Source organism: Rhipicephalus microplus, chromosome X, assembly GCF_043290135.1.
Source record: "Rhipicephalus microplus isolate Deutch F79 chromosome X, USDA_Rmic, whole genome shotgun sequence".
Classification (NCBI taxonomy): domain Eukaryota; kingdom Metazoa; phylum Arthropoda; class Arachnida; order Ixodida; family Ixodidae; genus Rhipicephalus; species Rhipicephalus microplus.
This window is the reverse complement of record NC_134710.1, coordinates 225390899-225498191: the sequence shown is the minus strand read 5'-3', so window position 1 is coordinate 225498191 and position 107293 is coordinate 225390899. Positions and strand designations below refer to the sequence as shown.

The 107293-nt window shown below is 44.8% G+C and overlaps 1 protein-coding gene across 3 annotated transcripts; it reads left to right on the top strand.

Moving 5' to 3' along the window:
- Positions 1-13738: 13738 nt before the first annotated feature.
- On the top strand, positions 13739-82845 carry LOC119187514 (uncharacterized). 3 transcript variants are annotated; one of them, XR_005111865.2, is made up of 7 exons: positions 13739-14190; positions 39782-40168; positions 57600-57842; positions 74894-74974; positions 75389-75681; positions 81762-81981; positions 82500-82845. XR_005111865.2 is itself a non-coding variant. In XM_037435654.2 (6 exons), the coding sequence occupies exons 1-6, from the start codon at positions 14118-14120 to the stop codon at positions 81879-81881; spliced, it is 1170 nt and encodes a 389-aa protein (XP_037291551.2). In that variant the 5' UTR covers positions 13739-14117; the 3' UTR covers positions 81882-82089. The 3 variants fall into 3 exon arrangements, 2 of the variants coding, with proteins under 2 accessions (XP_037291551.2, XP_037291548.2); XM_037435654.2 differs by lacking the exon at positions 82500-82845 and having other exon boundaries at positions 74894-74947; positions 81762-82089; XM_037435651.2 differs by lacking the exon at positions 82500-82845 and having other exon boundaries at positions 81762-82089.
- The last annotated feature ends 24448 nt before the right edge of the window (positions 82846-107293 follow it).

Genomic DNA, 107293 nt, shown 5'->3' with positions numbered 1-107293 from the left:
TTGACAACTATCTCTCCCTACTGTTGGCTTGAAGTGTTTTGCTACCCCGTTGGCCTTTGTACAAGAGGTCCCGATGCAGTCTCTCGACTATGAGACCTCCTTTTGTGCACTGAACACTTGTAACATTACCCAACATTTTATAACAAATTTTGCTTCTGATAAGCTTCCTTAACAACGACAGCATATAAGCAGCAATTTCAACAAGTGTTGCATGTTCACAGAATATCATTTGAGGGCTACCAAAATTTCACATCGCCAACACCAGAATGAGCTTACAAATGCAATTCACTGCAGCGAGTCATTTGGCACGTGCGCCCACCGGCCTTCGAATACGTGTTTTTTTTTTTTTCTTTTACCTCGAGCGAGCAGACACCGAGAGCGCGCGGGACGGGCGTAAAACGCATGCGATTGTTCACAACTGACTGCACAGCTGCCACTCCCAGTTTTCTCTGCAACAGTCACACTCTAGGTATTAGGAAAGCTAAAGTGGACACACAATCCAGTAAATCGAAGACGTTTTTACATAGTATCACAATGAGCCGCCTATGCCTGTTAACAAGTTGAAAGAAGCAGCTTGAGAGTAGAAATTCTTCAAACTTTTTGTCACACAGCATGCAGCCAAGTGACAAACGAAGAAATACACTTACCGGGATGTCCTTGCGATACAGGCATAAAAGTCAGTCGCCCGTTTTCGTGAGCGGAGACGCAGCTTAGAGATATGGTAGATTGGTGAAAGGTCAATCCCAATCTTGAGATAAGTGCGGAATACTTTGAAGGGCAGCTTTCAACTGAGTTGCCAACTTACTTTCCACCTCAAGAGGTGTTATCTGGTTTCGCCGGCTTGAGCTACGCTACACGAATTTGCGCGCAATCAACGGCGAGTTCTGCGCACGTTTTCCATATAGCCGCTTAAAACCGACTTGGCTTGGCTTGAAGTTTATAAATAGGTGGCGGCAGAAACGCTTGGCGCAAAGCACGGAGGAAGGAGTGGCGCAAAGCTTTTTTCAGGCTGTTTATGTCATGACCTACTACACTCCTGACCTGTTCAGATAGCGGGGTTCCTATGGGAGCGCGTGTCCCCGCTCTCGTTCAATCGCTCGCCGTAGGTGGCGCTACCTATAACCTGTTCGTCTGCTACTGTGCGGCCGGCAGGAGGGCGACGGACTGATACCATGCGTCTGCTTCTGTGACAAACTGCCTATACGTGTGATTGTTTTTTGCTGAAAAGGCTAACGTGTGCTATGTGTTACATTTTAGTAGTTAGGCTATACTGGTTGATTGACTTCTAAAGCTGTATATTTGCGTAGAAATGTCTTGCTGCATGGTTGTTTTTGCCATTCCAGCCTAAAAAAACTTCAATTTAGTATTCATAAAGCTTTTGACTAATAATGTACTCATTGGTAATAGAATATCAAACTGATTTTAGGTTGTTTAGGACGCGTCAGGTGAAACGCAGTGCCCCTGTTGAGCACTTACCTTGGACACTCGCCCTGGACAGGTGTTACACTTGTAGTCAATTGATAGAAGAGAATAATGCACATACGCCCACGGACGCATATCAAGGAGAGACACAGGAATTGAAGCTTTAACTCTTACTGTGACCTACACAACAAAAATTGTGCGTCAAATTTCGCTACGGGAGTTTGTCTGCTGGAACGGGGAGCGCTGGCCGATGCGCGTTTCTATGATTTTATATGTCCGTGCGATGAGACGATATGGTAAAGGCAGTGATGTGCCTATCGAGGGCAACACATTGCGACCCCAATAAAGTTTTTATCGTCATCATTATCATCATCTTGTCGAGCATAGTTAATAATAATAATAATAATAATAATAATAATAATAATAATAATAATAATAATAATAATAATAATAATAATAATAATAATAATAATAATAATAATAATAATAATAATAATGTTTTATTTTTCATCAATAGTTTGATGAAGGACAGCGGCAGGTAAAAGCTGCTCTTCGAAAGAGGCAGCTTGACATAGGCCCACAGACGCCTTTAGCACGACAGCACTGGCAAACAGTTAGCAATGTTATCTAAGCAACAATTACAAAAATATCAAGTTCAAATTCTAAAAATAAAAATAGCAACCATGATAACAATGTAGCAACTGCAAAGAAATCTTGAAAACTATACATGTGTATATCGTGCAATTGAGTTCGGGTACAGAGTAAGAAATCTATGCCAGCTTTCACATATTTATCAATTAACGTAGAAACTGTGTAGAACAACCTATCTGTGGAGTAGTTTGTTCTCGAAGTTTTTATTTTCCATGTTTCTTTATGTCATGTTTCGAACAAATTATTTGGCTGCAGTTTCGAGAGGTCGTACAAATAATGTCGACTTTCTTGAAATTGACGCCTGACCACCAATGCTAACTTAAAATCGTAGAGACGATGTAGGGGTGGTATTCCAGCCTGTTGAAACAATTCACTTCTGCGAGCATCATACGACCAGTAAAAAATTATTCTAATATACGTCTTTTGCATCAGGTACAGTTTTTGTAAGCGCGTGTTAGTCGTAGTCCTTCATACCAAGAAACAATAAGCAAGATGCCAACAGAACAGTCATTTATAAAGTAAGAATTTTACCTTGTATAGTAGAACAGTTTTGCCACTGTACACCGTGCCCTCTACGCGAGATAACTGACCCAGCACACTGTAAATGCGATCGTTTCAAAGCATATTGCTCGAAAATGTAACTCCAAGAATTTTTATACAATTTACTAACTCAATAATAGTATCGCCATACTTGAAATGTATGTTTTCATTAACAGACTTATTTTTAGGGCGGAATAGTACCGCCTTTGTTGTACTAGTGGTTATGTTTGATTGATAGCGCCCAAGGGCGACACCCGCAGTTGGGGCGCGTACACATGCTGAAAATGTGCCATTATACTCGTTTGTCAATGAAAAGCAGATCCCTCAAAGTGATATCAAGGTTTCTGCTAAAAGAATTTGGCGAGTGTATGCGTGTGATTCGAGCAATGTTACAGCACTTCAAAATGAAACAAAACACATTTGTCGCTTTACTTATGCGTGCCACAATATGCCAGTTAAAGCTGATGTTTCAAACAAAGTTTCTGCACTTTCGAAGAATATCCTACTTGCTGGCACACAGTGACGGCTTGTGTCTGCAATAAAGAAAAACATATGTACGCGTACAGAGCTGCGTGCATTTGGGTCATAGTTCAATAAAATGTGCTAGCAAGGTTCTGGGCGCGTACATGATACAATGGAGGCATGCAACTAAACTTTTAAAATCTTGCGAGATTTTGGCTTTTCGGCTATTCTCTTTCTCTTTCCTTCTTTGGCTGTTTTGTCCCGCACGTAGTTTGAGAAGAAAGGACGGCTAAATTTTTGCAACACTAGCCGCGCCATGGCTTCTCGGTGCTCGCTAGTAGCGCCTTTATGGCTGAAAAGAGGGTTCAAGGCCACTGCAGGTAGCACAGTTTGCACAAAAAGTGCCATCGGCCTCTTTTTGGAAATGGCCAATGGCGCAAATGCTTCCGCGGCCCTTTCTAGAGTGCTCACAAAGGAAAGAAATGAGATCGTTGGGTATGAAAGCCCTCCCCTGTCTAAATTAAATATCACAGCAGTAGCTGGTCCAGATGAGCTGGGAGCCTTGATTTTGCCGATGCAGTCGTCGCAAGTAATGCAATCCTCAGCTGCTTTCACCAGGAAGCCCGCTATAAGGCCAAGCGTGCTGGCCCTTATGCCTGGCTGTGGGGCACCTGTGGGAAGGTAGAAATGAAAAGTGTGCAAGAATTTTATCAGTATATAGATAAGCATGCATGATTAAACCGACACGTGTCCGTATACAAAATATGAGAAATATATATATATATATATATATATATATATATATATATATATATATATATATATATATATGTATATATATATATATATATATATATATATATATATATATATATATATATATATATATATATATATATATATATATATATATATATATATATATATATGGATGTTAATGCGCTTTCAGATAACAACTGTTGCCCCACCGCGGTGGTCTAGTGGCTAAGGTACTCGGCTGCTGACCCGCAGGTCGCGGGACCGAATCCCGGCTTCGGCGGCTGCACTTTCGATGGAGGTGAAAATGCCGTAGGCCCGCGTTCTCAGATTTGGGCGCACGTTAAAGAACCCCAGGTGGTCGAAATTTCTGGAGCCCTTCACTACGGTGTCTCTCATAATAATATGGTGGTTTTGGAACGTTAAACCCCACATATCATCAAGATAACTGTTCATTCAGCCGACGTTTGCGTCGGGAGAGCCCCGTCTTTTTCAAGGTATAATAATATTTACACATTTTCCGCGTCGATTTATAGCTTGTCACGACAGGAGGGAAGAAGTCCGGAGAATAGTATAAACAACAACATAAAAAAAACTGAGGGAGAAACGTTTAAAAATAAAAAAAAATCTAGGAGAAGAAGCAAGAGAAAGACGACGGGATTAGGAAGGGACAGCATCTCAAGAGAGTAAGGCGAACGCAAACGAGCCATGCCATCATCTGTGTGCCAGTTATGACAGCGATTCAAAACCGCCGAAAATTTCTTCCCCGATTGCGGGAAAGGGACGTCGGTTAGTCGAGTTGTGTGGGCGCCTGGTGAAAGCATGTTATATTTTTAAATGTAAGCCATAGTACCTGCTTGTACCATGGACTTATCGTTACATACATACACAGTATAACTGATTGAGAAGCATGTTTTCATCTACATCGTGCACTGACGCAAACGCTGCCTCACGCGGCTTGCATGTAACACAGTAAGCAGCGCAGAGTTTATAATATATGCATAATATCGTATAGTGGGGAATTGTTGGACGGTGTGTAATAATTTTTAAATAATGTAAATCATTCCATTACACGGAATCAACGAGATATGAAAAGCGCACCACGGCAAGTCTGCAGGGCTTCTAGATGTGGCCGCATCGTCTGGGTTATAGTAGCAGATGTCGATGCCGCGCACTCGCCTGACGACCCTTGATTCTGGTTTACTAGCGAGTGCATTTCCAGAGGTTGTCCGGCTTGCTTTACTGCTGTGGAGCACGACGCCTGCCTTGCACTGGGCGATCCAAGAGGAGACGTTGTTTGCTCTGTACTGCCGCTTGGTGATGAGTGCATCATTCCCATCACGAGGACTTTCTGCAGTGATGAAAGCGCAGCACGGGCGTCTGTCTGATCGTTGCTTCCTTGAAGCTGTCTGATGGTGGAAAAAAGTGCTTCGACAGGGTCACTGGAGAATTTGGCAGTCAACACGTATAGGAAACCTGAACGGATGAGAAATTGTGTGCACTGTACTGTGGACATTGTGGTCAGTTGGAGAGCTTCGTATGTTTCAAGAGATATGAATGCCCTCTTATGTGGTGCCGCGGCTTTCCATGCTGCGAAAAAGGGCAGAAATTCCTGCTCCAGCCATATCAACCTGAAAATAAAGCAGTTTATTGTAGAAAATATGAAACCTAGCGGGATAAATGGAATGTACCTGTCATCATCTGGGGAACTGAACGGCATCCTGTTTTGGTCCCGGCTTACTACGTGGAAGGTTGTATTTCTTATGTTGTGTATGGTGAACCATTTAAATATCATTTCCATCAGCTCGATGGTTGGCAGGCAGTCTTCAAACCCGAAAATGCCAAATCTGCGGCCGTATTGTAAGAGGTATCGTAAGGCCGATGTCACCTAGAAACCAAGGAGACGCGACATATTAAAAATGATCGGAATTATTTAGAGAGAGGTTTCTAAGCTTGGACGTTCGTATACAGCAAGTGAGACGAGTTACAAGTGGCACTGCAGTCATCAATAACGTGCACTTTTAAGTGAGTTTGTGTTAGTGAACATATATTTATAGAAGCTCTAATGATACGTAATTATTGTGTGGTAAGCAATACGCGCAGGTACATTCGTTAAGAAAGGGAAATTGTATGTTCAGATAACCATGCGCTGTTAGCAGCAGCAGTAGCAGCAGCTCATGTGCATGTTTTTATGTGACCATACTGATAAATATGTTAGCAGTTATATACGTATTGAATTACATTTTCACCATTTGCTTCCGTTTGGGTTCTACAAACAAATAAACCAGAAACTAACATGAATATTCACGTATCGTTTGCGGTGAATTACTATTAAAAGGCAGTTTTTGTACTGCTTCATTTGAACGAAAAGCTGCAAAATTTTTTCTGCTTCTGCATGAACATTCACTTGACGTAATATGATGTAAAATGAGTTGTGGCGTAATATTAGCGCATAAAAGTTTGCCCGAGCGCGCCAAAGAATTTGAGAAGTATAAACGTCACTACTGATAGAAAACTGCGAGCATGATTCTAGCTCAATTAGATGTATTTTTTTGTGTAATACAGGTTGCAGGAAGCATACATAATTTACAGCTAACGAAAAGGCATTTCCTGCATGACCTGTGTGCGTCACGCATTGTGATGTCTACAAGGAATACAGAGAATCTGGGAGTGTGTGACACTAACGCTAAATGGGTTTACACCTTTTCTTATACATGCCTGTGGAGAGAACACTTCAACGGCCCTCTTCACGCTTAATTTCTCGAAGTTCGTCGGGTAAACGTGCTTCTGCGTAAGGTTCCGAACAAGCTTGAACGACGACTGTTTTTCTGTTATGTCCAGCAACTTTCTCAAATACGTGGGGCTGTAGTAATGCCCATTGTTGAACAGAACGCGTTTGGTGGACAACATCTGGTTGCGGAGATTTTTCAGGATGTGGCAGTGGTCAAAAGAAAGGAAGAGCCTCCGATTCATATCCATTGGATGTCTGCAACAACAACAAAAAAAAATGAATAAATAAATTGGAGAAAGGCGGCGTTTGCGGTGTGAATAATTAGTTGCATATACGGTTTTCTGTTTTTTACCAAAGTAATGTAAATGTTAGCCATTCGAAGGACGTGTGCGTTGTTAATTATTACCTTATTATAAAATTTCTCCACTCATGCCATGATCCTGCAGGTCTGTGTGTGTGTTTTATTGAGATTACCTACACCTTAAATCTTCCGAAACTTTAAGTATACTCACCCATTCATACAGTCGCATGCAGGTGCGCATACATTACGCAAACGCGTAACGTCAATTGATTTGTAAAGACGGGCTATTTACAGCGATTGTACTGTTGATAGCAATCTTGTTATGGACACGGCTTTCTTATATGGCAGCGCTGATTAAAAAAAAAGAAGGGGGGGGGGGGGCTCTGATGCTGATACAGGCTTTTTTTTTTGTGCGACCAAGTCTTTTGTTTTTTTTTTCACTCAAACACGGCATGCATGCGCGTGCATACATTGATTGATAGATATGTGGGGTTTAACGTCCCAAAACCACCATATGATTTTGAGAGACGCCGTAGTGGAGGGCTCCGGAAATTTCGACCACCTGGGGTTCTTTAACGTGCACCCAAATCTGAGAACGCGGGCCTACAACATTTCCGCCTCCATCGGAAAAGCAGCAGCCGCAGCTGGGATTCGATCCATGCATACATTGAGGGCACACTGCGAATACATATAAAAAAATATTTACACTAGGCATTGCGCACAGCTTAATGCGAGCTGAGAGCAAAAATATATACTTAGCAACTTACGGCACAACTGGCATCATACGACCATTCCCTAACATGGTGAACATCTTTTTGTTCGAAGCGTGGTTGTCAGCTACAAGTCGGACCACTTGGAATCCTGCTTCTTCGATGGACTTAATTACTTCAAGTGTTAGTTGATGCAGGTGGTCTCCTTTTACTGACTGCGTGAAATAATATCCCACGGGTAGCCTGAAAAAGATAAAAATTAGCAGTATTCTGTAGCGTCGGTGTCAGCTGGGCTTAAAATCTCACTCCGTTGGAGAGAGGAGGAGAGCCAATTGCTCATCTCGAGTGCTTGTCAAATAAGTGCACAATGCTAAAGTTGACTTGCCGGGGGAAAGGGGGGGGGGAGCCCTCCTTAAAAAATAGAAGACGACTCCCCCTGCCCCTCCCCAGACTTTCAGCCCTGGTCGCGGAATAGCACATCATTGGTTAATTAAAGACAACGTTTTCTTTTTATATCTATAGGTGGGGTTAGTCTTTCAGTCACAGCGAAACGTATAGTGATAGACAAAGTGATGATTCACTTACGTGTAGTGCGTTGATAAGCCTACAAATACAAAGGCGAGAAGGTGTGTGGCCAGCTCGTTCTGAATGCCCACTTCTTTTTCTAGGCCTCCCATTTCGACTAGGCCATGGACTTTGTCTCCTTTTTTTTCGTACGTCAGTGCTTGCTTTAAAGACATTTCATCCACAATCAAAGAGCCCATTTTTTCCTAACAAAAAAAATGGGGGGGGGGGGAATTCACTGTTAACAGACATGCGTTATATATCGGCGGAGACAGTTAATTATATAAATAACCTTCTTTGTTGTTCCGTACATGACCCATAATTTAACAGAAATGATTAGGGTTTAGAGCAAACATAGCGCACTGCCGTATACTCTTAAACAATACATCTTACGTTCGAGTAATCCTTGCCACAGGTCTGGTCCCTGTTTATTCACTTTAAATCACTTTTCATTCGGCTATACTAGCATGTATTTTGATCAGTCAAACACTGCCGCGTGCGCTGCTTCCTTCGTTATTCGCGTGCATATTGTAAATAATTCTGATCGAAGTAACGTACCCGTTCGGACAAGTGTGTGCTTTCCGTGTGCAGCCTTTGCTTCATTAGCGACGAAACAACTGCTCCAGTACAGTAGCCAATGTAACGCTTCAGTGTCATGCGACTTGGAAGGGTGAGGCACCCAGACCTCCGCAACATTTCGTACCCGCAGGGTGATTTAGCTTGCCACATTATGGCCTGCCTGATGGTCACCTCTTTCCAACGGTGATTTTTCTCACGCAGGCATTGCAATTGCTCCTTCAAAAATTCAGCCTTCTTGTCGTTCTCGTCCAGCATTTCCTGATGATGAAAGGGCAGTTGAAATGCGTAAATCACGCGCAAGATAACATACTGGAAGAAAGCGGAAGTGCAGGGGAGAATGGAAGCTTGACCCGCTGAAACATCGTAGAGCAGGGAATGCCGGCGCATCCAACAATTCGACATTTACGTACTGGACTTGCCCTTGTCAAGACAAGTTTAGATGTTGTGGGAGAGTGAGCAAACGTTCACACACACGCTACTAAAGGAGGCTGTTGCTGTCCTGACAAAGAATAGTGCACCTGATTGTCGAAACCTTGCATTTGGCATCATTCCTTATTCAACAATTCATAATCGCGAGAAAAGATATGCGTTTACTCTTAAGACAATAATAGATGTTTCATGTCACCACGTGGACATTCAATTGCAGCTATGCTACATTAATGAATTGCGCAACTTCAGACTTGCGTCATGTTCAGTAACCGGCCACCGACTCACACATACGGACTAGCGGAAACTGTTCACTTACACTTTCCAAACCATTCCTTCCTTTTTGAATGCAATGCTGCTCGCTCAAGTTTATAAGGCAGACATCACATGTGCGTCAAGCGTGGCTTCCTGTACGAGCATAAACCGATCGGCCCATAGCACCAACACAACACAGCTTGCAAATTACTGTCTTTCCAGTTGTCAGTCCAATGTCCCTAATTGTTTGCGACGACAGAAATTTGAACTCGTTGTTCGCAGGATAAAGGAATAAACTCGGGGTGCGCCAATCACGCAAGGGGGTACACACCGACCTTCGTATCTTAAACACTTGCTCATGTGCGCGCTTACCCACCAACCTTCTTTTATTCCGTGTCCTTATGTCAGGCCTACACCTTCGTATGACCAGAAAGATTGCCAGCATCGGCGTACACTAAAATGTCACGTAAATTTATATGAAGAAGAAAATCTATAAACAGAGTTTCTCTCGAGCAGACATCATGACAGCGGACTTGTCATCCTTAAGGCTATAATTGTATTTCAGTCTTTCAGAAAACAAGCCTGCTTGTCGAAACGCCGCCTCGAAACAACTTTGCTAAAACTACTGATTAAGCGAGTTGGTTCATGATTATTTTCAGTGTTTGTGTGTGTGTAAACAGCGATTAAAGAATGGGAACAACCCCTGTTCACAGGTTTTTTACTGCAAGCTTCCATCCTCCCCTTTCTGACGTTTCTTACAAAAAAGTATAGGGACACTAAGTTAATAGACTGATAAATGAGTACCTGATAATTCTCTATCGTTCCTGTTCCGATCATACGACTATTAGAACAGAAAAAATTAAGACTAGGTTTAATGTTCTGAGTTTGGCGAACAATCTTCGACACGTGCACGTCGCTTTATGTTGCGTCGCTCCTTGTGTACTTGGCCGCATTGGCTGAGAACATTTCTTTGAAACTTGCTACTTCAGACCTTGCATCTACTAACACAGCAGTCTTAGACATTACCTGAGGCCGTCAAAGTATGACGTCACTGCTAGCCGATGCGCGAGAACTTAAGGGTAGCATCGCCACCTTTACAATCTCTTATAGTTTCGAGAATTCCTTCGCTCACCGGACGTCCTCTCGTAGTACGGGTGATGTTGATAGAATTGACTTACTCCTAAATTGTTATTATGTTCAGAGTCATTTAAAATTAAGTGCGAATATAAAAGGATTAATATAACATTCGTCCACTGACGTAACTGCGTACCTGCAGCGTTAGAGCGCCATTCGCCTCGGCGAGGGCTTTCATCTCGAAAAAATCTTTCTTTAGCTTCTCTAGCTGTGAATGCAAATTACTGTTCATTTCTTTCAGCCTGCTGCACTTCCGCCGCAACGTCTTAGTTGCCGCGACCAGGGAGCGCATCTTCTTCAAACCGATCGACGTTTGCGACGTCATGGAGCGCCGCACTGGCCTCTTCTGGTGTTCCCCTTGTATAACTGAACTACAGTCCTCCATGTTGTCCTGACTTGATGGAAAATGCAACCACTCGGCCTCTTGTGCAGTTTCAATTGGGTTTTCAGAACTATATACTTCCCCAGGCTCCGCTGATGCTCGCTCTTCTTGAGAAGAATCTGCGTTGGACGTTCCCCTGTTAAGCCGAAAAAATAGCGAAGCATGACAGATATATTGTCCCGCTAAACGCATAAGGGAATACTGCTAACATTATTCTTATCCGTTGTTGTGTTAGACTTCAAGTTTTACTTACAGTATTTTTACTTGTATGGGTGCCAGCGTTGTTTCCCCCTGCGTTCGTTTTAGCCGCTTTTTCCGCGGCATTGGATCTTGCCCACGTGGATCAGGAGAAGCGGGAAATAAGGAAGGCACGGCTGTGGGCTTCAACATCTTCCTTTTCGTCACTGTTCTGTAATCTTCAGCGGTAAAATGCAGGCTGCATACCTTCGACCGGTCGCTGGGCTCCCAGCGATGCTTTCCTGAACCTTCATCAAAGGTAAAGGCGTATACGCATGGCTAGCAAGATTGCAAAATAACAGTCCATAACACCTTTTTTGTAATTAATTTTTCCAAAATGTAACAAGCCAAATGGGGAGGTTAAGAAAAAGCATAGCCACGATTTTATTCTGGGGAAGTACCTGTATACCCATTTAGTGCATTTTCATATTTTCTCGCAGCCTTTGTAAATGTCTTTTTAGATGACTACATTCGTCGATTGATGTTTAGTGATGGTACGTGGTCGAGTCCAGTGGCATACTTGAAGCCCTTTATTCGAAGAGCTCATTGGCTATACAAGGTTTCATAACAAAGCTGAATTTCCTAATGGCTGCTCAGTAACGAAGCGCGACCCAATACGACAGAGCCGAAACCGAGGCGCACTTGAGCGCCTTGGTCTTGGTTTAGAGCGCAAACCTCTAACCTGTACAATGACTCCGCCGTTGACGACGATGACTTCAGTGGTTTTTGTTCTTTTGCATTCTCCAAAACGAATCTTTGTCATGCATGATGTAATCTCAGATGCAGCACGCACATAAATAGAGTATCTGTCGCTGATTATTCCAGGTTCCTCATTTCGGTTTCACCGGCTGGGTCTCTTAACCCTCACAGAGCCGATGGGCTCATTGCACGAAGGACTTCAATTATGTCATTATACCCGACCGCCTGCCAGCCCTATATAGAGTGAACAGTTAATCGCCACATTTCGTTACCGGCGTAACGTTTCTAATTACCTTAAGTAAGCTTATACAGAAACGAACAAAGCTGTATGGGAAGATAGAGGTTTGAGATGAGAAATACATTTGACCAAATTCGGTCGCTAACTTCAGTGACACCCAGTGTTCAAGAGTTGTCCATCGCTAAACACACACACACACACACACACACACACACACACACACACACACACACACACACACACACACACACACACACACAGAGAGACAAACTGTGGAGGCAGCACGTAAATATTTCATATCATTAATTTTTTTATGGATTTCGGCGGCATTTGTTGAGGCAGCCTTCGGGAAGGGTGCTCGAACCCCTCGCAACCCACCGCTACGCATTTTTACATAATTTACAGATTTCGTATATTTACTTTTTTCTTGTGTGCTATATTTAAATTTCTTGGCACTATTTGTGGAGCCTGCCATATTAGCCGCGGTACTTTAAAAAAGCTTTCATGTTTTTTAGCTCAGTGAATTAGCATAACACACGGAAATAAAGTTTACTAAAGCACCCTGGTGCTTCTTGCTAGCTTGCAACTCGTTCTGAATTGAAACGACTCTCAAAAACACAAGACTCACCTTTTCTTCCAATTGCCTCGATCCATTCTTCCCGTATGTCTGTGGCAGGAAACTCGTGAAAACTTACTTTACTTTGTTTGCCTTGTTCCGATTTGCAATATGGCACGCAGCAATACACCATACTTACATTTGAGGTGTCAGCTCATCTAAAAAAAAAAAACTGCACGCGGCCACTATTAGAGCTGACTACTGCAGCTATCTGCCGTCTGCAAGTTTCTGCACACGACCTACTGTGTTTCTGCGTATCTTCTGCAATTTGTGTATGCGTATCGTCTGGAACCATCGTGATTCAGTGTGAACAATGAATGCCTAACAATAGTTTTTTTATCTCGTTGGACTACGTTTTCATTCAAGAAATATTTTCATAATAAATTTTCCTTCATTTGTAGAAAAGTTCCCGTCTGCTTGCCACTGTGACCCTTTGTGTGCTTTTTTTACGGTTCTATTTCTGCTTCAAACGTCCACACGAATGCAGCCAACTCTGACGAGGAATCATATCGCTTTATTTGCCATATTTTACACATTCATACACAATTCATGCACAATAAGAACGATTTGCACTGCCACAGCGATGGCTGAAGCAGACGACAGCGAACAGGTGCTGCCTAGCGCCACGCCGCTCGTAGGTGACGGCCCTAGCGGCAGAAGGTATGAACTAGAACGTGGGCGCTGGAAGAGGTGCTCTCTGGGCAGGTCAGGAGTGTAGTAGGTCATGCACTGGAGTAGATGACGATAAGGAAATGAAAAATCAAAACATTAAAATGAGGCATTTTCAAAATAAAAAAAACGGTACGCGTGAAATATTGATTAAAAAAATAAACATTTTTTATTATAGCATTTGACTTGGCGACGTAGCATCAAACATATAAAAACTAGTGAAAAAGTAGCTAATTTTGTCACTAAATAATAAATTTGCTAAGTGTATTCTTAAAGAGACATTTCTTAATTTGCATGTGCACCCTCTAAATCTGCTGAAACTATCAAACGTGTATAGTTTGTATTTCGAAGCTATGGCGTGCCCGTTACTATTTGGTGCTTTCGGTAACTTCGCCTAACGCAGTGCGTTACCATCACCGATTGAACCGTAATGTTCGTGTAATAAAAAACAGCTGAAGTAAAAATAAGCCACTACGATGAAACGGTGAAGTCCAGCCAGTGTGCATGTGAAGGGGAACCGCTTCTCATAGCTCGTATCAATGCAAGGTGGTATCGCTTGCACTTCGAGTACGACAGTAAGGCAACAACGGCAGCAACGATTGCACCAGTTCCGTTGGTGTTTGTGCGTTGCGTAGCGGTTGAGTAGCTGTAGTATTCTACTCTATCAAAACCCAGTGGCCGTGTAATTCAGCGAGGACACGGTACTGCAGTTTGAAATCAAGTATTCGTCGAAATCATTGCTACAATGGGAGTGCCGAAGCTCTCAAGCGGAGCTGCGTGCATATTGCTCTGGCTCTTCGTTGTTCGTATCGGGCAAGGTAAACTAACGCATGTGCTTCCTGTCATATATATCGAAATTTCATACCTTGCATGCTTCGAAGGGTTCAGGTCTAAAGTTGGCACCTAATTTCTGTATTAAGGAGGCTTTGACTTTCGCTTGCACGTACGCGTGCAAATATGTTCGTGTAAACATCCCCCTTTTTCGAGGTTTCTTTCGCGAAGTTAGCGTTCGAATGTTGTGGTGTTGGTTAATTTGAATTGGAGGCATACAAGCGCAACTAAATGCATTCAGACAATTTATAACGTTATTACGACCTTTCTGGTGATTTATAGCGTACACATGAACTTCTTTTTTTACAAGTTCTGCCTTGACTTTTTTCTTTCTTCTTTTTAACTGTAGGTTAATGTGTGTGAGGCGGAAATGCACGTGCATAAAGTACTTGTGCATGTTGCGTACGTGTGTGATCACGACTCTTTTAATTTTGTAGCAAAACAATAAGACGCCTCGATTCCATTCGATTTGCTGTGCTAGCATATCGAAGACACGGAGGTTTAGTATTCATGGCGCATTGCTAATGCAACGAAAGCCATGTATTATTTATTTATTTATTAATCTATTTATTGTTTGAGCTGCAGGAAGAAAACATTATTCGCAAGGGTTTGGGACAGCGGCCATGAGCTCGAAAAGTACCATCAGTTTAGTTTTAAGTGACAAAAATAATTGACATGGCGCTTTCAGATTGAAAACTATCTGGAAGTGCCCTCATGAATGGTTCAGTGTCAGCCCTCTACAACAGACTTCATTATGGAGCTGCGTTAAGTAGGGCTACGGTGCATCGAGCAGAAAGAGCAGAAAAGTGCTGTCACTTATTATTTTTGTTCTGCATGTCGAAATATATAAAAATGCTACAAGGGGTAAAGAAAAGCACAGGAAATACAAAGCATGAAGTGCAAGAACTTGGGTGGAAGTCATTCATGTGAACAAATTGGGGTCCGTGGGAAGTAATGACACTGAAGATGTGCTCATGCGTGACACCTTTCCCAACATTGTAAACTTAATAGCCTGTGGTGATTGAACATTGTTTCACAGCTTTATTGAGAGTGGGTCAGTGTCACTAAAACATTGAAATGGGCTTTTACTCTTCTATTGCGATAATGTTCCATCAATTTCCTAGTGTTTTTTTGGCCTGCTTGTACTGACTGATATCATCATTTGTTCTATCAATTTTTTAGTGTGTTTTTGGCCTGCTTGAACTGATTGATATCACCATTATGCCATACAATGGAACACTAGTTCTTTGCTGAAAAACAAAAGAATTGGAATGCTGGCTATTTCTGGTTGTGTTTTAGTATTAATCATAGGTGGCTAAATGTACGGTGGCCAGCTTTCCGGTTCTGATGAATCCAGGAGGGGAGATCCTCCTTTTTAAGACAGCAGTAAAGTAAAAAATTATGCACGTACTGCTGTCCAAGTAAAGGGATGGCCCCTATATATATATATATATATATATATATATATATATATATATATATATATATATATATATATATATATATATATATATATATATATATATATATATAAATGTATTCACTTTGCCTAGTTTTCTCTTCTCAACACTAAGTGACGTCATGTCGCACGAATGCATTCTATTACTCAAGATAACTCAGGCTCAAAGCAATTATCGAAGCTATTGATGCGCACTGTCGTATGACGCTTGCCAGACCCTGAAACACCCTGTGCTGTCATTTTTTTACGAAGCGTGGCATTCTGTGCTAAATCAAATACAAACGGCACACTTCAGTGAAGATTTTTTGTTTTTTTTTATTCTGTATTAGTATTCTCAATGTAGGGATAGGTTAGAGAAAATAGTAGGGCATCTATTGCGAGCTTCAAAAACTTGTGTTAAGCAGACCCCACTGGCATCTATTTACTAATGGTATAAAAATTGGTTGATGGCATCTTGAGGGTACCTAATTAGAGACATCCAGCAACAGTGTAGATCAATTCAAGCATCAATTTGGCCATTCAAAATCTAAGCACTAATGAAGCGAAGCTTTCCTGCATATTGTGATGGCAAGATGACGACCACACAGCCCTCCAAAGTTATTTTTCAAGGTCTTGTTCAACCTAATGCGAAAAAGCTAAACTATAGGTATGGTGGCTAGAAGGAGAGGTGTCAGCATCGTCCCGGCCGCATCTTGAAAGGGTGCGTGCTGGTATTTCATCTCGCCGCGGAGCGGCACGCAAGTCGTCACCGTGATCGGTCGAGAGCGCTTGCCAGCCGCTTTTAGTCGCTTGCTTGTGTGCTTGCAAGTTGCAACGTCTGCGCTTTGCCGATTTGGACTTTTTCGGGATTAATACATGTCAATGTGACCATGCAACAGTGATGAGTAAACAGCAAAGACACTGCTTTGCACCTGGATGCAATGTGGGATATGCTTCGGCCCGCAAACAAGGGAAGAAAGCGTTTCTTTTCTCTGCTCCCACCGACAATGAACAGAGCAAGGCCTGGGAGCATACGATTCCTCGTGCTGACAAACCACTGGAAAAGTACTGCGTTTTGCGCGAAGCTCATTACGACGAAAGATTCATCGTCCGTAGTTACAAGCATGTTATCAACTGGTTTTCAGCAACTTGGGAAAAAGCTGTACCGAAGGAGGGTGGGTTCCTGAGTGAATCAACTGCCGAAGGACTCCGCGTCACTCTAGCCAGCATCCATCCGGCACTATGTCACGAAAACCTTGGGCTATAAATATAAACACTTGATGACATCTCGTCTCTGCCAAGACGCACTTGAAATCTTTTTGGAATTCCAAAGCAAATGTCTGTCTCAAACGATCACCTTTTGCCGACACAATTTTTGGTCTCTGTGACTTGCCTCAGTTTTTACAGTTTGTCACAGTCACCCCCAGTGGAAACATACCTTCTGGAGTTCTGAGCAGCCTTCTATGTCCAGGCATCCACAATAATTCAATAAAATTGCACAATAAGCTGGATGAGCTGCTAGATGTGGGGCACCTCAATGAGGTTCATGAAATTATTGTTGCTTGTGAACCCCTTCCTGACTACACTGATCTCATTGGACGCAAAAGTGACTCCCAGATCACTTATTACGTCAGTGGCTATGTGGCCCGGAAGATGGTGAAAAAAATGAAGTGCAACGAATGTACCAGGTTGCTGCTTCACTCAGAATTCCAGCTTGCTTCTGGCAGAATCTTGCTTTCTGTACCCGTCTGAGTCCTTAGCAGACCTGGTGAAAGCTATGGAAGATGCACTCACCTATTGCTTCAGTTTCAACAAGTTGAAAAGTGACAGCATAACAGACCTTATCTCTTGCCTGTCTGTGAAGAGGTTAAATATGGTCGGCTGTGAGCACCACAAACTGGAAGTGACAAATCAGATAATTCGGTTCTTTACACTGACCAGTATGCATTTTCTCTTGCTGGAGAAAATTCGTCCAATCAACAAAAAAGAGAGAGAGAGAGAAAATGAAGATCTTGAAGTTGAGACGTCTGGCTTACCTGTCACAGTATTAACTCAGCGAACAAGGTTCTATTTTATGTTACTGTGCATTACTCACACTCTGTCGTTTCTTGGATTTTACTATTGTCTTGTTCACAATGTTATAAATCCAACATTAAAAACTGTGATATCACTGTCTGGCTGTGTTCACATATGCGGAAATCAATTTTTTTTGTGAACTGGTTTGTGACTGTATCTATGTTTGCCAATGAAATCTCAATGTCAAGTGTGTATTTATGCCCATTGTATCATCGTATATTTACTGTTCTCTTTAGTAGCCTTATTCACTTGCTTTAGCTGAGTTTCATAAAACTTGCAGTTTTCTTCACCCTAATGCATATGTTGTGTTTATTTTCTGTTGTTTTTTGCTTTTGAGAAAATAAATGTCTTGCTGGTAAAATTAGACCTTGATTGCGCCAGTCATAAAAATAATGGTTGCTGATACCTTTACATGCATTAAGACTTTATGGAGAACACTGCGGCATCAAATTTGAAAACTGCACGGACTTTGTTTTAGTGTCAAGCTCACGGCAAGTCGCTTGATTCTCTATCTTCTAAGCTTCGTAGCTCATATACTAAGAAGTGAATTGAAAACACTAGTTTTCAGTGCCAATACACGCTTTGCAGCGCACCGCCAGAATTGTGACTGGTAGACTTTGTTACAATCCGCAGGGTAGCGTGAAATATTTGCGACGAAAAACGACTGATACGTGCGAGGAGGGGCATCTCGAAAACGACCGCAGCGCCGCCGCATCCGGATGAATTCTCGCGCGCTCTCCGGCGCACCGATGCCGACACCTCTCCTAGCCACCATACTATAGGGTTGGCAGTCTCAGAGTGGTACTACTTCCAGTACACATGTCCATAATTAGATAGGGACCTTTAGTGTCAGAAAATTTGGTAATTTCGGTTCATTCACACTGTTTATTCAAATATTTTTCGTTATATCTGGCACGAAGACATTGATAATGATGATTAAAAATGAAAAAAAAATTCACATATCTAAAGATCTTCATATTACCATTTATTGGAGGCTACCCATGATGAATCTGTCATGGCTGGTTAGAACCAAGATCCTCAAAATCTGTTTGTTGCATCTTTCATGAACAGGAGAGGTTATGCATTCATAAGTGTACTATCAATGTCACTACTTATCAAGGAATGCTTCTTTAACATCTGTGACTGGAACTCATATTGTCCTTTCATTTCTGTTTTGTACACTTATCTTCTCCTTCTGATACTTTTATGTATTGCCTTGTGCACAATAAAATTTGGTAGACAGCCACTGCTTTGTTCATTTCACCATATTGTTGTTCTGTGGGCTCATACTCTATTTAGCTATAACTTGACCAATCACCCATGATGAGCACTTATTTTTTTTTTTTTTTTTGCATCAGGAAGCCATTTGCTTGCAGGTGACTTGCACATTACTTTCTGGCCTATACTGGTTCCCCTTACACCCTGCCGCGGTGGTCTAGTGGCTAAGTTACTTAGATGCTCACCCGCAGGTTGCGGGATCGAATTTCGACTTGGGCGGCTGCACTTTTGATAGAGGCGAAAATGCTGTACCCCAGGTGGTCAAACTTTCTGGAGCCCTCCACTGCAAGATCTCTCATAATCATATGGTGGTTTTGGGACGTTAAATCCCACATATCATTCAATCAGTCAACTTGGGCGGCTGCACTTTTGATAGAGGCGAAAATGCTGTACCCCAGGTGGTCAAACTTTCTGGAGCCCTCCACTGCAAGATCTCTCATAATCATATGGTGGTTTTGGGACGTTAAATCCCACATATCATTCAATCAGTCAACTTGGTTCTTCTTTAAAGAACCCCAGGTGGTCAAAATTACCGGAGCCCTCCACTACGGCGTCTCTCATAATCAAATAGTGGTTTTGAGACGTTAAACCCCACAAATCAATCAACTTGGTTCTTCTTGCATTTTTGTAATTTTTTTTGTTTTTTTTTTAAGTTAAGTGTACAAATAGTATCCTGACCTGACAAGGTAGTATGTAACTCACCACTATTGTGGCTGAGCTAAAACTTTCAGTGATTTACATAAAATCTGTTATAGCTATAACTTGGCTGTCAGGCTAACTAGGGTTACTACTATGGCTATCACAAAAAAACCTGCTTAATCCTCTCAATATTCGTATTATAAAGGAGACTCGTACAGGCTCACTCAGACATGTATTCGCTGAGACCCATTTAGATATACAGTCACCTTGCAGGGGATCATGAAATCATGTAGGTGTTCAGATTTGCATATTCACACTCGTCAGACTCGCATGTGCAGCTTCAAAATTCTTCTATTCTCAAAATCACCAGTTCATAGAAATGAACAGTGGCCAAACAGGGTATGTTTCGAGCTGACTTATGAGACAAGTTTTGTTCAGCAATGGTCGATTAATTTCTTTTCCACTGTCTGTCATAGTGGATAAGTGGTAATGGTGCTTGGCTGCTGACCCGAAAGTTGCGGGTTTGCGGGTGATTCTGGCCGTGGTGGTCGCAATTTGTCGGTGGCAGAATGGTAGGGGCCCATGTACTGTAGGACGTCGGTGCTCATTAAAAATTGTCGAATAGCTGAAATTTCTGGAGCCCATTATTACAATATTCCTCATGGTTATATCATGGTTTTGGGATGTAAAGCCCCATACTTTATTATTATTATTATTATTATTATTATTATTATTATTATTATTATTATTATTATTATTATTATTATTATTATTATTATTATAGTTTCCCACTGTTTTGTGAACCATGCCTGGGGCTCAAAGCTCATTTGCATGATTAAAAGTGGTATCAATCTATTGGTAGGGCTTAACGCTTTTGTGTGTGTTTTTGGTGACTCCTTTTGGGCTATTGCTCATGTGAAATGGATGGTGAGATAACCGAAAGGCATGCTGACTTCTTTATCCATTGCCAAGTCACAGCCCTCATATGTCAATGTGTCAGCTAAATGGGTCCTTGCCGAAATTGGGCGAGAAGGTATACAATATACTGCTATTGCATTTTTGTGTAAGAAGTATTTAGTACAAAACAAAAAAGATTGTGTCACAAACTATATTAAACCTGTGCTGCTATAAGATCCAATTCAGTTTCAGCGGTAAACAAGGATAAAGTGCAAAAAAAAAAAACTATGAGGAAGGTGAACAAATGACAGGTGCTTCCTTAAAGCATAAGGTTTATTGCAAAAAAAAATCTCAAAATATGTACATGAAATAGGGTCGCCACAGGCCCTGATCAGTAAATATGATGGCTAACCATAACAGAACCTAGCAGTGTGAAGAGAAATGGAGATTAACAGAACAAGTGAAATTATGGCAGCCACTGCGTGCGGTCCTTCCAGAAATATTAATTCTTTAGTGCTCAGGGTCAGGTCTGCTTATCATAATGTTAACTCTGCTTTGCATGTAGCCTTGGTAACCGAAAAACAGTTATGTTGGAATATATGAAGTGGGCCAGCCGCTGCCCTCTTTTTCTGGATTAGGCAGATTTTCAATGAGAACTGCCATTGGCCAATAGCCTGAGACAGCATATTTTGATTAGTGTGCTCCTTTATATTATTACTGTTGTCGTGAGCATGTCACCTGGTAATAGAAGAGGGAGAAGAAGACGAAGAAATGAGAGAAAAGAACAATATCAATAGAACAAATAAAGGAAGAAGGAGACCATACATTGAAGTAGGGTGAAAAAAAAAGAACACAAGGAAAAAGAAGTTAAAGAAAGTGCATGAGAGGCGACATGGCCGGCAGAGAGAAGAGGAGCAGGAGAGGGGGCTTGGAACGTAAGAGGCAGACGTGCGGTGGCAGCGGCACGGCATTTGACGGAAGGCCGCCAGCATAGCTCATGGCCAAGTGCCCCTGCCTTCTCGGCAATTCCCTGTGAGCTTTGGCGTGCAACCAGGAGAGGAGCTCGGCTGAGCGACGTCATCCTTGTGAGGACACGAAAGGTGTACCACGGCTTCACTCCGTAGAGTGTACATCACAAGAAGAGTGGTACAGCCACTGCGGGGACCAAACGCTGCAGTCACGTGATACTGCAGGGACCCAACGGTGTAGCCGACGGCCGTGCACCGGTGGCGCAACGAACTTCATAGACCCGGCGAACCTTGACGACTCGACACAGTAGCTGCAACTACATCAGGCCTTGCACCTCTACTGTATCTTTCTAGGTTGTGTATATAGTGTGTAAGGGACTGTTATAGTGTAATTTATAATGTATTCTGCTGCTTAGATTTTTTATGATTGTTTTCTTTTCCTCATAAAAATGTTTCATCTTCTTCTGTTCTTGTGTCGTGCTTAACATCTAAAGACCATGACAAAATATTGGTGAGCCTGCGAGGATTAATTATCCTTGCTAATTGGTCTCTCACATCACAGGAGCATGGACTACGAAAAATTGTTGGGAATTGCAACGGCGTTGAGGTTCAGCCGAGAGGAGTAACTTATGTTGTTTGAGCGCATGGAAAAGAAAGCTCGTAAGACGCGTGAAGTTGAGAAGGAGATACTTCTAAAATTGCGTTTAGCAGACGCGTCTTGCACGAGAGACGATGACATCAGATTATCTGGTTCCGGTGAACAAGAGATTTCTAGAGCGAAGAGAGTTTGTCCGCACAGGCTAATGGCCCCCATTGATGACAGAAGGGATGATCTGCATGCTTATCTACATTGATTTGTAAGAGTTTTTTGGGACAAGGATGGGCTAAAAGTGAGTGGGCTACGGCACTTAGTCTGCGTTAGGTTAGCGAGGCTTTGAGAATATTTGAAAGAATGCCCGCTTTCAAGTCGGTGGGCTCTGAAAAAGTCAAGAAAGCGCGACTTCACTGGTTTAGACTGAATGTTGAAGGATTCCGTGAAAGATTTTGAAAATGCAAACGCGAAGACGATGAAACAGGAAAGCAGTTTGTGAGCCATTTGTCTATTTTGACAGATGGATGGATATGGCTTAAACGCCTAAAACGTATGAAGGTGTGCGTGACTGCATGGTTAGAGAGCAATTCCTTGCTTGTTGTCGCCCGAAGTTGTGCATCTTTCTAAAGGAAAGGAAGCTAGAATCACTTGATGAAGTAGCGGACCGCTCTGACCAATACATAGAAGCACAGGGGTTCAGAAATTTAAATGATAAAAAGACAGGGTCAGAGAATAGGAAGAGGAGGTGAGCTTCAAACCCGGAAATAATGGGCATAGGCAGCAGCATCATTGATTCCTTTGTAATCACTTTTGTTAAGCCCGTAACTGTCGATTTGGAGGTTGTGCACAACAGGAAAGTGGTTATTGCCAGATATGCAGTATGTGGGGTCACAAGACAGGAATGTAGGCAGAAACCCCATCAAGCAGCAGCGATACTAACTCATGGAGAAGTAGATAAAAGTGACATGGAAAAAAGAAACGCATCAAATATACTAAGTGCAGCGGTGACTGCAGCTGGCCTAGATATGAGCAAAATGCTGATTTTCGAAGAGACAGTGAACAATAAACCTGTATCAGTACTTCGAGACACTGGGGCTGTTGCAATGTTTGTCTGAAGGCGTTTGGTAGACGACAGAGTGTTTACCGGATGGACATCATGCGTTGTGCTGGTAGATGAGTCCGAAAGATGTTTGCCAGAGGCGAGGATAACGTTAGATACACTGTACTACACAGGGTTTGTTCATGCACTGTGTGTAGATGAGCGTTTATATGATGTAGTGTTAGGAAATGGGAAAGGCGTAAGAGCAGTGGATTAGCCACTAAGACAAAGGAAAGTGCCAACAAGTGCTTAATTTTGGGTGAGCTGGTTCATCGTGATTGTGTTCTAGTAACAGCAGAGACAAGTACACGCATAAGCGGTGGTATAGAAAGTGCAGAAAAGGAAAATAGGGGGGCAATAGTTTCGAAGGAGATGGTAGGTAAAAAGAGGAAGGACAGAAGCTAAACACGACTGCAATATTGGAATAATTAGGCATGTCGACAGCTGGTTTCGGTCAGGAGCAAAAGTATGAGGAGACACTGAAGTATGCTGTATATAGGACTTGAAGTAGACCAATGCATGAAGGAATGAGAGCAGGTGTTCCATACATAGTGAATAAAAGTGTGGTATACAGAGAGTTTGTAAACAAAGGGAGAGACTGTACACAATTGAGGGTGCCGGCAAAGTATAGGATAGCAATGTTGGAGAAGTGTCATGCCAAGAGGCACATAGGAGTGAGGTGACCTGTAATGGAATCAACTAAAATAGTGTTCTGGCCTGGGTTGCGTTGAGATGTGGAAAAGTTTCTCGATAAATGAAGGGCAAGGAAAAGAGAGATTGTGCTAACATGTAAAGGGTGAGGCACAGAGTATCCTAGTTTGTTCCTGAAGTTTCGTAAAGCGGAAGTTTTGGAGACAGGGAACTAGTGAATGTGTTGAGTAGTCATTGTAGTTACTCTTTTACTCTGAGTGTGTTTAGTACCTTATATTTCGGCTATTAGAACATACAGTGAAATTGTGATCATAAGCTCAGGGGGGGGGGGGGGGGGGGCATTCTGTGTGTGTGTGTAACGTCTGGACTATATAATGATGCAGGTGGCCTGACTTAATAGTGAAACATACGTCATGCCTGGTGAATTTGTGATAGTCGTTTGATGGGGCAAATGTGCTGGCAAAGTCCATCAAGAAAATGTATATATATCACTCATTGATGACAGAAACCCTCGAACATCAAGAGCAGTTTTTCATACAGAAAAACTCTTGATAACATCCATGACAACTGTCTACATTAAGTGATACAATTAACTATACAACTGTAGTACTTGAAAATTTTATTTCAAATTCAATGTAGTATAATGAAATAAAATAGTGATGATTTTTCCATTCAGCAAAAGAATTGTGCAATTTCAAGAAAAACCAACTGTTATGTGCTTGTGCTTAGTAGCATTTGCACAACAGGAATGAAACACCACATCGTAAATAGGGCTGTAGTGGCATAGCCTGAAATTTCAACAGTGAGGCCATATATTAGGTGAAATCAAAATTGGTCCCTCCTTAATGTGCACAAACTCCTTGGGTGTGCCACAGTATTTGGGCAAGCCGCACTACTCCCCACTAGTCCACTTAAAATTGAGTAGCCATCTGCAGGCAACTTCTTTTGTAGCTGTAGCTATTTTTCTAAACAAAACAAAGCTTGTAAGGTTACATGCATATTTGCACATCTAAACTGTACCGGTTATCTGGAAACATTAGAAAAGTAATTGTGTGCACTGCTGCTTTTGTACCCCTCTCATAGTACAATCATATCTCTGTTTTGACCAGTTATTTCATATAATGAAGGAGTTAGTCCTGTGAAAAACTACTATAGTTTAACCTCTTCAGATCTGAGGAAAAACTAGCCAGGGTAAACTCTTATAAACTCTTTATTGCAACCATTTGAAAGCCCCGAAACACTTTTCTGAAGAAGAAAAAACGAAAACTGTAATTTCAGACGAGAAATTAGCTGTACCCATTTGGGTACAACAGGCCTAACATGAGTGAAAGTCAAGAAAGCAGTTTCTGTTGCGAAGGCAAAGAAACAGGTCACATTTAGTGCATCTAATGTGTGTTTTTCCGCTGCAACCTTGATTGTGGCATCTCATCTGAGACTTTAAGGGCACATGCTCTGGAAAATGCCCGTACTTGTCCAATCGGACCTCACTTGGCGGCATGGAAGTCACCTTGGTACGTTTAGGGAGTGCAGCAGTCTCGCCAATTTCAAGATCCTGCTCTACTTCGTTTACGGCTTCTTGCATTTCGTCGACGTGGGCGCGAATTAGCGTTTCCGCAACTCGGTTCTTAAACTCGAATTGATCAAGAATATCTTTTGCTGCAACGTCCATGAGTTTGCAGTCATTCCTGTATTCAATCCAGGCATTTGCAACCGCTAGGTCTAGAAAGTGGGCAAATACCCTAATGGTCCACTTCTTCGTACGTATTTTTGTCCTGTAATAGGACACATATCTGTCCGCAAGATCAACACCGCCCATGTTTTTGTTGTATATTTTGATGCAGTGCGACTGTGGCACATCTACTTTCTTCCTCTCTTCCTTCGACCATCTTCTGCAAGTGCCTTCTGGAGTGATGCCGCAGGCAGTCGAAAGAATCATGACTGATTTTCGATCCTTCCACTTCGTGAGACACATTTCTCCATCAGTGCGGACAACGCAGCATGATTCGCCTCGTTTCATGTTCTTTTCGTTTGGAAGCTTTGGTGCCGCACCTCCAGTTCTGTTTGCCATAATTGTACCGGTAAGATGTGCATTCCTTCGGAGAAGGTATTCGGCAAGCTTCAAACCTGTAAAAAAACGGTCTGTGAACACATGAGCTGGTTGTTCTTCCGGCACTGTATGCAGAAGACGCTTCACTATTGCCCCGCCAAGACCAAGTTCTTTCGTATCGGCTTGGAGGTCCGTTAGGTGGCGTCCGGGAGTGCAGACGTGGCCGCGTCTGCTCCCGCTTCTTTAAATGTTTTCGGACATCTTTCTTGTGTTCTCCACCGACCCATTGGACTTTCCTAAACCAGTTTTGTGCAAGCTATCTCACGACATCGTTCTCGTTGGGGTGAGTGAACTTTTCGGCGAGTTTTTGAACTTCAAGTGTGCGAAGCGAGGGACGCGTCTCTAGGACTAACCACTCGGCTACGAGCACGGAGCTAGGGTTCACTTCGAGGCAGCGCCGGGCCTCGTCAGGCCCCTGCCGCACCTGACTAGGCAGCGAGGATGCCCGAGATGGTGACAGTTGAAGGCATGGATATCACTCCGGAAGATTTCGACGGAGCGGGGTGGACCACCGCCCTTGGCGCCCGGCGGAAACGAGATCCGGCAAGGAACGCAGCGTCTGCTACCGCTGCAAAGTCTACGGCAAACACAGCAAAGAAGCATGGTTTCAACGCTCGCTCCCTCTCAACAGTGCAGAAGGTTGTAGCCGCTTCGCGACTCCCTCGGCTGCCGAGAGACCAGATAAAGGTCATTGTACGGCCCCGCGGAGGGCTTGACGTTTCGAAGACGGACATGGTACTGCTGTCGAGAGCTCTGACTATGGCAGCTGGGCTCACTGACCAAGAAGCATCGGAAGATACAGTCTGCCCCAACAAGGTACAGAATATTCTTGTTATTTCGACTCCGGTCAGATCCAACGCAGTCGCATACGCTGGAATTCAGAAACTTCACACGAAAGTCGGCGCATTTGATGTTTCTGCCTACTTAGCCGCCCCGGAAAACACTTGTAAAGGCGTCATCAGGAATGTTGACCCCTCGATAGAAGAGCACACCCTCAGAGGCATGATTGTCAACCAACGAAACCCGACCGCCATTGAAGTCAAGAGAATCAAAAACACGCACGTTGTTGTGATACTCTTTGATGGGCTTCGAGTTCCCAATAACGTCATGTGCGGAACGGCCTTAGTGCCGTGTTCCCTTTACAAACGCCAAGTCGATGTTTGTCACGCCTGCGGCCGAGTCGGGCACCGGGCCGACGTATGCCACCAGAGCAAGGCAGAGAAAAGTAAATGCCACAACTGCGGAGACGCACTCTCAAACGATGCTGCAGAAGCCCACCGTTGCACTCCGAAATGCAAGCTCTGTGAAGGTGATCACCCAACAGGTGACCGTTGCTGCAGCAAAAGATACCACATCCCATATGTCGTGCGACGACGCCGAAGACAAAGACGCCACCGCTCCGAGAAAGAAGCCAACGCTGACGAGGTTAACGACCTCGCGGACATGCAACCGGAGATGGCAGATGGTTCCACTCCCAAGCGGCGCTCCAGCTCCAGAGGGCGTTCCCGTTCCAGAGGACGCTCCCGTTCCAGAGGACGCTCCCGTTCCAGACGGCGCACCCGTTCCAGACGGCGCTCCCGTTCCACAGCGCACTCTCAATCCAGCGGGCGCTCTTGCTCCAGGGGCCGATCCTGGTCGAGATGTCCTGGCAAGAAAATGACCTGGGCCGACATGGTTCGCGACAGCGGCTCTGCACCGACAACACCGACAACTTCAAAGCAAGGTAAGGTACAGCCAGAGCATGTGGCAGATCCACGAATACACACATTAGAACGGGAAAACAAAGCACTCAAACAGGAACTAGCTGAACTGAAGGCAACTCTCGCCAGGCTAGAAGGACGTATCCTAAAAGACACACCGCCACCCATCCCTCAATCATCAGGATCTGTGGTCGCATCATGTAGCCCAAATAAACGCAGAGCCGTAAACACCGAGACAGATGACGACACATCAGACGTAGACGACTTTATGTCCGACGTCAGCGAAGCTCCTTCTAACGCCTTAGCTAGTGACAACAAAGCCAAAAAGCACCGCAAGACGAAGAGTAAGTTCAGTAAATTCCAATCAGCAATTGCCGACATTAAAGAGGCACTCATACAAATTTGCGGTAGACTCGATCGTCTGGAAAGACCAATTGCTCAACCCAGAGCCACGAGAAGAATTCCCACGCCGGACCCGGGGTCCATGTCTTCCCAGGGACCCCAACCTGCGCTGCCGACATCCCCTCAGCCACCAGGTCCAATAGGTGAAGCGAACACACAGGGGGTCATGCCAAGTCAGCACCATGGATAGCACACCACAATTTTTCAAGATCTGGCAATGGAACTGTAATTCATTCAACAAAAAGAAAGCTAACCTAACGCAATTAGTACGATCATGTAAAGAAAAACCACATGTCATCATTTTACAGGAGTGCGGGGCGGAAAAGTACCTTCAAAACATGTCCTTTTCGGGGTACAGGGTTTCCAGGCCAACCCTGGACCCCGACTTCAAACAAGCCAGGGGCATTGCCACCCTCATCCGTAAGGACATCAGCTTTATGGAAAGGGACACCCCGACATACAAGAAAGGCCTGGAATCCATGATAACAGAAATCATTCCGAGTCGCACTCTTAAAGCTCACCTTTACATACTGAACGTATACAGTTCTCCGACCGACCGACTCAGGAACTTTACCAAACTCCTGTCATCGGCGGTGTCGCAAGCCAAGGACCGGCCGTTGATCGTTGCCGGCGACTTCAATGCGCACAACAACGTTTGGGGCTACAGTACCAATGACAGGAAAGGTCTTAACCTTGCGGAGTGTGCAAACAACCTCAACTTGAAGTTAATCACGGACTCAAGGTTTCCGACACGCAGAGGCAATTCTGTTCAGCGAGACACCACCCCCGACCTGACGTTCCTCGGAAACGCGGAAGGGTCATGGGACAATCTGCAAGAGGACCTTGGCAGCGACCATTTCATCTTAGAAATCAACGTCCGTATCACACCCGCTCCACCTAAGACGTACAGATACGTCGACTGGGACCTTTTCCGAAGAATAAGGGGTAGCGAGGACAGCCAAGGGGAAACCTTTGAAGAGCTTCTGGAAAATCTGAAAAGTACGGTGGCAAAAGCCACTAAAGAAATAACCTTGGACCTGGAGGTTCCAGTCATGGACTCCAGACTCGCACACCTCCTGGAGGCGAAGAATGCGCTAAGACGACGATGGGAAAAGCAGAAGCTAAACAGGAGGCTGCGATCTAAACTAAGGGAAATAAACAAAAAAATCGAAGAACATTCCAGAGAGCTGAGTGCGCAACAATGGGATGAGGTTTGTAATGAGGCGGATGGTAAAATGAGACGGGGAAGCAAGTGGAGCCTCCTCAAAAACCTATTCGCCGACAGCAACAAACCGACCAAGAGCAATGCTCGAATAATGCTCGACAGACTCGTCCACCTGCACACGATTGAAGGCACTAGTCCTCAGGACTTTGCTAACACCCTGGCAGACATATACCTGCCGACAGAAAGCAAATCAGTCCCCTGGGACGACCCGGCATGCAAGTACAAGGGGACACCTCAACGCTCACTGGATCGTCCATTCGAGGTCTCAGAGATTGTGCACGCCCTTCATGGCCTTAACGGCCGCTCGGCCCCTGGTCCAGACGGATTAACTAACAAACTTCTCAGAAACTTAGATAACCAAGCCATACAAATCATTACAAAGAAAATAAACGAGGTATGGACGGCGGGCCGCGTACCGGATGAATGGCGAACTGCCAATATAATTCTCATCCCCAAACCCGGAAAACCGCTCCATGCCGAGAACTTGAGACCAATATCCCTTACTTCGTGCCTCGGAAAGGTCGCCGAACATGTCATTCACAATAGAATTGCAGAGCACATCGAAGCAAACAGCCTTTTTCGCCACAATCTCATAGGATTCCGAAAATCACTATCAACACAAGATGCCATGCTCCTTATCAGGAGTGCTGTGATAGACAATAAATCACGGGACGTAAAGGGCATCCTGGCGCTCGACATAACGAAGGCCTTCGATACGGTCAGGCACGAACATATCCTCAACGAAATCTCCAGTTTACATCTCGGAGAAAAATTTCACAACTATGTCAGATCGTTTTTGGCGGACCGTACGGCTACCATAAACATCGGACAAATCAGAAGCCGTAAGCACAAGCTGGGAAACGTCGGCACCCCCCAAGGGTCAGTGCTTTCGCCACTTCTTTTCAACATCGCAATGCACGATCTGGCGAACCGACTCTCGAAAGTTCATGGGGTAGGACACGTGATTTACGCAGATGACATTACCATCTGGTCCACAAGTGGCCCACTAGGCTCCCTGGAGCAGAACCTACAACATGCCCTAGACACCACACAAGCTTTCCTACAAAATACGGGGCTGAAGCTATCTACGAGCAAATCAGAGCTCCTTCTGTGTAAACACGGCCCCAGAAAGGGACAGCTCCTTAGCTCCCTCCCCGTTCACCTACACACCAAGGACGGAGGTAGTATCCCAATATGTAACACAATCAAGGTCCTGGGCATGGTAGTTGGTGCTTACAGCGGTGACAACGCGGAGGCCCTCAAACGTATAGAGAAAAGTGTCTTCAACTTCACCAGGGTATTATCAAGGGTCAACAATAGAATGGCTGGTCTGAAAGAGGACAACCTCATGAAAGCATTTCACGCCTTTCTCATCAGCCACGTGACTTACGCCGCCCCCTTCCTCAACTGGAAGAAGACAGAGCTCAACAAAATTGATACATTAATTCGAACAGGATTGAAAAGGGTCCTGAGCCTCCCTCGCAACACTAGTACGGAACGACTCTTACAATTGGGCCTGCATAATACAGCTACCGAACTCTTTGAGGCACAGCGGCATGCACAGATTAGTCGGCTCTCACTCTCAAAGGCGGGCAACGAGATATTGTTTGAAGCCGGTCTTCAGCCTTTCTTCATGCCGCCAGAAAAGTCCCAACTTTGCACACAAGCCAAGAAAGCGATAACAGTTGACCCGATTCCCAGAAACATACACCCAACCCACAATGAAGGACGAAGAAAAGCGAGAGCCAAGGCAATACTCGCCAAGATCATGTGCAACGATACGCAGGTCCTCTTCGTTGATGCCGCAAAATATTGGAATCGAGGTGCCTATGCAGTCTCTGTGGTGGACGCCCACGGCTCGCTCGTCAACGCAGCCACGGTAGTTACCAACTTCACCCACGAAGCAGAGGAAATGGCCATTGCGCTAGCCCTTCGAAGCTGCACTGAAGCCTCTGTCATTTACTCGGACTCTAGAACAGCTATAAGAACTTTTTCGGCGGCCCTAGTCTCTTCGAAGGCAGCTGCGGTCGTTAACAGGCTTTTCAACCACGAGACGAAGGAGGAAAACTTTCGGTCTACACACATCGCATGGTTCCCAGCCCACATGGGAAACATTTCCGGCTTTGCTGGCAACCCAAACGAGCGGGCACACACACTGGCGCGAGAGCTCACTTTCCGCGTCAGTGGTTCGCCCCCTCGCTTAAATGCAGCCTGCAGGAACCTCGATTACAAAGACCCACTTGTATCATATCACGAACTCACCTCACATCATAGATTAGAACGTCGAACTTTTCCTCCTCCTCACAGAGATCTGAACAGAGCACAAGCAATCACTTACAGACAATTGCAGACACGTACATACATCACACCAACGACACTAAGCAGGATTAATCCGGACTTTTCCACTGCATGTCCACACTGTGGAAACGAGTATAACAATTTCGACCACATGCTCTGGTTGTGCCCTGCCAACGTGGGTACAGAATTTTCTGACCAGTCCTCCTGGGACTCCGCCCTTCGAAGCACAGAGCTCATCGCCCAGCTCAAGGCTGTCCAGAGGGCCCGGGCCGTCGCCGAGAGACTCTGTCTACCGGTCCCGACCTGGGTGGAGCCGCCGGATTGATGGCGGGGCTTTCGGCACCGCTTTCTTTCCTCTCAGGACCTTAATAAAGTTCATACTCACTCACTTCGTATCGGCTTCAGAAACAGTTCCTTTACCTGTGTAGATGACGAAATCTAACACAAGTCCATCAGAACTGGACAAAACAAAGTTCTTAAGGCCGACGGGATTTGGTTTACTGGGCACGTATTGTCGGGCAGGACAACGTCCGCTGAATGGAATCATTTGTTCGTCGACAGATACTGCTTTTGGACGCGGTAGCTCGAGGCACGCTTTTCGAAATGACTCGATGATGGGTTCCGCTCTGAACAACTTTTCAGTTTCTGCATCGGTTGTTTGGCTGAGGTCCACGAAGTGCAGCATACCACGTAACTCGAAGAATCGGTCGCATGTCATGGTTTCTGTGACAAGAGGCACAGCCGATATGCGGGACCAGCAGAGTCTTGCTCTTGGGAGTCCGAGAAGGCTCATTAGCATGTGTATTCCGGCAAGTTTTTTCATTTCTGCCGGCGATGTTCGCACTGACCTGTGGTCACGCATCTGAACAGAATAGAGATTTGTTTGTTCTGCGCAGAGCTTCCAAAAGGGTTCCGGAAAATACTTCGCAAAGTAGGCAAACGGAGACATAGGAAACCTTGAGTGGACTTGGCACGGCGCAGAGTCCGAAGTGCACCTGAGAGGGAAGCTGCAATAAAAAGTACCAGTCACAAGGTAAACTCAATAGGCTGCAGTCAAATAATGCTGTTATCTTCAAAACAAATAACTGAAACGGAGCACGCACTCTGCCGCTTTCCAAATGGGGCCACGACCTTGAACATTGTGGCTAGCTGGCGTGTCATCTTCAACTTCATCATCATCGTCACTGCTGCTACCTGAGCATTCACTGCTGCTGCGTGGCTCATCCAGAACGTCGTCATCATCAGACAAGTCAATGTCGCTCTGAAAGAGTAGCTCTTGAGTCTCCTCATCGCTGAGTAACTTGCCTGTAACAATCAACAGAGTCAAATTTATTTTCAACGTAACGATCTGAAGTACCCAATTGGGTACAGTTGTAAATAAGTTGCGCTATCTCTAAGGCAAGACGTAGGAACAGGCTGAAACTTTCTATGCTCCTTCTCTAATATATCCTGAACGTTAATATACAATATTTAAGAACACATATGTAGTATTTAATGAATGAAAAAAAGTTAAACTCACCTGGTCGCTTGCGCGCGCTTTCTTTCCGTGACGCCGCCATACTTGTCTGTATTGCGAGAGCATACATGAACCTGCGACGACATCTCGTGGGGATTTTGTTAACTGATGCTTCCGCGTCCAGAAGAACCCATTTTCGCCTAGCAGTCTTCGACTATAGGAGCATAGCGCGCGTTTTTCAAATGTACCCATTTGGGTACTCACGGACTGAAGAGGTTATGCCACAAGCTGTTTGAAAAGTTATCTAGGTAAGCAGACTGTCATTTTCATTTATAAACTGACTATAAATTCTGTGAAAATATGGTTTGCACGGCCAACAATATTTACTTTGGTAGTATATGCACCATCTTGATTGAGGCCATCAACGTGGCATGAAGGGTACTAGTGTTACTGGAACATATTTCCTTTTCTGGTTTGCATCTTCTCACCACTGAAGATACTCTAATTTAACCAGGCCTCTGCTCCTTCAGATAGTTGTTTCTTCTGCAGAATTCAGCAAGGAGTATGTTTAATATAATATTGGGGCGATGGAAGGCGTTTACTTACAGGATGGGGAATTAATGCAGAGCAAACAGCAGTTCACAGAGCAACTCGTGAACCAGTTCATCTTATTTTCATCCTCTTCCTCTACCCTTTGATATATGTTTCACTTCTCCTGCCACAGACACCCACAGGGCAATTCATTAAGAAGGTTCACGGTGATAACGTTCAAGCACATGACGCGTGTCAGCTGTGTCTTTGCTAGAACACTACGACCATTGCTTGTGATGCTAGAGGCAGGATAGACGAAAAAAGTGCTCAACAGCGCAAACGACAGGAGAGGATAGAATAAATGAGAACGAGCTCGCTGGGCTATGTCGCAGAGTTAATAGCGAAAGACGTAAGAAAGAAGCAAACATGCTACGCGCTATGTTGAATGTGTTTTAGAGATTGTATACAAGATATTGTTTATATGCGGGTTCTGTTACATTGGCCAAACAGGCCGATGCATTAATGATTGCTTGAGGGAGCACGCTTACTCCCTAAAAGGCTCCGTTCCCAGCCACTTGGCGGACCATTGTAAAAAGTGTGACTGCCAGCCAATTTTTGACAAGTGTTCACGTGATTATGGGGCGATATAAAAATCAGTGCGAGCGTGAGATTACTGAAGCCTTCCACATTCAACAATTTGGTGCTTCCTGTGTTAGCGTACCTTCGATTTTTTTTTTATGGCTGTCAATTTCGATATCTAGGTCGCCTGATATGACTCACTCTTGATAATATAGGCCGTTCAGCACATGTATGTCTGATTTTGCTAATGTTGTGTGGTTGTGCGCAGATTCTGTTTTGCTAAATATTGCAGTTGGTTTGCAATAAACTTTGGTTTTTAGTTCAGTGCTCTGTTCTCGTCTCTTCTATCCCCTCCTGTCGTTTGCGCTGTTAAGCACTTTCTTCGTCTACCATGCAGCACCAACCAGCCCAATGAAGCACCTTGTTAGAGGTAGGATATTTGGATTAGTGTGTAACGTCACTGAGGCGTTCGAGTATTACAGATGTCATGCGACGGACTTCTTCAACATGGCATAGTGACTCGGCAACCGATGTTTTCACATCCCGCATAAAAGGCTTAATTTTGTCTAGGCAGCTGGGAGGGAAGCCAGTGTAGAGCAGGAAAAAGGGAAAGTGTCCTATCCCATGCGTCGTGGTCTAGTATGCGTTTGTGATGTGGGGAATCACTTTGTCCCAGTTTTGGTGCTTGAAATCAACATAAATGGATAGCATGTTCGTTATTGCTCTGTTGATAAGTTTCACGAGGCCATTGGTCTCGGGGTGATAAGGGGGGTGGGGACACATTGTCGCCTTGATGCTCACTTCTCCGCTCAGAGTGAAGACATCTGCGTTGTCTGCTATGGCAGCCGCCATTATCGCTCCCGCTGTATACTGATTTTGCTGTGGCAGGAAGTGGCTTATTAGCTTAACGCGAACGGTTGTTGCACTGAGGAACGTGACAACCAGCCATCTGTCCAATCAAGAGCAAAGAGTACACACTGGGTAACGTTGGTACACCGCAAGGATCAGTGTTGTCCCCACTTTTATTCAACATTGCAATGCACAACCTGTCTCAGCAGCTCGCTGACGTTCCGGACATTGGCCATGCAATATACGCGGACGACATCACCATATGATCCGCGAAGGGCCCTTTTGAAAGCTGGAGTGCAATCTACAATGAGTACTCGATGTCACGGAGGATTTTCGGACGAGCACGGGGATGGAGCTATCTCTTGATAAGTCAGAACTCCTCCTCCACAAGCGTTTTCCAACGCGGGGTTTGGAGGTTTATGGGCAGCCTATTAGTCTGTGATCGAGAAGTGGAAAACCAATTCGCATCTGTGAATCAGTTAAGGTTCTAGGCATGACAATTGGAAAGTACAGCAACAACAACGCTGAGGCACTCAAACGTCTCGAGAAGAGCACTCGCAGCTTCAGTAGGGTCATCACCAGAGTTGCCAACAAGAGAGAGGGGCTGGAGAAAGATAATTTCATGAAAGCTTTCCATGCGTTCCTCCTCAGCCACATTATTTACCCCGCATCTTTCCTAAAACTGACAAAGAAGGAACTTAATAAGATTGACACCCTTATCAGGACGGCGCTAAAGCAGGTCCTAAATCTGCCGAAAAGCACAAACAGGGAGCGGCTCTACAGCTCGGACTGCATAACACAGCAACGGAGCTCTTTGAAGCTCAACGAACAGCGCAGCTATGCCGATTGTCACTTACCAAAGTGGGCACCAGGATCCTCCCAGAAGCTGGGCTACAACCCCTCTTTATGCCACCAGAAAAACGGAGTATATCTGGTGAGATAAGAGGGGCCATATGTGTCGACCCGGTTCTCAGGAACGTCCATCCGGTGCACAACAAAGGGCGCCGATAAGCAAGAGCCGAGGCCATCATGAGGAAAATCGGGCGCTCAAGCTCAGCTGCCCTCTTTGTCGATGCAGCCCAATTCTGGAAGAAGTATGCATATGTCGTGACTCTTGTTAATGAGAAAGAATGCCTAGTAAATTCTGCCACGGTGATGACCAGATTCACTCACGAAGCCGAGGTACTCGCAATCGCGATCGCTCTTCACAAACGAAGAAGGGATGTCACCATCTTTTCGGACTCAAGAACAGCTATCCGGTCATTCTCATCCGGCCTCGTCTCTGCTACGGCTGCTCAAATCACGAATAAGGTACCTACCCAGGAAAATGAAGTGGATGTTCCCCTGACACATTTTGCATGGTTCCCGGCCCATATGGCTAATCTCTCGTCTTGCCCGACCTGCAATCCAAACGAGAGTGCTCACCAGCTAGCGTGCAAACTAGCTATTCGCGGCGGTGAGCGGCCCCCTCAGAGGGGTAGCGAGCGGGGATGTATGAACTTCAAAGATCCATTGATTACATTTCATGAGATCACCATAGTTCATAAACTAGGGCGCACAGTTTTTCCTCTTCCGCACCCTAAATTGAATAAAGGACAAGCAGTTACATTTCGGCAACACAGATGCAAATGTACATCACACCAACCATACTGCACAGACTCGACCCGGATTTCTCACCCCACTGCCTGCACTGTCATCACGAGTACTGTAATTTCGAACACATGCTTCGGTTGTGCCCCTTTAACTCGGGGTCAGAACTACCCGACCAAACCTCCTGGGAAGCTGCCACGCGCAACACGGAGCTCGACAACCAACTCCTGGCCGTCCAGAGGGCCTGGGAAATCGCCAAGATACTCCACCTCCCGGTACCATCCTGGGCGAAGCCACCTGACTTGGCTGCTGACCCGCAGGTCGCGGGTTCGATTCCCGGCTGCGGCGGCTGCATTTCCGATGGAGGCTGAAATATTGTAGGCCCGTGTGCTCAGATTTGGGTGCATGTTAAAGAACCCCAGGTGGTCGAAATTTCCGGAGCCCTCCACTACGGCGTCTCTCATAATCAAATGGTGGTTTTGGGAAGTTAAACCCCACAAATCAATCATGGGCGAAGCCACCTGGCTGAGCTAGCGGGGCCTTTGGTCCCGTCCAGTCTCTACCGCCTTTGGACCAAAATGAAGTTCTCAATCACTCCCCCCCCCCCTTCCAGGCATACCTGGCCGAGCAAAGTGGTACGTGAGCCTTACAGCTGGGTGAAGACGCTGTAGGCACTACAATGGCGGAGAAAAAAAGCACAAAAGATGGTAGCACCCTGAATGGGGGCGTGCGCATCGAGGCACCCTTGGTCAAACTGGCCAAGAGACAAACACGGGATCTTTTATTTTTATTTTATTTACAGTACCTTACAGAGCCCTCGAGGGGCATTGTGTAAGGGGGGCGGTACAGATAATATGTTAGAAAAATATATATATACATAATATCTACACATACATTGGCAAATAATGAATCTAATAGAAAATGCAGTTCAACTTATGAACATGTAAGCAAAATACATACTAGAAAAGTGAGTTACAGTATGTGAAGGTGAAATACAGAAAAAACTACTGTGACAGTAACTACAACCTAGCAATAGTGCAAAAACATCGGCAACAGTCCTATAAACACTGATCATTATGAAGGTGCGATAGAGCAGTTTTTGGTGCATAAGTATTTTTTAAGAGTATGATAGAACTTTGTGTGGTCTTGTTCTGACGCAAGATCATCTGGCAAATCATTTCACAAACGAATAGCTCGTGGAAGAGCCGACTGGTTGAAAGCGTTAGTATTCCTGTACATGCGTGATAAGCTAAAGGTGTTATGTAGTCTGCTCGAAGTTCGATGTGCTAGATTAATGTGAACAGATGGCATCATGCTGGTGTGGATGAGTTGGTGAAATCGTGATAAAAGTGAGATGTTGCGGCGAATTTTCAGTGGCTCGAGTGCAAGGCTATGTTTAATCTGTGTTACGCTGGACGGGTAGCTGTGATTACGCGCTATGAATCGACTAGCTCTATTCTGTATACATTCTAACTTATCTATGAGGTATTGTTGATATGGTGACCAAATGGAAGATGCGAACTCCAGTTGAGGACGGATTAGAGCAAGATAAGCCAGTTTGCGCACATCGGAGGGAGCACTGTATTGATTTCGACACAGAAAACCTAATGATCTTGATGTGTTGGCACAGATAGAAGTGATGTGTGGACCACGAAAGTGTAGAATTTAAGTTTATGCCTACGTATTTGTAATGATCAGTGCGTTCTACAATGATTAATTGATTTGATTGATATGTGGGGTTTAACGTCCCAAAACCACTATATGATTATGAGAGACGCCGTAGTGGAGGGCTCCGGAAATTTAGACCACCTGGGGTTCTTTAACGTGCACCCAAATCTGAGCACACGGGCCTACAACATTTCCGCCTCCATCGGAAATGCAGCTGCCGCAGCCGGGATTCGAACCCGCGCCCTGCGGGTCAGCAGCCGAGTACCTTAGCCACTAGACCACCGCGGCGGGGCGGTTCTACAATGCTATTATCAATTATGTATTGGCTATTAAAGTTATCACGTTTGTGGTTAAAGGCGATTAGTTTGCATTTGGAAACATTAAGTGTCATCTGCCATGTTTTGCACCACTCAATTATATATATGCTCGAGGTCTTTTTGAAGAGTTAGATGATCGCTATTGTTGCGAATGGGACGATAGATAATGCTGTCATTGGCAAATATACGCATACATGAGGATAAGTTGTCAGGCAGGTCGTTAATGTAGATGAAGAAAAGTAAGGGACCAAGAACACTGCCTTGTGGTACACTAGAGGAAACGTAACAGAGTGATGAAGAGTGATTGTTGGCGATAGTGAATTGTTGGCGGTTAGTTAGGAAGTTTCTGAGCCATGTTAGCGTGAGTGAATCAAGTTTTCGTGATGACAGTTTTAATATCAAGCGACAATGAGCAACATGATCGAATGCTTTTGCAAAATCAAGAAATAACCAATCTGTCTGTAGATTACTGTTCATGTTAGAATGTAGGTCGGTGGTGAACTCAAAGAGTTGAGTCTCGCAAGAACGACTCTTTCGGAACCCGTGCTGGTTTGAGAAAAAGAAATTGTGAGATTCTAGATGCGCATAAATGTTAGAAGCTATGATATGCTCAAGCATCTTGCAACATATGCACGTCAAGGAAATGGGGCAATAATTTCCAGGTGAACTTTTACTACCACTTTTATGAACTGGCGCTACCTTCGCTATCTTCTAGTCAAAAGGCAACATTCCTGTAGCGAACGACTGCCGAAAAATGTGAAACAGGATATTGCCAGACACATAAACAGTGTTCTTTAATATTTTTGAATTGATATCGTCAATACCAGAAGATGATGACATCTTCAGATTTTGAATAATTTTTTTTTAACTATGCCTTCAATTGTGATATCTATAGGTGACATGAATGAGTAATCGCATTCAACAATTTCTGGAAGATGAGCATCCATTACATCGCTGTTGAACTGATGTTGCCGGTCACTAATGACGCTAATGACAAGTCTGGCAGTCCTAATCACATCAGCCACACATTCCTTACTCTCCTTACACACTTTATTTGATGCACAGTTTTTGCAGAAATCGCTTGCCTTAAAGTGATCTCTCTTATTTTTTGTGGTATATAGCTGCACATTTTCTTTTTTGCTAAAATGAAATATCAGAAGTGTAAACATGCAAACAACTTATGCAACTTTTCTTTTATGCTTGTATCTCTTCTTGCAGTTTGCGTTCTGGCAGCTTCTACTCAGCGAAATGAGGAGGCCAAAAAACTTGAAGAACAAGGAATCACAACTTTACCAGCCGTAGTTACTTCTCAGAGCATCAGCACTAAGGGAATTCAACATGTGGAAACCGATGATGGAAAGAGTACACCATATGGTATCACTACTGACAAGACAGGAAGTAAAGTTGACCAAAATAAGGTTCCTGTTGTGGTCCAGAGCATTGCTCCCAATGAGCATGAAAGTACAAGCAATCCTAAAGGTGACTTGGGCAAAGAAAGTGGTGCATCTACAGGCTCAATCACTGGTGAGCTTCGCCAGGTGGAGCAGCTAGACAGAACTAATGGTGGGCCATCTGACAGCAAAAAGAAAGTGTCTAATGACACAGGTATGTTTCCACTTTTCATCTCACTTTACGTGGTGGTAGTGTGAAGTTGTCCTGATTTCTTGCTGCTTCGCACTTGCACGTATGGCTTGCATCACTGTCTGTTGTTTTGGGGTAGTAAGGCTGCAGGGTCATTATTTTTACTTCCTACAGCTAGACCCTGCGAAGTTTAAAAGTTCACAAAACTTCATGACTAGCAAATGCAACGGGCGGCTTGCGATCATCAAGGTCACTTTGCATTAGCACTGCTCCAAGTCCAAGCCCACTCGCACGGCCGCTGGATGAAAAAGAGCACGGTGCGTCCCGCCGCGTCGAGCGGCTTTCAATAGGAGAGCGCGTGTCAGCTGTAGTTGCAGTTGCGGCCGCTGCAGTGCGACGGGGCGGGGACAGGAAGGACCGAAAAACGAGTGGTGGCGGCTCCCTCGGGGCAGCAGCCGCAGCAAATTAGCTGGTCGTTGTCACAAGAGTGACCCACTCAGTTGTTCTAATCAGTGTATTTTGAATCTCATCGCAGTGATGACATATAGCGTATTTAGTAGAGTACATAGGCGCTATCTTGAATTGAATTTTTGTGTGTGTGCATAGCACCTGATGTTTTTTTTTCCAGAACCAGCTGCTTGCTTTGAGACTGAAAGAAAAATCTACGGTGTATGTAGCTGAAATATATGGCACTAAATGTGTGACAAAGTCGTTGTTATAGTTACGAAGATGTGTTAAACTAAAGTATTTCGATTTTTGTGATGTTTATTCAGCACCTTCGCATTTTTTCTGCCAGAATGCTTGACAAATTTTCAGGACACTTGGCATTATACGTTCATAGTTTTTATAAGCTGACAACGTATGAAAGAAACATGATTTGAATATTTTCCATGTTATTCATAAAAAGTAATTCAGCTTTAAACGTTGGATAAACGTGGTTTCTACAAACATGATGATGCTCTCCTCATGACTTTATTGAAGAGGCTGTGAAAGTATACATCATTAGAAGTGGCATTCAAATTTCTTGATAGTTTATGTTAGGCAGAAAAACTCAGCATCCCGAATGTTTAAATAAATAAAGCTTTAATGTTTCAAAGTCTAAGCCTAACAGACTCGTGAGTTGACTCACTCGGACTCGCTCAGACTCACATCCAGTAATATTTTGGCGAGTTTAAGTCCGAGTGGGTCCTGCTCAGGAAAGTTTCAGGGAGTATGAATGAGCTTCCACAATTTTTGCCGACGAATTATTGCGGCCGACGGAATCGATTATCCTGCGTGCTAGTGTGCCAACAAACAGCAGCGTGGCACACACACATACACAAATATATATATATATATATATATATATATATATACATACATACATACATACATACATACATACATACATACATACATACATACATACACACACGGCCGGGTCAAGTGACAACCGTGATTTTAATGTTTACACATCGCAAAACCATGGCTGCTGTAGGGCAGTCAAGTACACGTGCCTTTTTTCAGCGAGCACAGGTAGTAGTACAAATAAGCCGTAATGAATGACAGAACTGCATGACGGAGACTGCCAGAAGACAAGCACGTTGAAGTGCTATCGGGATTCGCCAGTGCCCGTGGAGAGGCTAACATCAAAAGACCGAACGGGTGGTTTTATTGTCAATAGACACATAAGCCAAAAGTTGGGTGCACAAGATGGAGGCAGAACAAAACAATAATAACAACTAACGTGAAAAGTAAACAGAGACAATTATAGCAGATCGTTTACGCCATCTTTTTTTTCCCTACCGCAGCTCTTTCCGAAACGACCCTCCTCACAATCTCCCGACTAGAGGCTCTCAACGTGTGTGTCGGCTGCCAGTATATATTTTTTTCAAATATAAAATCTTGTCACCCACCAGCTGCTTTTCGGCACCTTTGTGCCGTCGCATGTTTTGCAGATGTAAGTTTGAGTCTGTGTGCCATTCCGCAAATTGCCACAGACAGCCGAACCTCTTCACTGGAAGGGGTGCTCAAACTGTTTTACGAAAACGAACATCAGTTTCACATGGCCTTGTGTGAAATGCACGACACCACAGCGCGACAGTGTTTGGAAATAACAGGAACTAATGACGAAGGTGCCAAGGGCTTATAGGCAGGCATTAGAAGAAAATTAGAGATAAGCTGGGAATTAGAAAAAAAAAAAAGAACTAGAGATAAGAGAAAACGGGAAGGTGGTGTCAAAACTCCTGGATGCAACAACTTTGGAGCCAGCGGTTGTGTAGGCGTCAACGTAAACATATGCTTGTCGGTCGCGGAACGGGGCACCTTTTGTGTGTGTGAGTGAGTGTCACCAACTAATATGCACTCACTCAGATATTCTCCCTGAAAAATATCGCCTACCTATCTGTGAAGCAATTTTCAACTGGTTTATTATGCAAAGGTTAAAGAAGTTAAAAATTTTAAAAATGCCAGGATCAGCCCTAAATTGAGAATAATATATTTTCATGCAATTTAATCCGATTATGTGTTCACTGTTGAATGTAAAGTTGAATAAATTGCATTATCATCCAGAACGTCGTGACGGAAACAGACAAAAACATTCAAAAGCACAGGAACGCAAACAGTTGTGTTCGCATTTTTCAGCCTTTCATCGCTCATTTCATCTCACAGTATTCATATTGTTCATAACTGCTCGCTCAATTGCCAGCACTGAAGTCACAGTCACTGAAATTTCAAAGAAGCTCAAGTCCACTGTTATGAGATCGGACACAGGCTAAGTATATTTCGTGGTTGTAGCATCTGATACTGTATTATATGAATACTATAGACGTGTTTGAAGGAAGTAAAAGGTCTATCTTATTTTGTGTGAAATGAACGGTGGCAATTGCAATTGCTGAGGTTGCTTATTCTAAATGAAATGATTAAATCTGAAGCTAGGTTTTCTGAAGCAACATACTCACATTTACTATAATGAATTTTGATGCATTAGGACAGGTGTAGCTCTTCCAAATCAGTTAGTTGTGATCTTGTAGGATCTGAGTAAAATGAGCTCAGAATTCTTACTTCTGCGAAACCTGGTCGGTGTGCAAGGCTCCATGCATCTTGGGCAAGACAATACCGAAAATTTGCAAAGACTGCAGCTATATAAAACCAAGATCGGTAATTACCTGGTGGGCGCACGCTAGACGAATATTAAAAGATTTGGCAGGTCACACACAGATGCACATGCTCAATTGTAACTACCGCAAGCGCACCGCGCATGCGATTCCGTGGGCGCTCGCGAAAACTGCCCCCCCCCCCCCCCCCCCCCCGGTGACACTGCAGCGGTGGCTCAGGAACTAGACCTGTCACGCCAATTTCGGAGCACGCGGCGACGCGTACCCGTGCGCTCTTTCATCCAGTGGCCGTGCCACTGGTATAAGGATGGATAATTACATGTGCATTCTTCTGGTAATGGATTAGTATACGGGACTGCAGCAACACACTATTAAAGGGGTTATGAATCATTACTCTAGCTCGGTGAGAAAACTCATCATGTAGATGGCAAACGCTGCTGTGAACAGCTGAGCCAAATCTTGCAGTTGTGGGTGGTAAGGAGAGCTTAGAAGCAGAACACGAAGTTACACTTTTTTCTCGAGATCCCCCCTTTTTTTTTATTACAGAGGCCTGTGCGTAATCTCTTCGGAGATACTGGTGCTTGCTGTTCAAAGTTGGACAGCAGAGGCATGCTATTGGCCAATAGGTCACGTAAATCAAGAACGGTGTTCGAATTAGTTGCACTTCTTGCCATGGGGCACCACCACGTGCCAGTGCTACTCTTTATAGTCTGCTAACATTACACAGTAGTTGGCACTTGCACACAGGAATAACGCCAAAGAATGATCATATTTCATCCTGTGCGTCCAAGGTTATTACACTTGCTGCGGTGCAATCTTGTACGCGTTCCGAATTCGGGCGGAGGCCGTTTCATCAAGTTGCACGCGATTGGCCCATTTGAGTCGTGACGAATGCCGTTACGTTCTATATCATGTGAGCCAAAGTGTCACATTTCTGTTTTCGTCCATTTTTCGGGCGGAGGTGAAGGAACGGTCAGATAGCCTGTCCGAAACGAAACGAATAAATTGAAATGGGTGTGAGGCAGCATGGATGGAATTTAAATGTAAGTGCTTCGCGCCTTTTCAGTATACGGGCTCTTTGAGAACACGGTGTTTTCTTTCTATGCCACAGTTTTTCATCTCACCCGTGTGGCTTCTTCAGCCAAGCAGAGACGACGAAGCGAGGTAAATGATGCATTTAAATAGTTGTCAGAAAAAAAAAGAAATAATAACGCTCGGCCAGCGCGGAAGGCTCAGCACAGTCACAACGAAAGCTAGAAGAGCGGCTTTTCAGAACCTTTTTTAAACTCTCACTGGGTAACTGCTGCAAGCACACTTGCTTGATACTCACTGCGGCATTAATAATACAAGTTTTTGGGTAGGGTAGGGTAGTAGGCCGTCATTCGGTAAGATATATTTCGTCATTCTTCTGAGAAGCATGGTATCCGCTAAACACTTGCAAGGAAATTTGTACTAATTGTTCATGCAATGGCTGACGACGATGAGGAATTATGCCTGAAGTGGATATACACCACAGTTAACACATAAACAAAAATAAGCTTTTATAATGGGTTGGAGCATCGGACAACCCACTCGTTGCGTTATTCGCCTCGTGCGATGACTGGTTGTTCTTTTGCTGTTTTAAAACGCTTTATAAGTTGTATTAACGCGATTGCATTTCCGACATCAAGCCTGCTTAAGGCACGTTTGCCATTAAGTCCCAAGCACAGGCATTGCTCAGTGGTACAATACTAGGCTGGCACCCAGCGGACCCGGGTTCGAGCCCCACTGTGTCATTGGTACTAGGTATTTTTTTTTCTAATTTCGTGCGATGTGGTTATGGACACCGGCAGTGGTGGCAAACAACAACCACGGCGCCGCGCATGACGAGTTTAGATCTAATCAAAGCTTTCGCTGTAAAAAGAGTTCCGACAATGTTTTCGTCTGTCAAAACTAACAGTGTGTATTTTGTGCGATGAACTTGACCCTATCATTGGACGCCAGCGAGCTAGTGTCTGTCAAAACGAACAGTGCGTATTTTGTGCAACGAACTTGATCGTATCATTGGATGCCAGCGAGCTGGCGGCCTGGAAATATACATCAATATCAAAGAACAGATCACCTAGATCATTCGACCGTCACTCAAGTTTGTGCCTCTCTGATAGTTGCGGCGTCGTAGCAGGCCTCATGCACTTATGCTGTGGCTCTGTCGCTCCTCCGTTGTCGTATTGCGCACACTGTTGTCTGTTTTTCTCTTTCTTGACTGTATAGCATCTTTTCTTCATACTCAAACTGAGCTGTGCTAAAGCAATATCATTTTGTTGCCACCCCGTCTGTCTGTTCGTGTCCAATGTCGTACACAGACAGAAGATGGACAGACAGACAGACAGAAGATGGACAGACAGAAAGATGAACAGATGGATCTACAGACGGACAGACTGACGGATGAATGGAGGATTTACGGTTTATTGATGAAACCCTTTCAAACTTTGCCCCACTCATCATTCACTTTGTGTATATGCTGTGATTTTTTTTTCTGGGCAGGCCATTCATGGTTAAGCGCGTCACTTAGCTCCTGCCACAGCCACCGCCGGGCGGTGACGGTGAAGCCGTGCCCTAGCTCGATAGCTTTCACTTTGAGCTGGGGATGCTCCTTCATGAAAGCGAGCACCATCGTCCGCTGAGCCTCGGAAACCCAGAGGAGATGCTCTTTTTTACTACCGGTTGATGTGCACTCCGTCGTAATTTCGTTCGACAGAGCCAACAGCTTCAAAAATTGCGCCATTTTAATTTAACTAGTGGTGGAGACATGAGTAGAGCAATCTCTTGAAACGGGGTTGTACCTAGCACCACCACTAAATGTCCCACTGAATGGCGGCACCACCTAGTGTCATTTCAAAACAATAACGGGAAAAATGCATTTCACTTGCACCGCTTTTCATATTCAACATTTGAATATCAGTGCCAACATATTTTAGTAGTGAGCAATAATAGTTAAACATTCCTCAACACGTTAGAAACACTTCTCAGCTTGCTGTACAGTCCCCAAGCCAACGTTAAAATTGTGACGCAGGCCTTCATTTCCCTTATTGGCTGTTCGCTTCCCCTCGTCCTCGTGACTGATTCAGACCGCCTACTTTTTTCGTAACAAACGAAACGCCTCCGTCCGAATTTGGAACTCGTACGAAATTGCACCACTGATGTAGCTTTTTTCTCCTTGCCATTCCTTGTGGTGTAACTTCCAGTGTGTTCATCCGGATGAGATAAGAGAGGAGTGCCAAATCCCTGTAGCTCTGCCCAATCTTGGAGGATTCTAGAAATTTTTTATTCATTCTATGGTCACTGGTGAAAATGATTAAGGACCCTCTATGGTCTCTGAATGTGTCTTCTTGTCTGGGACGCCAGTGTCATAAGGTACTCTTCTTGAGTGACTCATTCAGTGGGCTGCTACATACTTCAAAGCCATAAACAAAACAGCAGAAATAAGAGGCGAAACTCAAGAAACTTTTGACCTGTTTAGTTGCAGTCGATGGTGAAATGGTGACAAGTGCCCTTTGGATGAGCAAAGGCTGAGGCCATGAGCAGTTAAACATTGCCAAAATATGTCATATTAGAGAAGGCCAAATAACGAGAAAAGGCTTATATGTTTTTTAGAGTATTCAATATGAGCGCTAGTGTTTTTTTTATGGTCATCGAAAGTTGGATTGTAAATGATGTGATCTGAATATGCTAGTGGCATGCTCTGCTTTACGTGCTTTATAGTCCATGAGAACTCACTGAAAATAATGTCAGGGAAAGTGTAGGGGATCCGATTAGAAATAATTGTAATGTAAGTGTGAAGAAACAAAAATGAACAAAAAGGTAACTTGCCACCGGCAGGATCCGAACTTGTGACCTATGAGTAACGCATCCGATGCTCTACCACTGAGCTACAGTGGTGGTCATCTCACTGTCCACTTTATAGAGTATATATGTGCATTTGAATGTAGAAGCGTTCTTCTCTGTCTCTCTGAACATCTCTCTGTCTTGCGGCGCTGATTTGTCTGACGTGGGATGCAATTACTTGGATGGGCGAGAGAACAAGTGCAGAGATGGAGAAATAAATTGATGTGAAGAAATGGAAGGAGAGAAATAGAGAGAAGGGAAGGGGAGAAAGAAAAAGATAGAACGTCAGAGAGATAACTAGAAACGGACACAATAAAGAAGCTGTACAGAAAAAAAAAAGAATGTAGAAAGGACTATCTTCATTCACCGGATTTGGCAGCCAGCTCTGTTGTATTCAAAGATTGCATAGTCGTGGGATTGCCTCAATTTTCTTCAAACCGGAAAGATTTTTCTCATTACATTTTGGTGGAAGTGATGGTATAACAATAATGAATGAACTGAAGGACAAAATGATGAGCACAATGAAGGAGGCACAGGAGGAAATATATACTGCAGGCAGCAAGCAAGGTTTGAAGAGGTGCTTCACAAATGAATGTCAGGTAAATGACTCAATCAAGCTATAGTTGACATTTGTCAGAAGGGTAAATATGGAGAGCAAGCTAGTAAGAACAGGTGACATTGTAAAATAAACACCTCATTTGCACCAAGTCTTGTGTCCACGTGTGCAGAGCACTACTTTTTATCTTCATTCTTTTTTGAACTGCCAGAAACTGAGAGATGGTGTTCTCACCATTTCCAGGGGAAATTGCAAGAACACTGTCGAAACGGTTATCATTCAGGCTTTTCTTGAGCTCTGAAAACAGAAAAAATGTTTGCTGAGCTGACGTAGGGGCGGTATTGTGGCTGAGGCAAGGTTGCAGTTCCTATCTAAGCCAGGTAGGCTGTCATAACAAAGGCAGTGTGGGATGAAAGATTGTCATGGTTGAGCATCCAGCGATTGGAAATCTTCGCTAATTTCCATTTGTCAAGTCTGTGAAGGCATGTAAGGACTTTTCTGTGGTATATGGCGATGACAGTTTGTTCTAGGAATACAAATTTTTTTGTGGACCACTCTGTGCTTGTCAAATAAGACACTGATCTTGGACATCAACAGTCGTGCTTTCCTGGGGTGCCAGGAGCTCGTGGGCCACTTTGAACTTTGGCACTTCAAGGTCACACTAGAACATCCATCATTTCTCACCTGGTACTACATTATGTAAAAAAGTCCGTTTCACTTTCTAGCTGCAACAGTGTCTCACAGAAATAGTCAACTCATCAATGTTTTCGTTCCTCACTGAACACTTCTGGTCCCAATGTGGCACAAACCTCCTGCAGGTTCAAAATTTTCAGAAATAATTCTGTAAATATGTTTTGTAAATATGTATAATAACTCTTAAACATGTTGAGGTCTTTGGCAAATAATTTGACACTTAAAACATGGTAATGATCCAGAATAATTTTTAAAATTGGCTGCATTTTCATCCAAGCCACTCCTTGAAGAGCATCAAGATTGCTCCATGTCTTTAGCAGTATCCCATCTGTACTTGAACTCATGAACCAGGGATAAACCTTAGTCATGAACTGGGCATGGTTTTTGTAAGTCTTCTTAACGAAATAAAAACATCACGGAAGCAGTTTTGCCCAGCTGAATGTAGAATTGCATCGTATACTGTTGGTGCAGAGAATGCTTTATTTTTTACGTTTTCTACCATGAAAAAAACTCAGTCAGCTTTTGATGAAAAAAATGCGTAAAGAGGGTTTGCGTGCTCGAGCCGACGTTTCGACAAGTGGACTGGAGCTTATTTTCTTAGCACTAATGTGTATATGCTTCGTATACTCTTCTCTAATTCGAACGAAGAAGGGGAAGGATGATGTGGAAAGTGGGGAAGAGCGGGGAGGGGGTGTTGTGATGTTATGTGTGTGTAAAAGGGAAGATATTCCATGAATAAAATAAAAAATTCACAGCCTATTCATGGAGTTAATGATGATCGGTGGTGCAAAGCGTTCGTCAGTTCGTCCGTGCTTCCGTCCGTCCATCCGTGTCAACGTCAGAGCGTCCGTCCGTGCGTTTGTCCATGCGTCCGTCCATACGCCCGTTTTTTTATCTGTCTGTCCGTTTGTTCGTCTGTCTGTCCATGTGTCCGCACCTCTGTCTGTCTGTCTGTCTGTCTGTCTGTTTGTCTGTCCGTGCATTCGTCAGTCAGTCCGTCCATCTGTATGTCCATCTGCCCGCCCGCCTGTCTAGTGAACACTCCAAGTACAGCCATCTCACATCTTTTCATGATCTATTCATAAAGCAAAAGTGCCGCCATGCAGCCGACATTAAAGACCGCTCTTTCAGGTATGTGCCACCGGTGGTAACGCACTACGAGGGACACACACGCCACACCAGAAAGAGCTTCGCCCTTTGCCCTTAAAAAAAAAAAAAAAAAAAAAGAAGGGAGCATCACCTCCCACACCCTCACGTGGTTCCCCGCTCACATGGGGCCCCGCCGCGGTGGTTTAGTGGCTAAGGTACTCGTCTGCTAACCCGTAGGTCGCGGGTTCGGATCCCGGCTCCGGCGGCTGCATTTCCGATGGAGGCGGAAATGTTGTAGGCCCGTGTGCTCAGATTTGGGTCCACGTGAAAGAACCCCAGGTGGTCGAAATTTCCGGAGTCCTCCACTACGGTGCCTGTCATAATCATATGGTGGTTTTGGGATGTTAAACCCCACATATCAATCAATCAATCAATCAATAGCTCACATGGGGTCCATCAGGCGAGGCCCCATAAACCTGAACGAGCTGGCACACTCCAAGGCACGAGGTCTCGCTTTCTGCGACCATGGAGAACTCCCCCATCGGCCCGTAGTTGTGGAGAACAGAGATCAACCAGCCACTCATAACGAAATTACCTAGCACTTTTATCTCGGCAGAAGAGACTTTCTTTTTTCTAATGATAAGTTAAATCGAGCGCAGGCTTTGATTCTCAGGCTACTATAAATGAATTCGTATCCCAGCCCGGCTTTATACCATAAAGTTTATCCCAACATTTATCCTAGTAGCTCTTGCAGGCACTACAACGAATTCGCTAGCCTAGACCACATGCTCAGGCGCTGCCTCTTGTTGTGGGGCCCGCACCAATCGAATGAAGAAATGTGGTTGTTCGCTATCAAGAGCCCCGATGTCTGGAATCAACTTTGGGATGTCCAGAGGGCCCACAATGCGGCAGTTGGGCTCGGCCTGACTGTCCCAACATGGGGGCGGCCCACTGCGCGTTGAGTTGTGCATCTCAGCACTTCAAGTAAAGTTTTGCATCCATCCATCCATCCATCCATCTAACAATAGTAGGTTCGAAATTTGTTTGCCGTCTTCTGTTTGTTATATTATTTAGTGTTGTGTGATATTGTGTAAGGTTGTTGTAGCGAGTTGATCACAATTGATGTATAATAATTCAGCTGACGATATCGTCGATAAAAAAAACAACGCCAGGCCTGCGCGGAAGTCACAGCACAGGCACAGTGAAAGCTAGAAGAGCGGCCTTTCAGAGCCTTTTTAAAACACTCATTGGGTAACTAATGTAAGCACTCTTGCTTGATACCCACTTGGTCATTATTAATAAATTATTTGGGTAGTAGGCCGGCATTCACTTTGGTATTTTTCGTCATTCTTCTGAGAAGTGTGGTATCCGTTAAACATATCCAAGAAATTTTGTGCTAATTGTTCATGCAGTGGCTGACAACGATGAGGAATTATGGGTGAAGTGGGTATGCGCCACAGTTAATAGGGGAACAAGAACAAGCTTTTGTGATGGGTTGGAGCATTGGATGGCCCACTCGTTACGCTATTTGCATTGTGCGATGACTGGTTGTTCTTTCGCTGTTTTAAAATGCTTTATAAGTCATATTAACACGATTGCTTTGCCGACATCGAGCCTGCCTAAGGCAAGTTTGACAAGTCACAAGCACCGGTGTAGCTCAGTGGTAGAATATTGGGCTGGCACCCAGCAGACCCGGGTTCGAGCCCCACTGTGTTATTGGTGCTAGGTCAAGCCTGCCTAAGGCAAGTTTGACAAGCAGTTACAAACACCGGCGTAACTCAGTGGTAGAATGCTGGGCTGGCACCCAGCGGACCTGGGTTCAAGCCCCACTGTGTCATTGGTGCTAGGTTTTTTTTTTTTAAGTTCACGCAATGCGGTTACGGACACTGGTGGCGACAGCGGGGGCGGACAAATTTGCATGACCCGAGTTGTGATCTCAACACAGCTTTCGCTGTAAAAGTAGTGTGTGTTGTTTTGGTTTGTTCCGACTGTGTCTACTGTGTCCGTTCACTTCAAAACCATGGCTCTCTCCATTACGAGACCCCACAAGTTAAAGTCAACGAAGTTGTGACCTGCTCTATTAAAATGCTGTGTCCATGTGATGACCGCTTGATTTAACATTCACAGGCTGTCCAGTTTCATTATTGTACTATTTATGACACTTTTTTTTCATCGCAATCCTTTCCTTTCCAGCTGTGTTTTTAAATCGGCCTTTGCATCACTTGAGATCCTCACTGTGTCAGAGCTTGAATGCAAATGCTGTGCGGTGCGTTACTTAGCCAAGAATCTCCATCACAAATGTTTAATCTGGAAATCGTGCTACTGGTGGCTGCAGCAGTGTACGAAAGCCAGTTTCATTACTTTATGGACAAATCCTCTAAAATGGTGTTACCCGTATGTTTGTTGGAAAACTCTGGATAATAAAAAGGTGTTAATACCGAAATGAAAGTTTGTTGTAGAGTACATGGGAGTGGCGACCGCGAGCGTGTCGATTGTAAAAAGATGAGGACAATGACGATCACATGTGTGTTCGTGGCATGCGGCTGCCGCTGGCAGCGGGGCAGTTGCGGCCCGGGTTCCGATCAGTAAATATGGTTTCTGTCACTCTCCACTTCTTCCCTGAGGTGTTCTCGGGCTAGCCTCAACCCCGAACCCCTTCATTTGACGCCCAACGGGAAGAACCTTGCTGCTCGGTCATGAGCATCGAGGTACCTGGCAGTCCGCCATTGTGGCCCTGACGCCGGCGCTGACCATGCCCACCTTTTCCAGCCAAGATGCCAAGGTAGCGGTCCTAGATTTTATTGATGGCCTTTATGTGTACTCGACTGTTAGCGGCTTCTCGGAGTCTGACCTGCTTCGGCGGGTTCTTTCAGTTGCCCTGCGTTGTGCCGCAGAACGATGGTGGTGTCTTCAACCACCCTGCCAGTCCTGGAACCAGTTCTTCGCGGCATTCTGAGAAGAGTTCCTGCCAGTTTCCTAGGGATACCGTATTAGGCGTAAGCTTGACACCTAAATGCAACATCGAGAGGAGGGGGGCCGGTGAGATTATGTTCGGGTCATGCAGGAGCTCTTTGGTCAGGTGGACCCCACTGTTGCTGAGACTGTTAAAGTCTCACGCATTATATGGTGATGCCATCCCCGTTACGAGCTATACCTGTTGGTCTGCTCCTTTTCGTTTCTTAAGGAGCTCGCTCGCTTTGCTCAGGAAATTGCCGAGCAGTCTTCTCTAGCTGTACCCATCATTGCGGAGGGGGAGGTGAGCTCCACAGAGGCACGGCAGAGGCCCAATGGTGTTGTCAGGGTGGATGGGATGTCGCCGGCTTGGAAATGGACGCCGTGTGTGGAGACGCCACGTGACGAGACGGCGCTGCAGGCCGAGAAGGAGCTGCCGTTGGCACTAATGGTGACATGGACAATAGGAGGAGGAAAAGGAAAAAAAATGGGAAAAGACGCCACGACATACGGTGCATTGATCTGGAGGCAGAAGACGAGCAACACATGGAAAGCGACTATTGCGGGGAGAGAGACAGCGTCACAGGCTGGGAGGAAGCAGGCTGCGGCATGGACGGTGAAAATGAGGATGCAAAGGCAGTCCAGTATTACAAGCAGGGTGGAGAGCTGGCTCGCACTCGTGACTTTGAGAGGGACAAGGCTGCCCTTCTAGCTGAACTGTGTTGCCTCAAGTGGGATACATTGCAGCAGGCTACCTGCATCAGTCAGCTAGAGCATAAGTTGGGAAGCTAAACTGACGAACATGATGATTTCAAACACGCGCACGGTGGCTACAAGTTCAAGGCAACTACCATTATTCATGAGAAGGACCAACACATTTCTCACCAGAAGTACAGAATCTTTGCTCTGGAGAAACAGCTTGAAAAGTGGCTGGACAGTCAAAGCCGCGTCTCTTCGAGGCCAAGACATCTTGTGACAAATTGTACATCGTTGAAGCTGAGATCTTCAATCTGAACTGAAAGATGGCCGAGGACTCGCTGGAGTGCAGTGGCATTGAGAGGCTGCTTGCAAACACTCAGCAGTAGTGCTTCTCAAGGATCAGCAGCAGCAGTGTGCCAAGTTCGAGGGGCAGTCGCTGGAGAGGGACACTGAACTGGCAAACATGCGACACAGCCACGATGAAGAGCTCCAGCGACAGCATGCATTCCGAGACTCACAGCAGGGATAAGCTACAAATGCAGGTAGCTGACTTCCATGTGCAGCTGGCCCAAGCCCAGCAGTGCCGCCACCGAGAGACCAGTGAAGTACAGGCACTAACTTTGGAACATAGGAAGAAGGAAACAGAGTGCAAGAAGAAGCATGGATGAACCTAAGGGCTTGAGACTGGGTAGAAGGCTTTGTCAGCAAAGGTGTCCAAGCTATATAAGCAGCTTAGTCTGGCGTCGCGCTCTGAGACGATCCTTATGCACAGTCTGAAGAAGAGTGAGGTTGAACAAGAGGCCATGCGGGCAGAGTTTGGAAAGCTGAATCAGGTACTAGCCTTTGCTGAAACAGAGAACAAGCAGCTGACAGAATAGATTAAGGCAAGGCAGCAGCAAACAGAAAAACGATCCAGGCTGGAAGAGATGGTGCAGCTTCAGGAGTCCTCCCTGGAGAGGGCGACCGCAAAGGTGGGCCAGTTCGAGCAGAAACCTGCAATTCACGTGAGCAATTGCGCCAATGTGTCTGATCCAAAACGCACCATCAGCGAGGGAGGTGTCAGCGCCGGAGGTCTGTACAGCTGGACCTTCGTAGGGGACGTCACACCTCCATGGCTGCCGAGGTCGCCAGCATTCAACGACTCCCACCTGCACGTGAACTGTCTGGATGGTTACAATTATGACATACGACCACGACTTATGACTCGCTAGGACCGGTGCTGCAGCACGAGCATCAGTGTTCTGTCATGCTCTCGCCGATGACCGTGGTGGTCAACCTGAACGAGTCCATTTCTCCTCCATCTTCAGGCGGCAGCAGTATGTTACCTGTCACTGTGCGACTTAGCAGTTACCGCGTCTGGCGGCCCATAACGTGCCATGAGGAACGAGGCATTAACTGTACCGACGTGTGGCCGCGTACACCACGTGCAATCCACTGTGGCCAAGACTAGCCAGGACATTTGCATGGGCTAGCTCTGTGATGTTGCCGCATCCGTCTTCTCCACTTTTTCCGTGGGGGAGGGGGCAGTATGAGAGTGGCGACTGCGAGCGATTGTGGAAAGACGAGGACAATGACGATCACGTGTGTGCTCATGGCACGCGGCAGCCGCTGGCAGTGGGCAGTTACGGCTCGGATTCCAATCAGTAAACATGGTTTCTGTTGGTCTCTGCCTCATTCCTGAGGGGTTCTCGGGCTAGCCTCAACCCCGAGTTCTTACAAGGGAAAGTGAGGCTGAGCTGTTTTGTACATGGGTTGACTTGTGTTCTCTTTGAAGAAAATGTTAATGGATAGTGAAGTGATGTATGTGGCTAGTTGATGGAAGAAAAAATTGGTGGGGGGGGCGAGGACTGATGGAAGGATGATAAAAGGAAAAACTTGGGGGATGCTTGAACTTTGTTTTTAAGAGCAGAACACGATAACGTAATTGGGACCCTGGCACATCGCTTTCTCAATAGCTAGCCTGGCTTCAGTTCTCAGTACATGTCTCAACCGTGCCATAAGAAAACGAGTGACTTTGTGCATAACGTTGGCTGTTTCAAACTATTCTGGAATGTCTACTGCAAGTACAGTTAAGTGCCCACTACAGGTCTGTAATGCGGGATTCACACGAGGGAGAAATACATGGATAAAGGCGGAGCCTAGTGACGTCAACAGGCGAGGATAAGTCCCCCCAAATGTCCCTCGCTCATATCGACGAGGTGAACAGTGGGGAAGATCAGTGGGCCAGAGCCTCCACCATATAAGGGAGTGGGAGCACTGAAGAATTCTTTGACCCCCAGCCATAGATATCGGCAAGCTTTCGTTTTGGAGAGGGCAGGGAGGGGTTCAAAGTTGCATTGCGTCTTAACTGGAGAAGGAGGAAAGTGCTGGTGTGGTTTGAGGCAAGTGCCCGTTTTGCCCCCCCCCCCCCCTCCCCGCTGCTGCTGCTTTGCTGCTTCTAGAACCTTTCTTGTTCATATGTCTCTTTTTTTTTTTGTGGAATTCAGATGCGGCGTTGCCCTTAGTTTGACTCGCCACCACAAGCTTTTCTTTTTTTGCAAAAACAAACTCGCCCAAAGTGACATTCCTGGCAGCGTCATTGAGAACAGCTTTTTTTTTTTTCCGACTATGAAATCGCTCACAGGCTCTTTGACTCGTGAAATACTACCGTTAAGTCGGTAGATAATAATTTCAGTATCTTTTGATGTCGGTTGGCTTTTTGTAAACGAAGTAATTATGCTATCATAGCATTTCTCTCATGAGGTCAACCGCGAACGGAAGGGATTTCGCCTATTAATATCTGACAATGATCTGTACAAGCGTTTCATTATAATTTCGAAACACAAGGTGATTGAAGACCACTTCTGTCTTCACTACGCAAACACAGCCTAAGATTCTCCTGCATCAGTATAGCCGATAAAGTAAAACGTGAAGTATGCCATGTTTCTGAATATAAGAAGCAGCTCTCGAATTCTACGGCTGGCTGTAGTTTAAGCGTCTCATCTTGAATAAGGAGGCTCGTTGAAAAATTTTGTTATAAAGTAAGACATCTACATCAGGCTGAACAAGCAGAGCAGTAGCAGCAGCAAGAACAAAAGCGGGCGATGTCACAATTCTTATCAGAATAATCACTTTAAAACAAAACCAAATATCACTCCATAGAGATGGTAGTGCTCCATCATCTGCTTGTCTATTGTCTCCCACACACCATTCTTTAGGTTAGTTTTACTATAGTCATCGGAATAGATGTTGTACAAGCGAGGATATTCTTCCACGAGAGAAAAGAAAAAAAAAGCTGTTTCATCTTTCATTTTCGCCATCCCGGTGCACGCAAGTTCAGAGCGTAATTTGGAACAGCTGCCACTGCTGCGTTCTGCAGGCACCGCAGTAAAGAGGGCTACAATCTGGCCAGAGACCCACCCGAAATTCCGCTACATCCCCTGCTGCACGGGGATCGTTTGACCGGTCGGAGAAACGAGCCCCGCCTTCCCCGAGGAGCCACGAGGAGATCACATCGACACACTAACCCGTGACATCGTTGTCACGTGATGTGCCATTCTCACCTCTCCTCCGGGGATTTCTCCCTCATGTGAATCCCGCTTATGGCATCAGGCAAACCGCAAACCTGTTCACTTGGTTCATGCTTTTGCAACTGGAGATGATTAAATATGTATGAGGGCTTTGTAATGGATGAGCCTTTAGAGCACCCACTCGTTGTGCAATTCACATGTTTTGATGCCTGTCACGATTCTATGCTTCTGTCATGCAATAGTGCATGCTTTACGAAGATTTCTCCCACTATGTGATATTCGGATAGCATTTTTTTCTGAAGCTGTTTCAAGCAATGGTGTGGCTCTATAGTAGGACATGTGCTTGCCATGCGTAGGCCTTGGTTCGGTTCTCACTTGAACTGAAGAGTTTATTCTTTATTTTATTTGAATCTTGATTTTTCGGTCACTAACAATGATGATTTTTTTTTTCAAAACCAACAACACCGACAAAAAAATTTCTGCAAAACAAGCCCTTTAACACTGTCGCATTAATAAAAGGCAACAATAAAAAAATCAAAAAGTACACTTGCTTGTTGATCTACGTACATCCACTGGTTTATTCTTTTTTTGTCGTTCTTTATTCCTTTTGTCACTGTTATGCTAAGTTATAAAGTTAATCGATAGAATTTGAGAGTTTATTTGTTGTTTCTTCAGATAAACCTGGCAAAGAGATTTTTTCATTTTCATGTGTATGTGTGATCTTGCTGGCTGGGAAAGTTATTTTTTTTAACCTTGTAATTTACTTGCACACCTTTAGTGGAGTTGTGTTTTGCAGAAGCAAGAGGAAATTGGGCTGACATTCATACAAAATAAGTTAATACAGATTACTAACAGCTCAGATGTACCATGTGCTTGTTACTGTAGTTATAAGCTACAGTGGTGATTAGTGTCACTGCTGATAGGCTGTACCAGTGTTATGCAAGATCTCTAGCAGTGCCTAGCATTCAAGTTTTTATATTTCTCTATTTCATGTGCAGCTGCGGATTCAGTGAAGTCATCTAATGGAGACAAAGATGATCAAGTCAACGGTCCTCCACGTCGAGTCAAGGATGATGATCAAAATGCTGCAACTAATTCGCAAGTTGAAAACAACGTGAAAGCTCCTGTGGGTGGCAGCCAACCCCCAGTGACTACCAAAGTCGAGGAGACTCCACCACCAATTGCGCCTACACAAACTAGTACTCTTCAGAAGAAATTTCAGCCAACTGAACCACCTCAAAGTGAGAACACGTATTTGGTACTCTGCTGTGTTTAAGATACGGTATTTCCAAGTTGATGTATAGTGTGAGAAACTTCAAAACACGTTTGAAGTCAAGTCAATAGAATGGGGGATTTTCTCTTAATACAGTTAATGAATTTTGGGTTTAATACTTGCAAGTTTTATTTTTCTAGTTTCAAGTACTATGTAAAATGCCAAGCAAGCGTCCCCCCCCCCTCAACGGTTAAGGGTAATCCTACCAGATTTGGGAAGGGGGCGCTCTTTGGCACTTATTTCAGATCTCCACAAAATGGTAGGGGGGGCGCTTGCTTGTCATTTTACGGTAATAATAATAATGATGATGATGATGGTGATAATAATAATAATTGTCGAGGTTTTACGTCCAATACCACGATATTGTTATGAGGGACACTGTAGCGGAGGGCTTTGAAAATTTCAACTACATGGGGCTCTTTAACGTCCAACCTAAACCTAAGTACATTGGCTTTTAGCATTTCCCCTTCATTGTTTCTAGTATTAGAAATGAATGTTCTTGAGTTCAGTGAATGTTGTCATGGAGTAACTTTTGGATTAAGAAAAAACAAATGTGAAACAAGAAAGAGACGGCAAAAATGCTAACTTGCAGTTGCCAGCTTGAATCATATCAGCTTCTGTTTCTTCCCAGTGCTTGCTGTTCTCTTTTTCTTCATGACTAACATTTTCTCTGTCTGGTGTTTCTGGTCGTGACATGCCCCTCAGTGTCGGCTGTTTTCTGGGAATATCGGGAAATCTTGAAATACAGAGAAATGGTATGTTTTGAACTCAAGAGGAGAGATAAAGATGAAAAGAACATGTAACAACCTCGTTTACTACTGATGGCAGGAAACAAGGCCGCAGCGAGTGAGTGAGAGCAGTGATCGAGTGTTGTGTTGGTCTTTTGTAGAGACAATGGCGAAGCACCTCTGAATTTTATGCACCATAGCAAACACATCAACAGAATAAAAAAAAAATTGCAGCATACTCATGAAGTGAATGATGTGTAGCGCCACCGACATCATCGGCATCGCGTCACGAAGGAAGACAAGGCTGGGCATGATCTCGTGCGGTGCGGTAGCAAGGCTCGCGCAAGGGGCGTAGAAAATAAAGAAGTCACTGTAATATTCGCTGTAGCGATAGAAGGATGTGTCAAGTCGTTTTCTCATGTGTGCTCCTCAATTGGTGACCGTAGACATTTGCATCAACTAGTAACTTGTGCCCGATCAAATAAAAAGACAAGGAGTCATGTAAACCACCGGCAACAAACGTCGGCAATCTTCAACCAACCCGGCGGGGGCCGAGACTGATTCAACATGCTACGGGCTATTGTGAACATTATCCGACTGCCACAGTTCTGGGAACAGAACCCCTCAGTATGGTTCATCCAAGTAGAGGCTCATTTTGAACTCTCGCGGATTACGTCCCAGACTCTCAAGTACTTCCTTGTGGTCGACGCGCTTCCAGCGACCATCATCGATGAGGTTTCGGACCTTCTGCATTTGTTCACGCACACCCTACTGAAGTAGCGATAAGACTTAATCAAGGCCGCTATATTGGACTGCACAGCTCCCTTCAAGCACATGTGGTCGCAACAGCTACACTCAATCAAACAACTCGGCAATCGATGGCCAAGCCAGCTCCTGCGTCGACTCCGTAATTTTCTAGGTCTATATGCTTTCATCACGGATAGCACATTCGTCCGTGAGCTATTTCTTCAGCGCTTGCTCACCCAAGTCCAGATGGTGCTGGCCAGTGCTTCAACCTAGAATTTGTCAGAGCTCGCTACATTGGCTGACAAGGTTATCGAAGTTGCCTATCCACTTCCCATGGTTGCAGCTGCACTTTTGTCTTCAACATCGCACGCTGTTAACCTTTCACTGACAAAGCTGCCCAAGCCAGCATCAACATCATTTCCTGTCGCTCAGTTCTGCGATAGACTGGAGAAGCTTCTCATTGCTCCATGCACAGGAACGTTTCTCCTTCAAATCGACGTCGCCGTTCCCCATCTTCTCAACGCTGCTCATTCATCAAGCGCCAGTGTAACGGTCAAGCACAGCAGTCTGACATGTGCTGGTATCACCGCCGTTTTGGTGCCCGCGCACGTCAATTTCTCCTCCCTTGTGCCTGGTCGGAAAACCGTTTGGCCGACCACTTGTGGCGACGAGCAGTCACGAGCCCACCCCATGTCACCTCTTCTATGTCAACGACAAGGTCACTGGGCAACACTTTCTAATCAACACTGGCACACAGGTCAGCATTCTACCCGCTACACGTATGAATCGTGCCGCTACTACAATGCTGTTCTTGCAAGCTGTGAATGGAACACACATTCCAGCATTTGGACAACGCTCGCACATACTCAACCTGGGATTACAGAGACCATTTTGCTGGCTGTTCATGGTCACTAATGTTCCTTCTGCCTTTATCAGTGCTGATTTCCTCATCGACCATGGCCTCATTGTCAATGTCAAGGGACATCTACTCGACAAGACAACTTACTTCTCTGTGAAAGGCATTGCTGTGCCAGAAACCACAGATTTAGCTCTCTCTTGTGCAACGACTTACAATTTACCCTTCACGGCTTTCCTACGAGAATTTCTGTATATCACCACAGCGCCTAATTGTAAAAAAACAGTGTGCCACGACGTACATCATCACATCATTACCTCTGGACCTCCTGCCTTTTTTCGGCCGCAACGACTTGCTCTGGACAAGCTCAATATTGCACTTGCAGAATTTGAATATATGCTGGAATTAGGAATTATTTGACCATCCACAAATAACTGCGCAGCTCCACTCCACATGGTGCCCGAGAAATCGGGTGACTAAGGACTATGCGGAGACTACCGATCTTTAAACACTAAGACAATTCCAGATTGATCCTCGTTACTCAACATACAAGATTTCATCACTACTCTGCACAGTGCCACTATCTTTTCGAAGATTGATCTTGTCCGCGCCTACCACCAAATTCTCGTGGCTGAGTCAGATACCCAAGACGGCCATTACAACACCTTTTGGGCTCTTAGAGTTTCTGCGAATGCCGTTTGGTCTCAGGAAAGCTGCTCAGTCATTTCAACTTTTCATCGACACAGTCACGTGTGGTCTACTCTTTGTCTTTGCCTACGTTGACGACTTCTTGGTGGCCAGTAAATCTGCTAAAGAGCATTTACACCATATTGCCGCCAGCACGTAGTGGGTTGACAGCAAGAGCGGCTCTAAATCTGGAGGAAAAAAGAAGATCGCGTTCTTCTTTGCTCGAGAGCCAGCCACGACTGACGCATCGTCCTAGTGCTAGCTACCTGGTGGTTTAATAAATCCCCCAGTACTTGTGACTCATCGTGACAACTGGTGGAAGTGCTGAGTAGTCTCACGGATGCTGCAGACCCCCCCAGGAAGCCGCGATACGAGTCCAGTGCCAGTCAATACTCCCGTGCATCGGACCAGCCGCCGAATCAGGGGATTGCCTCCGGAAGCCGACGATACTGCTCCCACCACGTCGACAAACATGACCAGCGCTTCGGTGCAAACCTCGGCGACCGGCACGGGAAGCACGACGTCGAACCGCTACACGTTGGAAAGCCCACGCGCACCGGCGACGTTCCATGGCTCGGAGCACGAAGACGTTGAGGACTGGTTGGCGGATTTCGAGCGCGTAGCCGCCTTGAATCAGTGGGACGACGCGGCGAAACTGGGTCGTGTCTACTTCTATCTCGAAGACGGGGCACGTACGTGGTATCAAAACCGAGAGGAACTGCTGACGACGTGGCCCGAATTCTCTCGTAGACTTCTGCAGACGTATGCCAGTGCTGATCGCCAAGAACGAGCTGAACGAGCTATTCTGGCCCGCGTCCAGCTGCCAAACGAAACTGTGACCACGTTCGTCGAAGACATGACGCGCCTCTTCCGACGGGCCGATTCAAGAATGACGGAGGACAAGAAGTTGCGTCACTTGATGCGCGGTGTCAAGGACCAGCTTTTTGCCGGCCTCGTGCGCAGCCCTCCGAAGACGGTCGCGGAGTTCTTGTCCGAGGCCGTGACAATGGAAAAAATGCTTCAGCAGCGATCCAACCAATACAACAGGCAAGTCAATGGCATGTCTACTGCCGACATTTTCACCGCCACTAGAACCAACAACGACTATCTACGTGAACTCATCCGTGGTATAATACGTGAAGAGTTACAAAAGGCTGGTGTAACACCTCATCCTACAGTAAACTCTATTACAACTGTGATCAAGGATGAGCTGCACCAGGCCCTCCGGGACACCTTGCCTCACGATACAACTGTGCCAGCTCCTGCTGAATACCGCCGTGAGACAACCTACGCAGAAGCTTTGAAACGCCCTGCTGCATCGCCGCCATTATTCGTCCATCCTGTTCCTGCTGTTTCACTACAGTCAGCGCAGCACATGCCGTACTACGAAGGCACGTACACGCCACCACCGTTGGCCTTTGTCCCTGGTGCTTCTGTCGCCCATCGTTCAGTGCAACCAATTCAGTACATCGACGATCGGTGCACGTCTCCTCGAAAGTCTGATGTTTGGCACACACCTGATCGCCGGCCTCTGTGCTTTCACTGTGGAGAAGCTGATCACTTGTACCGCCAGTGCCCATATCGCCGTCTTGGGCTTCGCGGCTTCTCTGCGTACTCACCGCCACCCCGTTACGGCCAGAGACCGCGCGACATCGAAAACTACCTCTCCCAGCAGCATGCACCACCATCTGCCGGGCGCCAGTCGCGCTCGCCATCACCGAGGCGATTTTCATCAATGCCCCAGCGGTATTCTACCACACGGTCTCCCAGCCCCCGTCGGGAAAACTAGACCAAGCGACCTCTGGGGGCGGGGTCGCTGAACGTCGAAGCGCTGAAGACCTCCCATTGACGCAGAACTGTACGGAAACCGGTCCGACATCACATACTGCTGCAAAGGATGGCCGACTTTCACTCGACATAGCAGTGACAATTGATGGTTGTGCAGTTAATGCGTTAGTGGACACCGGCGCAGACTATTCCATACTGAGCGGGAAACTGACAACGCAGCTGAAGAAAGTCATCACGCCGTGGCATAACTCGCAGATTCGGACAGCTGGTGGCCACGTCGTTACTCCACTGGGTGCCTGCACAACTAGAGTACAGATTCAAGGGTACACATTCGTAGCAAGCTGCCTTGTTCTACGCGAATGTTCCCGTGACGTCATTCTGGGAATTGACTTTCTACAAGAAAATGGAGCTATCATTGATCTACAAGAGCGCCGCGTCACGTTCTCAGCCCAGCGAGCAATCAACGTGCAAGATGGTGGAAGGCGTGTCGACGTACTCCGTATTTCTGAACAGAGTGTGACGCTTCCTCCACGAACAAGTGTTCTAGTCGACGTAACATGCTGTGGTTTGGGCGATGGCGATGTGGTGGCTGAGACAAATTTAGAACACCTCCTGCAGCAAGGCATTTGTGTAGCTAGAAGTGTAATACACCTTCGTGATGGTCGATCTGAATTGCTCGTAACCAACTTTAGCAACGAGCATCGACATCTTTTCCGTGGCACTTCGATAGCGTTTGCCCACGAAGTAGCAAACGTCACCAACTGTTTCACGTCCGAAATAGTGGATACCGCCGACACGTCAATGAGTAATATTGACATCAATCCTGATCTGCCCACCGTTAACCAGACTGCACTACGAGCGCTTTTGTTCGAGTTCAGGTCTTGCTTCGCAACTTGCTCAAAGATCCGCAAGACGTCCATCACTCAACACAGGATCATCACGTACGAAGACGCACGTCCGATACACCAGAACCCCTACCGCGTGTCGGCCAAAGAACGTGAAGCAATACGTACGCAAGTCACCGAGATGCTTGACGATGGCGTTATTGAACCATCGAACAGCCCGTGGTCATCTCCAGTCGTACTTGTCAAAAAGAAGGACGGGTCGCTACGCTTCTGCGTCGACTACCGAAAGCTTAACAACGTGACGAAAAAGGATGTGTATCCGCTGCCACGTATCGACGATTCGCTGGATAGACTTCGTCGTGCCCATTATTTCACTTCTCTCGATCTCAAAAGCGGGTATTGGCAAATCGAAGTAGATCAGCGAGACCGTGAGAAAACAGCCTTTGTGACTCCAGACGGCCTATACCAATTTCGAGTGCTCCCTTTTGGCTTGTGTTCTGCACCGGCAACTTTCCAGCGAATGATGGACACTGTCCTCACAGGGCTCAAGTGGCAGACTTGTCTTGTCTACCTTGATGATGTGGTGGTCTTCTCTACCACGTTTGAGCAGCACCTTCACCGCCTGCGCAGCGTGCTGGAGGCTATCCGATCGGCGGACCTCACACTAAAGCCACAGAAGTGCCACTTCGGCTATAAAGAACTAAAATTTCTTGGACATGTAGTTAGCGCCGAAGGAATCCGTCCCGATCCGGACAAGCTTGCCGCTGTTGCTGAATTACCAGCTCCTGTCGATAAGAAAGCCGTCCGGCGCTTCCTTGGTTTGTGCGCCTACTATCGCCGATTCATTCATGGCTTTTCACAGATAGCAGAACCTCTGACTCGTCTCACAAGGGACGACACGCCGTTTGTCTGGGAAAACGAGCAACAAGCAGCTTTTGATGAGCTGCGACAGCGCATGCAATCAGCGCCCGTTCTCGCTCATTTCGACGATGATGCTGACACGGAGGTCCATACCGACGCTAGTAACATTGGGCTCGGTGCAGTGCTCGTTCAGCGTCAAGAGGACATCGAAAGAGTGATAGCCTACGCCAGCCGCTCTCTATCCCGTGCCGAGGCGAATTATTCCACTACGGAGAAAGAGTGCCTCGCAGTCGTGTGGGCAATCACCAAGTTCCGCCCGTACCTTTATGGTCGTCCCTTCAAGATAGTGACGGACCATCACGCGCTCTGTTGGTTGGCAAGCCTGCGTGACCCTTCTGGTCGGCTAGCACGGTGGAGTTTGCGGCTGCAGGAATTTGATGTCACCATCGTCCATAAGTCCGGCCGTAAGCATGAGGACGCTGACACACTGTCACGTGCACCCCTTCATGTCGTCAGTCAGGAAGCAGAGGAAGACGAAGGCTTTCTGGGCGCTGTTAGTGCATCAGACTTGGGCAAACGACAGCGAGATGATGCAGAGATTCGTCCAATCATTGATCATTTAGAGGGCCAGGGCGCAATTATACCACGTCATTTATCCCGCTCGTTGACGTCGTTCTGCCTACGACACGGTGTGCTGTACAAGAAGAACGCTCGTTCGAACAATCGTGTTTACCTCCTGGTGGTTCCTCGAGACATGCGAGACGACGTCCTCTTCGCTTGCCATGACGAACCCACATCCGGTCATCTGGGCTACTCAAGGACACTTGCCAAAGTGAGCGAGAGGTACTATTGGCCAGGACTTTCAGCAAGCGTAAAGAAGTACGTAAAGAGCTGTCGGGAATGTCAGCGCCGAAAGCAACCATCTGTTAAGCCAGCTGGTTTACTTCAGCCCATTGAAGCACCCTGCACGCCGTTCGACCAAGTCGGCATGGACATTCTCGGGCCATTTCCTATGTCTGCGGACAGCAAGAAATGGGTGATCGTCGCGACCGACTATTTGACACGCTACGCTGAAACCCAGGCGATCCCACGAGCCACGGCTTCTGAGGTAGCACAATTTTTCATGCGCCACATCGTGTTACGACACGGTGCTCCTTCCAGTGTAATAACGGACAGAGGGACGGCATTCACGGCGCAGCTTACGGACGAAGTTTTCAAACTGAGCAACACCAGACACCGAAGGACAACTGCGTACCACCCGCAAACCAACGGACTTACTGAACGACTGAATAAGACCCTCGCAGACATGATCTCAATGTACATCGACGTACAGCACAAAACATGGGACCGGATCTTGCCTTACGTGACCTTCGCGTATAATACCGCCGTGCAAGAGACCACACGATTCACGCCATTTCGGCTTCTCTACGGCCGCGAAGTGCAGACCATGCTAGACTCAATGCTACCGTGTCAGGACGAAGACGAGTTGGCAACAGACGCCGAAGAATTCGCAGAGCGTGCCGAGGAAGCCCGGCAGCTCGCGCGACTGCACATCGGCCAGCAACAGCAGGCAGACGCACGACGCTATAATACCCGCCACAGAGAAGTGTTTTACAGCCCCGGAGATCAAGTTTGGGTGTGGACGCCCGTCCGCCGCCGTGGCCTTAGTGAAAAGTTGCTGAGCCGGTACTTTGGCCCATATAAAGTGTTACGCCGCGTCAGTGACGTGAACTACGAAGTGGTTCCGGACTCAACACCCCATGCACGCAGCAGGACACGGCTGAGGCCGGACGTCGTTCATGTGTTGCGCATGAAGCCATTTATTGCGCGTTGTTCGTAACTTTTCCTTTACCGTACAGCGTTCTTTGTGTTTTTTTGTTTATTTTGTGAACTTACTTTCTCGTTCATTGACGTTTCCTATGTTGGCACGCTCTTCAATTTTTACTTTCACTTCATCCGAATTTCCATTTTTTTTTACGTGCCTATGTAGTAGCATCGCGGTGCTGCTATGTACTTTCCTTTCCTCTTTTTGGTACTTGTTTTTTTTTTTCTTTTCGGAAGGGGGGATAATGCCGCCAGCACGTAGTGGGTTGACAGCAAGAGCGGCTCTAAATCTGGAGGAAAAAAGAAGATCGCGTTCTTCTTTGCTCGAGAGCCAGCCACGACTGACGCATCGTCCTAGTGCTAGCTACCTGGTGGTTTAATAAATCCCCCAGTACTTGTGACTCATCGTGACAATATTCATTGTCTCCTACAAAAACTGACTGACCACCGCATCGTCATCAACATCTCTAAAAGTGAGTTTGGTGTCTCTAACTTGGTCTTTCTGGTACATGACCTGGACATCAGAGACATCCGCCCACTTTCCTAAAAAATCGAAGCAGTACAGAGCTTCCTGAGGCCCACAATGGTCACTAAGCTGCGGCAGTTCCTCTGCATAGTTAACTTTCACTGCCTATTTATCAAGAACTGTACGGATATAGTGGCCCCTTTGGACTGTCTGCTTATCAGCAAGGACAATAAGGCGTCGCTGCTACCTTGGGACAATACTGCTGAAGACGCATTCATCAAGATAAAAGGCGCACTCGCCAACGCTGCCTTTTTGGTGCATCACAACCCCACGGCGTCTCTCGCCCTCATGAGCGACGTGTCTAACACAGTCGTGGGAGCGGTTCTTCAGCAGCGGGTTAACAACTCATTGCAACCTCTTGCTTTTTTCTCAAAAAAACTCAGCCCAACACAAGCTCGTTATGGGACCTTTGGTCACGAGTTACTAGGAATTTACCTCGCCATCCGACATTTTCTCCATTTTGTCTAAGGTCAACCATTCACCATTTTCACAGACCACAAGCCATTGACATAAGCGCTTTGCAAAGAGTTGTCGACGCACACCCCACGAGAAATCTGCCATCTCCTGTTTATATCAGAATTCTCGACCGACATCCGACACATCAGCGGTAACCAGAACATACCTGCCAACACTCTCGGCCGCGTGGACGCAGTGACATCAGCTGCAACTTTTGTGCCACTCGATGGGCAGACGCTCGCAGCACACCAACCTAATGATCCCAAGCTCGAAAAACTGCGCTCATCTAAAACAGGTCATCAATTGGACGATCTCCTGCTCAATGGTGCCAATCTTGACTGTGACACTTCAACAGGCACACCTAGGCCCTTTGTACCTAGTATGCCACGCCATCAGCTTTTTGACATGCTGCACCAGCTCGCTCACCCTGACGTTCATGCCTTGCAACGCCTCGTTTTAACACGCTACGTATGGCCCCGGATGAATGTAGATGTACGCGACTGGGTACGTCCGTGTACTCCCCTCCAACATGCCAAAGTCCACAGGTACCCCGTTCCCCCAGCTGGCAAGTTTCTGCAGTCTGACCATCGTTTTGACATAGTCAACATTGACATTGTCAAACCACTCCCCCGTGTGGTGGATTTCACTACTTGCTCACAGCTGTCGACAGACTTTCACATTGGCCAGAAGCGACTCCGCTTCCAGACAGCTCTGCGGCAGCAGTATCAGCAGCATTTGTCACAACATGAAGTGCGTGTTTCGGATGCACTACTAAAATAGTTACTGACAGAGAACAGCTATTCGAGTCTGCCCTTTTTCACGAAGTCCTGCACTTGCTTGGCACACAGTGTCTTCGCACGGCCGCCTACCATTCCCAGTCAGTAACCTTGTGGAACGCTTCCATTGACAACTCAAGCCAGCAGTGACTTCCCATGGCACACCATTACAATGGGTTCAACGTCTGCCACCAGTACTTTTGGGTATCCGGAGCGCCTTGAATTCCTCTCCCATGTTCCGCCAGTCAACTCAGTCTTGTAATTGCTGCTGCCACTTTATACCTGCAAACTTCTTAATCTCATCTGCCCACCTAACTTTCTGTCTCCCCCTAACCCGCTTGCCTTCTCTGGGAATACAGTCTGTTACCCTTAATGACCAGCGGTTTTCCTGCCTACGCGCTACATGCCTGGCCCATGTTCATTTCCTCTTCTTTATTTCAACTATGGACGGTTTCATCGCTAAACCGTAAACCATCTGCGGGTATCGCCGACTACATCATGAAATATGGAAAAAACACTGTACATAGTTCTACAAGCAAGTTTTATTATTCGTAAGTGATAGTAGCTATACGTCACTTCCGTTCCCCCTTCATTAATAACGGCTTTATGGTCGGCGAAGTGGTGGATCAGTGATGGGGCGTAGTGAGATGTTTGCAAGGACGAAGTAGTGATACGAAATAGTGGGACGAAGTAGTGTAAAGGTGGAGCTATAGGAGGCCACGTACAAACAAGGGATGGACACCCTTGGAGGGTGCACCTGGGTACAAGCACACGACCATCTTGCATTTCATATTGGCTACTAAAACAGTATTTGATTTATGGTCGGTGAAGTGGTGGATCTGTGATGGGGCATAATGGGATGTTTAAAAGTACGAAGTAGTGAGCAGTTGGTAAAGGAGGAACTATAGGTGGTCACGTACTAACATACAGGGATGGACAGACACACGCCTTTAGGAGCTCTGTTCCTAAAAGAATGTGTGGCGTTATCGTCACTATCGGTGGCTACGGCACACAACGCCAATGCCAACAGACAAGCTCCGACCTCGAGGAGCTTTCCCCTAAAAAAAATCACAGCATATCCACGGAGTGAATGTTGATAAGTGGGGTGAAGAGTTCGCCAGCCCGTCCGTGCTTTTGTTCGTCTGCACGACCATTCGTGCGTCCATCCATGCGTCCATCCATCTGTCCGTGCGTCGATCCATCTGTACGTCTGCGAATCTGTCCGTCCGTCTTCTAGTCTGTCTGTCCATCCGTCCCTGCGTCCATCTAGTGAACACTCCAAGTACCGCCATCTTGCATCTCGCATCTCCTGTGGCACATACCCACTCCGCATGTCCATCCCTCCTTCTGCTAGTCTGTCTGTCCATCCGTTCATGCGTCTGTCCGGGCGTCCATCTAGGGAACACTCACAAGTACCGCCATCTCCCATCTCGCATACCGGTGGCTACGTACGTCAACGACGGAGGATGGACAGACACGCCTTAAGGAGCTTCGCCCCAAAAAAAGAAAACAACTTTGCGATCTCGCGGTAGATGACAGAACAACCCTTAAACCTATAATTGCTTGCACACTGCACAGTCGCTCAGCTCGAGAGATTTGTGCGTATGTAGCGGCCATGCTTCCAGCAAACAAGGGTGAGCGTGGTTATGTCGTACTTATCGATACACTTACCAACACGGGGATTTGAAATATGTACTTTTAGAAAGATTCTACAGATGGCATAACCAGTGGAATCACTCAAGTTGCACCAGAATCGCGCTGTAACATGAATGTTTGAACCCACATTAAGAACGTACCGGTATGTCTCTTAAAGCAAACGTACCCTGTCTACAGTGATACCACTCTTGTGCCAACTGCGCCAAAGTGCGCCAAATTAGATTTACTGTGCCATCCTGAAAATATCAACAGAAATTGGACCAAACTGTGCCCAAGTCGGATTCGGGATGGTCTACCACCGGCAATAGCTGCTCCGGCACATCAATACATGTGCACCTTGTTATCGGGGCCACCAAAGTCACAATAACATGCCTATTTCATTACACTGAATAAACAGCAGCCGCACGTGCATCTTAAAATAAATGTGGTATGTTTGGGGCTGACACTCTGTTGTGCAAGTTCGCTTAACGGCGAAACGTGCTCTCCGCAGGGGCTCCTGATGTCTAGTCCAATCGGTAGCATGAAACTGGGGCGGCAATCCATCGGTCAACATCGTTCGTTTTTGGAATGCTGCTGATAGTTCGTTTAAAGAGTTGCACGGCATGTAATAAAGCAATTTTTACTAATAACTGCATGCATGCTGCCAGAACGTCTGTCACGTCTATGTCTGGACATCGCAATCTAATTTTCCGTGCCTCACGTCTGCAGAAAAACACGAAAATGGAGGGAATGCTTTGGCACTTTTTCTTTAATATACTTTACCCATGGATCATCATACAGAATAGCCGTTTCGTAATTCCTTCCACCAGCACGTACATGCGCGTTTATAATCGCTGTGGCGATAAAAGCCCCTAAAAAACCATGCCCTTTTGAACTCAAGGTTGCTAGGATTCGAATGGAAAACACTCGCGTTCTTTGTTTTTAAGCATCATCTCATTTATAAAAGCATGTCTCCCGGTCGGAGCAGCCGCTATTTGGTTACACAGTCGAAACTTGATAATTCGAGCTCGAAGGGGCCCAAAAATTTGTTCGAATTAAAAGTTCGAATTAATGAAAACTAAATGAATAGAGGTCTCACCATGCAGTGGGGCATGTGCATTGAGCTAACACAGGAGGGGGAAGTTTCAAAAGACTTATGTTTCTTCACAAATCACAGGACATCCATCAATAATTGAAGTACTTGGTGATGTGCATCTGCACATGTTTGCTTTGCAGCGAGTCAATTTTGCACGCAGCTTGCAAAGCATTTTTTCTTCGACTTCAGCATTCTCCTGGCAAAAGAAGTTGCGCACGGCATTGTTCAGCGCCTACACTCTTTGAAAACGGCGACGACAACGACTGCGTCTCCGCTGATGCAGCCGCAGAGTGGCCTGCATGTGAGGAGAAAGGAGGAACATCTCCTCGAAGAGAGAAGCAGATTGGCGTTTGATAGAGAACCAACACTTCGCGGCAGCTTTTTGTTTTCTTGCTCTCTTCGCGAACGTTTTTGAAAGGGGCAGGGTCTATGTGGCAGGGACGGGAAAAGGGAAAGCGTGGCACTGACGCGTGAGACAAAAGCCAACACTCTGCAACAGCTTTCTTTTTTTCCTCTCTCTTTTGCGGTTAAAAGGGGGGGTGGGGGAGTGATTTCTAAATGAGAGAAAAGAAGATAAAAGTGAGCCCCGTAACTGTATGCATCTAAGTGCGAAACCTCAAGAGTGGCTCACGAGGGAAGGGGATAAAGAGGGATTAAAAGGGATGGAGTGAGAAGTAAAGATACAATAGAGAAAGATGGGGACACGGTCGAAGGAGTCCGAGGACGGGTACCACTCAGTGAGAGCTTCACGGCATCAGGAGATGGCGGAGGGCGAGGCAGTCGGCCAGAGTTGAAGGGTTTTTACATGGCAGGGACGGAATAGGGAGAAGCATGGCACAGGCGCGTCTCAGATCGGCATTTGAGAGAGAGCAAACATTCCACCGAAGCCTTTTCTTTTCCTTCGCGCACAGAGTTGAGGTGTTGGAGGTGCCGCCGCAGGATTGGGCGTGGTGCTGAGAGCATTCTCAGAGTGCGGTATGTTCAAATTAATCGTTGCAAGTGCTCGCGCGTTCGAATTATGAGGCTTTTTTGCCCATTGGAATACACATAGGTTTGACCGGACCTCAGCATAAGTTATAATGAACCGGAAGTTCGAATTAATTAAGCATGTTCGAAATAATGAGATTCGGCTGTAATACACACAGCTATGGTGAAGTCATCGCTGGCGGCTCTGGTGTTGGAAGGCCTGTGAAGTGACTACGCCTTGTTACACGTCTCCCTCTCGCTTTTGTGGGTGAATAGCTGACAGTTAAAAAAAATTTAACATCACGGCATCACATTTATTGCTTTGTTTTGAAGGGATGGGTGGAGGGGAGGTTGCTGCGTCGCTTGAAGTAGCTGGCGTGTGCTATCTCGAGGCATAATGAGACTGCTCGTGAACTTTCTGTGCTGCTGATTGATTGATTTGTGGGGTTTAACGTCCCAAAACCACGATAATGTTACGAGTAACTTGTTTAATGATCTATTTACAGCGCACAGAACTCGACGAGCATGATGGCGCCAGACCAGCATCAAACGAACACTCACTTCGTCCTCCTCTTTCATGCAGCCGTGTTTAGCGGCTGTTATGTATCAATATGATTATGAGAGACGCCGTAGTGGAGGGCTCCGGAAATTTCGACCATCTGGGGTTCTTTAACGTGCACCCAAATCTGAGCACATGGGCCTACAACATTTCCACTTTCATCGGAAATGCAGCCGCCGCAGCCGGGATTCGATCCCGCGACCTGCGGGTCAGCAGTTGAGCCACTAGACCACCGCGGCAGGGCTATACTAAAACTTCAGAATATAACCTCCTTGCGTTTGAAGCTCAATTGGTGTGCATGCCATATAGTCGTCGGCAAGAGTTTGTCCGTAGGATAGGGATAGAAATCTGGGTGGAATCGTGGCTGTGGGTGGGACAGAGCACTCGCAGAAAACTTTTCTTGGCAATGTAGGGAAGGAGCAACTATGGTGCCCATAACCCTAGTGCTACACAACCTCTGCTTCGCGTTTAGATAACTCTCAGCACGAAAGCTGCGGCAACTAGGGTGATCATCATTATTGTCCCTTTAGCCTGCGTTCTTTCGAGTTTCGTGATGTTGGCAGTATCGGATCTAAAAGATTCAATTTGTTAGTTTCACTTACGCCCTTAGCAATGAATGCGATATCAATAAGTCGTATTGTTATACCAAATAATAAGGCTTGACATCATTCATGAAAAGTGCTAGCAGCAGGGTTACAATTTCTGAGGTCCGTGCACTCGCGAGAACTTACTGCACGCACGGTATTCGTTATCTGGAGCTTGGGGGACTAGAGACCCTCGCCCGAAACATCTGGTGCATGCCAATGCATGTACAGATAAAATCAGACTTCTCTGCAGTGCCCAACCAGCTGCTCCAGCCAGCGTTTTCTTCAGAAATATGTAAAGAGAGACGCCGTAATGTTACCAAACATAGTTGTGCTGCGTGTCAGACCCTTGTGTTGTAATGTAAGCATCAACGGTAGCTTGCAACTAACGTGAGATAGAAGCCGCGGCCAACAACAGTGTCGACAGGCACACGCTGTGCTGCTGACCAGTGTGATTCTATATGTACAGTACGAACGGCACGTATGAATAGACCTCTGAAATGGCGCGATGTTGGTGTGGCCGCCTTGCGATCAAGGCTCAGTGCTGATATAGATAGCGAAGCACTTTTCGCACAGTCTGTTTGCGTTGAGAGTACAAAGTAGAAGGGTATACCAGCCGTAAATAGCGAGTGCACCAGCGATGACACCTTTGAAGTCAAAGTTCATAACAATGCCCCCTCCTCCTCGCGTTTCTAGCTCCCTCCTGTTTCTTGTACACGAGCGGCGAGTTCCTGTCTGTTTGAGTAACAATCGATGGGAGGCCTGGCACGCGGGGTGATGTTATCACATTCGCCTTTAGTGCAAAAAAGATAGGTCGGCTCTTCTTATTTCTGTGTTAGCCGCATTTATCACCCCTCGGGTGTAAAATACGATGGGCCGGGAGATGTTATCGATTGGGACATTACACAAAACATGGCGGCCAGTGGCGTAGCCAGGAGGGGGGAGCACATTGAGAACGTGCCTCCCCCACCCACCTCTGAAATTTTTTCCCCCATGACATATCTAGCACAAAATTACCTTTTGCCTGCCCCCCCCCACCTTCAGATCAAGGTGCAACTCCCCCCCCCCTCCAATTTTTTTTTGTATTTCTGGCTACACCCCTGGCAACAGCAAAAACCAGTCGAGAATGTGCATATAATTGCTATCCCATTAAAAACAAAATCAATCTTGCCTTCGAGTTGTTTTAGGCGTACGTATAAGATACCCTGTGAGATTTTTTTTTATGCACTGCTTTTTAGAGAACATGGTTGGGGGTTTTTGGAGTATAAACATAATGCCCTAACCACATAAAATATTTCTGCAAAAGGAAAATGAAGTTTGTTAAATTGTGTTGCAGTTTCAGCACAGAGATGAGTGCTGGAGGAGGTTGGCTTTCCGAGACCAGCTGAATGACGTCATATTACGTCCAGCCGTCTAGTCATTTGCGAAGAAAAGAAACCTTTTTTTATTCTTGGAGTCATCTTAGGGAAATGCACTAGGGACTGTGTGAGTCTCTATCGTTATATGTCACAGCGTTTGTCTACCATATTTGCTGATAACCACATAGGTGTCTTTGTATTGTTATTTCATGAAGTACAAAACTTTTATTCAATCATTATTTTATTGTTTGGCTACAGAAATAATCACTGGACAAGTTTCTCCAGAATGCTCAAGAGCATGATGCCAATATTCTTGCCCCATAAACTGAAATAGGTAGTGCTTCTAAGATGACTGGCTTCATGTAGTTTGCAATGAATCTAAATATTTCTAGCTCTTCACAAGAGCCTCAGAATGGTTTTCATGTCCTTGAATGTAAATGAAACTTGCTTCTCCTCCATGATTTGAAGTTAGCTGCTCCATATTGCTACAAAAGGGAAAATTTTACTGCTCTAGATTGCTCCAAAATGGAAAATTTTGCTGCTCCAATGTGCTCCAAAATAAAAAATTTTACTGCTCCAATGTGCTCCAAAATGAAAATTTTGCCGCTCCGAAAATTGCTCCAAATCGGAAGACCTCGATGGCATCACTACATCTCTTAAACATATACCTACTAACTAGCTCAGCTCTCTGTCATTCTAAAGTTAGTTTATCTTCTTTTATACACAGGTCAAGGACAGCAGAAGGATGTGGATGCATCATCTGGTCGGTTGAAAGACTTGGGTGAGATTCCTTCTGCTTCTAATCCAGGTAACTGATGCCAGTGCTTGGTTTTTGTTGTCTTTTTGGGAGGGGGGGTTCAGAACAGACATTGTTTTTAAATTTTATATTTTTTAAATGTGAAATATGAGAGTTGTCTAAACATATATCTTATGTTCTTCAACTATATCAATAATTGTGAAGATCCAAGCATTTGTGATATGGGGTGTTTTACAAAGATTTTGTGCCGGTCCTGTTCTGGCTTGACAATCTTTTCAATGCAAATTTACTTAGCCAGGACTTATATGGACATGTTTATTTTGTTAACTACATTATTGCCAAATAGGTGTATTTTATATTATATTTTATATTATTTTCTGGCCATGTTCAAACCTTGACAAGGGGATAATGTCCAAAAAGGCACAACACTGCACCCTCTTTTTTTTCTTTTATTTAATTGGTTAGGCAACTTTGAATACGGCAATGCAAGGGAACCAGACTCTGAAGAGGAGCTTGAGCCACCCTTGCCAACACAGAAGGGACTTGCCTCTGTAACCAGTGGATCAGCATCTTCAGGCGCTCAGTCCATTGTGGGTTCTATGGGAGGGAGTCATCCAGAAAAGCCCCTTGATGCTTCTGGAGCTGCTGGCAGCATGCCTTCTTTGCCATCCCAAGACGACAGCCATTTTTTTGCCTACTTCTTGGCTGCTGTGGTGCTTTGTGTGATTGGGTACTTGGCCTTCCACAACAAGCGCAAGGTATGTTCTAGTTTTAGACAGCTCTTTTATGTGTGATGGATCATTTGTCCCTAGTAGCACATTAGATGCTGTTGGCGTAGACATTGCACCACTGCATGTTGCGCTCTCACCTCTACAGTAGAAGCTTGTTGTCAGCATTACAGCTTTGCCACCACTTCACGAGCTCTCGCTTCCTGGGTAGCCTATTGTCTGTGTTGACGTTGCCTTTTGCGGGTGAGGGTGCATTTACGTTAATTTTCATAAATGGCTGAAAGAGAATGTGTGGTCTGAAAAGCGCTTATTCTTCATCGTCATCATCATTGTCATTGCGAGCACCATTGTTTCCAAGAATTCTCAAGAGGGGACTCCGGTGCTCTGATTGTTCAGCTGGATGTTCAGCTACCATGGGAATGATGAGTAGTACACAAATTTGCCTAGTCTTCAAGCTTGGCGGCTTTGAACGCACTTGTGGCTTTGTTCATTGCTGTGTTTCGGTCGGACCATTGTGAACTTTGTGGCTTGATGGAAAGTGTAAGCTTAAGGGCTCGTTTTCTTTTGGTATACACAATATTAATAAGAAGTAACAGTCAGTAATGCCAAGGAAAGTATAGGGAATCTTAATAAAAGTAATTGTAGTCTAAATGTGAAGAAAGAAGAGTGGACAAAAAGATAACTTGCCTCCGGCAGAATTTGAATCTGCAGCCTTCGAATAATGCGTCCGATGCTCTACCACTGAGCTAGATGGTGGTCATCCCTCCGTCCACATTATAGACGGTTTCGGTGTTTGTAAACAAACTGGCTCGCGCCAAACAGTGTATCCCAGCAGACTTCCCGTGCGCCACTTCCGGCAATGCTTTTTCAATGGTACTGGCGGTGTTTTCGTGGTGTGTTTGAGTTCACTGCTCTATTATTTCTGGCACATTCCTTAGTATGTATTTGGTGCAATGTCTAGCGGCTACATGAAGAGGCTCGGCGTAGTGCATGGCAAGTACATGGCAAGTTACATGACTGCATGGCCGACGAGCGCCGTGTAAAATCTTCATCATGGCGTTCCGATGAGCGCAGCCTCCTGCTTCGTGTTACCTGTGGCAGTGGCCGCGCCTGCAGGAGAAGCTTGTCAGCAAACTTAATTAAGCCACTTGGTTCTGCATGTCGATGTGTATGCACTTTGAAGACGCAGACATGGAATTGATAGCACACACCTGTCTTTTCCCTGTCCGCATCTTCAGAGCGCACCCACATCATTTACATGCAGCAGAAGAGCTGCCCGAATCATAGTGAAATTGTTCATCACAGGCCCCGCCGTGGTGTTCTAGTGGCTAAGGTACTCGGCTGCTGACTCGCAGGTAGTGGATCGAATTCCGGCTGCAGCGACTGAATTTCCTATGGAGGTGGAAATGTTGTAGGCCTGTGTGCTCAGATTTGGGTGCACGTTAAAGAACCTCAGGTGGTCGAAATTTTCGAAGCCCTCCTCTACGACCTCTCTCATAATCATATGGTGGTTTTGGGACGTTAAACCCTACATATCAATCACTTGTTCATTCCAGCTTTTTTACTAGAACTGAAAACCTTCCTCCTGTCAAATTGCAAATATGTTTCTGTTTTCGTCTAAGCACACAACCTCAGGATTTTCGTCACACCAGGCACTCTTTATAGAGATCAGTGGCGTTTGAAATCACTCACGATCTGAAGTGTTTGTGTGACCGAAAAATTATTAAGTGTACTGGTTATGTTATCATGCCAACTGTGGCTGGCTCACGCAAATTATTATGGTTTACTCACGGGTAAGATGTTCATGAATAAAACTATCATAATGCACTCACCTAAACCATGTTCACACGGAAAGATAAATGAGCTAGAATGTGGCGATATTCATTAGCGGCAGAAAGACAGGCGATGAGTTATTTGCTCGCAGATATAAGTGCCCATTTGCCGGCGTCGCTTTAAAAAAAAAGTCAAATTCAACGACAATGAAACGTGGACACCACGATGTACACAGTGCGGCGATTCATGTAGAGCACGGCTATTTTGTGTCCTATGTTGTTTCAAATAGTATGCATCATTAATATCGCTTAGAGTATACGAGAAACACCTTTCCGATGCATTTTAAGTGTTAGCTTTCACGTTTTGTTACCCATTTCAGGCGTACACCTATCTGCCACAGGCGGGAGATGACAGTGGGTGGTGTTTTCCCGGTAACCGGGACTACTGACTAGTTTAAAGTCTGAGTATCGCTACTGTGCTATTAGTATGCATTGAGTTTTACATTGCCACTAACGAAGTGCGCAAACCAAGCCTAGGCACTCTTAACGGGAATCTAGTTTTCTCGCCTGATCAAAACAAAACGTTTTGACTAACATGACTTGCAGACATTATCCTGGCTTGACAAAGCTGTGCCCGAGTTGTGAGCGTTTCATCGGAGTAATTTTATCCGCATAAAACGTCGGAACAAAAGCAGCCACGGCTAACAACAAAGGCTAAAATCACGCAAAAAAAAAAAACTAAACCGGAAGTTTCTTGGGGTGGTTTTCTGGTGAACGCACAATGTTGCCAGAGACCGGCACGCTCTGGCGAAACCGTCTATAGGATATATATGTGCATTTAAACGTGGGATCGTCAGTCAGCGCCATCTGTTGCCATTTGGGTGAGTGTAGAAACACTATTTTGTGTTCTTACAGTCGCCCAAATGGCAACAGCTATGTGCTCGCACTGATTTTACTCATTCCTCAAATTGGGGATTGGAGGTGGACTACGAGCACTAATGAGGGAGGGAGGTGCTGACACAGACTTTGGGGGGGGGGGGGGGGGCGATAGCTTTCTACGGCTGCCCTTTTGGATCCGCCACTGTGTCAAGCAAAGGCAAAAGCGTGATAATGCGGCAAGAACTCAAATTTACGGACCAGGTAGCTAACGCAATATCTGAAGCAAGCTCGATAACGACACTTTTCCCAACAGGAAATTGTGAAGCGCAGATGATAAGGGTGGGATTGCACGTGCCATGTTGAGCCGCGAATTGCCGGCAGCAAGTAGCCGGCGCCATGCTATCGATATACTAGCGACGCCAGCACACTGTAACTGCGTCGGTGCCGATGCAAAGGCTTCTTGGGCAACCGTGGCAAGCGCACGCTGCATGCCGTGGTCTATTTTTTTTTCTTTTTCCTCCCTTCCTTCACTCATTCCGCATCCCCTCGTTCTCCGCAGCGACCTTGTCGCTCGCTCCCCGACGGCGCACCCAGCTCCTTTCAGACGTACAATCGCTGTCGCATTTGTCACAATTTTTCGGTAACCGCATTATAACTGGTCTTTCATCTTGGACTGCTTAATAAACGGTATGTGTGCACATGGAGAGTAAACGGGAGTCGAAAAAGACCGAATTGTAACCGGTCCTGCACTATGAGTGGTTACGTTATACATGGGTTTTATATGATGCCACACTTAGCGGCTCGCACAGCGGCAGCCATGCTGGTGCAGTACGTGCGGAGCCGTCATGGTTTGTACCGGTCCGCGCTTGTTTTTTCTTTGCGATTTCAGGCAACTGTGGTGCTTCTCATGAGCGATGTCGACTCTTTTCTGTAAGCAGCCCTTAGGTCTGACTTAATATTCGGATTTAGAGGGGCCTGAGTGCCTTCGCTATGCCGTAAAGGTGGAAATGTGCGATTAGTATCGACCCCTTCACGCTGTGACCAGGAACGGATACTTCAAGTGACATGAACATATTTCCGGACATTTGACATGGAGACATTGCAAATTATCTTGTTTTTTTCCTCTAATTATTTGACCCTTGAGCAAATGAAGGCATTGAAGTCGACTGAGGTGCATAATTATTTTACACGCGGTTGGGTCAAGGGTCTGTCGGCTAGACAGTTGCAAGATGACGAGGTACTTATGCTTGGAAAAGGAAATTGCAGGTTGTCTTTTTATCTTATTTTTAGAGTTAAGTAACATTTAATCAATGCACAAGTTATTTATAGTGTGACAATCCACTCTGCTATTTTTTATCACTCGATCCCCCCGAAGGTCCATCACGAGTTCTTTTTTTAAGTCTTATGTGAAAGGAGCTGTTAGTTTGTTTAGTTTGGAGGCTTTGCTATTTAATGCATTAAGAAAAATATGGAATCGCATCAAAGAGACCCATATCACTTGCCGTGTTATTGTCAACCAAAAATTCAAGTCCTATGCACTCATCGCATCAAGCAGTGAAGGCCTGCTTTAACTGATCAAGCTTGTCGCGGTTGCTCGTTTTGACCACAGTTTCGATGGTCTGCCTACAAACGTAACACAAGTTAGCTTAGACATTAATTGTCCCGTTGTGCATAATTGTGCATCGTGCACCCAAATAAACAATGTGTGTGTGCAACAAGCTTACATTTCACAAATTGGGCGCCACAATCACGTATGTCTGTCCTATATCAGTGTCCAGATTGGCGCGTCTTATCCAGGCCAGCTACAATGCCCGTCGATTTGCTTAATTTTTTTGTACAGTCACAGTGATGTTTGATGGTCTTGGGAGACTGAAAAAGAGTTTGTTGATTTCACACAACAAGTGTGGTTGGAACAACCAACAACAGCGCAGATAACCAGCGCGACGCGTCTAACATTATGGCAGCATTCACGCTGCTTCACCGCAGCCGCTGGCCCGCTGCACCAGCATGGAAGAATGGTATCTCAGGATTCCTAGGTGTGAAGTCGATGCAAGCTATGTTTAACTGGTCAACACTGTGTATACATACATATACATATCTGGGCATGACGGCAATGGCAAAAATCAGCCATGAGTATCCATAGAATTGCTATCGCAATAAAAACAAAGTTCATCGCAAAGTAACAAACTATTTTAGAGTTCTTTAATAAAATGAAGGTCTGTGTGAAGTATGTTCTGTTCATGGTCTTTTGGACCTTGTTTTAAATGATAGGATTATCGTTTAATATATTTTTATTTTCAATGCCCATGAGAATTGTATTAATGACATTCCACTGTATCTGCTATTCGACCTCAAACATTAAGCATTGGCAGACTCGAAGAGAGTGAGCACTGGCTTCTGTATGAAAAGGGGGTGCCTGAGAAAATGACAACTTTACAATACGTTATATTTTTATTTCTTCATTGAAAATCGCAAAACTAGCATATCGAGCCACCTGGTGGCAGAAACTTCCATTATCCGATGTACCCTGTCACGTGACCGTAAACTAGTGTACGAAGTCAACAATTTTCCTGTTAGTATTAAAATATTGTTTGCTTCTTTATAGTAAAACATATTACTCTATAAAAATATGTACGCATTAAAGTGGCGCTGCCTTCGCATGGCGTAGTGATCCCATGCTCATCAGCACGTCTTGAGCAACTTTTTTGTTTACTCATGAAACTGTGCACGCAGTTTCAGGTTCGATAAGATGTTAGAGTGATGTAGTTTTTCTCTACAATTTGTCTCAGAAATGACGTGCACTGCTAGTTAGCATGGCCGTGCATATACGCCGTGACGTTTTTGGTGACTTGGCCTGGCTCATGTGTCGAGAAAGTAATGACGACAGGACAAGCCATCCACAACACAGGCATGACAACCTTGGGTGCAGGTGCACGCAACGCAGTACAAAGACAGAGAAGCTGTATAAAGCCACATCGTCTCATTGTAATGGCTTGTTATTTTCAAAGATAGCTGTAAAGCTCAGAATAAACAAGGTTATGCATGGTCACAGGAATTTTTGTGAAAGCAGAACAACAACAGCATGCACAAGTCGCCAGAAAGGCTACCGGCATCGCTATCGATTCTCAGCGTTGCTGGATGAAATGGCTGATCCGTGTTCAGAACTTTTCAGATCGGAAAATACTTCTTGTAACATGACTAAAGGCTTTTGAGAATAACTACTGCATTTAGGACCGCTTCGAAGGGTAAGCTTTCTGGCGCGCCGGAAAAAACCGGGTCGAAAAAATTCAGTTGCTGGTCATTTAAATAAAAGTTTGCAGCATTTTCTTAAAATGTTCATCAACCCCTAAAAGGCACATCACACAATTTAAAAAATTTATTCACTAATAGATTGTTTCGGAAAGGTTTTCTCTTTTCACATTCATAATTAGTTTCCATAATATGATTTATGAACTGCAGATTCTGGCTCTCATACTGGAAGGCAGGCACGAGCGCCAGCGGAGGCACAATGGGCATTACAGAAGGCTGGACAATACTGATGAAGCATTGTCTGCTCGCAAGAATCGTGGCAGCTTTTAGGAACAAGGACCTCACTCTAGTCACATTATGGCAGGCGGCAGGAGCTGCACAAGCCGACCTCCGTGCAAGAATTCGTGGCAACTTGCTACTGTACTATACGGTATTCACTGATTTCCCTGCCTTTGCTATTGCCTTTCTTGCACCTTGTTAAGTTTGTTTTTGCTTGAAGAGAAGCTTTGTGGAATGATAGCATAGGTATGTCGAGGAAGTGAACTGGCATAGACAGTATTCCTGGTATTCCACTCCCTATTCTGTGCTTGACAAGAGCTTGTGACTGTCTGTGCAGTGTATATGTGAGGTTTAGTGCACACATCTAGTCACAAACTCTAGTCAATCACGGTTGTGCAAGTTGAACCTTAATCATTTCAGTTTCTGTCGTTGAAATCGATTTTGTAGTATGCTTGGTTTTACTTCCCACTGTACTGATGTCTTGTATGTAGGTCCTTGTAGAAAATGTAAGCACATTGGTGTTTACTTGGTGCTGTGAAAAGTGGGCTCAACTTGTAGTGATTCGGATTTATACTTTCACAAAGGACTTCAAATGCTTCATGTAGCTCTGAGGTTGGTATGCTGGTTTCGTATGAACCAGCTCTATGCCTACATTTCTGGTCTGTGCAGTGAACCTCCTTGGGACCCACCGTATCTTGTTCTTCCCAAAAGGTAATGCCATCACCACTACCAACAACAAACATATGCTTATATATCGGCATCTCTTAAGATGTTGGAATAGAAGGCATAACAGTTATAAAGGTTCACACATCTCTTACCTAGAAGCTAAAAAAGGTATTGAACGAGAAGTTGTAGGTTTCTCTTTTTTTACTTCTGCTGTTAGTGTAAATACTGTTTTACTCTTTTGATCAAATTTTTGATACTGCAGGCATATAATATTTTTGTAATTTAATTCAACTATTTCCCAAATGTTCTTTTGAGAATTAAAAAAATTGAGTGTTTATTTAGCTCTATTAACCTACATATGGCATATATTGTTAGCTTGCTTTTTATCTGGTTGATTCAATGCTTTGATAATTGCATATTGTGCATCCATATAGTATGGCAGTGTTCATGATTGTGAATAATAGGAATTGTTACTTGCGATGTTCACAGCTGTTAGTGGTTTATCTTTATCTGAGATTTTTTCTGTGTACTTGCTTGTTTTGTTTTATACATGTTCATGACAGAATGAATGGTGCATGTGCAATGCATTATAAACCATAAAATTCATATAAAACTGATGGTTTCGTGGTTTATTAACTTTTCGCAACATGTTATGCCCGTAGATAGTGGTACAGTTATGTAGAACAAAGTTGAGACACTTTTTGGAATTAGTTTTTGTTTAGGAGAATTCATTGAACAAAGAATGTTACTAGGGTCAATGTTTTGGCGTGGGGACTTTTCATATCCCCCTGTGACAAAGATGAGCCCATTTGTCAAAGCTGATCACTTCAGGCCTCCCATCTTTCTTAGTATATACATGTCTTGTTTGGATTGCTGAAGCACGATTGTCTCGGCCCTCAGAAAGACAAATTGATGGGTATGGAGAGGGATACAATTTCAGTAACACTTTTGGAGAGGCTACATGTAGCATTTCATAGTTGTAGAATTCTGTTGTTGATGTGGTCTGTGTACTTTTGTCTTGAATTTACTGTGGCTGCAGTAATGCATCACATATGGTTCGTTTGGTGTGATACTGTCAAAATAATTTGAATCAGAAACACCGGTCTTTCTTTACATTTGTTGGTTGCTTCATGTAGATTTTGTGGCTTTTGTGCTTCATCTTACATGAAGCTGTTGCTGTGCATGCTCATCAGATAAGTAGAAATTATGAACCTTCTGAGGTGACCAGCCCCAGTAATGTACATATATTCATTGGCCTCTGTGTGTGCATGATGCTTCTTTTACGCCCACATTTCATTAAACAAGTGGATACAGGAATTTGTTAGTTTGCTGAGCAGAAGCAGTTATAAATCGAAGCCACACTCATGAAACAGTAGATCATCAAAAGCATAGGAGTGTGTTGTGTTCACAGCAAGTGCTATGGACATTCAGTGAATGAGTTATTCAGTGTAATAATGATCTGTAGTGTCAGCTTACACTGTTGTTTCAATATGTCTGAGCTCTTCTTAGCTTGTATTTTCTGGATATCTTTCTTTTGTCCTTTCTGTTCTTATTAGGCATACTTTACCAAAGAAAAGTGAACAAAAAATGTTCTTGCTGGAGTGTCTTTCTTGTTTGCCTTGAGACTTTTTGTTGGAGACAGTTGAAATTCATGTATTGGATTGGGGTAGAATAGGATCTATCTCCAATAGCCATTGTAATCTAAATTGTATATAGGTATACAATCACTATGTCTACCAAATTGTGTTTATGTGTGTAAGTGCATACAGGCATGTGTACGCATACACATGCCATACGCACACTTAGTTTTTTGTTTTTTTAAATTGCCTCATTTTAACTTCATGATGTATTCCTTGTCAAGACTTATGGCACTTACATAGTACACTATAGATTCTTTTTTCACTTTTTGTTGTGCTTTCTTTGAATTAGTTCTTCTTCCATTCATATTTCTTTTTTACTTCATTAACTTGTTGTGATTACATATTGTTTTTTAACAATTCTTCACACGTTTAGATACAGAAGTTTAATTTAGCTTTCAAATGAGCATTGGTTTCAGTGTACACAACCGAGTACTCGTTACTGCAAGATGCTACATGTCCATTTATTTTGTTTTTCAGTACACTGTTCTAGACAACTATAGTGCTAAGTTTCTGACGGGTCCTTTTAGAAAAATAAATAAAAATCGCAAGCTTGGTCCTCTATAGACCTTTTCATAGACGGCTCTTTGGACGCCATCATAATTTTCTCAGGGCTGCACCAAGCTGGCATGACCCACCAAAAAAGCACTGCTGAAGCCTTTGTAGTCCTGCATGCAGCCCAGCATGGTGGCATTTTTTCCGTCATGTGAAAAGGTCTCTACCGTGCGAATTTCTGAAAGGAGCCCTGAACCACCTTTCGTGCTTGGTGAAGAAACACATACAGCAGAAAGCAGATTTTGCTGGGAACAGCTCAGCCGAATCTTGCAGTCAAGCACGACAAGGAATGTTCACAAGCAGAGCCTGAAGTTGCCACTTTCTCAAGTGCCCTTTCTTCATACAGAGGTCCGTATTCATGCTCGTTGGAAAGCTGTCATACAGCAGATCTTTTGTTGCACTACAGACACTGATATCAGTCATTAGCTGGCATAAACCGCGAGCATGCAAACACAAGTTCGCTTGAGGATCACACCTAGCGAGAGTGATCATGTTTCATGGCACAAGCATTATGTAGCTTTGTTTTTCCTCTGTGTCATTACTCCTTGTGAAGCTTCCAAATCTCCAACTCCACTCATTCTTGACAGATTCAAAAAAATTTTTACGGCAATCATTTTGCGAGGCAATAAGCGGGGACAGCGAGGTCAGTCGCTGGTTATCTAAAAAGTGGTTCAGGGCCTGTTTAAGCACATTTCTCCTATACATGACTGCTTTATTTCGCATGACTTATTAAATGCATAAGACATGCCTAATTGGTTTTTGTAGCTGTAATTAAGAAGGTCTGTTGCATACTGGGCTTAATGGTTACATCTGTGTGTTGATGCTAATATGTGTGTCATGTTTAGTTAGTTGGTCAGCAAGCCCTGAGAAACGTCTTATTTTTCCAAATGCCCACGCTGATTACCAATTACATTCTTTTAATTGTGTCAAACTGCTTTGTTTAGACCATACTTGAAATAAGAACAATCGACCCTCTTTCAGCAAAGAGTGTAATGACTGTAAATACTGTACAATACTGTGTGTCAAGTATTAGTTTACCAGTAGATATGTGTCAAGACTGGCCTATTTTTTATTGTGTGCGGTGTCCACCTGTGTACAATGACCTTGAAAATAATTGCTGCATTGAGTACAAAAGAAACTTGTGTAACTTGTTAATGATATTTCTTTGATCATTGAGCTGTGGCAATGCTGACAGCAGTTGATGCCTGAAGGCAGTAAGCTGCCTCTCATTAGTGGTGTAAGGCCCTTCAGTTCACCCTTGGTGTATGTCGAGATACGGATGAACACAGGATCCTTGTCGCCATTCCTAGTAAAACTTGCTCCAGGTGCAGGTTTTAGACCGAGACTATGACTTCAAAGTTACTTTTGCAAAAAACAAATTTTGTTCACCAAACGAAAATTATATAAATTTAGTTTTGGCTGCAAAGAACACTTTTCTTCAATATGGCTATTTCTTAACTTTGAGATTACCTAGTGAAAGAAAGGTGAACCTTTTAGTCGCAATATTTATTCTCACCAAAGAACAAGTGAGTTGCAATCTCAGGTGTATGTTACTTTCTTTTTTTTTTTTTTGAAGGGGAAAAATTACACACATGGTAAATGGCATGAAATATTTACGTTTCAAGATTTTATTGCTGTAGTCAAGTTGAACTGATGACAATAATGCTCATTACATAGTGACTTTCATATCTGTGCTTTTCTTCAAAATATTTTTTTTTTTGTTTTCCTATTGACTGCTATGCTACAATGTTATACTGAAGCTTATGTGGTTTACTGAAAATTTTGAAGTTTAAAAAAATGTCCCTGATTTGAGCTGAAGATGTTATCTACCACTCTATAAAGAAATGTCGTGGTATTTGAGTTGCTAAGAGGGTATAATTCTTGAGATATGACGAGCAAAGCCTAGTGTTCATGCTATTAATTATTGGGCGAAAGTTATTCAAAATAATTGTATGCTACATAATCACAAAGCAGCTGTTCCAAAACAAATGTGCAGCCAGTTTTCTTGGTGTAGCAAGTACTGTCTTGTGATTAACCATTCGGCAAACTGGAGTAAACAACTTGTAGGGTCCGCCACTTGAGGCTTCTGGGTACTCGCATCACATCAGCGCCCTTTCTATTACAGGCGAGCTCCGCTAATGTGTTTAAACGATGATCAGAAAGGAATTAAGATAAAAACTAATGACTATGAAAAGTAAATGCTGTTAATTGCTTATAAGGTGAATATTATGCTGCAAAAACTGCCGATGATGTTGCAGTGAGGACCTTTGGAAAGCATGCATGTATTTTTGCTTCTTCTGTCATCCTGAGGTCACGTTGTATGGCGATAAACGCACAGCTTGTGTTGAATATAATGTCACAGACACACAAGGATACGGCATTGTATCCGTCGTACTTTTGTTAAACTGACTTCAACGCCCTTCTAATAACGCTCACTTGAAATCAGCGTTTCAGCATGAGAAGTAGAACAGCTACATTTTGAGTTGTTCGACCAGCATCAGCTTGCCTGACAGCTTTCTTTACATGTCACAAACTTGTGTCATGTGCCATTTGCTGTTGATGGAGTGGACTTAATTATTTTTAGTCTGTCATAAAAGAGGAAGCAACACATGTATGTGCACAACACTGGAGGCACTAACTGCAAACTACCAGCACAGTTCTCGTTGCATGATATAAACTAGTACGGCTTTCATTTTTCACAAAGATACATTCCTTAGCTCGTTCATTCCCTGAACTTGGTTTTCACATGCAAGCTGATTTTGCACTCTAAAGGAGCTACAGTGATGTAATGTGAGCACCCTTCACCGTGAGTGCCTGCCACCACGGATCATCTGCTCAAGTTCGCTAGCAGCTAATAAAAAGGTAGAGCTTGTGTTCTGTGCAATTTGGGTACATTAGTTTTCTTTAACAGCTTCTTTGTGACTGTGCCAGGTGGAATTGCATTCAAACTACTTGCACCCGATTTGTAGCTCGTAATTAATGACCTGGCCACTAAGCTGAGTTGGTCATAATTGACGCATTTCGGCTTGTCAGAAGCAATTTTTTTTAATGCAGAGTGTTATATAACACCCTTGACTCCAGAAAAAAAATTTTTTTAAATGGCCTTTCTGAAAAAACCATCTTAACGACGACATTTTTTGTAAAACACATATGTTTCAGCGCACTACTGAAGTACAAGTGTTCATATGAAAATTTAAAAAATTATTTAAAAAAATTATTTCCAAAGGAAGCTGAATTATCAAGTCAATATATACCAAGTTGTACTATCCTCATTTTAGCTTGTCTGCAGCAGTAAACTCCGGAAATACAGGTATTTTGTGCCATTTCCTATATTTGGCACTTTCTGCAAAGTCATTGGACAGCAAAGAGAAGTAAGATACTGTAAAGATTGCATCTCGCTAGGTGTGCTCAAAGTTCTGGAATTGCTGAATTGGCAATATTTTAAGTGAATAAAATTTTTGAATAATGTAATGTCTAAATCATTGTTCTGGTTTTAAAGCCTGGGTTAGTTCGAGTGAATTACATAGAAATCTGGAATCGTGATCGAGGCATATATGATAATCATTCTTATCTGGACACACCCCCTCTTAAAATGCTCCATTACAAATAATCGTCAGTACTATAAACAATCCCCATTGTAATTCCAAAAAGGATGTTTGGTGGTGGATGTTTGGAAATCTGGTGATCATTCAAGCATATCCATATGACATATAGCGCACATTGGAGGAACCAGCTTGTGAAAAAAAAAGGGGGGGGGCGTGGGGGGGGGCGCTTAAAATCGGACCTCATAGGCAAGTCTTTCTTGGACATTCAAATGTTCATAGGACTTAGAAGTCTGGACATTGACTTCCTGGAACACTTGTCAGATTTTAAATCCAAACATGTGTGATAATTCTGGCATTTTGGAAGTCTTCTAAGAGTTACATACATCCTTCGGTATCATATTAACAAGCCTATTATCTAAATTAACAGTTATGACTATTTGGCTTATTATACATTTCCTTGTTATTACGTATGTTTTGGCTAGTTTTATGAATTTGTATGTATGTTTTATACGCGTATGATGACTGCACAATATTGTAATTTACATTAAAAATGTTGAATTCGCTTCTGCTGTGGATGTTGTGTCCTAAGCTGATATGTTGTCATCCGTGCAACTTTGACTATTTATGTGGTCCTATAGTTGCTTTGAGGGCACTGTGCTTTGACAACGTAACAGCACAGTACAGCAAGTCAAGCAGGAAGCACATGTTGGGTTCTTGAAAGGGTACAACTTCTAAAGCATTGAGAAAGCTTGGTCTTGCTGTTGGTTTTGTTGGGAGTATCGCTTCAGTCATACCGAGGCTTTTTCAGTGCTTCATAAGTTACTCTCTATCAAAGAACCAATGTACTAGTTTGATGCACCATGTATCACTTGTTTAACTGTGCTATTCCATTCACCAATAAGTACCTCAAGGCAACTAGAGCTCATTCTTTCTGGTAACTATTGCATGAGTGACAACATATTACCTCAGGACACAAACATCTGCTGCAGGAGCACATTCAACAATATCTACAGCATCCCCAGCGCGCTCAACATACTTTTTTTAAATTGAATTGGTACGCAGTCATTAGAAGTGTAAAATACACTGAGGAGGTATTCTCTATGTGTCCACCTAGTGGACAAGTCTACCTAGTAGGCAAGCCGGGACGTCATCTCGCTCTTGACTACATCGATGCACTGAACTTGCCGGTATATTCGCAGCATAAGAATAAAGAAAGTGGATGAAATATACCATGACTGGACGCTTAAACAAACTTGATGAGCCTGAACTTGCATTTGAATATGTCCCAGATGCTTGTGAAAAATGCAGGGTATGCAATACTGACCTTCACAGGTTCTCTATATGGGTAGCAGCATTAAACCTGACTCGAGAGCTAATGTGATCAGAGTTCATGCACATAGCTTCCAACATGTGTGCCAAAAGCGGATCTGGAGCCTGTGTATTCGTTGTCTTGAAACATAAACCTCTCATTTGTGTTTAAAGTTGTGAAAGCTTTGCGATGTCGAGATAATGGGGACGATGAACCAGGAACTGGGTGCACTCCATGCCAAGCTCCGGCCAATCTATGGCGACTGAAATGAACTCTATGAGCACATCACAAATAGTGCTCCAGTAGACTGTCATCAGAAATGTATATAGTACACAGCTTTCAAATGCAAGAGGTATGTTGAATGAACTATGCATAAAACTAGGCACTTGTGTAAACTCAACTGGTCATCACCAGTTATGGAGATGTTAAGCTTATCATTAAGGAACCAAATGAATTCGCATATATAAGTCTTTTGATAAAGCTTGTTCAGCAATTGTGACAGTGTGACTGAGGCACATACTTGCACATAAACAGCAGAAGCACACCATATTTATAAAAAAGCGTACGACAACAGCACATCAATTGTGTGCAAAAAACATTTGGCACAGCAACTCCTAACCTCAGCAAAAATGCATTAATGAAAAGCTGATAAGGACCAGCCAAAACTGAAAATAACAGAAAGCTAGCATATTTGTTAATCTAGCATGATTACTGGAGTGCTGAAAAGAAATTATAAACGTGCCTTCATGTCACAAAAGTTCTAGTGAACATCCTTCTTTCACCATTATAGTTTTAGATTACTTGTCCACCTAAGACACAGTGATGTTAGCATGTTTTTGTGAGGGAAAATGAAATTACTAGAATACAACTGTGGCTATTGTGAAGCTAAGCCTAAATGTCCACGTTGAGCGAGTTTGGCTCGATGTGGTGCGACTGCTGCTTGCGCACGTCCCAGCGTTTGTCGCGCGTCATCTCAATTGAAAAGCCGACGCAATGCGGTGGCAAGCCAGCGCATGTAGAACTGAGTTGGCCACAAATAAAGAATAAGTGCTCTCACGCATCATAAACGTTGTTTCAGTGTTGACGTGAATTGTCAGGAAAAAAAAAAGAGTTGGGGAAATCATCCTGGCGTGGTAATTTTTCCAACTGATTCCATCCCAGAATCTTTCTTTTTTCATTCGCAAATCGCACAATTACATAGTCGGCTGGCGCTCCTGTTGGGATTTCTCGCTCTTCACCGGCTACCTAATGAGAAATGTGGTGGCTTCATTACATGTAAACTGCCAAGCTAAAGTCACATTAGTCTTCAGCACTTGCTGAGCCCTAAAATGTTGAGGCAAGGTCATTATGACCCCTTTTACGACAGATCCAAGGTGTAGCGATTGTGGATAGAATGGGGATTCAGCCGTTTACACTGTGCCCCTACTGCAGAACCCCTAGGAAAGAAAAATTGCAGCATATCCATAAAGTGACTGATGATGAGTGGGGCGAAGCGTCTGTTCGTCCGTCCGTGCATGCGTCCGATCGCGTTTGAGAATGCAGGCGGTGCGCGGGTAACACCTACGAGACGCGAGCCAAGCAAGCAGAGCACAAGCGCCTTCAACGCGCCCGCCGCTGTGCTTCGTCCATGCCTCACGAACGATCCGCCACGTACAACGACTATCCAGGTAGTGCTGCCAACCTGCGGAGCCACTTTTTCCCTCTTCGTAGTGAAAAAATTCTCTAGGTTTCTCTAGATTTTCATGGAGAGTGTTTTTATGAAGACTAATGTGTTTGTGCTGTGGAAAACAATTTCAAAGTTCACTTTTATGATATAATGATGCATTAGTTTGAAAATATTCACTAAGATCACCATGATGAAGGTGAAAAAATGTCACAGTACGAATTGAAAAGCTTTAAACAACATTTTATTCCTTGAAATCACAAAGGTAAGTGGTCATCACATTGGGGGGGGGGGGGTGAAGGGCATGTCGGATCGCAGTGTTTTATACAAATCACCAAGAAAGAAGCATATAGGCCGAACAAGAGATAAATTATCAAAATAATATTTAGGAACACTACTATCTGTTCAATGCAAAACACGCAAATCTTACACTATGATAGAGTGCACTTATAATAGCATGCAAGTTACAAAATAATAACTAAAAGAATGAGCATATAAAGCGCAGTATGTGAAATATTCCGGTGAGCAAGCTTTAAAATTCATCAATTCTGCCCTTTTGCAACTCTCAGAAAATGCTTGGTAATGTTCATATAAAACATGAAGTGATGCATGCTTACATAAGTGATATGTTCTTAAAAACGTACTCTCAAGCTTTGTGATGATATGATACAGGATATTGTGACAAAAAATAGTTTAAACATGAAAGCATAATATATGCCAGTTGGCAGTTCATCCCTCGAAACCTGCTGTATGGTTACGAAAAGGCATGTTTATTACAAGTGTTGACTGCCATATATTTACTTCAAATATATCATTGCAGTCTTCCACCAGCCACTTTTTCTTCCAACTTTTCTTTTTTTTTTCAGATTTGCACATAACCGCATACATGTAGCCTTCTGATCAGGCCATGCTTTTAACAGAAACCTTGGTTACCTTGATGGAGCCACAAGGCTCCAGGGAAGTGATTTTAAATGAAAAAAAAAGTGAGCCCCGTAACTGTCTCTCAGGGGGAGGACACCTCAACCGTAGCTCATGAGGGGTGGGTGTAAAGGAGGGATTAAAAGGATGGTATTAAAAGGTAAAGAGATAGAGAGGAAGGAGAGAGCGAGGCGCAGGGACAGGGAACGACGGAAGTGAGGAGAAGATGGGAAAGATGGAGACGGTCGCAAGAGTCCGAGTACGGGGCACCACTGGCGAGAGCTCTTGTCGGCGTCAGGAGGTGGTGTAGGGCGGGCCCAGTCGGCCAGAGCTACGCTGTCGTCGGAAATCGGCGTCAGAAGTTGGCGTAGGGCCAGCCCAGTCGGCGAAAGCTGCGCATCCGTCGGAGATCGCAAGGGCACCACCGGTCGGCACGAAATCCAGCGAGCCCCACAAGGCTCCACGGGGCAGCTCACTAGCAACCTGACAGCGTTCGCAAATAAGGGAAACTGATAAAAAAAGAACAACAAACCAAACAAATAACGCCGCGGGTGAAAGGCGACAAAATGGGAGGTTGGTGTGAAAGAAAAACATATACTTGGCGGGCTCGAGAGAAAGCACTTTTTCTTAGGTTCGAACCGGGATTCAGGCAATCGACGTCGAACACGGACGGTATAGAATGAACCGCAATGAAGTGGGGGAGAGCGCTGACACAGCAGTGGGGGCGGAGACCGGCCCCGTCGCCCCTTTGCACCCCTCAGAACAGCTACTGGGCATGGCACAGTGCTTTTGGGTGAGCGTAGAGGGGGTGTAAAAGAGAAAGTGGAAGGAACAAAAACAAGGTTGTAGTGGGAAGTCCCGCCGACGATCTGCTTACTTCACGTGGAAGCGAAAAATTTCCCTAGATGATGACAAATTTCTCTTTTTTCCCAAGTACAAACAATATTCCCTAGATCTATCGAAATTTCTCTAGAGTTGGCAGCACTGTATCCAGGAGACTGAGAGAGGCACTCGTTCGTGCACTCAGTCAAAGCGCGCGCAGCAGCCAATCGGAGAGTAGCGGCAGTTCGGAGATCGAGTACCGGCAGAGTAACGCCCCCTAAGAAACGAGACGAGAAATGGTCATACATTTCTTTTTCTCGTCTCTTCTTTCGTTTACGCGTGACTGGTGACAAGGCTAGACTATCTAAGGAGCTTCGCGCCTAAAAGAACCGCAAGCCTGGCATATGTTTGCGAGAAGTTATTGCCCAACCGTGATTTGCACGAGGACTCATACCTAGCAATCGCTCCTTGACAGCATATTAACGTGAAAAATTCGTGAATACGGGGTGTTGCTAAAGTCAATGTTTCGACAAGCGGACTTGTCTTCAAGGTTGCCTTGAAGTGAAAAAGAGCATCCTTAGCTTTTATCCTTAGATTGATCACAGACTTCAGCTTGGTACCAGTTCATTTTGTACCCGTTTTATTTTTGAGAGACTTTTTCTGAATATTTGGAAAATCGGAAGTGCTCAATCTAAAGTCCTGGCAGTGAAACGAGAATGTCATTCGGTGCACACGCCTCTAAAAACTATTAAGTCCGATGGAACTGATCCATAGTGAGTTGTAGCGATTATTGTATTCCCTATGTACACACGCAATTTCAAACAGTATGTTCTCATTTGTAATGAGTTTTCTTCACATTCTTTCTTTAGTTGTTAGATTGTGGTTTTCTAAATGACATTTTTTTTCGTTCTGAAACAACCTTATGACACCTGTCATTTGCAGAAACTGCATGTGCACGCTTGCCTTGTCACTAATTTTTCACTTCAATACATCTTGTGCAGTGTAGTGAAACCACAGAGTGTGACACTCTTTCGTGCTAAGAGCTTTATTAATGGCTGATCTATAGGTGTTGGCATTGTTTTCTTGTTTACATTGCATCAGAATGTCCAGTACACACACAAATAAGAATATTCACAGAAATTTTGGATGGGCTTGTTATGCTCCCAGTTATCCTTATTACCGCTTTGTTTGCTCCAAAACACAGTTCCTGCTGCTTCGAATCTGTTCCAAAACATTTTTTCTTGCTTCGAAAATTGCTCCAAACCCTAAACTGCCTGGACCACCACTGCAAAAAAGCAATAATGAGATGGGGCCAGTCAAAATGGAACGCGATACGCATCGCTTCCTCCCCAGAGAACACCTAAACCTCTGCATGAGTATGCGGATTATGGCGGGGTGGTACAGGATACGCGAAATGGCGAGCACCTCGTCTTCAAGAGCTGATATGTGAGCCAAGCTAGGTGACAATTATCTTTGTAAAACAAAAAAGCGTCCTTTTCACTGGTTCATCCATATAGTGAACAGGGCCGTCCGCTCTTAGTATGAACACCGTGCCGCGTGGCTGCGCTCTGCGGGGCGCCAGCGGCGTGGCCGCGCATACAAGCTTATCGACGCAGGTGCACAAGAGCATGGAGGCGGGGCTTCGTTTCGATTGAAAGCGCGGGAGGGCGCCGTGCCTGTTTTGAGCTTGTCTTTATAATTAATAAGGCAGCAGTTAAAATCTTTGTAGCACTTATTACATTGTACGGCTTTTTCGGGGGTCAGTCACCAGGTATTTAATAGATTGTGCGCGTGTGTGTCTTTGATTTTTTTGTTGTTTTCTCTTGCCACCCCGTGGGCGAGGTGCACGTACATTGAACACGCAAATTTTTGTAGTAGAGCTTAGACTTTCTCTTTTTCGTAGGGCAGGGCTCGAGTTTTGTGATTATCGAGTGAGACAAGTCATAGGGACAATTGGGGTCAGAAAGACATGGTTAAAAAGACTGTAAAGTGTTCAGGATGCGGGGTGGGTTTGAAAATGAACCCAAGTGTAGAAGTGGATGGAGAAGAGGCTGACGCGAAGTGTAGGCAATGTGAGGTCGAGGAAAAAATGGAGAAAATGATGATTGCCCAGAGTGAACTGCTGATGAGAATCACCGAGCTGGAGACTGCGTTGGCGACAGAGCAAGAGAAAACGAGGACAATGGGAGAAAGGGTGAAGTCCGCCGAGGAAGCACTAGCGAAGCTAAACAAAGGAGCGGCCTACGGAGAGAACAGTAGGGAACCGGCAACCAGAATGGCGAAGAAGAAAGAGCAAGCAAGTTTGAAAAAAAAACAGGTTCAGCCGGTTCAATTGTCGCAAGGCCCAGCTTCAGCGCGAAGTAGTGGTGGGGCTGAGAGGGGACAAAGCAGTTGGCGTCACAGACGCAAGTAACCCCAGGTGCAGGACGCTCCAGCTGAAAAGTCACAGCATGTGATAATCGCCGGGGACTCGAATTTAAATCGATGCACAAAAGCAATCAAAGAGAGGGTAAGAGGTGACAATAGGGTTGTAGTAGGGGCGTTCCCAAAACGCAAGCTGGAAGCAGTCATGAGGCAAGCGAGTGCAAAACTCAAAACTACAGCTGATAGACGAAACCTCGTGATAATTTCAGGCAGTTTAAACAATGTCTTAAATGAAGATACGGCAGGACTAGCGACCACACCGGCGAAAGGGGTCGATGACATGCGAGCGACTTCTCCTCAGGTGCAGGTAGTGATATGCACGATACCGGAGGTACCAGTGCATGACAGCAACCTGCAAAGAGCGGTTGTCAACGCAAACCAAGAAATATGGCGGATGAGTCGAGAGAAAGGCTTTGAGGTGGTGGAAGTAAACAGAGAGGTGCATAGGTGGGGTGGTTTTCAACGAGACAGAATTCACTTCGATGGAGCGGCTAGGTCATGAGGTAGGTTGGCGACTTGCAGGACGCGCAGTAGTTTTTTTTGGGGGGCACGCGGGTCCTTCGGTGTGCAGGATAGCTAGTAACGAGGAAAACAACCAGGGAGACTCTTTGACAGGTGGTATGGACAGATACGATTCCAAAGTGGCACCAATATCTAAGATAGGTAGAGTCCGGGGCAGAAATAGACGTAGCCACGAGCGCCGAGCCAATTTAGACATAGGGTATGTTAACATGCAGGGTGGCAGGAACAGGCTGAATTGGGAAGAGATAGAAGAACAGCTAAGGGAGGAGAGGCCGATGGTGTACGGTTTTGTAGAAACACATCTTAGGGACATGGAACAACCTCCTAACAATCCAGACTATGCGTGGGAATATTGTGATAGAACAGAAGGCCGCAGAAAGGGGTGGTGGTATTGGGGCATTCATTCATAAAAGTACAGACTGGCAAAGGGTCAAGCAGGAGTGCAAGGAACATTTATGGCTAAAAGGGAAAGTGGCAGGGCAAACGACACTCCTTGTTTTCGTGTACTTGTGGACGGGAGCATAGGCCAGAGTGGAAAACCAGGCAATAGTAGAGTGTATATCAAAGGACATTGAGGAGTTAGGAGGAGAGTGCGAGATAATTATACTAGGAGATATGAATGCGTACATAGAAGATATAGGTGGGTATACCGACCCGACAGGCAAAATGATCATCAATATGTGTGAAAGGCATGATTTGATCATTTGCAACAGTACCGAGAAGTGTGAAGGGCAAATAACATGGGAGGTAGGAAGGCTGCAGTCGACGATAAATGACGCACTGATGTCACATAGGATGTATGATAAGCTCAAAGGAATGTACATAGATGAAGGTGGCTCCAGAAGTCTGGGTAGTGATTACGAACGTACCAAGAGAAATTTAGTCAGAGCAGTGAAAGTGGGAAGGAGACAAGATGAGCAACTACAGGAAACTGTTTATTCAGAAAGGCAAATAGAAATAGCTACTAAACAAATTGAGAAAATAATCACTGAGGATAATAAAATGGTGCGGACATACACGAATCTAATTAGACTGTTTGAGCTAGAGCTTGATAAGGCACGTGATAAGTCACCCCGGAAAAGAAGACACAAACCCAAAAGTTGGTGGTATGAGGAAGTTAAGAGAGCCATAACAAAGCGCCAGGAAGCCTCTAGGGAACACAGGCATGCTAAGCAGCTGGGTGAACCGACAGATGATGTTGAAAGAAAATGGGAAATCTTTTTAAGCTGTAGAAAGGATGCATCCCTTCTGATCAATGAAAAGATTAAAAGAAAGGGAGCTCAGTGGCTGGAAGAAGTACATAAAAAAGATAGAAAGGCAACTGCGAAATTTTGGAACCATCTAAACTCCCCAAGAAATGAGAAGAGCCTAGAGCAGAGGTTCATAACTACAGCTCAAGGTGCTAGGCTAGAAGGGGACGAAGCTATTGAATATATAAAAACAAGGATGACAGAAGAATTTCAACAAAGAAGTGCTTTATGCACCACAATAGACAAAGATGAATCAAGTGGCACAATGGCTCCATTTTCACTGCGAGAGTGGGAAAAGGCTGAGAAGGTTCCTAGTTGTACATCAACAAGCCCAGATGGCATTCCAATTAGGCTGATAAAGACATTAGGTCCCAAGTCTAAGCAGACTTTCAGAGAGGCAGCGAGCAAAACAATAATCGATGGTTAAGACCCCGAGGGATGGAAACTTAGCAGGATGAGCATGATCTATAAAGGAAGGGGACAAAGCTGACATAAACAACTACCGTCCTATAACAGTGACATCAGTGGTCTACAGGCTGGCGATGCAGATTATAAAGGAAAGACTGCGGGAATGGTTAGAGGATGAGGGGGTGCAGGGAAAACTGCAGAATGGGTTTCGGAAACACAGGAGGTAGGAAGACAATCTGTTCTCACTGACGCAGTGTATCGAAATAGCAGAAAAGGAACACAGGCGCCTGTGGCTAGTATTTTTGGATATCAAGGGAGCGTACGATAGCGTGGTTCAGGGGGAATTGGGGGGAATACTGGACACACTAGGCGTGGAAGATGGAGTCACTAATCTTTGAAAGGAAATCTATAAAGGTAACAAGGTAGTTATAAAGTTTGAAAAACAGGTATCCAAGCCCATAGAGATAAAACGGGGGCCTAAGCAAGGGTGTCCTCTATCACACTTGTTATTCATGATGTACCTATAAGGATTAGAGGCCAAATTAGAGGGGAGTGGACTTGGCTTCAACCCATCTTTCATGAAACAAGGAAAACTCATGAAACACACTACCACCATTGATGTACTCAGATGACATAGTGCTAATGGCCGACAACAAGGAAGATTTGCAGAGATTGATGGACATCTGCGGTAATGAGTCAGATAGGTTAGTGTTGTGTTCCAAGCACCCCTGTGTCACGAGCGCTCCGAACCCGCGAAGGACCGGTTGCTGAAACTGCTTGCAGATGTTGACTCCTCCCCTTTCCCCGCTCGGCGCAAACGAGCCACCGTCGTGTCGTTTCCCCCGGCAGTTCGGCCGTCGCCTCCATCCGAATAGGAATAAACTTGTTTTTAACCGTTCGAGGCTGTCTGAGCTTTTTGGACTACCGCGACCAACGCGTACGTCTATGGGCCGACGACAACACCGGACATAACAGTTAGATTTCAGATTCAGTAAGGAAAAATCAGCAGTCATGATTTTTAATGACAATAAAGGTAGTGAGCTTAGAATACAGGAGGTCACGCTAGAGATAACAGATGAATACAAATATCTGGGCATATAAATAAACAATGGGACCGAGTACCTAAGGGAACACGAAATATACGTGACGACTAAAGGTAGCAGGAATGCAGCGGGGATGAAAAACAGGGCACTGTGGAATTACAATAGGTATGATGTGTTGAGATGAATATAGATAGGGGTCATGGTTCCTGGTCTGACGTTCGGCAATGCGGTCTTGTGCATGAGATCAGAAGTTCAAGCAAGATTAGAAATTAAGCAACGTGGAATAGGTAGGCTTGCCTTAGGAGCTCATGGGAATACACAAAATCAGGGAGTACAACGTGATATGGGATGGAAATCATTTGAGGGCAGGGAAGCTAGCAGCAAGATAAAATTTGAGAAGCGATTGAGAAAAATGGGGGAGGAGCGTTGGGCTATGAAGGTAGTCAGCTACTTGTACATGAAAAATGTCGATACAAAATGGATGAAGCGAACCAGAAAATTGACTGGTAAATACTTAGAAAACAGCAGGGGGCCAAACCAAAAAGAATTATCGGTTAAGAAGAAGGTGAAGGAAGCTGAGACCGATATGAGGGAAATGGCATGATTAAGAAGTCCGCACTAGAGATCTATCGAACTTTTAAGCAGGAAATTGCCAAGGAAAGGATCCATGATAATACTCAGGGTAGTTCTCTACTGTTTGAGGCCAGGATGGGAGTATTGCGAACCAAGACATATCGGGCCAAATACGCAGGGGTAGACACGGTATGCAGTGCGTGTAGAGAGGAAGAAGAAAGTGCCGAACACTTGATAATGTTCTGTAAAAAGCTTCACCCTATAGTTCAGGATGATGGTGCTGAGTTTTTCAAAGCACTGGGGTTTAGGGACAGGGAGGTCAAAATAGACTTTAAGCGGGTAGAATTAACTAGAAGGAGGTTATCTGATTGGTGGCTAAAGTCAAGGCACGAGTGAAAAGTAAACCCTTCACTGCAAAGTACGAATCTTCAACCTTACTATTTAAAGGGTAAAAATTAATCTAGTTTTTGGTTCATTAAGCATTACGGCTTGGTGGCGCGAGCCACCGCCCGGTCTAAAGGGTACAGACATATCCATCCATCCATCCATCCATCCATCCATCCATCCATCCATCCATCCATCCATCCATCCATCCATCTATCCGTCCGTCCGTCCGTCCGTCCGTCCGTCCGTCCGTCCGTCGTACACTGACAACAAGTGGGTTCAGACAACAAAGTGGGTTCTGGGATACTTACTCACAAATCCGCTACAATGCATGGGAGGCACATGAAGAAGCAGTATCAAGTAGTTTGTCTGCAGAAACGCTACGTGCGTGTCTTCATCGACTCTGCGCTCTGCTGCCGAAAGACACATCGCTCCTTTTGTAACGATATCGGGAAGCAACGAAGTGGATGCCGATATGCAGTGAAAAACAAAAGACAACAGTGTAATGAGGTGATGTGCTGGCTATATAACAATAATAATAACTCAGTCGGTCTTTGTTGCTGCTCAAAAAGCCGATGTTGGAGATATCAATGTCCACGTCCTGGACGTCACTCGTTCAGTCACAAAACAGCAGTTGGCTCGTTCAGCATTCACAGCCATATCCTAGGTTACTCCCTGTGAATGTCACCCCTGCTCATTATGATGACACTCACGGTGAAATGAGAAGCATGAATATCAGTAGCAGCACCTCAATATACTTTCAAACGAATGTCATAGTGTCACTTTAAAACACACAGCTTCCATTCACATAAGGAGAAAAAGGCTGCATTATCATTTAAATAGAAGGACGCGGGCAACAGGGAGATAAAACGGGGGCCTAAGCAAGGGTGTCCTCTATCACACTTGTTATTCATGATGTACCTATTAGGATTAGAGGCTAAATACTCTTCTTTACTCTTTAGCTAAATACTCTTTAGGTAAATACTCTTTAGGCTAAATACTCTTCGAAATCTACTTTTATGCCCTGCATATAAAGCCAAACCTCCTCCGTGTGGCGTTTTTTTTTATTATTACACTGCAATGTATGCCTGTAGAGCAGTGAATCATTGACAGCACGCCCACTGGTATGCTACACAAATAAGACGCGCCAAACGAAAGGGCATTATTTGGGAGTGCGCGAGTAGTGAATGTTAGAATCGAACTCAGTACGAATCTATTAATGGTGAAACCAAATCGAATAATAATGCAAACTGAATACTCCTCTTACAGTTTTCGAGCACTAGGGTGCTAGTAAGGAAACTGTTTTAAAAACAGCCTAGAACGTCACAGCCATTTACTTCAAATGAATATTCCCAAATTGTCACCAAATAACACTGCAATTATGAAAACTGTGGTAAGCTTGTATAAAGCAGCAATCAGAGCCTTCGAAACACTTAGTAATTGTATGTTGAAATACTGCAGTGACCACAGTATTCGGGTTGATACTTTGTCGCCAGCTTTTTAAAAAAATTGAGACATGAAATATAAACAATTTTGAACCGAACATCATACATGCAGCTAAATATTTAACGAAACAGATATATATTTATCACAACTTAGCCCTTGGCTCAGAAAGCATGTAAAACCATTGTTGAAAACAATTTACGCAAACAAAACACTTTCGTCCATTTTTATTCATGAAGCTGAATTCAGCCATAGTCCCTACCTTAACTTATTACAAAATGAAGACGGGAAATGATTAATGCGATGCAGCTGCAGCATAGTAAAAACCGAGTAAGAGTGGAGTTTTCATCGAAAATGCTTTTCACTATCAATGCATTCTATTATCGATAGTGTCGTAAATACTTGGGCTTCATTTATATTACTAATTTAATAGAAGAAACTTTACCTTCAGCTGATCCCAGGTCTCACTGCTTCAGGATTGTCCCATTGGTACTGATTATTTGAAAAATATTCTGTATTTCGTATATTGTATATGTATCATTGAATTAGATTGCCGAATCAAATAGAATGCTATTTGATTTGTTATGGAAATATTCATACACCCTTAGTATTGTTGCCATCACTGCCCACCATCCATCTTTCCATGTGAATGTGATTGAGCACTTGTAGACATCATAAGTGTGTTTTTTTGTGCTTTATCCCTCATTCAACACACCCTTGCACAATGAAGGGAAATAAATGATTGCTTCCCCATGAATGCTTCTAGCTTGCGTCCTGGGAACGTCCCTACTGCAACCCTCTTGTCTCCTCTTACCCTCTCTTTGATTGCTTCTGTGCATCGATTTAAATTTGAATCCCCGGTGATTATCACGTGCTGTGACTTTTCAACTGGAGCGTCCTGCAACTGGGGGTTACTGGCACCTGTGACGCCAACTGCTTTGTCTCCTCCCAACCCACCACTACTTCGCTACTTCGCTTGCGACCATTGAACCAGCTGAACCTGTTTTTTCCGAACTTGCTTGCTTTTTCTTCTCCGCCATTCTAGTTGGCGGTGCCCTACCGTTCTCTCCGTCGGCTGCTCCTTTGTTCACCTTCACTTGTGCCTCCTCGGTGGACCTGGGCCTTTCTCCCATAGCCCTCGTTTTTTCTTGCTCTGTCGCAAACGCTGTCTCCAGCTCGGCGATTCTCATCAGCAGTTCACTCTGGGCAACCATCATTTTTTCCCATTTGTTGCTCGACCTCACATTGCCTACACTTGGTGTCAGCCTCTTCTCCATTCGCGTCTGCACTTGCGTTAATTTTCAAACCCACTCCGCATCCTAAACATTTTACAGCTTTTTTTAATTATGTCTTGTTGACACCAATTATCCTTATGAATTATCCCACTCGATAATTACAAAACACGGCGTACGACGAACCTTGTCCTACGAAAAAAAAGAAAGTCTAAGCTCTACTACAAAAATTTGCGTGTTCGGTGTACGCGCCCCTACCCCCACGGGGTGGCAAAAGAAAAAAAAACACAAACAAACAAGTAAATACCTGGTGACTGACCCCCGAAAAAGCCGTACGATGTAATAAGTGCTACAAAGGTTGAAACGGCTGCCTTATTAATTATAAAAGCAAGCTCGAAACATGCAAAACCACTTATCTGCGCAATAGATCGGGAGCGCTCAGAAAAAACGTTCATCCACCGTTCCAGTCCCAACTGGCCTGGCCTTGGCGAACGGCTTGGCAAAGCGAGTGCCGCCTGTTTTGTAAACAGGAAAGCTTCGCTCATGCTTTTACTTGGAAACGTATTTGCCGACTAATGTGCTCAAGACAATGTTCAGTGGTTCACGTGCACTTGTTTTGTTGCTTTAGTGCCTAAAACGCTTGCTTATTATTGAAAAAACGTGGTAGTGGAGGAAAACATACCATTTACATTATTAGAAATGGGGTGGAATGAAGATTTTTCAAGTTTCCACCTGGGAAATGACCAATTGAGTGAAGTGATACCTGCACCTCTCTACCTCGACTGCTTCCCAGTCTCATCACGCCTGCTCCTTCAAGAAAGAACGTGACCAAGCCTTAAAACATCGATGAACGAGGTTTGGTGAGGGTGGCTTGCCTGTGACGTCTAGTGTTTATGAAATGTAGTGATGCCAACCTAAGACAACGTTTTATCCTTAGATTGGCCCTTGAAAATTCTCTAGATTTCAAGAAAAATCTTTAAGGCTAATCGACTCTTAACTAATTATATAGATAGTGTGTTCTGTGGCTAGGTTGTTCTGAGTTTCGTTAAAAGTAAAAAAAAACATGTTAACAAGCCTTAAGCTCTTTTTCTTACATGCTGTGTGGAGTTGTATATAAAGTGCTTGTAGATGGCACGTGACAGTTGTCACAGAGACAGACTTCTCTGTCAAGTCGATTTTGCTCATGTGTTGAAGGCATGAATGTGACCATTCAAGTCAACTGCAAGTCTGTAGCATATTATTTGTACCTCCAACTCCTGAGGAAGTGGCTCATTCTTAAAGGGGCCCTGAAACACTTTTTTAGTAACCATGAAGTTAATTCACTGGAAGAGTGTAATATCTCACAAATTGAATGCCGCAAACATTTTAAGAAGCCGTCCAGTACGAGCGGAGTTACAAAAATTTGTCACACACTGCGATCACATTCTCTCTTCTCTCGTCCCGACGAAAGCGCTGGAAGCTGAGCAAGGAGGGGTGGGAGGGGCAAACAAAAAACGTCACTCGCGCCTCGTGACCTTGAGCATTTTCTTCTGTTTTTTTTTCTTCGAATACGCGGCTTTCTCAGTGCGATCGTGCGCACACGCGTGGACAAGCGACGGCTTCTCGCGGCGACCTCTGTAACAACCGAGGGTGCCATGTTCAAATCAGTCAATAGCTGATAGATGGGCTTACTGGGCTTATTTTACGTTATTTGTCGAGAGAAGAGAAAGCTATTTTTAGCTAACTTTGATTATTTATTGTGAATTCCAGGCCGCGTTCTTCGCTATACTATTTTGCTCCCGTGTTGTCGGGAGCATCTACTACCGATCGGCAGCGCTTTCTGACCTTGCTCAAAAAGTGTTGCAGGGCCCCTTTAATTTTTCACATTTGTGGCAACTGTTGCATTATTTTCAACTGATGCGCATGGGCCCTTTTTCACTGGCTGATAGTATACGACTTTCCTATGTGCTTTCAGTTAGCTTTCTGTTTGGCCAAATATTTCTTTTGCGCTATCATGTAAAGGGCACGAAAGAGACTGAAAACACCCGAACAATTAAATCTTCTCACTTTTCAACACACTGTTTCCGTAATATTGAACCTGTACCACCTTACTGAATTTAAGTTTCACACTGCCCGTCCCTTTGCCTCCTGGTTAAGTTATTTTCACATGAAGACATTGCTCAGCGAAGCCATGCAGTGAGCGTAAGCGGGTGTTTACGTGCGCTACAAGGCAAAATTTATATTTGTTTCACAGAGCAGTGATCATTCAAGGAGCTCATGTTATGCCCGCGCATGCTTTAACTCTTACAACAGTATTTAATTCACCACAGTATTCAGCATATAATAATCTCGCGTCAGAAAACTGCTGTCCCCTTCACTCGGGGTAGCGGAACATCAAGACTGTCTTAAAAAGAGAACATGAAATAGTCAAAATTATCTTTTTTACAGCTTTCTTTATGTAAAGAGTGGGATGACTAGGTTATGACATTAATAGGTCCTCTACTCTGACATTTTCAGTGTCTTACAAAGATCTCTTTAGATTTAGCAAAAAAAAAAAGACTCCAAATCCCTAGAAGGGTCCGATAATCTCTAGATCTAGGGATAAATCTCTATGGTTAGCATCACTGATGGAATGCATTTAGACTGTGTTGCTAACTGTGTTGCCGGAACAGACAGACAAACAACTTTATTTTAGCCCTGAGAGGCCAGGAAGTGGGCCAATTAGGTAGGTCCCCACCCAGCCGTCGGTTAGTTCTCCCATGTCGGTACAGAGAGGCCATGCCTCTCAGCATGTTCATGGGCACTCTGGACAGCCTGAAGCTGGACGTCTTGTCTGGGGTCCGTGGTTGCCATCGTCTAGTGATTTCTCGGTTAAAGTCAGGGCACTGTCAGTGCTTGTGCCTCAGAGAACAATATTCACCACAATCTGGGCAAAATGGATTAACTTGAGGATGAAGCATGCTCATAAAGCCTCTGGAGGAGAAGACCCCGTCTGGAGCATGCGTAGCGTGCTTGCTTGTGATCTCATGAGCTTATAATGAGGCAAGGGAAAAGTCTGTCACTCTTCTCTGTAATGAGATGCTATCTCGTGAAAAGTAAAGAGAGGATAACTGTGGACGAGCTCTCCGGAACTCACGCGAGAAGGTTGTGGGATATCTCGTTTGGGTTCAGGTGACCCGATAGTACGTGTGGTCCCATGTGAGCTGGAAACCAGACTATGTGATGAAGAATGTCGGAGTGGAAGGGAGGGGGGGTCTGCCGCGGAAAATCCTGGCTGCCTATGGCAATTGATCCCGATGCAAACGCTCTAACGGCCGCTCGGGAGTCGGTGAAGACCGTTGTGTGTTTTGGGTTCAGCAATACCGGCGCTACAGCAGTCTGTTCTACTACATTGGCCAAGGAGGTCTTCACCGAAGTGACCGAGAGGAGTTCTCCCCCGTCATTGACAACTGCCTCAGAAAACTTTTTGCCTGACGTGGCATGCTGCATCAACAAATGTTTTCGTTCTGGAGAGCTTCCGCGTCTAGCAGTTGTCTTTCTGTTTTGAAATTTGATAACCGAACGATTTGGGCCGACCTCTGTGCTTCAATTATTTCAGAAGTGGTGTTATGCACTCCCAACCTCACGAGCTTTTCAGTGCTAGTTGTGGTTGGGACACCGAGCACCTTCTTGACACTTTTACGCATAAGTGTGTCCAATTTATCCCTCTCTGTTTTGGTCCAATTGAGAGCCGCAATTATGTAAATAATATAACTCATGAGGAAAGCGTGGTGAGCCCTTAGGAGGATAGCCTCGCCTCTGCCACCCCTCTTGTTGGGCACCCGCATAATTAATCTCAATGTTCTTCATTTTTGTCGTGATATGAGTTATACTCCTTGCATTTCAGCCCTCAGAGTCTAATAAAAGCCCCATACTTTAATTAAAATCTACTCTAGGGATAGCGTGACCATCCTTCGTACAAACGTTAATGCGTACCTGATCAAGTGGGGTGAGTGCCTTGGCACCTCGTCTAGAGATATTTACATACACCAAAAGCGCTTATAGTACACTCCAATGTAAGCGTCTCCGGGTAAAATCTCCGAAGTATCAAATGACTATGTAAATGAATAAAATGAAAATAAGTATAACAGTATTAACGGGAGGATGCACTTTCCTAATACGCAACATTACGCTTTCTTCTCGTAACAGAGTTTCCCCTACTCTACATAAAGCGGCCACGAATGCAACTCTCACTGTTGTGATTATTAAATTAGCCGTGCTTCTATCTCAATCATGGTTCGAGCACATACACATGAGAATGCATCTTCGCGTACTAACGGCAGTATAAATCTGTTGGACTGTGTGCTGCTTTGCTACTAAAAAGACCCAAATACGTTAGTTCGGCACCCACGGCGAGCCACGTGCGCCAACTCTGTTTCAATGAACGCTTTTAATGAAGATTTTCTCCTCCATATTCTGTAATCCCACATACCGTTATCCGAGCATCTCTCTTTTCTGCACATAGCCTCGCGAAGAGGCGCCTTTTGAAGTTAGTGCTCATTTCTTGGTTTAGAGCTAGAAAAACAATCAAAAACTCAAGACAAGGACGAGGAAGGCACACTACATCACACGTCGTCACCGGAAGTTTTCGTAGGTTTTTCTCGAACATAAACTTGAACTATCGGGCCCAATTACGTCACATGAATGTACGACAGGCCACGGCCCGGCCGGCCGCCGATCATGCACAATCGGCCACCATGGCCTCTGAAATGAGCCGCGCACACCGTTACTTCCTTCGGCCGTCCCCTTTCGCACACTGAGTGGTGGTGGTTAGAAGAAGCCCGGTAGGGAGCACGGCGCAGCACCTGCGAGAAAGAGAAATGGGAGAACAGTGGATAGGACAAGGAAAGAAAAAAAGTGGTGTAGACAATAGAGTTTCCTCTACGGCGCAGACGTCTTAAGCAGCATGGAAGCAGGAAAAACTGGAAGAAGTATTTCCTTCCTCCATGTTTAGCTAGTATAGTGCCTAGATTCTAGGCACTATACCTCTAGTTAATTTTAGGAAACTTTATGACTGCCGGGCTACTTTCCTCAACTTTTGAAGAGGAAAC

What these genes read in the sequence shown, in the direction of transcription:
- LOC119187514 (XM_037435651.2), top strand. Translation starts at nt 14,118, where the DNA reads ATGGGAGTGCCGAAGCTCTCAAGCGGAGCTGCGTGCATATTGCTCTGG. An exon ending in GAAAGTGTCTAATGACACAG is followed by an intron (nt 40,169 to 57,599) that starts GTATGTTTCCAC and finishes TTTCATGTGCAG; the next exon opens with CTGCGGATTCAGTGAAGTCA. An exon ending in TCCTTCTGCTTCTAATCCAG is followed by an intron (nt 74,975 to 75,388) that starts GTAACTGATGCC and finishes TTAATTGGTTAG; the next exon opens with GCAACTTTGAATACGGCAAT.